Source organism: Styela clava, chromosome 13, assembly GCF_964204865.1.
Source record: "Styela clava chromosome 13, kaStyClav1.hap1.2, whole genome shotgun sequence".
NCBI classification, from domain to species: domain Eukaryota; kingdom Metazoa; phylum Chordata; class Ascidiacea; order Stolidobranchia; family Styelidae; genus Styela; species Styela clava.
Window position 1 is genome coordinate 13762451 of NC_135262.1, and position 142431 is coordinate 13904881.

The following is a 142431-nucleotide window of genomic DNA, read 5'->3' on the forward strand; positions in this document are numbered from 1 at the left end:
AACTTATTTTTGTTTGATCCTAGCCCAAGGGTCTAAGCCAAAACTTATTGCTGTTGGATCTAGCCCAAACTTATTTTTGTTTGATCCTAGCCCAAGGGTCTAAGCCAAAACTTATTTCTGTTGGGTCTAGCCCAAACTTATTTTTGTTTGATCCTAGCCCAAGGGTCTAAGCCAAAACTTATTGCTGTTGGGTCTAGCCCAAACTTACTTTTGTTTGATCCTAGCCCAAGGGTCGAAGCCAAAACTTATTTCTGTATATAGTTAATATTTCATACAGGTCAACTATAATCTAAGAAATGTGGAATGAGATTATGATACTTTCTCGTTCAAGTATCGTTGTGGCTACTGCAATATAGATTATTAGACGAGGAGAAAGGAAAGGCAGCTTAATATACAATAAACTAGTACTTGAAAATAATATGTAGGATATTCGTCACGACACAAAAGCAACTATAAAATGGGACATATTTCTCTACAAAACTAGAAATAGGTATAATTTGAGATAAATGGATGTGTTTTTAAAGCAGTTTTTTAATAATTAAGAACTTTTCTAAAAAAAAAATATATACTTCATCTCATTTGAACCGAGATATAAGCAGGTAAGGAAGTGCATTTCCCATTGGAAATGCACAAATTTGAACGGATATAAAAAAGAGAAACAAAAACACCTCAACCTCATAAGCAGTGAAATAAAAAAATTATAAAAAATGTCACATAGACAGAGGTGACGGAGTCGAGCAAATATACCCAAATTAATTCATTGGTCAAACCGCAGCTTCCGCAAACCCCTGCACATAATACAATACAATTGCAATAAATGAAACAATAAAAAGAACCAAATTTAGTCCCGGCACAATACCCGATTTTTCACAGGAAGTATACCCAAAAATTTACTCTGAAATAAAAAAAATGCCTACCGGTAACTACAAATCTATAACAGTATAAATCCCAGCTAAGACATATAACACGTAAATGACAAAAATCCCATCGGAGTTATAATCAATTGTACAAATATAAAAAATCATATATAAAATCAAAAAACAGTTACACGATAAGCTTATAAATAAAACAATATGAAATCACAATGGAAATAAATCAAGTGGCAGGACTACGCTACACCTGCCATAGCAACGAATGATTCCGTGGTCATATTTAACAGGTTATTCTGGTCCTCTTAGTACGAACCCCAGGGTTAAAATATGAATATCATTACATCCATAATGTCATTACTATCAACAATATTGTCATTCTCAAAGCCAAAATCAAGCAAATTAATACCATCTAAGATGATCAACATAAGTAATCCTATATTTTCCACTCCAGAGATGGCCAATACCGAATGGCGAATAGTTCACATTTTCAATACATTTGGAATTATTATTTTCGAATATGAAATATCGGATACATTCGAAAATAAATTCAAATAAAAGAAAGCATATTTTAGTGTATAGAGAAGTTTGCATACAATAAACAATGGAATAACTGTTATCTACAACCTGGCTATTCACCAGACATTTTATGTCCGCACATCGCCGTGATATTTTAGAGTAGTTTTGTTTTTCACATTGTAGTAGGTACGAAAATACAAATTAAAAATTAATTATAATCAGGCAGTTTAAAACTTTTCATGGTGATTGCCGTGGCATTCATTTTTCGTTATTTTACGCAACCATGAGATAAGTTGAACAAAATCAAAATAATACAGCGAGGCATTTTAGATGCTGGTATCTAAACATTTTGCGCAACAGAAAATCATCCTAGTGAAAAGTCTATACTATTATCTATCATTATCAAAATTATTTGCAGAAAAGAGAGAAAAAGTATGAATTATATTTCCCAATAATTCCGACTTGCGACAATTTATTGGGTATCGTAACACTTGTGGCATTACATACCGTAAGTTTAAATTTTTCGACGTCATCGAAATGAATGTGTAAATTAGAAGCCTTGCAGGGGAATAGCGGCTATGTCAATCACTCGATCGTGCAACAATATGAGGCGCACGTTCACACCGAAGATAACAAACAATCAAAGTTCATCGTCAGTACAATACAAAGCGCAGAAAACTGTTCGAAGATTTCACTTAGGAGGCAAAACTCACTGACAGCTGAATGCGGCTATTATTCAGAAAGGTACTTGAATCGTTTTGGACAACCCTGTTTACCAGTATTATTAACATTCTTGATATAATAAACAAAATGTGAAAAAAATATAACACTTTAAAGGGTCTCACCCAACCAGTTGACCAACCTATTCTTACATGGATAAAAAATACCATACAAAATCCCCCACATTAAAAAACAAAGATTTGACAGTTACATTGAAATTTCGTTTCTGCCAAACAGCAGATTTCCTGAGTTCCTCATGGAGTTGTCTGTATATTTCAAGCACAATTAGAATGATTTTCCTACAGGTGCAGACGATAAAACACCCAATATAGAACTCCATCAATGACTTTCATTATCTTTCAGCAGCTGCACAAAATTCAAACTTTCCTGGAACAGAACAGTAGATCTACAGATAAAGTAGGTTGATCCAAGGTTTTCTTCATAGTTAGAACTTTTGAAATATGACATCCTTCATCCGCCTTTCGCATTCATATAATCTGATGCCATAATAAAACAATCAGACCAGTTTGCCCCATCTAAAAAAATATAAATCAAGTCATTACAAATTTGAACTGAATTATACGATTTACTGATCAAACTCTCTTCAAAAATACGATTCGGATCACAGAGACAAACAACAGACAAAAACAAATTGTCATTAGGTTGAAAGCAAGAGCGCAAAAATGATAAACCTCATGAAAAAAAGTAAAATTTCAATTAAGTAGTTGAGTGAGTAGAGTAGTTGAAAAAACATCTATAAAATTTAAGTTTAGAGCAGTGGTTTTTCACCTTTTTGGTGGAGCGGGTCTATAGAAACATTGCTGATTGAAGCTTTTTTCCACTAGTGCTCTGATATGAAGCGAACTACAGCTCACTTGTCAGATATAGCAATGGTTCCTGGACCTTTTTTCACACAACCCAAATTTTTATACCATCTAAGACTACAAGTACTCCTGTATATTGACTGCAAGTGGATGTGGACGGTACACATTAGTCCAAAAATATATGACCGAGTACGGCAATGCATACGCGTATCCACAAAATATTTTATGGTGTTTTTCGTTGAAATACGTTTTACAGACTTTGGGCTTTTATTTTATGCAAATTACTTAATTATTATATTACTTAATTTTATTTCAGAATATATTGGATATTTTATATTCGAAAATAATAATTTAGAATGTATTGGAAATAGTAGATTATTCAGGTATATGAATTGATTTCAAAGAGTCTGAAGATACTATACTAACCTTTACTATGAATATGATGACTAGAAAATATGGCATCAACATTGAATCTTGTACATTTCCGACAACATATTTTGTAAAAATAGTCGAAACGTGAGCACAGTATACATGAGTAATGTGATGTTATGTGAACTCAGAAGTTTAAGGCTGATGACTATCAGTAACTGGCACCAGAGTCTGCAATATGTATCGAATATAAATTGTTTTGGTAAGGCATTAATGAAATAAGGCAATAAGGCGTCAATTTACAGACAGTTCGCCATGCTATTATGGTCAAAACCATATTATTGTGTTTGTTATCACCTTAATATCACCACCAACATAATTTACCACAGTCATACTTTCAATCATGTTTAGGATACTTGATTGAAGTTGGCCAGTGCTGATAATAATGCTCATTTCTGTATAGATTCGGTATAATTGAGATATGTAAATAGAACTAGACAAAATGAAATATTTAAAATACATGATTTGTTGCTGATAATAAAGACTTGCCAATTGTGGTAGCGTTGAAAAAATGCGGCATAGTGATATATCGGACTGATATTCATTCTTCGACTGAAGGAAACTATCAGTAGCGAATGCTGCATTTCTGCACGAAAACTGTAGATTGTAATCCAATGAGATTGGAACGTATTTTCTTTTATCACTCAAGCCCCTTATGAGATAAAACTTCATTTACATTCTTATTGAAAGTCAAACACTCCATTTTAGGAGAAAATCAACTTCGGCGTATGCAAGTCTCCTTTAATTAGTAGTGCTTAAAATAATCAACTAAGTGCATTATACACGTGTCAGAAATTTTAAATTCCAACTCCCAACTCTAGAGAATTCAAAACCGGACTCTGTTTAAAAATTTTGAGAATACGAGTCAACTACACAGCCCTATTGAATACTAGAGTCCAGAAATTTTGGGTCCAAGACAAATATTATCTGCAGTGTAAAAAATTTGGAGACTAAACTATATCATCAATATTAAATTCACACCAATTCAAACATAATTCTATGTTTAAGTGGCTTTTCATACAGAATCTTTTTTGAAGCAAGAGATGCAATGTATCCTAAACAACTTTCCAGCTTCATAAATGTTTGGATAGAAGAATAGTTTGGTCACAGAAGTATCAGATAGACAGATATCAAACAGAGAGTAATACATAAATAATCAAACAAAGAAAAGTTATTTTAGTTACCTGTAATTCAATAAATGCTGTACTGTAATGTATTGCAAACAGAAATATTGCAATTACTGGATAGACAATCATGTCTGACTGAAGACGTTCTCACTAAAATTACGAAAAAATGAAGTTTTAAATAGGTTTTAAAAATCCAAAACGGAATCTTATATTGTACGAAAGTGATTCCCGTTTATAATAACATTTGTCACGATAAATCAATGTTTCCTAAAGCATTATTATTCATCCGTACACATTAAGAACTACAGGCAGTAATAAAATAATAACAATATCAACATTAAGATTAAGGTTAATAAGAGTTGCATATCTGACGATATTGGACATTTAACTGGTGTATAATTGTCAGTGGTTCCCAACCTGGGTGTCGCATTTTTTGAGGGGGTCGCGGGATAACATAATTTAATGTGCAACTTTTTTCTATAAAATCTCGATGAAAAAAATAAATTTGTATATAACCGGAAAAATTATAAACGAGAAACAATGGAAACCAATATTTGAGGCTTTGGGTTGACTAATTCCAAACTAAGGTCTCCCACTTCAGAACACTCTTACCAATGTGATATATTATCTGTTGACACTACAGCATGCATTTTAATTTTGACTATGAGTTTGTGGTTCAGTACCCTTTCATTGACTTCCCCATTTACCTATTTTGGAACCCGCCCTCTCTCTCTACGAATTCTATATTATTTATTGAATCTATAATGAGCCGCTTTCCAGTCCCATTTTTGTACAGTTTAGGTCAGTGGTTCTCAAACTTTTTTAGTCCCAGAGCCGCATTTCAAACCTCAAAGTTGTGAAGAGCCGCACATAAACAACGCAAGGTAAAATAGCAACAAACCTTAAGCGCTTATTTAAAATACCAAGTCATCGTAACAACTATGGCTGGGCAAAATATACGAATAATGAAATATTCGAATGCCATTTTACTATTCGAATATCTGGTACCACGTGACCTGAGTATTGACCTCCGACGTTCTGGATCACTGTTATGTATAAAAAAAAATTATTATTCCACTATTCCTTATTCGTTAAAAATATTCAAATCATTCGATTCGAAAAAAGATTCGATTTTGCCCACCCTAGAGTAACAGCCATTTAATTTGGCTTTGATTTCTAATAAGTTTGTCAAAGCGGGTCGTAATCATGGAGGATGCAAGGTGCAGTAGCTGCTTGAGATGATCGCCAGATATGTCCGGACTATTTTCGATTACTGGAACAAAATTAAAATAATTATTGAGTTATTTGAGTTATATATAATATTCGGAAATGCGACAAAAACTGGAAATCCACGAAACCAAGCCAATGATTACAGCGATGTCTAAAATCTTTCCAAGTGAAAAGTGTCTGAGTGGCCACGAAAACGCTTACTGTCGCGTCACTATTGCATCTTGTAGATTAGTCAACGCTAAGCAAATGAACGCGGGGGAATCCATTCAACTAACTAATAGACTCCCGCATTTAAATTTCAAGTCAATGATTAGTTTTCAATGAAATTTTTTTTTTGAAAGTAAATAATTTTCAAAGCATTAACAAGAGCCGCAGGAAAGGTTGTTGAGAGCCCGATGCGGCTCTCAAACCCTAGTTTGAGAATCACTGGTTTAGGTGATTTATCATAATAAACTGAATATTTGTGCTACACAATTCGAAGTGCTTACTATATATATAAAAAAGCTAATTTCCTCCCTTGGGCAGAATTCTTCCCCGATTGGGAAGCATTGCGATAGGTGTCTCATTTTACCACTTGTGCGTTGGAGTATTATTCGACAAGAAACTTAGCAGCCGCGGCAAAAAAATTTTGTAGACATGGCAGCGTCAAAAATTGAGTATGTTCCTCATTTTTTTTTTCAATTTCAAGTGTTGCGTGGAAATTGCGCAACTGTAAAGGCCCTCTCGTTCATCTTCTACTATCAAGTCAGGCAAACTTTCTATGAAATGAGTAACAAGAAAGTACAGAGTTATGCATTTTCATGAGCGTATTTTTAGCTACCACTCTGGTCAATTTTGACTCCCGTTATTTTCAGTTTTCAGTAAATCAATTTGATAAATTAGGTACCGGTAGGTCTTGTAAATTGCCCTAATATCCGGAAATACTGTACTCATCAAATAGTACTGATAGTGCAATTTCTATTTTGGGGATAACAGGGTAATTCAATAAATGATAGTATTTGAATTGATTTGAGGATAACTATTTTGCAGAAAACAATAAAGCTTAACATCCTCTCTTTTGTATGGCATACTAATTTAAAATCAGCATATATTGTGAAAGGGTGCGGTAAGCTAAAAAACATGAGTTTTTTCCTGAAAAATTTGGTGCCGCACGAACAAAAAGTTTGGAAACCGCTGATATAAACAGTAAATAGGCAATTATAAAACTGGCAAAACAAAATGGTCTTCGAGGTGTAGTAGCAAACCTAATGTATATTTGATAATTTATAAGCAAGATACATATATTAATTTAGACTCTCGGATTTGAAATTAAACTTGCGGACGCTTGCGGACTGTATTGGCAAAATCTTTGAGTGCCACGGAGCTAATGTGGAGAACCATTGCTCTATTAATTATGCCGGCACCATAGGTTGTAGACCTCTGGTTCGAACCCATCCGCGTTTGAATTAAATTAGAACTTACTTTGGCTCTCAATTACAAATTTGTTGAATTGTCTATCAAATAATGACTGTGGATTCAATGCTTTTTCAGTTTCTTTCAGAAATTACAAATTCATGTCTTCACCAAAAGTTTGAAATTTTGACTCTTTACTCCAATATCAGTAAAATCATGTCACTCTCTAGAATCCGTCATCAAATACTAAATATAAATTACCTTCCCATCGCCATATCATCACACAAGGTATTTTGTAATGAACAAGTCAGATGTTCATAAAATGTTGAGTTGAGGTTATTATCATCCGATCATGGTCTTCTGTCTATCTGGGCTGCTAATCTTCTGTTAGAATGGCCCACTCTCTTTGTACTAAAAAATAGATCAACTGTGAGCATAAAATGTAGAAGGGTAATGAGATCTTGAGTAATAGTGAAGATTTTTTCAGCTAGTGCTCTGAAATGAAGCGATAACTACTGCCCACTTGTCATATATGACCGATACCAGCACCTAGGTATTGCATTATCGTGTCTTGCATTAATAAGACTCTAAAACATTGGTTCTCAAACCTTTAAAATCGCACCTCATTTATAAAATTCGTCAAGTCTTGTGTCAAACTCAAAAATAACAAGATAACACATTGAAAATATGTGGATAGAACGTAAATATCGAAATCTAACAAATATATTCATTTTTAATTACCGTATATAATTGCATATAAGCCGAGTTACTTTTCCTAAACTAATACCGCAAACCTAAACTGAACGATATTATCATCAATGGCTAGGCTAACAAATAACATCGGCCATAGATACTAAATAATATTTAAGAGCTATTTCATAGGCTGAAAATGCAAATATTTCCCGGTATGCTCGGTCACTATTGATGAAAACAATGAATTACGACACAATTTGCTTCTAAATTTATTGTCGTGGTCACCCATGATATCTTGTCTATTTTAAAAATACAAAAATAATTGTAAAATATTTTCAATCAAAAACATCCTCGATGTGTTGTAAGTACTTCAAGTCGGCGCTCATTTAAATCCTCTCGTGTCGACAGTAATTTAGTCGTGCCGTAAGGGGCTGTCTTCGAATACGAATACGATTAAACATAAAAATCGAAAAATGTTCTCAATCAAAATGTGTGTGCAATATGCCCTATTAATATAAACACTGAAAACGATACTAGAAGATAGCGAATAGCAATATTTGAATATTAAATTTGAATTGAACATCATCGACTGTAATAGTTGCTTAGAGCATGTTACGATTTGGAGAGTCGGCTTATACACAAATTTTTATAAATTTACTATTTTAATAAAAACGTTTTTAGAAGGTCGGCTTATACGATTGATTGAATATACTTAATAACATTGGTTAGCTTAATAATATGTCCATCATAGTTAGGGATGGGCAATTCAGAATACCGAATCCGGAGGATTAGAATTTAGCAGGATCTGACAATAGGTTGCGGTTTCTGCCTCTTCATCACCACGCATCAATTTTTTTAATTCAGGTTTTTAATTTAATATTCAAATATGAGCGTTTTCTCCCACGTGGAAATCTCACTGGTTTAATATTACTCGCATACCTTTGCGAAAAAAAAAAACTGTGAAATCAGCAAACATGGTAATCTCAAGTGGCATATTCAGAACAGCAGCGACTTAGTGGGGATATTCTGATAACGTGATTGCAGCAATCTTTATTAATATTTTATAGAAATGCCTTGCTTTATTTTACATTATATTATGTTTTGCGACCTGTGAGTTTTCCCAAAAAATGATGTAAACCAAAAGCCAGGCGGTAAATGTTACAATATTATTTGCGATTAGTTTAGATCAAATATTAAATATTATTATTACTTTTAGGACACCAATTTCCAAGATACAAATTCCAAAGTTGTATAGCAAAACATGGCAATCTGTCAAATTTATTCTTCACTAAATAAATATAATTTATACCTTTTCTTGCTTCGTGGCAAATAATTTTGATAATGATAGTTAAAAGTATCGAATTTTACTAGGATGATTTTCTGTTGCGCAAAATATTCAAATCCGCGAACAATACCAGCATTCAAAATGCCTTACCATATTAATTTAATTTTGTTTAACGTAACCCATGGCTGAGTTGACATAGAAAAAAATAAAATCATTTGGCCCACTAGCATACTTTATTAAAATACCACGGATATAAAATGCATATAAAATGTGTGGGCAATCTGCGGACATAAAATGTCTGGTAAATAGCCAGGTTGTGGATAACAATTATTCCATTGATTTTAAAAACAATTTCAAAATGAAAATATTGCAACGAATATGGTTCTCTTTCTGTTTCACAGTTAATAAATTAAAAATTACGCCAAATTTGGCATTTGAAACTTTTGACATAAATCCTGTTTTCATCTAGTGAACTAAATTTGATAAAATTTGTAGGCTATTTGTGATTGCACAACACAATAGTTTTAAAATGATGTAATCTCTTCGCTTAAATATAAGCAGAAGAAGGTAATTTCTGCCTATTATTAAAACCAATAACCTAACTGACAAAAAGTCTCGCGAGGATGTTTTAGAAGATTCAGCTTGTGTAAAAGTTCCGCTCAAATTCAATTCTCACAAGAAATTGGGCAATTTATGTCTTCATGTCCTTGAGTAAGATTAGACTAGGGCCTATAATTAGACCAACCATACATCCCGGTTTAAACGTCTGTCCCGGTGTCCCGTCCCGGTTAGCAAAATGTCCCGGAATTTTACTTTAGTGAAATTTTCAAAATTAACTCCGACCTTATGCAAAATTATGAATAATTCCGTGCCAAAAGGCATAACTTTAACCCGAGGCTTATATCTTAATTTTTTAGCTTATTAGGTTGAGTAAAATATCGCGCATAGCTTGAGAAATCCTTTGGCTAGGGAATAATGAGTGACGTTCATTTCGTCATTATTCTATTGACTCCAATGAAACTACAGCAATTGCTGCATTAGAAGCCTTATTATGCTTGGAGTTGGAGAAGGCATAATAACTTTCATTTGGTTTTGTTTGAGTCATATTATGCTGAAAGTAATCTAGAACTTGAGATTCTGTAGAGTAATGCAATATTAAAGATTATAGATATAAATATGGAATAAAAATTTGCAAAGCTCAGGCCGCCGGCCTTTCATCCAGTTATTTCATTAATAGTTTTGAGTTTGTCCCGGATTATGCCCAAGAAATTATGGTAAGTCTAGGCCTACCTATAGTGCTAGTATCGGTACATCGGGTCTGGTATAGTGTAGTATCACATGTACATCTAGTTGACCTGGCTCAACAATTTTTGCATATGTCAATCCTAACCCCCACCTGACTACGTCACCGAAAAATTACGTCATTTCGACGTCACAGTGGCGTAATAAGGCCCACCGAAGTATGCGGATGGTCGTCCAAAACGCGCAGACGATCACCCGAAATCGAGCAAGCAATTTCTCCCGTTTTCTTGTCACAACGATCACGATAGGAGAGAGATCGCCCGCTTTAACAAGTTCGTTATCGGCGGCGCAGATGACATTTCGGGCGATCGTAATTATACTTTGGCAATCCCTATGACGTGATGGTGACGTCGTAGTGACGTAATTTTTGGATGGCATAGTCAGGTGGGGGTTGGGAATAGCATATGCAAAATTCGTTATGCTACGCCCACCGGAAGTACTTGTGGTACTAAACTATACTAGACCCGGTACCGTACATCTTGGAGGTATTTGTAGACCATTAGCTTGTCTTCGCTGGTATCAGCTTGATATTAGGCCATTCGTTTGACTAACCTGGCTCAGGGAATCCATATTTCCAGTCTCGACGTCGCCTACAATTATTTTCCCATTTGTTTCTTCTGCCGGCATACCGTATGTTGATAGCTTCAATAGTTGCACTGTTTTGCCATTCCCGAGCCGAGCGACCCTTCATTTATTAGCAGAAGGCAACAGCCTAGCCGAGGGCGAGGATCACGCAGAACCGCTGTAAGATCGCAGGCGACGTTGATCGAAAATGGCGCCAATTTACATCGTTGCGCAATCTAGGTATAGAGGACTTGCACGGGTCACGTGACTTTGTTTACTGGACGGCAAAAAAACAAAAACGTCCATTTGGCTCCTGTCAGTTGCAAGTCGGATTATACGTTTCAGTTTTGTTTGGCTGTTGAAAATGGTTATTTCGTATTGTTCCGTTGGCTGTACGTATAGTATAGACAACGAAATGGATCTTCAGTTATATTCCACTGTTTTGAAAAAATCCGGAACGTCGCGCAATGTAGATATCATCTATTGGCAGGACTGCTTGGTGTCAAGTCCAGAAGTCATCTCGATTGTGTTTCACTGTTTGCGGACAGCACTTCGGTAATGGTGAGTGATAATTAGGGTTGGATTATCCGGATTGCGGTTAACCGGATAACCGATTAACCAAGATGTATTTTGCTATCTGATAACCGGATATTATTGTAACGGTTAACCGGATAATAGAGCAGTATAAATAATGCATATGCGCATTAGTGATTTTTATATTTTTTGTTGAGTGGCCAATGACATCTCTCAGAGCATATAATATTCACTTATATCCACACCACTCTGCATATTTTAGTCATCCGTGTAATGCTGGAGTGAACTTGACTATAGTATTACATCACAAAACACGCAGAAAAATGTGATTATTGCGTATTTGCGGTATAGAAGAGCCCGACTTACCTTAAAATAAAAGCATTTCTACTCTAGATATGAAAATAAATGGTAAGCTGCACGAACAAATCCAATTTCCTATTTTTGCTATCTTGAAAATTCATCAAATTTGAGCTATTATTGCAATTCCAATGAGTATAATTTATTTAGTACAATAAATGCAGATATTAATTAGCTTATAGTTATATATCAACATTTTCGGGAGAAAAGTCGGGTTCAGTTTCGTCGGTATATAACGCCGATAATTGTTTTATTTCGCCCGGAACTGAAATGGCCGCAGTATGTTATCTATCGTCGTATCTATCTATCGTTAAGAGAGTAGATCTGAAACACACATTCTTGACTGACAATAAGGAATTGAATGCTAACGAAAATACCACGACTCTTGATTTATGAGCCAGTGATAGATAAAACAAGACTCTATTTTAGGCGCTGTTGAATCGCCAAAATTTCGTAATAATCGTATTTACTGAATTTACAACAAGGGTAACTTTTCACGGGATGTAACTTCTTTTCAAATTAAAACTGGCATAATGCCGATGTTAATTCCCCAAATAATAACGCGATGCGGAAGAAAACGATCGGCGATGATAACACAATTAGCCTGTAAAATTCGACCGCCTTTATTAGTGACGTTTTCGAAAATTTCAAAATGAGGAGGAAAGGCTGTTATTACATTTATGGTTTTCATGGAACTTTCACAAACAAATTTGTTTGCAAAATGGTCTATAATATTTCAGAAAAGTTTAATGTGACAGACTCTGTATCGTGTCATGTTTTTCGTATACTCATTTAGGGTGGTAAGTAAAGTTGTTCAAAAACTGGCGCAGCATTGTTTTGGCTCTGTTAATTTAGTTTAAAAGGTATTCGAATGGAAATAGATTTAAAGTTGTGGCCTAATTAGTACAAACGTGAGAATATTTACAGTGACATGTTAAATAAGTGAAGTTTTCAAATTAGAAGAAATTTCTGACCACTTCGGTTTTTTCATAATCATCAATTTGCTTTGTTATTAAAATTTTTGTTCAAATGACTTATATTTTCCTATACACTTCACGGAATTTGTTCCCCCTATATTCTATTTTTTGGATACTTCTCTCACCGAAATAAAATGTTCGAAATGCACGATTTTTTGTGTTCATTATTTCATTTATATGTATGCTCTTGTGGTATATATTAACAAAGTTTATTTGGTCGTGCAAGAAATCACCAAATAATATAGAAAACAAAATACTATACATGACAATATTAAATTTCATTGCAATTGATAGGAAGGTGCGGATGATCAGAAATGATCATTGTGAGTCTGCGACACTAAAATTTAGTACGAGTCAAAATTTGAAGAAAAGAGGCTTTTAGAATAAAGTAGAAATAATATAAATCTTTACATATTATTTGAATAGGGAAAATAACTTAGCAGTTGGGGGAAAAAAATTAGGACACAATATTTTCAAAAAATGTTTCATTTTATTATTCCGCTGTACATCGGTACGACTACTGAGCTTAAATTATTATTTGTTGACACATGCAATATTAAAATGCACAATAATTCATATTCAAGAAAAATAATACATATGTGAGTATTTACAACAGAACTGTGTGGTGGTATTCGTTCAATTCACCGCGTAAATCCTGCGAAATCGGTTCTCTAAAATCAGCAGTAACTATCCGGTTAACCGTATATTTAAAATACGGAATACCCGGATATATCCGTTATCCGGATAGTGAAAATTATAGGTATCCGAACTAACCCTAATCTGAACTGTATATACATACATATTGGAAATAGAACGAGAAAAAATAAATTATTCGCCGCGTGATATCACTTATATTTCTCCATACATATTCCTGGCAAGTTTTCTGAATCAAAGGATTCACTGACTCAGTATGATATTGCTATTTTTACTTATCAAACAATTGTTCCTCCGTATCGGAAATACTTTAGAAAATCTGTCTTTTGAAGGCGAAATTGACAGTTGCCAAAAATCCACATAGGAAGGATCCTGATTTTAATGCTGTTCTGTCATAACTTCGGAATATGTATTGGATTTACGGCATTGTGGACGGCTTATACTTTGGCGACCTTCAGTGGGTCCTGGAAAAAATTTCATGTAGATTTTGTTTTCATTCAATAATTGCTCTAAGTTAGCATGACGCTTTTATTCTGCTGTGGTTCATACAAGATAGTTTGGCTGGATTTGTGGCACAGATTCAAGTTGCATAGTTTTGTATAAAGATGAAAAACGTCTACAGTAAAAAATCATTTTCCTATCTTCTAGCCTAGTAAGCTTTATATCAAATTGAAAACTTCAATATTCAATTCGATTATATTATTCAATCGGCGTATTTACCTTCAACACTAATCGTTATATGTACTTTATTACTGACGTCTATTCAATATCTAAAACACACATGCCCATTCGAACAGCAACGACTGGGGATGGAATATAACACAAGAACGATCGTTTCTGAACACCCATAAATCCAGAACTATCTGAATGCTAGTCAAATATTTAATACTTTATTATCAACTGCTTAGAAATAAGTAAGATGTGGGAAGACAAATTGGCGACTATACGATAAAAATCATGTCATCAGAAAATAGAAACATTAAAATTTTACTTGATCACTTGTGTATGATTTTCTAGGATAAATAATGTGTTTGTAAGTTTTGACAACCATTAGCAAATATATATATATAACTGCAATCGGGCACACATATTATAACGAGATAGAGATCAAGATAGATTCGGATTTTCCAATCGAGTCTAACCATCCCCATTAATCAGTCCGCGAATGCCAGCTTATAAAATATTATAGTTGTGGAAAATAGTGAGACAAACATAATAGGCTATTCTAAAAAACAAATGGATAACAAAAAACGAGAACATGGCTTACTGAAAACAGAGGTACGAACCGCCCAAAATTACTGAAATGGGGAAATATAAATATTTTGTGCTATCGATTGCGCTGCCGACTACTTATCCTTCTTCTGCGCTTTCGCGTTGTTGAATCCGTATTCATATAATGTAAAGATGCAGTAGCAAGAATAAAGGTGACTGTATCCTTCTGCAGACTAGCACAAAATTATTCCTGCTACGTTTCTTCTGACTTGTGCTATCGACCCCATTTTTGTAGGACGGAATATTACAAAAAAATATTGTGTTAATGTACACCGTTTAGAAGACTCGTTTAGAATAATTTATTATTCTACACAAAATACCGTAAAAACAAAATACGAAAAATTGGGCGTGGACTATGCACATCGTTTTTACTCACAAACCTAACATTCACAAGGAATCTCGTTTCATCCAGTGTCGTTATAAAGTCCTGGTGGCAGCGTCGGTGGTGGAAAATTTGGCATAGGCGGACTGCTAGCTTCACCGCCTTCTTTAGTTATTTCCTGGACTCCAGGGGAGGGTATGTGAATGGGAGTATCTTCCACAGATTGGAGCCGCCGTCGTGCGATTGGCATAGGCCTGGGCCTCGCTCTTGGACTTGTTTTTTGCCGACTGAGCGAAGCTGATGCATCGGAAGCTCCCGGTAGAGATAGGCTGGAGGATGTATACTTCACAGAATTGGATCGTCTTGTTGCAACGGGTGGCTTCGGAATAGCAGGCGGGTCTCCAGTGGGACTTAACGCAGTGGAAGACGGCGCTTTCCAACTGTTTTCAAAATTATTCAACTGTTATACTAATCGTAACTATGAAAAAAAAAGTTTGCCCGGGCGGGAATCGTGATTTGCGACTTTGATTCAAAAGTAATTTTGTAGCATAAAACAAGCATTCCAACAAAAAATATAACCTTCTTGCAAAGACTAGACTCATGCTAAACAAAAAGAATACAAATGAAAATTATTTTATTCTTTATTTTGAGCCATGATTTGGTATAATACAACTACTAAGTCCATCATAAATTTATCAGAGCCCCGCCATTCTATAAAATGTGTTTTCCTTGAGTAGATTTAAAATTGAAACAGAATTTGCCTATGTAATGCATTAGATTTATTGTTTTTCTCATCAACAGCCGATAGACGTAGACTGGACAATAGGGGAGACTGAGACAAATCAATGATGAACTATATATTGATCAATGTGCGAACTTAAGACACTATTTCAAAGGGCAGCATTGCACTCATGAATTGAAATAAAAAAATTCCCACATCAAGAAGAATATAACAAAGAAAGAAAATTTCATAATTTGCTAACCAAGACATGAGAAGAAATCAAAAATAGCAAAAAGCTTCATCTGTGGCCCAGGTTTGTGACAAAAAAGAAATTTCAGATGTTGCAAATGTGATAAAAAATTGGAAATTGATTTTACATTAGAATGCTCTAAATCAGCGTTTCCCAAACTGCGTTCTGCGAGCTTCTTCCGAGTGTTCCTTGCGACAGGGATCAAATTACGACTAAATTGGTCGCTATGGCAATCTTGGACGTACTTCGGCGACTCTGGGTTGTAAATTTGTCTCCCAACTCTCCCCGATAACCGTTTAATATCGTTAACCGATGGCCTGATTTTTAAATTGTTAAGTTTACAGCAAACATTTAAATTTTACCATGTGCAAAATTTTTTGGAAACAAACAATCAATTTTACCTTCTAATTTCTTGGTGTTTCACGGGGCGAGATAAAAAGCGTGGGTGTTCCGGAGCAAATAAAAGTTTGAGAAACGCTGCTCTAAATAATCACACAGACAATATGATACAATAACAATGTTAAGAACATGCGCTACAAAATTTGAATAAAACCTGAAACGCATGATAAAAGATTTTAAAACTTAATACATAGTACCTCAAAAAAAAAACGAAACAAATTTGAACATAGTTAGCTATGAAATATCGGTTATGCATTTAGTAATATAATAATAAAAAAAAAATTGCGCTCCTGAAGTATGTGCGCCATCTTGGTGCACATACTTCGGGAATACCAAAAAAAACTTGCAAGCAAAAATTAGAAAGAGATTAGTTGTGATGAAAGTATATGACAGTCATGATGAATGAAATGCATGGTATTCGATTTTATGAATCTTGTCGATCTTCTTCATTTAATTTAAACATTACCGGTATATACACAGAGACCGCAAAAAAATAGAGCGCAGGTCATTTGGAACATATTCCAGAGTGAACTTTTGTGCAAAACATCTTCCTACATTAGTAATTCGTTTGGGTACAAACATACACAAGTTGTACTGTTAGTTAAATTTTCTTCATTTTCGTAAAGACATTTTTGGGTCATATTTTTCTTGGGCCACGCTGTAATATAAATCATTCCCATTTATTCACACATGAATGCAACATTAAGAGACATTGGAAGAAAAAGACGAATATCGGTAATGAAGAGCAAAAAATTATACACGTCTATGCAATCCTATTCAAGTGTTTGGCGGACCAGACGAAGTATGCTGAAATGCAAAATCAAAAATACAGTCACCAAGCAATAAGGAAAATGTACAAATGATTAAAATGCACTACCCTGAATATTGATAACAACAGTTCAATAACTTATTCCCGGTTTATCACAAGGTCTAGTTGATCGCAATTTCATCAAAATTTAATATTGTTTATATTAAAATCTAAAAATGTTTGCTTAATATAATAATTGTTTTCAGAGACCACTAAGCATCTGTTATATCGAGATAAACCACATTTGACAAATTCATGTTAGTTACCAGTATACAAATGCTTTTGTTCATTGATTTTTAATGGGAAATAAGGATCATTCACTATCAATATAAATATATCCTATCTTCAAAGTAAATTCACAATTACAAAACGCTATTTAAAGAGCAAGTTGTAGCAGCCATGATAATTATAATCAAGAGTGGAGGTGTTCAATATTTAGGCATTATAAGCTTTTAGCAATGAAGCTTTGAAGAGTATTATTTTTGAGGTGGATATCTTGACGGTACTCCCGTATGTTTACCAGGTTAGAGTTAGGCCACAATTTTATTCTGATTTTCCTTATTTTAGTTCTATTACGAGTTCAGGAACTGCATGTTTTAGCCAGGGGAATATACCCCATGCCCATAGGCTTCAGTCCCTTCACACAACTTATGTAAAATAGGCGAACAAAATTAGTTACCTCCATATTGGTACACATTTTTATTGTGAGATGCAAAGCTATGCTTATGATGACAAAACCGGTGCAATACGATTAACAAAACTAATAGACCAAACAGTGGAACTATATCGTCGTACCTCACATGTTTGATGATAAATATTTGGGAAATTACCGGAACAATATATAAGTACAGTGTCAATAACAAACAATACAATTAATAAAGGGAGAAGATCCAATGAAAGAAATTATTATGAATATGGAATGACATATATACTAACAAACAGTGCAAGAAGTATATTTAATATTGATATTCATGATGGAAACGAAAAATAAAATGACTATCAAGAGGAATACCTATGTAATTTCAACTGAAAGTGTTTAAGAGCAGAAAAAACTTCAATATGGAGTTTTTTTGATTGAAAATGAGTAAAATTGTTGTTTAAAACCACAATTTATAACATGATTATAATAGGATTATGTTGAATCATACATGATAATACTTAAACGCAAGTCCCAAAGAATATGAAACTATCATATTTTGAAGAAATACTTGTCGCTCTAATTTCAAAGGATGGATAAGAAGGCTAGTGTAGCCTTGTTGGCTTTGAAAAACTATTTACTAATATATAGCTCAATGACCGAATTGTTAGTGATCTTAAACCTTTCGACAAACCTCAGGATCTAGATCCTGTGTATATTACAAACTGAATTGAATCTGTATACTGTATGAATAAAATGACAGGATAGCAAGAAATATAATTTTCTTATTGAAATGATTCATGACTTCAGCCAAGTCATACCCATATATGGGGAAATCATTGATCCATAGCTCTTTCCATTATGACATCATAATAATCAAAGTTGAGTCACAATGCTTTCTTCCTCTTCATCACTATCTTCTGTTACAGAAGCAGTCACAACCAGAGCATTTGATAATTCTGACATAAGACTGGGACCACCCATGCTGTCCAGTTCAGAAGGAAGTGGCGGGGGTGGTAAATCTGGCATGGCGGGACTCAACGGGCCAACAGGCTCATCCCCTTCAGCAGACTTCGGAGCAGCGTCAACTTCCTCTTCGGGAATAGGTGGGGGAGGATCATCGGGTGGGGGCAATTTTTCAGAATCTGATTTAGCGTGACTTTCTAGTACTGACGTCAAGTCGGGTCTTTTTCTTACTGGGGGTTTAGGTCTGGGTTTCGGATGGGGAGCAGGATCTGGGGCGTCTTGATTAGATGCGTCAGGTCTAGCGGGGGGAGGCATATTAGGTCTTTGTTTCATTGACATTCGTTTCGATGCGACCGGGGGTTTTTGTGACGCAGCACTTTGACCTGTTGTGACAGGTGTAGGCGAAGTCCTGCAGCATGAAAATAAAAAGAATCATGCAAAATAAAAAAAGTCCGGGAAAAAGAAATGCCAGCACAACACCACAAGAAAACAGAGAGGGATAAAGATAAAGAGAATCTTACATGCAGAATAGAGCAGTTTATATATTGCCGGCAACAGCTACTAACTCTAATCAAAGATCAATTTCATTCCAACAAAAATAATAGTATTCAGGAACTGGAGCTGAGAAAACAGTCGAGTCATGAAAATGACGGAAATGATAAAAGGTACGAAGAGTTGGGAAACCATACCTTGGGCCGGGTGGAGCAGGTGGGGCCTTCTTCTTTTTCGATTTTTGTAGAGTATTTGTGTTTTCTCCCTGATGCGGATGACTGAATGAAAAAATATAGCAAACTATTATGGAATCAGCCTAACAATGGAAATAAAAATAGTAGGTACCCAAAATTTTAGTTCGTGCGACGCTAAATTATCAGTGAAAAACCTCACAGCGCACTAATAGAAACATGTAGGCCTAAAGAATAAAAGCAATGTGAACTTTTCTTCGTTAACTCTCTGCCTGATTTTTCATTGGAATAGTGAAAAAACAACTCATGTTCGCAAAACTTCTGCAGATAAAGAAACTGCAGCTCGCAAATTACAGCAACTAGTGTCTATCTCTATTGTTACGTAACAATTGCAGCAGACATTGTGTAACAGTAAGTAAACGACATACTAAGGTAAAAAAATAAAAAATTTATGATAAATACAATCTGGAAGATATTCAATCATATATTAGTTATGTTCAACACACCAAGTTTCAGGCGCACTTAGTAAATCGCTAGCGCGCCGCCCCTTTTGGAAACACCTTGTTTAACCATTTATAAGTCACTTTTTATGAATAAGTCTGGTAGCAACCACTGACTTTATAGGTCTGATAGGATGTTGTCCACAATGCACAAAAATTTTGTAACCAATGATGACAATCGGAATCATAAAGTTTTAAAGAAAAAATTGTGATAAAACAAGATATCAATGATATGATTGATATGGGGTAGTAGACTGCATCTAAAATTCCCCTACATGTGACTTGCAAATATAAACAATTTTAATAATCTAAAAGCGAAAACATAAGTTTCACCACCTATAAATTCTATTGTTAGCTTTAGGCATGACCCCATTTAGGACATTTTTTCATAATTTCAGTTTTGAGATTACTGAAACTTATGGGTACAATCATACACAAACAGAAGTTAAAGTATTAAAGAAATAATTTCCATTTTTTGAAAAAGTGATTGAGAAATTTATTGGTCCTGTTTTTTTGGTCCACCCAGTATTTAAAGTTATACTCACTGGTTTAAGACAACATTGGCATCAGAAGATGAATTCCTAGAATGCGAAGGTGATTTTGCTGCTTGTGGGTGACTGTGGTTGTTTGTTCCAGTGTTAGATGACGATGATGAAGTAGTAGATGGTTCACCTGCTGATCCCGAACTGGGAGTTCTACCATGACCTGAATTTTTCTCCGCTAGATGAGCAGGCAGTGGAGGTATTTTGAATTCTGGCTCTGAAGGGTAATTGCAAATAAACAATTAGTTGTGAGGAATGAAAAACAACTCAAGTTTCACAATAGCCACTCAATTAAATTTTTATAAGATGTTATAATATTTCACAATTTTTAAATGAGAGTTGGGATTTGAGTAGATTTTCAAGAAACAAAATTTTTTTTAGACGAGAGTCATGATTTGAGTAGATTTTTGAGAAACAAAAAAACAAAATTTTTAGACAAGAATCGGGATTTGAGTAGACTTTCAAGAAACAAAAAAACAAATTTTTAGACGAGAGTCAGGAGTTGAGTAGATTTTCGAGAAACAATAACACAAAATTTTTAGACAAGAATCGGGATTTGAGGAGATTTTTGAGAAAACAACAAAACAAATAAGTAAAAATGTAGACACATTCCAAAAAATAAAATCAGAAAAAATTAAACATGCCATGGAATAGCTCAGAAATATCTTGAACCAATATCATTTGAAATTTACTAAAAATGTACAAAATAGTTCACAAATTGACTGTTTCGATATCAGTACTTTGTACAAACAGAGCTCCTGTACATTTAGTAAAGACATGTTTTATACTAACAAATTAATAGAAAAAAAACAGCTCATAAACGTACCTCCAGGAAAGAAGTAATCCACATAAGTTATCATGCATTCAATTATCCCAGCAACAGAATTTGAAACCATCATATTTGCCCTAGAAATATGAAGTGTTGGATGACACAAGCAGATCGAGTAAGAAAAAAAATTTGCAAAAAGGATACCAGAAAAGCTTAGAATACCGACAAAACTCAATCAAATTCAACGTGATTAAATAAACAGAACAAGCGCAGGTCATTTGAACATAACTTTCGTGCAAAGCTTTCTAGATTACTGAAACTTTTACTGACTTTTGGTGAATTTTCTTCATTTTTATAGAAATAATAATAATAAGAAATCTATTGGTTGTCATTTTTGGGCCACACTGCACAACAACCTGCACTCTTTGTACCAGTCTAGTACAGTGGTTCTCAAACTTTTCAAGTCGCATCCCTTTTTTCGAATTTGTCGAGTCTCACGTCCCACCTCTAGCTAATAATAAGCTACAAATAACGGATAGAAAGGCGAGAATATGTTTTATTCAAAAAACATGTTGAGAATATGTGGATGGATGTAAATACCCAAAACAAGGCAGGCAAGATCAAATCTAACAAATATTTTTATTTTTAATTAGCTTCAAGTCCCCTCAAAAAATTGTCTACGCCTCCCTTGTGGTGCGCGCCCCACCATTTAAAAATCACTGGTCCAGTTAACTTTGAGGCAAGTTGTGGTTGTGACATAGAACCATAAGACTTACATTGAGAGCGCTGAATCTTTTTCTAAGCATTGTTTACTATTCCTGTCACAAATTTTCCTAAACTAATGTCTTTAACTAGGTACTTACGTAATGTCGTCATTAGGAGCCCATAATAAATTAGGAGAGAGTACGAGAGCAATATTGCCTGCACTCATTTTATTATGTTCTTGACGATCAGAAAGAACTCTACAAAATTTGATGAGATATCTGTAACAAAAAGCAAGTCTTGGAATTTTTTCAAACAGGAAACAAAAAACTTATGAGCCATTTAGTGGAGTCTGTTTGAATTATGACTGAGCAACAAATTTATTTAATACCTCGCCTTCAACCAGCCCGAGCGAAAGTGAACTTTGCATGTATGATGCTCAGAAAACCACTTGAAATCAATTAACAAATTCAATAATTTTATATTCTAAAAAAAACTATTTGACAACAAATAATAAATAATGTTCGACATAGGAGTGATTAATTATTTAAAGCAGGGGTGTGCAACCTGCGGGCCAAATGCGTCCCACAAAGAAGAAATGTGCGGCCCGCGAAACAAGTTTTCAATTCAGTTTAATCTGGTATGTGCGAGTAATTCCAAGCCTATATCCGAGTCTAATTTTGAACTATGCTCATGGGCATGGCGTTACAATGCCCTGACATGACAGCTAGCTTGCGCGAAGCGAAATCTTACTAGGAAGCCTATGTTAAAAAAGGTTCTGACGTTTCACCCAGTTATTTGTATTTGGCCCTACTGTATTAAAGGTTGCACACCTCTGATTTAAAGTGGTGATGTAGCATGACAAGAGGATAACAAGTATGTATGTTATAAGACATATTTTCACTTGGCGAGTTTCACACATAAAATCCATACTAGGAAATTTAGATAGATTTGCTGTATATCATGAATAACACTGCAGCAAATTAGGTCAATAGGAATTATTCACGGGTGACCTGAATTTCACAGTAATTTGGATTATTTATTTTGGAACATTTTGCCATTTATGATTCAATCTTATCAGAACAAGATTAACAAATTTTCGTCTTGAAATGCCCTCCCGTCTTGAAATGCCCTCCCGTGAGAGGGATTGACATACCTTAGATTAGCTTTATTCTCTGGTGGCATTCTATCAATCAATGTCCAGATTTCACGAAGTTTTGTGTCATTGTCTGATATGCTGCAACAGAATAACAAACATTAATCAAAGAAAGGGCCACAAACTAAATAACAATATAGAAAAACATTGGTTATGAACTGGAAATAGGTAGAAATATGATGTGTAGCATTGTAGAATAGTAATTACAACCAAATGTAAAGAATAATAATTCAGAAGCAACTTGAATTGTTACATTTCCATGATTAGTAAAAAAGGCAAAACTCTTCAATTATAAAGTATAGTCATATTTATTCCTACAAAAAGCATCCTTGCATTATATACATACGGATCCGCCAGCGCAAATGCATATTTTAAAGAAAGGGAGTTGGCTTGCTTAACGCAACTGATAGTTACGTTAGCTTTTTCGCTGTTTTCACAATAGACTTCGGACACAGCGACTATTGCTACAAAGGCATCTATCTATAAGTATCACAAAAAAAGACTCAATGTTTTGAAAAATTAGTCTGAAAGAAATATGACATCATCACATTAATGCACTAGCGGATCATCATCATGGATGCACTAGTAGAAGGTAAGGTAGTTAAACTCGTATAACCACAACTAATAGTCAAATATTCATAAGTTTTAAAACTTATGAAAAAAGTGCTAGTACGGTAAGTTTGAGAACTCCAAGCACACAATTTATACACGACCTCAAAAGCATTTGTACCTTGTTACGGCCAACCAGTCATTATATAAAGCTTGAGTAAGCAATGGATCTGGTAATTCTCGTAAATATTGCTTGAGAGTTCCAGCAACTGCGTGGATATCATCCTGTGCATCGTAATCAGCCATGTGAGTGACGCCTGCATCTGCCAACGCACGAAATTTCTTTAGTTTAGCAGCACCTCCAGCAATACGAAACAACCCCTGAACACAAGGAATTATTGACATTTTACAAAAATCGTTGATCAATATTGAAATGTAAGAAAGTAATCTTCGTATGTAAAATTTGACTCAGATGAGAAGTCTTCTTGTTATTAAAACAGGGATTATAATGTCGTTATATTCAGATAGCAATAATTCGATATAGCTCATAAAGACCAGTGGTGAAAGAAAGTTCTTTATATCTTTTTAACAATAATTTGATATAACGCATAAATACCAGTACACCCTAGACAAGGGGTGGGCAAGGTTTTTGGACCGAGGGCCGAAAACTTTGGCCAACTAGACTGGCGGGCCATGTAAGTGTAATGCAAAAAGTTACATTTTATGAACAATATTTACAGTGTTACAAAAGCAAATAAGGAAAACAATAACCCTTGTGCCCAAAATAAATTTAATCGCATTTAATCTACATAAATTTCTTCGCTATTTTTTAAGCTGAAAAATCAAAATTTGGTTTTAGTTTGGTTGTGGCAGCATCAGGTGGTCCAGATTGAATTATCCAACAGGCCCATCTGTGGGCCGTAGTTTGCCCGTCAGCTCTAGACCTTGTTTCTCTTTTAAAAATGACGCTCTGATACAGACACTATGTTATGAAGAAAAAAGTTATCTAGTTTTATACAAATAAGCATGACAATACCACAGTAAAATACTTGCTGACAACATACCATTGTGGTCATAAAATCCGTTATTTATGAATCATTAACTACAGTACATTGAGAGAATGGTAGCTGAACGGATATTACACAATCAAGCTTGAGAAATACTTGATCACACAATTCCCATGGTATAAACCCGAGATTAATTTACAAATATCACCGAAATTGTAGTTTCGCTAATGAGAATAAATTTTGACACGATTCAGACCTGTAGATATCTTAGACTCAAGAAGACAAAAAGATGAAAATTTTCGTGAACTAATCTTAAAATCCAGAATTCATTATATCAAATATCACTATTTTCAAATGAAATTGAAATGCCTAAGATTTGTATATGATATCCTCGCTACATACCTCCTCATATACACCAATCTCCAAAAGACAAGATATACAAGCTTCTATTGGCATTGCAATCTCACGTTCTGATACTCTTAAATGCTCGACCAGCGAGGTTCCGTAAGAAGAATGAACGCAAGCATTTGCTGAAATCAGAATAAATCATTTCCATTTATATCATTGCCAACTACGGAACAAGATAAATCATGACAATTTATTAAGCTGGAAGTGGGCAGTCTGGTGGTTGAAAAAGCTTGACTTAGCTATGATGGTATCATAGGTTAAAATCTTGGGTTCAAATCCCATACCCACCACATCACCCAAAAGGCAAGATATCGAGTAGGCAAGGCCAAACCTAGAAGTTTAAGATGCCTCCAAACTATAACAGTAGCTTAACTAGCCATGTTGTGCTAGCAAAAGACATATAAATATGTGGTATAAAAATATACTAAGCACAGGCAGAAAATTTTGAAGCTATGGTAGAAACACACACCAGGGATATTCAATCTTTCACCTGTTAATTTGGCCCAGGTAATAAAAAAATAATGCTAACCCCCAGAAAGCTAAAACCAAATTAGGTGTTATTAATATTATTATAAACCAAAGGTCACCAATTTGAAATTGCATTACAAAGGATAGTAGAAAAAGTACTTATTTCAAACACTCAAGCAGTAGGCTATAAAAGTTGTGCCTGTTTTTTGCAAATATTTTTCCCTATTCCAGCAGTGTTATAGAGACGTGTCATAAATCATGCTCTACATTAAAATCAAATATACATAGAAACTCAACGGCCATCAAAGTACACAAATCGACAACCATGATATGTATAATAAAGAATGTTCGGAATACACGCCAAAAATAGGGTGATTGGACAACTAAGCATTGTAAATTAATTTTATATTTCAAATTTTCGCATTTTGAAATAATGCGAATAATCAGTCAGTTTAAAGTTCCTAAAACCATGGTCACAAATGTTATTTTAATATTTTTGGATGTGATGATGCAAATCTGAAGATAGTGTAAAACCTTTCAACTCCTTATGCAGTTTCCTGCTGAAAATCTTAAAATACTAAATAATTCAGATGAGGATAATTCTAAACTGGCTCGATAATTAAGATACCCTATATAAAGTTGTGAAATAGAAAAATAGAGTGATAGAAGTTTTGAAATTAGGAGTTTTCATAAACTATACCTTGTGCAGCTTTTAAATCTGGTTCCAAACGTTCAAGATGAGCTACACATTTCCTGTGATATTCAAGCTCTTTGGAAACATACTGAAAAAAAAGAAAGGAATAATTAGGATGAGATTTTAGATAATGCATGAAATTTCTTAAACGTATTCAAGGTATAAATTGCAAAACAAAGAATTTAATAAGATTTTCCAAAAAGTTTTGAACCACTTCAGCAGAGTTTTATTGATGATAAAAATAATAATTCATTTAGAGGTGAAAAAGTAACGAAACAATGTATTGGAATAATAATATTCCAGTTTTAAAGATATTTTATTTAACAGAATCTATGACTAATTGCAAAAGTCGCTTGTTTAAATTTTAATACCAATTTCCATTGGTAAATATATATAAATATATTGATTACCGTAAATACTACTTGCGAATTTTTGATGAAACACTCATTCAATATGGGAAGTCTATAAACTATGACATCATCAATCAAAATAAAATTGAAATGGAACATATCTCTAAATTATAGATAATCAGGCATGGTCAAGTAATAATAAAAATAATTGGATGTTTTGACAAAAACAATAAATATAAAGTGACTCACGTCAGTCATATGTTGAGCGAAAATTCCTTCTTTGGAAAGAAATTCGAATAGCTCTGTGATAAGTTGATCCTGATCAGAAATTGAAAAATAAGTCCATATCAAAAGGTTCAACACTGGACTTCGTACTAATTATTAAGAGTAAGTTTATCATTTTAAATTTACTCATTGAACTTGTGAATAAATAATTTTATTTATATACATACCAAAAACAAAAGATCAAAAACATGATTATTGTATGGTATTATTTGTAAAGCCATATTGCTCTATCATCGTGCATAAGAAATGCAAATAAAATTTTTAGCCAGGAATGGCTGACTTTTATGTCAAAAGATATCAGAAGCAATAAATCATAGTTACTTTATTATTGATTCAATCAGAATTTATTTTACCTCCCAAGATGTATTACTGTTATAGGAAATCGATAAGAAGCGTTCTTTTTATTTCAAATTTGAATATTTATTTTATTCAAGAGCGAAATCTTATATATATACCTACCAGAAAACCAGAGCTGTGGAATCAGGGAAAATATGCAATCAACTTTAAATTACCGATCCCGAGCCCTGACCCCAGGTCAAAGTTTGAACCTTCTATAATAACAGACTGTTAAAAATTTTGACTCGTATTATTATCATCAGAGGTCTGAAATTCCTACTCTGACCAGGGGAATTTGAAATTACGACTCTGGCTATGACTCCAATGAAAATATTTCCAGACCACTACAGAAAACAGTCACATTTTTCATTCAAGATTTGCAACAGCAGCTTCTAACCATGTTAATTAATTGGGTATCCAAGTTGCATTTTAAAAACTCAGATAATTCAAATAACCATTTGAGTACAAGGAGAAATTATTTCTTAAAATTACAGTTAGTTAGCCTTATATTGTTTATATGAGTGTGAAGGAATGAAAATGCATTGTTAATGGGACCTTGACGGTTTTCAGTTAAAAAATTATCGAGCTGACATAAGAGTTGAAAATATAAATCAATCGAAACGATGTTTCTTTCACTACCCTGTGCTACTATCTATCAATTAAACTTATAAATTTATAATCAAGAATAAGGAAATATTCAGTTTTGAATATGCTTGAATGTGAAATATTACTACATATCCGAAAAGGAGAGCAGACACTATCATAATATGTTCAAATAGGTAGGCTACTGTTTTGTAAGAAATGATAATCATTCGAAATCACATCATGATATTCGTCACATTCAGTGTTAAAATAACAATAGAAAAGATGATTGAATGTAAATAAGAGAACAAAAGACCATTAACAACCGTTACCTCATATGGCATAAGGATAGGGTTTTACAAATTGAATAATATCGATTTATATAAACTTGAAGTGAAGCTTGCCAAGCTTCTATCATGAATATGCAATTGTACACCAATCATTGGTAAATACGTACATCCTCGCATATAAGTCGATCCCCTAAAATGGCCCTAAAACGATGAATTTATAAAATTTGCATATAAGCCGACTCTACAAATCGTACGCTCTCATTGTGAGAGCTTAGCATAGAGTTGTAGCTGGTCGAATTATGTTAGCATAATGTCATTTCGTTTGAGCGCGATCAGAGATATGTGCATTTAAGCAAAATTTTGAGTGAAATCAGAGTTATGTGAGTATAAACCAACCCCTTAGTTTGACACATTTTTTGAGTTTTAAACTCAGCTTATAATTATGCAAAGATATACGATAATAGTAAATACAGAATTTTACTCGAAGATCGACTGATATAGAGAGACAAAAAGCAAAATTTGTCACCTTGCATAGTTCCATTCTTGAAATGGCAGCATCAAGTTCATCTTTCATCGTATCAGCCTTAGCAGACATAACTTGGATATTTACTCCTGGGTTATATTGTGCTTTATATGCTTTCTGCCATGCTAAATGTGCATTGTCTCTATCCAGTACAAGTCTCTTCAATCTCTCTCGAAGCTTTTGAATGTTGGGTATATCAGTCTAAATTGGTGATAAAACAGAATTATAGCAGAACTTGTAAGTAAGCAAAAAATATGCTGATGAATGCGAGTGAGAAAGTAAAGCAATAGGGAAAATGTGAATCTGTGATACGAAGTGATACGAAATGATGAGCAGAGTGTCATAACTCCTCAATTAATGATATTTGGATGAAAACAGGTACTTTTTGACTACTGGCATTAGAATAAACTTGATATCAAACACTGATAACCAATGATATGTAAGTTGCTACTATTCTTTGGGAGGATCAGAATCTTCTTGGTTCGGAATTGCCTATCCAGTTTATTACACCCTGGAGGTGTGGCATGGGATATGAATTCGAGAGTGATTCTAACAGTTACATCTAATGTTTTAGCCACTTCATTTCAAATATATTCCAAACAATATTAATTGAATGCCAATTAGAAATATAAATACAAAACATACATACAAGATACATTTAGTTTTAATATTACATTTATACATTTAGTTTTAATAATATCATACTATGCACGACAAATCGTTGGGGAATTGCAAATAATAAATATTAGACAGAAGTAATTAATTAGTATTGATTGTGCCAACTTGAGATTTAAAAAGCAATTAACTGCCATCAATATTTCATCAATTTTAATTCACAAGAATATATTTATCAGTCAGCAAAGCTAAGCTCTGAATGACTGAATTTAATTTATATAAAAAAAAGACAGCAATAGAAAATTGAATACATCGGAATTGGAAATAGAGATTTTGGGACAACGTTTATTTTTTAGGGTAACGAGTCAATTTAGATATTCAAAAATCAAAATCAAGGACAAGCAAAAATCATAGAAAGGTAAATTATCAGAATACAGACATCTTCACTCATACCCGATCTATAATCATAAGTTTCATCACACAAGCACAGATATTTACCTCTACGAGGGTATGAAGTGGGTCTATAACATGGCCCTCGACAAACATTTCATAAACCGCTCGTTCTTTGGCAATCCCTGTTTCAGCCTCAGCACAAACTTTCAAAGATTTCCTGAAAATTGAAGCATTATTAATAAGATTCATAAATATATACTAAATGTATTAGAGAAATTTCCATTCTTAAGTGATAGATAACACCGTCTAACTTTTCCTGTTGGCTTTTGATCTGAGGAAATCACATCATCCCTTTGGGATATGGGAGAGATGGGATTTGCCTAAAAACAGGATTTTGTGGGAAAGTGTAACATATAGCAGAATAAAATTTTCATTATATGATCACCCTGATGCTATTACGTTATTTTTTTGAAGTTCCAGTGATGTATTTCTTCTATTCTATGTAAGAAATTCTGATTAAACAAACACACGTTAAATAATTTTTTGGCAACCAAAAAGACTTACGATTAGTCAATCAATAAAAATTATTTTTTTATTATCGATTCTAGTCAAATGCCAATTTTGCAAATAAGTCCCCATATGGTCGAATATAACAATTCTCATCTATCGGGAAACTATGGCGATTGAAATATGATAATGAACCTATTACTATATAGAAAGGATGTAGTCCCCATATATGGTCAAACATAACACGATTCTCATCTTTCGGGGATACTGTGGCCATTGAAATATGATAATGAACCTATTACTATATAGTAAAGATGTAGTCCCTATATATGGTCAAACATAACAATTTTCATCTTTCGGGGAAGCTGTGGCCATTGAAATTTGGTAATGAACCTTTTACTATGTAGAAGGGATGTAGTCCCCATATATGGTCAAACATAACAATTTTCATCTATCAGGCAGCTATGGCCATTGGAATATGATAATGAATGCTACACCTATAAAGAAAGGATGTGGTGATAGAAACCAAGTTTCCTATCACAACAATAAGCAGTCATGAGCTAAAAGGAGGAAGTCACAGTTTCTACTAATTCGCGTAGCAGATATTAGAAATACAATAGGCCGAAGTACGTCATTTCAGAAAATCTTTCGATCTATTTGAAGGTAAGATAGATCTGTCAGTTCAATCAGGTCTGGTCCACATATAAACAAGTGTTTTTGTCCATTTTTGACTCAACTTTAAATACGCCTCTGCATTTTATTATTAATAATGCCATGAGAAACAAGCCATATCGCATTATACAATGCAATGCATATCAGAAATAGTAACCTCAAGACAATGACTAAAGAAGTCTTATACAAATAGATGAATACTTCCATAGTAGCAAATAAGTAAACAAAATATGTAACAAAAAACCACTCCAGTGAAAGAATGATATCTCAGAACAAGACCAATACACGCATTTTCGTGAAATATCATATACTTTCATAAAAGATAGCCTCGATAATTTCATTCTCTTTCACAAAATCACACTTACTGTAAAGCACTCTCAGATTCAGCAGCAAGCTGATTACTTGCTTCTAACATAGCATTGGCAACTGCGGTTTCTGGTAACTTTTTCTGTGAAAATTAGAAAACAATATTTGCTTCGAATTCAAATAATAGATTCTTTATTATTAAGGAACAAAATGTTTGTACGCAATAATTAATTTTTGGTAATATTTTTAATAATTAAAATTATAAAAAATTTTCAATGAGGAATTTGGCATCTGATAATAAAACTTCTGTGAACTGTGTAAAACAGAAAATACAATTAAACAATTTGGTCTAAATCTAAAACTTGGGTGTTACAGAGTTGGATAATAAATGTTATGTCAAAATTAGTGTTTTGCTTTAGTAATTTTGCGGTCATAATAGCACTGAATGATGTTTGTGTTTGAGTATATTTTTGGGTTGGGTAATTTTATAAAAAAAATTTAAATTTTGGCCGCTTGGAAACGACCGCTTGGGAACCACTGCTGTAATATATACCAGGGGTGTGCAACCTGCAGGGCAAATGCGGCCCAGAGACAAAAATTGTGTGTTGTGTTGACATATGGACAAGTTAATAAATAACACAGTAAAATGAAATGTCACTTTGGAATCGGCATACATATTTTTTACATGGGATTGTTAAAACATTTAAAACTCTCACCAGTCTTTTATCTAAATCGGGACCACTGGACTGTAGGCATTGTGATATCTTTTTATACACCGATGAACATGCCAATCTTGTGTGTTCGAGTCTCTTTTCAATTAGTAAAAGTTCATCTGTCAATACTTCACTTTTATTAGCTCTGGAAAAAAAACGATATTACGGTATTTAAAAAATATGCAACATTAATAAAAAATGAACTGTTATTACCATCCAAACGATGTCATATGTCAAAAATAGGAAATTTAAATGAATCATTATATGAATGTAGCCTTTTGCTGATAATTATACCATTGAAGAAACAAGCCTGCAATTAATGATGATCACCCTACATATTTTGGCAAGTTGTAATTCTATAAAGAAATTTTAAGTTGTAAGATACCACGGTATAATATCAAAGTCTATATATTTAACACAATTGGGCAGAAAAACCTGAAAAAATCAAGTTATTCAGCGAACAAATAGGTCCTTGGTGAGCCTCACCTTCCAATTTTTTGATCGGCTTTAAGCCTATATCGCATTACTTGCTTCTTGAAATTCATGTTGATTTGTGTCTTTTATTATTTATCGCATTGTCCTAATTTTAATAAGCAAATATAACTAAAACCTTAAGACTAAAAATACATATTAAAATAGATTGATACAGATATATAATATCACATATGGATAAAAAAATAAATGACAACAAGATCAAATTACAAAATACAGTTTCTATGAATTAGCAGCAACAATTCAAAAAAATAGACAAAACACATAACTTAGTTATATAAAATCGATGCCACTTTGGTACGCAAACTCACTTGATTACTGTGATCTCAATTGTATACAAAAATGGCACCACAATTGTGTATAATCTCATGAAGACATTCACATAGAATTCAGTCCCTAACACTAACTAAAATCGCAAACCGAAGCAGCACCAAAAAAATATTTTGTACTCAGAAACTTTATTCATTATGATGAATTTACTTTACATAAAATGATAAGATGGGTCATGAAATGATCCAGAGAGTGATTGTGGAACATTCACAATTGTTGAGTGAAGTGCACCAACGTTTCGTACTCGTTTACTCGGATCTGGTAAAAGAGAAGCTTTAAGATCCAAATGTGAAGACAACTTAGGCTTTGGCACCCTGTTTCTTGATGGTAGAGAATATTCTCTGCCTTGCATGCAATGGTCATGTAAAGCCATGGAATCAGAATTGGTGGATCTTGGAATGGAACGTTTAAATTTATTTGGAGTTGTTAAGACAGATTTAGGAACGCTAATTCGGATAAAACGAGGTGATGTTTTTGTACCAGGGTGAACACTGATGCTGGGATCAACAGGTACAGGGTAAAGTCGAGAGTTGACTGTGTAATCCAGAATTCTAGAGTCTTGCGTATCAGCAGGATCTGGAGAGATTGGATATTTTTTTCTTGGTTTAATCGGAGTTAAATATTTCTCATTTGCATTTTCGACTTTTCCACTGCATTCATCCCGATTCGTTTTTCGAAACTCATCAATTTCATTGATAAAATCCTGAGTAACAACAGCTGAAACCCCGCCCGAAGATCTCGGCAGACTATCCATTTCTACGACTCCAGCAATCCAATCATATCCGAGCAAAGGTTTCGGAAGTGGAGCAATATTTTCATCAATGCACTGACTGTGTCTTAGTAAGCGAGAATTATCAGGACTATCAACAGAAAATTTGACTCTGTTTTTGCCTCCTGGTGTGTGCCGAGCTTTCGATGCAAGGATGGATCGTTTCGGAGTCTTCATATTATCGGAAGCCTGATAAGGTTTTGTTGACCGCGTCTTAGATTTTGGACCCATGTTCTGGTATCTAGGAGTCTCTGTGTTATCTTTATATGAAAAAGGAAAGAAATAAAAATATACAGTTATGAGAGCAGACCTATATTTCTGTATTTAGCAATTCCTGGATTTCAAATCATGAAAAAAGCAGTTTGATAGAGGGCATGACCACGGGCAGAGAAGGGTCTTACTACTTACTGAATAGAGCGCGAAACAGCGCAGAAGAGAGGGAAAGAGCGCGAAACAGCGCAGAAGAAATGGAAACATTTTCCCTTTCATTATTTCAGTATTTATTAGCGTCCGTAAATTTCAAAAAATTTGATGGGAAACAGTATACAGTGGTAGGGAATGATCACGAGTTTATATCAGTAATCTTCAAATAACCAAACATGACGCACCCGTGTTCAGGTTGTGCATCATCTTGGTGCACATACTTCATGACGCACCCTAACCTGGTACACATACTGTGTTCAGGTTGTGCGCCATCTTGGTGCACATACTTCATGACGCACCATAACCTGGTACACATACTGTGTTAGGGCTGTGCGCCCTCTTGGTGCACTTACTTCTGGAGTTCCAAATTTTCTTTGATTGGTGTGCTCAAAGTGACTACCGTATAAGTCACTTTGGATGTGCTCATATTACGTCATGTTGGGTTATTTAAAGATGTTGAAGATTCTGAGATTACTGATAAAAACTCGTGATCATTCCCTACTACTGTATGCTGTTTCCCATCAAATTGTTCAAAATTTCATGGACGCTAATAAATAATGAAAGAAAAATGTTTCCATCTCTTCTGCGCTGTGTCGCGCTCTTTCCTTCCCTTCTGCGCTCTAAGTACAAGTAGTAAGACCGACAGAGAAAGATGTAGCCTATAAGGATAAGATTTCCATATTTATCCCAGGAAAGAGGCATAATAATATGGCAAACCACGGCCTCTTGTCTGCTCGTCCGGTTACCATAATGCTGCACTACGTACGGTACGGTATCTGCTGTACGGTACGGTACCGGTGACGTTAATACCGTAACGTTACGTCACGGCCCTTTTTCCAAATTTAAATAAAATTTGCTAATCATATTTTACCGAACCGCAAATTACATTTATCTAGAATAGTTTATAGGCTAATACAATATGAAAGTGGAATGAATGAAGATTCTGTCGACGACGGAACAGCCCAGCCAAGCCAAATGTCAGAATGTCCACCAACGGTCGGAAATCAGATTTGTGTATGAGGTGTATAGAGTCGTAAAATAGAAATCCAATGAATGTGAAATAGGCGGATTTTTCGTCGTTTACCTACATTATAATAACAGCTGGTTATTTAATGATTATTTTGTTCAAGTACGTAAATAATATATGATCACATATTCTTTTATATAATAAGAATCTAACGATTGATATTTATTATCGGTATTGCGAATAGTGAAATCAGGATGCCTCAATTTCTCACAGACTCTGGACATGGTGGGCGTCACTACAATTTTACGTCGTAAAATGACACTATTCACAGATTCATAGCATAGGTACTATGACTCTATTTTTAATTTTTGGTATTACCGTCCATAACCGTGTCAAGATTTAGTTGTGAGTATACTGACAGTGACAGTATGGACCTTTCCCCGAGCATCGACTTCCTTGTTTACTTCGTGACATTGGCCAATCAGCAAGATGAAAAAAGTGACGTAACAATGCCCCCTTTTTGCATCCGCTCAGACACTTTTCTCACTCAGACAGATTTTCAAGCGTGGTTGTAAACATTACCTCGTTTTCGCGTTTTTGAACTCTATTCGTTAGTTTTCAGTTGTGTTTCGGAAACTTAAATAAAAATCAGATAATTCAATGATCACTCTGTCTTCCTAGGAGTTTTAATTTAATTGCAGTAATAAAAATTAGTGTAGAAATAGCTGTGATAGACTAGCCTGAAATTCTTTACCGGTACTTTGAAAAAACCGACTTGTTGTGTGAAATGAATCATAATGATGGTTTGAAACACATACCCCATTTTACAGGCGCCAACTCGCAAAAGCACTCCTAAAATAGCACTGCAAATTTTGCAATGGTAAAGTATAGGAAAAATTTTCCGGGGGTCAAAGGTCGGGGAAAGGTCCATTGTTGTTAGTGATACTGAATTTTCCCTAATTTTTTTTAAAAATTTTCCCATATATTTGAACACGTAAAACAGTGGCTTTAATTAATCATCTTTCGTTACATAGAATTTTAGACTTCAGGTTCGAATTCCATGATTGTTTCAGAATCGAATCGAATATTTTTTTGAATCGTATCTCGAATAGACATTTAAATGATTGCGCTATGCCCCCCAGACATATAAATTGAAGAAACATAAAATACGTCACTCAGTTCGCTCAGTTGTCGCACACAATAAGAAACGTGTTTCATCAATAATTCATTTCGAAAAAGAAATTAGAATTGCATTTTAAAAAAATGACTTAAAAATAATGTGGGATTCACATCGACGTTTGAAGAAAAAAAAATGCCGGCTATTCCAATTTTTCGTCCACTAATCCGATTCAAATAATTTGCTATTGCTATTTCGAATCGAAATACCCGGCCAAGAGATGTAGCCTTCGTGTAGCGCAACCCAATTTCCATGTTGAAATTATAACAATGATCTGAAGTTTCAGATTGAACATGTTTTTCGAACACTACACTACTATGGAATAAATAGATAGACTACTCTACAAAAAGGACAGATTGTCATCAAAGTTGCTTACCTTTGCTTGGTTTCGCCTTGGACAAAAAAGCCACAAAAAGAAATTACGTAGTCAACAGTATTACCTTAGATTTAGTTTGATTGTTTGATATCGCAAACGAAGTGTAGGTTCACCACTCTTCTCACTGGGGCATTCACATAGATTATGTTTGATTGTTTGATATCGCAAACGAAGTGTAGGTCCACCACTCTTATCACTGAGATTAAATCAGGACGTTATTGGACACGTCAGTGGACATAACGATTGTTTCAATATTATGTTGTTGTTCTTGTTTATCTTCCCTTTCGTCATGATAAAATAGCTTTTCTCTTCAAATACTGGACCAATTGCTATGAAATTTTCAGTGATTAAAGTTGGATTTTTTCGCCAGAAGGGTATTAATTTTACTTATTTCAAAAATTTTTGTGGACTTCAAGCGATTCGTTTTTTATGTTTCAGATTAAAAAATAGCGACATCTTGTGGCGTGTCCATATATTGATAGGGGTACATGATCCTTTTTCCGTTCGATTTTGGGGGTTAAGTTAATGAACAGTTCGGAAACCAGTGGTGTAGGCTAAGCATTGTTGCTTATTTGCTTTTATAATGACGAATAAATAAAGTTTTGCCGTAAGCGCATATGGGTAAAATTCCAAAACTCATCCTAATGCGCGTTAATAATTTGAAAAGTCACCACTCAAAAAAAAATCACCCTTTCAACTGCTAACATGCTTCTTATGTCAGGGCGTACCTTTTCATTTAAAAAAAGGAAGACTTGTTTTCTTTGCTGATTCTCTTGGGGTAGGCTACTACTTCTGTCAGCTATAAATAATCAGTACCAACGTTGTTCGATTCAAACTTTGAACCTTAAATCAATAGTAGGTAATTTAATTCGATATTATCAATGAGAAGAAAGCGAAGCGAAATTAATGATTTATTTTACTTTTCAGTTAAGTTTTGAGTGAGGTTCAGTTGTTTTGAGATACAGTTGATTATATAATATATATAGTCAATAATTCTTTTCGTTAATCATATCTATGGTGACAATATAATCATTTTACAATTTAGCATATAAAATACAAATGAAAAGGTTTTTTATCCAACTCCATCATCTTCTTCAACTTTGTATTCTGAGGTAGCATATAATTGTAGAAAATCCAAAGAATCTTAATTAATCATTCTCCGGAGTGTGCACGCAATAAACGTTTCACGTACATCCGTCATTTTTTGTCGAATAGTCTCCCTCGTGAATCAAACCATATTCATTACTTGATCAATCTCTGAAAATACGTTCCGAATTGACAAATAGTTATTTTTGGTTTGCATGGCAACTTCCGACCATACTGATCCGGGTGAATAGATAAATACTGAACTTTGTTTGCATAATTCATTCTCTACCAAAGCTATTAGTTCATGTGTATCTCGCCAGATAGCGGAACATTTTTGCTCTGGATATTTTGAGCTGATGAATCGATAAAGATCAAGTTTATTGTAAAGCTGCATTTTCCAGCACCGTTGATCTCTGTAATATTCGAACTCTTTTTTGTCTTTCTCATTTTTCGCAATCTTTCGAAAAAACTCGTTTTGGAAAGTTGCATCTCTAATCTGATGTTTTATCTAAAACAAGAAGCAAACAATGAATGAAAAAACGCGAGTGAAGAATGCTTTTCTTTGCTGACAATGGTATTTGATGTATATATAGAACATATATATTTGCTTTGTCAGTTTCCACTTTTCATGAGATAGGCTCCTTATGGCACTACTGCGCAGTGTATATTGCATTCGCCTGTAAACATTTTAGTAACGCTTCAGTTTTTGGTTGTTGATTTCTGAACATTTTCATCTAACTGGTGACGAATGAAAGTAGTGGGAAAAAAAAATATATAATACCAAATGCTTATTATAATATATAATATTAATCTAATATTGGTAATTCAATATCACATATAAGTATTTATAACTCGACTTACTGTCTCATAGTCCGTAGCAGCAGTTGCCAAATAAAATTTGACTATTTTTGGGGTCCGGCAGTTTGTTGTTAAATCTGTTAATTTCTATAAAGTAAATACAAAGCTCAAATATATTGACAAGGGCAAATGACTAATATTGCCACAACAGTACCAGTGAAATTTTATACAAATGATGAATAAATTGCACTAAACTTCATATGACGATGTGCTCAGGAATTAAACAAATATTAAAATTAAAGGATGCCAAAATAAAGTGAATATAAACTGTATGAAGGTATATCGCTATTTTGCATTTGGACTTACACATACATAGGTTGCTGGGGTGTGGAGTTATTTTGGCGAAAATTTTCACTTGTTCTAGCCCATTTCTGCAAATATGGATTCTGGTAACATTAAAAGATTTCTCGTGCAATTTTTAATGCTATTATCAATGCTCCTATTTCAATAAACAATCTTAATTTAAAAGAGACTAGATGTCAAAAACAGACAATATATGGAAAATATGAAAAAAAATATATTCCAGGTTGAAATTACGCATCCAAAATGTAGCCTACTAAATATCGACTTACCTCTTGAATGCTCAGTTTTCTGCCAGCAAACAAAATTGCTTCCGATAAGTTTGCGGTCTTAACTTTTTTCATTTCAGGACAAAAGTTACGTGATGTTTTACATCTATACTCAAAGTTGTATCTGACAATGATATCAGTTTACGTTATTAAACCAATTGTTACTTTGTTTCTGTTTTATAATTTAGATTCATAACAGATGCACTTCAGGTATAAAGTTTTATGCTCAAATTATATTAATAAATTTGTTCATTTTCTTCTGTGAGTGACTGACCGAAAAGCAAGCAAGTTAACTTTTCTCGATGGAACTTAATTATGTCGAGAACTTACCTCCAATGTAATGCAAAGTATACTTGATTTTTCATCACTTCGCTAATAAATTCTGATGCTAATTCTCGAACATATCTAGGTCTTTGTGTGAAGACTTCTATTAATTTATACTTCGTTTCAAAATTGGCATCATATACGTCTTTTTGGGTGACAGATGATAAATCTTTCATCGCTTTCATCAAAATAGGTTGGCTGACGTTTTGTAACAACTTTATAGGATTTTTGTATGTATTGATAAGTACTGCACAAGGTACGTCTGACCTGTTAAAAAATGGTCATAAGTCAGATACGGATTTCTATACAGAAAACAGATTAGTTAGTCTACTTATAGATATACTAGTAAACGGTTTTCGGCATCAAATTTAAAGCAAGCAAGTTAAAATTGAATATGGTAATTATGAACTCTGTGATGAAATTAGCATTCGATATAGAATATTTTCCTAAGGTTGAGTATAAGGTAAACTGTAGAGACGAAAAATTAATAAAATTTAAAACTATCCAAAAGCATGGTAAATATTATATACGGATTTTGATATTTCTCACCTAAATTGATCTTTTACGCTTTGTAGAAATTCTGAAAAACTTTTATGATGTATTTCTCGCACTGGCAGAAGAGGTGGAAAACAATCGGGTCTGTGTTTCTTTTTCACAAATCTTAGGTAAGTGAAATGATCCTTACCAAATAAATGATCATATGAAGAAGTGAGTGACATTCCGCTTGTTTCTTCCAAAAAATATTGGAAATCACATGATGTGACCAATTCCTGATGCAAATAATATTATAAAATAATACAATTTTCGGAAATTGGAAACTTTCATATCAGTATACAGAATTCCTTAAACTTACAATTTTTATCAAATTCTCTCTTTCAGTTTTACCGACAACAAAAATTGTTGATGAATATTTTTTCCCATTTAATTTTGAAGCAATGTCTTTAGAAATTCAAACGAAAGTAAAATGGAATTAAAGCCCGAACGCGACACTCGCCTACCTTACCTTTTACAGTACCTTACCTAGTCTACTAGTACAACAGGGTCTAAAAACATCAGACGAGAGTGGTCGCAGAAACGCTACAAATAATTTTTGAAAAAGGTCATCACACAAAATATCGAAGTGAAAAACGAATCACATAGAGCCCCAGAAAGTTTTGAAATAAATAAATACAATCTTCAACCACTAAAAATTTCAGAGCAATTAGTCCAGTTGTTCACGAGAAAAACGTTTATTTCATAACAAGAAGTAGAAAACTACGTACAATAACAGCACAATCTGTATGTGTGATTCGTGCCCCCCAAAAAAAAATGAAATTACTAAAAAAATAGCCGAAAAAATTAGCTTTCACCTGAAATCCAATATCGAATTTTGAATAACACAATTGTTTCATTTTATCCACTGTTGTCAAAGAAACCAACCGAGAAAGAATTTTCAAATCGATTCTCAATGAAGCAGGTAAGGAGCTTGTATAATTTGAGTCTTTATCAGCTGGATGTAGTTGGAAAGGAGGAATTACTACTGTCCTGAAAAAGGTCTTATATTTGGTAAAAAAATTAAATGTGAAAAAGGAAAAGATCATGAAAAAATTTGGCATATACTTGTAACGTTGACTTTAGGATGTCTCACTTTGAAGCTCAGTCTACTTGCGGAAATTATCGTCTGAGAATATGTCCCTTTATTTTCAAAAGCATCGTCCTTACAGAATTGGCTTTTTAATTAATTTCCTATTATATAATACGCACGCCTTTTAATCATAATAAGGCTGTCTATTTATTATCATTGATTTCTATTCACCTGTTTGTCATCATTCCAATAAATATTGCTTCTTGTAATGAAAGCATTTCATCGCTCGGCCCATTAGGATTAGCAGGATAAATTATTCTTGTTGGATCCAATTGCATCAGGGGTTCAGAAGTTGGTCCTTTCCAATCTAATTCTTCCGCCCATTCTCGGCAAAGTTCGTTTGTTCCCTGGATAAAAAAGATTAACAGCAACAATTTTTCAATCTAGAAATAAAGTCACAGTCATTAACCCAAAAATGTCTGACAATTTATTGTTTTATCGTATTATTTCTTGTTGACTCTAGTTTTAAAGTAATAAATGCGGACATGCGTGGACCTTGGATTAGACTTAATTTTTTTCATTATTCCTTGTATATATATTCGAGATTAACATGTTAGTAATGACTATAAATATATATTGGCGAAGGGTAAATTAGGAGAATAGCAGAGACCATTGTGATAACTCAATCTTTGTCGTTTCTAAGCAAAAACACTGCTCTCTGGGTAATTTTTCTGATTGCATAAATAAGTGAAAACAATAGTTTGAACACAAAAAATATCATACAAAGTTGAACGTAATGGATTTTACCTTATGAAATTTCAGACTTTCATCAGATTCATTTTTCCATTCATGCATAGAAAGAAGTCGAAATATTCCGTTAACTGTTTGAGAATTGGAATAGACTGCTAAAACAGCAAAACATTTACGTGTACATGAAAACGAACTGGTTGTTATAGTGCTTGTTAAATCAACGCAATAAATTGCATATTGGTACACCAGAAATACGCAATAAGTTATATTTGAAGCAAAATATTTTGTATGAGTAAGAAGAAAGTTAGTTAGACTTTACAATATTTGATAGAAATTTTGATGATATAAAGGTTTAAAAAATAAATTCACCTTTTTCACCAAACGTGTTTAATTCTTGTGGTTTTCTTTCTACATACTTTCGAATATTCAGTCGCGAACATGGAGAGAAAAAGAATTTCGAGGATATTGCCAAGAACATAACAACCGTAATTAACCGTGTGACTTTTACGTGTGGGAAGTATTTTGACAACGTCATTCCAAGGCAAATTATCGTTTACATTGCACGAAGGCAAAACTTAGTGAAGTTAAGTATGCATAACAATAGGCATGATGAATAAAAATATCGACAGTAGCACCCTTTACTGCTGCATATAATAAGAATAATTGCGGTAACCATTCTACTATTTTATGACACTTAAACATTATTACTGACTTTGCTGAAAACGATTTTCCATATCACATGCGAATAACTAAACTGATGAAGGCCAAGCGTAGGAAAAGTCTGAAAAATTTTGGGGAAAATCTGGACCAAATACAACGGGTAGAATAAATTGCCTGGGGCAGCTTTTCTCTTGAACTAAATATCAAATTTACTTGAAGTAAATTGACGCATCCCAACGAATGGTACCGACGATGATGGCGTGTATCGTATTTCAGTAACATAAAATAGTAATGTCCAGTTTTTGAATGATTCTTAATGTAGACTTTAGCAACCATCATCATCCTCATATCGGGCGAGTGGCCCGGACCGATTTGACTATATCCTTCCACAGCTCTCTATTGTCCATAGCATTAGGGAGATCTGCAACATGTAAACCAGTGTCTTTTGTAAGTAACCTTGTGTATGTCTTGACAGGTATTCCAACTTTTGTCGTTCCATGGTCCCAATGGGTCCTAATGGGGTCCCAATGCCATCCAAAACGTGTTTATCTTTCCCTTGATATTGAGGAGATTCTAGGCATCTTCCCATACAGTCGGTTAATTGTCGGGTGTGCCTTCCAGTTCAAGTCCAACACCGCCCTTAGCATTCTAGTGTAGGTTCCGTCCAGTTTGGCTTCCAGTTTTTTGGTGAGTGACCATGTCGGGTAGCCATATAGTAATACTGACTCCACCACCGCTCTAAAGTTTTTCTTAACCTAATAAAAAGCAGCAGATAACTACAATTCTTTGTTAACGTAATTTATGGTCAAATGGCGGAGCAACTTTGCACACTTGCTCAAGAGTGATCGGAGATACAACTGTACTACCGATTTATATGTAACCGTTAGCATTTGCCTGATGTCTACAGGTCTTAAAAATCTCAGACACTCAAATTAAAACAGCTTTTTATTCAGGTGTGAACAAAATTGAAAGATTTGAATCAATCAATTTGAGTCAACTGAGTAAGAAGCTCAAATATACAGGTTGTATCATAACTAGGGTTACCATATATATCATATATATATGTTCTGACCTCGAAACGGAACGCCTCCAAATCATATATATATGTTCTGACCTCGAAACGAAACGCCTCCAAAGACCATAGCTTTTTTTTCAATTTTAAATTTATCGATTTTACATTAGGGACCTACATTTAAAACCATCCCGGCATCATTGACCATATTGTGATCGAGAGTTGATGCGCTGTCTGTCTAAATATCGGTTTCAGTTCGAAAGTAGAAAGGAATTTACGTTAACGTTAAGCCATTTGGCGCACGGGGCTTACACGTAATAAATTGTAGCAATCACCCGCCAATGTTAGCGGAAACAACAAAACGAACAAAACCACGCTACACAGGAACAACAGTATCGAGAACGTGTTAATTGGTATTGAAACTTGAAAGACCTTTCCATGTTTCATGTTTGCACTTCCGTCTTGCGAATATCAAATTGTAAAAACAAGGGCCCGATCGATACTGCCTTTTTAAACCGATGCCGATAGTTTTTATAAAACTAGGCCGATAACGATTTTCCTCAACTAACAAAAGGCTACAAGTAACAAGCAACATTCTGAGAATTCTGTGTTTTCCTTATAATTTAATTTAATCTATAACAAAATGTTAAACTCATGCAATGATGACGAAAAATTGCATAAAAAGTACATTTACACCTTTCTTTGTGCATCACTGAGTTTAGCGTCTCGGGATGGGAAAGCATTTGCCCGAGTATTGGGAATTTTTCAAGTGACATTGGTGTGGGGGCAGTGTTTCGAATATTTGAAATAAAGTAGAAAGTAGAAAAAAATGTTTATCTTTAACCACTGAAAATTTCAGAGCAATTGGTCCAGTAATCAAAGAGAAAAGCGACTTTTTAGGTTTTTCACTAGGTGTCCAAAAAAGTGTCAAAGAACAACAACAACATAATATTGAAACGATCGTTATGTCAACTAACGTGTCTAACAAGCGATAAAACTGCTTTCCCGGCGTAATTTTGACACTTTGGCAGTCACGTGATTGGCCGATAACTATAGGTCAAATTAGCCGTAACCGATAGTTCGAAATTTGTGAAAAACATGGCCGATATATCGTTCTGGCCCTAGTAAAATCGAATTCAATTCATCTTGTATATTGCATTAATTCACCTCTTTTTGGGTCGCATTGAGACTCAAAAATCTGACATCACCTTTAAATTCATATCTAGGGGAAATCTTGTGGTACCCTAAAAACTATACTTCTCGGCCATCTTAATTAGATCTAAGAAGCCCTGGTTACGTTGGCCCATAACCCGCATTGGTTAAAGAAACTATCGTCATCAACTAAATTGTGTGTTCATTTTTCTAAGTAATTTTGAATTTTATTTTTAGCTGTTGCAAAAAAATAAACTTGACTGTGGCTGTTTGTATTTTTAGCATAAATATATTAGTAAAAGGTGCCATTTAACTTGGGAACTTCATACGCCAAAAATGAACGAAATATATATTTTATGTGCGTGCAATTGTTTTAGTTTACTGTCTGTCATGAAACGACTTGAATTAAACTGTATTCATCAGTTCATTAATCTCTGAAAAAACGTCCCAAATCGATAAATTAATAGTTCTGGTTTGCCTAGCAATTTCTGACCATACGGATTTAGGGGAATGGATAAATACTAAACTGTGTTTGCATAATTCATTCTCTACTAAAGATATGAGTTCATGTGTATCTCGCCAGATAGCGGAACATTTTTTTTCTGGATATTTTGAGCTAATGAACCGATAAAGATCAAGTTTGTTGAAAAGCTGAATTTTCCAGCACCGTTGATCCATGTAATACTCCAGGTCCTCCTTGTCTCCTTTGTTTTTTGCAATCTTTTGAAAAAATTCTTTTTGAAAATTGGCATTTTCAGTCTGATGTTTTATCTGAAACAAGACGTAAGTGATGCATGAATAAACCTAGGAGACTTTAGAACGATTGCCTTCTTTTTTCTGAGCCACAGACACTAATCTATGGTCATCATAGATCTAATACTTTAGTCGACATTAAATTGCATGTAGTATGAGTAATAACTTGATGGAAATTCGAATAACCAAAATGCTTTAACTGTAATGATTTTCATGTCCGTAAAACCTAATACTTTCATGACAAGCACGACTTTGAGAGCATATGTTAAATGGAAACCGTTAGTAAGCATTTTTAAAATAAATATAGTGTGTGTATGTAAATTTTTTTTTTTTTTTATAATTTAACACTTGTAATTCAATATCCCAATGTAAGTATAACTTAATAGTCGACTTCTAAATTATCCTACTTACTGTTTCATAGTCTGTAGCGGCGGTTGCCAAATAAAAATTAACGATTTCCGGGCTTTGGCAATGGGATGACAAATTTTTGATTCCCTGCCAAATAAATATAAACATAATGACAGAAAAATCAGTTATAATAATTCCCTTCAAAAATATTATAATTTGATACACTCACGGATATATTTATAATCCGAGCTCAATTTGTATGCATCCAACATTAGTTTTGTTAGATATTTGCCAGCTAAACTAAAAAGTTTCGGTTTTATTTGCTAATCCTACAAATACATTAAATTACTTTAAATTCAAGAATCTTGATCAAACGCACATATTATTTTTATGAACAGACAGTTTGTTGAATGATTAAGATACAAATTATCGTTAAAATTGTGTAGACTCTATTCACCAACCAAATACTGTATGTAGCCTACTGCCTTACCTGCTGAACCTTGAAGTTTCTACCAGCAAACAAAATTACTTTCGATATGTTAGAAGTTTCAACTGTTTTCAATTCAGGACAAAAGTTAAATCTTGAACGACATCGGAACTCAAAATTGTATCTGGTAATGAAATGTAAAAATTTTATGAAAATCTATTTAATCCAATGTAAAGTTTTTGTGGATATTTCATATTATCGAGTACTGCAACTTATTGTTTTGTCTCTAATGTTTTGAATGTTTACCTTTATAGATTTTCTTTTCTATTCCATAATCACGACATCAGGTATCACTCACTGCACTTTTGTTCGAGTATATGAGGTATATTTTAAGAAAACCTTTTATTCAGATATGCTGCATGTCTGATCTACCAAGTAGTTTTCCCTGTAACCAGAATGAAGACTCACCTCCAGTGCAAAGCAAGGTATTCTTGTTTTTTCATTACTTCTCTAATGAATTCTGATGCTAATTCTCGGACAAATCTTGGTTTTCGTGTAAAAACTTCAATGAGTTTATACTTTGTTTCACAATTGGCATCAGATATGTCTTCTTGAGTGACAGAGGATAAGTCTGTCATTGCTTTCTTTAAAATATTCTTGTTTGGGTTTCGTAACAACTTACTTGGATTTTTGTGTGTATTGATAAGTACTGCACAGGGCATATCTGACCTGTTAAACAAGGGGACAAAGTCAAACGAGAATTCATATGCATAATACAAATCTTATTCGGGGATAACTATTAACCTAAGATAGTTAGATTTTGTGTTTATATTCCCATGAAATTGAAATCACAAGTGCGTAAAGTATGCGTAAATACGTATCAAGTCAATTCTGAATGGATTCATTTTAATTATATCAACTTCCTGCCTAATATTTTATTGATCCATATTCTATATAACATAATAGGTTATATTTTATTCTTTACATATATATTGCATTGTATAATTAGAACAGTAATCGGAAATCTGTGGGCCGCTGAGCATTTTCTAATGAGCCTCTAAAAAATAATCTCAACTATGGCAGTGATGCAAAAAAAGTTCTATAAATCCAACGGCTGTTTAATCTTTGTACCGCCACGTTCACAGCAGTTTTAAATAAAAAATAAATGTCCCTTAACAAGTTTATTACGGGGTTGAATTGAAAATTTTCAACAAAATTGTTAGGCCTTGAAACCTTTTTCATTTTACTATTTTGCACCACACTTAAAAAACTTTGCCGATCACTGATTTAGAATTTATATGGGGTTCTGTTTCTTTCTGGTAGAAAGAAAGACTACCGTTGAGTTAGGAAATTGGAAAAGAATATGCTAGTTCTGGACCAGGAATGTGTAATCAACGATGCGATATCGAACATAAGTCAAATGCTAAAGTGTAGATTTAATGGGAATAGTAAACTAGGTAAAGCAATGTCAATAGTCCTAAACGTAAGGTACAATTTTTGTCGCTCCCGTAGTATGTGCACCAAAATGGCGCACAGCCTGAACCCTAACCGGTTACACATACTATGTTCAGGTTGTGCGCCATCTTGGTGCACATATTACGGGAGCTCCCAATTTTCTAATATTTCTTACTTGAATTGATCTTTAACGTTCCTGAGAAATACTGAAAACTTTCTAAACGGTATTTTTCGAACGGGTAGAGAAGGTGGGTCGCAACTATTATTTTTAAAAAATGTTAGGTTAGAGAAACCATCCTTGCCAAATAAATGCTTATGTGAAGAATTAAGGGACATTCCGCTTGTTTCTTTTAAGAATTTGCGAAAGAGACAGGTTGCTCCCGATTCCTTATGAAAAAAAAATATTAGTAAATGATGCAGTTCTCGAATATGAACTTTAGAACTTTAATAATGAACGTAAAAAAACTAAAAATAAGTAATCAAACGGATCCGAATGAAGAAATTTGTATTTACCTCAAATCCAATGTCGAAACTTGAGTTACACAATTGTTGCATCTTATCTACCGTTGTCAAGGAAACCAATCGAGAAAGAATTTTCAAATCAACTCTCAATGAAGCAGGTAAGGAAATATCATAATTTGAGTCTTTATCAGATGGATGTGGTTTGAAAGGAGGAATGACCACTGTCCTGGAAAATAAAATTCCATTAGCTAAAAAGGATCAGATTTGAGAAAAAAAAAGATTTATAAAAAATAAATGTTTGAGCGCATACCGACTTCGACGACACGCCGCTTTATATGAAAAACATATAGTTTTTGAAGCACTTTCACTATAATCTAATTCCCATTAATCATATATAACTTATTAAAATTATTACTTATTCAAAATAATACTGGCTATATATTATTAAGTTTTATACACCTGTTTGTTTCCATTCCAATAAATATTGCTTCTTGTAATGAAATCAATTCATCGCTCGGTCCATTACGGTTGGCTGGATAAATTATTCTAGTTGGGTCTAATTGCATCAGGGGCGTGGCAGTTGGTCCATTCCAATCTAGTTCTTTTGTCCATTCTGGGCAAAATTCGTTCGTTTCCTGGATATTTAAAGTTGAAAGCAACGTACTAAATGGTGAATGAATAGCATTCACAATAAATTAGAAATAAAGTATATAATAAAATGTACTTAAAAATTGAAGTTTACCTTATAGTATTTTCCTTCTCGTTTCATTTTCCGAGATCCATTTTGCCATTCATGCATAGAAAGTATTCGAAATATTTTTTCAACTTCTGTAAATACAGCACAACAATTACAAGTGGAAATGAAAACGAGAACACGTATTGATTTCCTCACACGGGCTTTAATTTTGCACGGAGTACGTAATAAGCTTCATTTTGAGCAAGATATGTTTTCAATGGAGGGAGTTAGCCAAGCCTAACAAGTTTTGCTAGAAACATGTGCTAATAACTTGAGTTAAAAATCATTTACCTTTTTCACCAGGATTATTCAAATTTTGTCCGTCTCTTTCTACATTGTGGCAAATCTTCATTCGAGAGCATGTAAGTAAAATAAATTGTGATGATAAGGCCAATAGTGTAACAACCGTGAATAACTGTATAAGTTTTCTTAAGGAATGGTACTTTGGCCATGTCATTGCAAAGTATTTACATTGCACAAACGCAATTCTTTGTATCGCTACTATAATAATAAGTATAGCAAATATAAATATCAAAAGCAGCACCCTTCCACTGACCTGCTACCTATAACAATAATGACCATATGACAACGATGTCATGATTGCTAACTTTGCTGAAAACTATATTCTGCATTGTATCATATGGCTTGACTAAACTCATGAAAAGAGTAGCAAACTCATAAAAAATTAGTTTTCGGGATAATCTGGACCTAAAATGACTGTTAGAATAAGTTGCCCGAAGCAATTTTTACGTGAACCAAATATCAAATGTCATTGAACCATATTGACGCGAAGTATCAAATGATACGTATATCATCTGATAAATTGATGGCCTGTATCGTAAATCAGTAACAGATTATAATAATTTCAAATTTTAGAAAAACTGGTATTGCTGACTTCAGCAATAATTAGCTCATTTAATGTTAAGGCAACAGTTCAAACTTATCGCGTTGGTCACGTTAGTTTAATATTTGAGATCAAGATTACGGGGTTCTAACCCAGTTCCTAATACTAGTCCGCCTCCCCACCCAGAGTATAAAATAAGATCAAGAAAGCTAATCAAAACTATCATTAATCTCACATACTAAGCAATAGTTACTATATTGCTTCTCATTTGTATAGCCATGAACTACTCATAATTTGCATTATTGGAAACGTCAGTGTACATAACGATCGTTTCTATATTCTGTTTTTGTTCTTGTTATTTTTCTCTTTCGTCATGATAAAATCGCTTTTCTCTTCGAATACTGGACCAATTGCTTCGAAATTTTCAGTGTTTTAAGATCGATGTTTTTGCCAGAAGGCTATTACTTTTATTTAGTTCTAAATTTTCAATGAATCCTATGAAATCTAATATTTCATTCAAACTTTCGCTGTATCACTTTTTAATCATGGGAACACGGATTCTAATCCGCCAAGCGTGACGGCCGATTCCGAAAATTCTGGCTACTCGAAACTCGGAAGTTTTTTGAGGTTAGCAGTACCGGCATTGCTAAAGGTAAGGTAAACTACCGCAGTAGGCCTCCTGCTTCGCTTGGTGCCAATATAGTTGTAGACTGTGGTATTTGCTGTGACGTGTCCATATATTTGAGCATAGATCTCTTGTCTTTTATAGAGGACTTTCACGGATCACGTGACTTTGTTTACGCCGCCATTTTGGACGGCAAAAAACAAAAACGTCTAGAACTTGCTCCTGTCAATTGTAAGTCGCGTTACTCGTTTCCGTTTTGCTGGGCTGTTAAAATGGTTATTTCGTATTGTGATGTACGTATAAACAACGAAATGGATCTTCAGTTATATTCCATTGTTTTCAAAAGATCCGGAACGTCCCGCAAGGTAGATATCATCTATTGGGAAAACTGGTTGGTGTTCCAGCCATCTCGCTCGTGTTGGGGGACAGCACTTCGTTGGTGCTTGGTGGTGGGTAATGATGGACTGTTATTGATTTCTTCAAATATTCATAAGCTCCGTCATTTTAATGGAAACCATATGACAATCTATCGTTATTGGTAGGCATACTTGCGTTTCAAATTGGTAAGAAATCTTCATCAATGGTCAGAAGACATTGTTTCGTTGGTTAGCATGTAATCTAGTACTCTTTTAATAGGCGTGAAAAGTTGAATAGATCAAGTTTAACACCAGTGGTCATGCAGAAAATAACCAGAAGCTCTCAGCGAGATCAATTAATTGATACACAAACTTGTAAACTTGCACTGTACAAATGATGATTAGTGTGTAATTTCTTTTCAGGAAAAAAGAATGATAACCCATTATCAGCTGATTATGTTCCATCAATATTGAATTTTCGTCATTCCCAGAGAAGTAAAGAATAGTTGGAAGGAAAAAGCTGGACTTTGAAGGAAGGCAAAAGGCAGGGATGAAGTGTTGAAAAATTGAGCACAGTATACTGCAGCTAATCTCAGCGAAAAAAAAAATGAAAAACAGGAGGAACAGGAATTTGTGCAACAGAAAATCAGGAAAAGTGATATGAGTGAAGTTGTAAATTTGTAAATTGGACAGCTGAAAGAAAACTGAAATTTTCTTAATTTGTCATTGACTGGCTTGCCCACAGTCAAAATTGGTGGCCAAGTTGTGGCTGATATTCTGAAACTATTTCGTAAAGAACTTGCACTTGCTATCACCATTTCAACAAATTCTGTTAACTTGTATGCGTTGCAATATCACTTTGCAGTTGTTAGCATGAATATTTAACGTTTTTTTCGACTAGACTTTACTAGACCGCATTAATTAGAAGCAGCTCCCAAACCTATTTTCACTACAAGCACCATAACACTGTAAAAATTTGATAGAAATCACCCCTCAAGGCATCATATCTTTCATTCGAAAAGGCTGTGGAGGTAGATACATTTTTGACCCCAAATTATGGAATGTTATTTCCAGGTGATCTTATCCCTGCTGATAGAGATTTCGATGTTAGTGACTCTAATTGTCCCATGCATACCACACTGAAAATTCCCGCGTTTACCGAAGAAAAAAAGTTGTAGTCTTGAAAACAGTTGTATATTCTAAGCACAAAATATTCATATGGAACACGTTATATGCATTTATAAGCAAAAATATCCCATCTAAGCAGTACCGATCCACAACCTCTTGCCTATGGAATCAAAACATTAAACATATTGGTGTACTGTGCGCATTTACAAAACTTTGCGAATCAAGTGTGCCTTTTGACGAAGGATGTCCAAATCAGGAAAGTTTAGCTTTAAAATGGTCAACCTCAATATAAACCTGGCATCTGCAGATAAAACCAATTATTTTCCAAAATAAATTTTTGATGTGTTTTATACTTCAAATATAATTTATAATTACTCTAACAGTGTGTGATACATTTAGGTACCGTGGGGCGTGGATACCATTTGCAAATAAGCTTATAAAGCACCCCTTTCAAATAGAATTCTAGACTCTAAGTCATATCATAATATTCTTTGAACAAAAAGTTGCAGCTATCAGGATTTCCTTTCAGATCATAAGTTCATATGGCGAACCACAACCTCTCCTACAATTATCATTCTATGTCGGGATTAGTTAGCCAGTTATTTGTTTTCAGAAGCATGGACTTGATGGAAGAGGATGTCGTAACCGACCAGAGGTTAAGTGAACCGCCCTTAGTGGGAGAAGTCCTGCAATTCTCTTGCACATAACTATCCCCACATGACATTGGAACTTCTGAAACTACCAGGGCAATCATAGTTGCGGTGGCGAGCGTATTCCTAGATGGCGAATTCTGGTTATTTTTTGCATGACCTCTGGCGTTAAACTTGAGTTATCTATTCAACTTTTCACACTTACTAAGAGAGTACCATAGATTACTTGCTAACTAGGGAAACAAGACCTTATGCCAATTGATGATTAATTTCTTTCACAAGTCAAGTCTGTAAGTGGACACCCAAGTACCGGTACGCCTAAGGCCCTAGGCCCGGACCCGATAAAAATGTCCAATAAAATGATTTATATATGAGGAGCTTATAAATATTTAAAGAAATTGATAACGGCACATTATTACTCTCCACCAACGAAGTGCTGTTCGCAAACACAAGCGAAAAGACTTGGACATCAAGCAGTCTTGCTGATAGATGATATCCGCCTTGCTCGACGTTCTGGATCTTTTGGAGACTTGTGGAATATTACTGAAGATCCATTTTGTTTTTTATACGTACAGCCGAACGGCACAATACGAAATTAGCATGTTAACAGACAAGCAATACGGAAACTAACTAATAGAAAAATAAAACAGTATAATAAACCACAATAGAACCTTTCCGTGCGCCTAAATTGCACTTCGGTAATAATAAATCAATAAGTAATTTTGTCAAAGTATCGCTAGTATCTGAAATAGACTTATATTTTAGGCTAAGAAGTGTTCGTAGTTTTAAATAAGATCCATATATATTTAATGATTTAGTGCTTCAAGTTTAAGAAAGACCAAGATACCATAACAAAGATGCATAAAATAATAATGTTTCAGGTACAAAAGTTATCCGATGAAACAAGGAAAAGCAAGTAGATTTGAATTAGGATATATTAGTCAGTTCATCAATCTCTGAAAATACTGCCCAAATTGGCAAATTATTAATTCTGGTTTGCATGGCAACTTCTGACCACACTGATTTAGGTGAATAGATGAATACTTCACTCTGTTTGCATAATTCATTCTCTACCATATCCATGAGTTCGTGTATATCTTGCCAGATTGCAGAACATTTTTGCTCTGGATATTTTGAGATAATAAATCGATAAAGATCAAATTTATTGAATAGTTCAATATTCCAGCATCGTTGATCTTTGTAATATTCGTTTTTTGCAATCTTTCGAAAAAACTCTCGTTGAAAATTGGCATCTTCAATCTGATGTTTTATCTAAAACAATACACAAATTATTAATAAAAGAATAAAAATATACCATAAAGATTTCCTTGTACGTTCTGAATTTCAAATGTATACATATCGGTTCATAGTATTTGTCATGTTAATTTTCACGGAAGACTGCCGTTAGTGAATCAATAACGCGTTGAATTATCAGAAATTGTGGTCCTTCCAAACATAGTATCCTCTTACACCAGTGATTGATTGTACAAACCCTTGTTAGTAGTGTAATACATAGAAAGGTGTCGTTTGTAAATATAAAACTTTATCTCCACTTCTCAATCATTCCACTTACTTCCTCGGAGTCATTAGCACCGGCTACCAAATAAAAATTGACTCTTTCCGGCGTTTGGCAGTTTGTTGATATATCTTTGAACACCTGTAATGTAAACATAAATCGATAACTCTATAATTGATGATTGTAAGAGTGCGTCACTGTGAAGGGGTATTAAATTAAACCATTGATTAAAGTGAGCGCTATCGCCCCCTAGGGACTCAGAGAGACTCATTTAAGAGCTTTGACGTGGATGGTCGATAGAGGTCTGTGGCGCATTCATAAAAAAAAATCATATATAATGTATAGCAGGGGTGGCCAACCTGCTTTCGGCCGCGATCGACTAAAATCTTCAAAATAGCTCGCGATCGACTGATCGGTAATGAGGTCATACACAAAAACGAATGAGTGCTGAATATTTAGATAACTGCACAAATGCATACGAAAAATTACATCGCTGCCAATAAGTTCGGCTGTGTGGGCGCATTTTTAATGAAATCGCCACACAAAAACTGGGTCTTGCGTGGCAATTTTTTAGCGACGTGTTGGCCACCCCTGCTGTATAGTATATGACTGGTGGCGGTCATATATAATGTATAGTGCAAATAGGGGGCGCCGGTAAATAGGAATGTGAAAACTACTGCCTTGAGTTGTTATTTGTTTGTGATGGCTAATTTATTTTTCAGTAGTTCTTGTTCTTGCTCAGAATAGCTACAACTGAGTGGATATTGCTAGGCGCTTTTTCATTTGCTATCCTGGCCATGAGGTGGCTATGGAAGGATAACAATATACAAATAGATGTGCGTTTATTGAAGATTTGGGCATATTTAATGTTGCCGAAGCAACGCGGTAAATGAAGCGAAACGAAAAAGCACCTATTTCTATACTCATTTGCTTTTTGAACCATCCTTTCGTATAGTTAACATAATAAAAAAGAATAAAATAAAATCGAAGCTTTTCATTACTGATCGATACCGTCATTGAAGTTTAAAAACCCAAATTATTTAACCTTCATATATTGAATAGAGGCCAAAAATCCTTACCTCCTCAACACCGAATTTTGTGCCAGCAAGCAAGATTGCCTCTGATAGGTTTGCTGTTCCAAGTGTCTCCGATTCAAAACAAAAGTTGTTGTGTGAACGACATTCGGACTCAAAGTCGTATCTGGTAATGAAATAAGTCCCTTTCCAAATCTTCAGAAACTAGGGTTAGGGTTAGTAAATCACAAGTTCACTTTGGTTTATGTATCATACTAATGGAAGGTTAAGTTAATTAGAAGGATCAAAAATATCACTTTTTTTTACATTTTTATCTTGTGACGATCAGTGTTAATATTGCTGCTGGATCAAGATCTCAATCTGCATGAATAACAAGCATGAAGATCACATACTAAATTTTAACTAAATGTTCATCTGTTAGGTTTTTTTTCCTTTTTGTTTTACATTCAGGTAAGTAGCCTATTCTTTTATTGAGAGCACGTAATTGACAGAACTCACCCCCAATGCAAAGCCAGGTATGCTTGATTTTTCATCACTTCCATAATAAATTCTGATGCTAATTCTCGAACATATCTAGGTCTTTGTGTGAAGACTTCTATCAGTTTATACTTTGTTTCTAAATTGGCACCATATACGTCTTCTTGGGTTACAGACGATAAGTTTTTCATTGCTTTCTGTAAAATATCTTGGTTTGCCTTTCGTGACAACTTTGAAGGACTTTTGTAGGTATTGATAAGCACTGCACAAGGCGTATCGGAACTGTTAAACAATCAGAGTAAGAGTAATCAGAGTAAGATTTATGTGCAGAAAATCTTTTCAATCTTAAGTAAAAAGTAATAGCGAAAGATTGAATGAATGACGCCCCTTTTCTGTTCATATTTCCATGAATTACAGTTTATTTTTCTGGATTGGTATAAACTTTGTTACCAATGTATATCATGTCAACCTTGGATATGTATATTTTTTATTCATATTAAGTTTTCGGTGGAGTACACTAATTACAAAGTTTAATATTTCTTACCGAAATTGACCTTTAATATTTCGAAGAGAGAACGAACTTTTAAAGTGTATTCTTCGAACGGGTAGGAGAGGTGGTATGCATTTGGATTCATATTTCTTTGACCAAATTCTCATGTAAGTGAAATGATCATGCCCAAATAAATGTTTATATGAGGAATTGAGAGACATTCCGCTTGTTTCCTCCAAGAAATTACAAAAGTTACAAGGTGCGTCCGATTGCTGGTAAGAAAGGGGATATATTATTAAATAACGCATCTTCTCAAATTGGTAACAAGAACTCCTTAAAACTAGATCAACCTTCAATGAGCAATCACGAATGAATGGTTTCCCAGACATGCTTGTATCCGTGACTCATAGCCCTTTTAAAGATAATAATTATATAAAATAAATAAAAGATATAATAATAATTGTGGAAAAGAATCATCAAACCCGAAACTCAGATAGAAAAATCTGACCTTTACCTGAAATCCAATGTCAAAACTTTTATGACACAATCGTTGCATTTTATCCACTGTTGTCAGGGATACCAACTGAGAAAGAATTTTCAGATCAACTCTCAATGAAGCAGGTAAGTCGATTTCGTAAATTGATTCTATATCAGACGTTAGTGGTCGGAAAGATGGAATGACTACTGTCCTGAAAAATAATGTTTATATATTGTTATATTGCTTTTAAATTTTCATGGCGAGGTAATGTTCGAATGTTCGTGCAGTAAATTTGTGACGACGACGTTAGGATTCCTCACATAAGAACACGATCTAATTTATTCCCAAACTTAATAACGTGCATCCTTTCAAAACAAGCTTATTTCTATGCAATGAATATTTTTTTCAGTATTTATAAATGAGTTTGTAATCTTATATGTTCTTTACAAAATTTATTCAAAATAATGCTGGATATATATTATTACGATTAAGTTTCTATACACCTGTTTGTAACCATTCCAATAAATATTGCTTCTTGTAATGAAATCAATTCAAAGCTCGGTCCATTGCGATTGGCTGGATAAATTATTCTAGTTGGGTCTAATTGTATCAGGGGTTTGGCAGTTGGTCCCTTCCAATCTAATTCTTGCGCCCATTCTGGGCAAAATTCGTTTGTTCCCTGGATGATATAAAATAAACAGCAACAGTATAAATAAAAAGTTCTATATCGCATTGTTCAATCAGAACATACTGACAGACGTAATAGCAATTAACACAACTTATGAAAGCGTATATCTAGACCCATAGAAATAAGAAAAATAAAACTCTATTTATTCATTTTATGATGTGAATGAAAATTTGATTTATTTGTTTAGGCTATCTCCTAGTGACCTTGTAACTAATCTCTCTTAAGTAAATAATGGCAAATTAATTATTAAGTAATAATAAAGAAAAGTATAATTTCTGTAATTTCCAAGTTTTCCATTTTTCATTTTTGGCCAGTTGTATAAACGATATTTAGGGTGCTTTTCATTGTCGCAATCTTTATATTAAGTGTATATATTTTAAGGTTGAACGTTGTTGCTTTTACCTCCAGGAATTTAACTTTTTTAAAGGTTTCTTTTCTCCATTCATGCATAGAAAGTAGTCTGAATATTTTATCAACTTCTTGAGAATTGGAATAGTCTGTGAATATATCGACATATTTATTTGCAAGTAGGTAAAAGGAAAAAAAATATCATATTTCATAGTTCTAGTTTAAATAAAAGCAAGTCTTTCATTTACAAAAAAAGCCAAGAAGTTACATTTCCAATAGTACTTTTTTTCTTTTATATGTTCTCACCAGGAAAAGGTCGTTACATTCAATAAACATGTTTAAAAATTTGCTAATTACGTGAATTAAAAATCATTTACCGTTCTCGTCAATATTGATGGGTACTTGTGCTCTTCTGTTCATATTGTAGCGAATATTCAGTCGTGAACAAGGTAAGAATATTAACTGTGATGTAATTGCCAACAACATAATAACCGTGACTAGCCGTATTATTTTCGTGAATAAGAAATATTTTGGCCATATCATTGTGATGTACATTTATATTCACAATTAACTACGCAATACCTTCTGCACAAAGCAATGTATAAAAATATGTATAAAAATGTAGATATCGCAACTGTTATCATTCTATAACATACTACCCTTAACACAAATGTTTTTTTTCAATCATGTCTGCCAACATTGTTACTGACTGTGCTGAAAACAATATTCTCCACCGTTTCTTCTAGAACTAACTAAACAGATTGAGGAAAATCTTAACAAAATTGTGAAAGTTCTTAAGTTTTTGGAATTTTCTGGGACGAATATGACGGATAGAATAAATTGCCCTGGGCAGTTTTTTCTTGAACCAAATATCAAATGGCATTGAAGCGAACTGACGCGTCAAATCAACTGATACCGACGACGGTCGAGTGTATCGTATTTCAGTAGCACAAAATAGTAATTTCAAGTTTTAGAATAATTCCTGAAACTTTTTTATTCTTAAGTTTTTTTATTTCAAAAAATGTACGACCAAGGTAAACAACGCTATAAAAAATGGTAATGATCGTAACGAAATAACAGATAGTTACTATTTAGCTCGTTGTTTGCCTCTTTTAGAGCCATATATAATATAGGGTCCAAAAAGTATCGCCCGATTATAAAGTCTTTATAATCATTTTTTTTTAATTATAATTTTTTGTTATGGTCAACCTGTATAAAATTGGATGTTATAGATGTAGGATTTCGTAGTCCCCATATAGCATACAACAAAATTTATTTAAATTTGTAATTGGTATTGCTTTGAAATCGGGCGAAACTTTTTGGACACCCTGTATATATATTTCCCGGCTTTTCATACATTAATTGAAAACTGCGTGCATCGGATTTTTATGTATTATATTTTCAACTAAGTGTTAGTTTGTGGACTTTTCATTGCTAATAGCTAAAGAATAGTTCACTGAAGAGAGAATTTCCGCCACCACATTTCTAGTGTTATCAACGATCAGCTGTTGTGGGCTATTATGACATCATAGATTGATACCTATTGTAAATTTATCGAAAACTACGCGCACTGGCAGTTTTATGTCTTAAATTTTCCATCAAGGTTTAATTTGATTAGTTTTCAGACATTTTATTGCCAATAGCCAAAGAATAGTTCACTGAAGAGAGAATTTCCGCAATCACATTTCTAGTGTTATCAACGATCTGTTGTAGGGTATTATGACATCATAGATCGGCTCGTATTGTACATTTATCGAAAACTACACGCACCTGCAGTTGTATGTCTTATGTTGCACGAACAGTATGCATGGGCTCGCAGTTGGATGATGCTCATATCATGATATTTTATTACACTTACCTTAAGAATATTACAATTCACCCTCACATTTCAATCAATAGCTGTTTTTGATGTTATGTAGTCGTAACGAGAGTAGCCTCATCCTACAAAATACTGTGGTGATGCGTTTTGAATGGAACAAACTGTAAGGTGTGCAATGATAGTTTCCGCCAAACGTTAATTTGATTAGTTTGTGGACAGTTTTTTCCCTACAAACAAAGATTAATTGAATGACGAGAGATTTTCAGCCAACACATTTCTCATGTTATTCAAGATATGCTGTTGTGGGCTATTATGCTATTATAAATCGGTACCTATTGTACATTTATCAAGAACTACGTGCACCGACAGTTTTATGTCTTATTGTGCGCAATTTACCTCTGAATTCAAAAATCGTTTTGATCACTATTCGCTTCGGAGTTTTTTTACGCTTTTTGACGCGTTGATTATATTATAGAAATTACCCACCAAATGTACCCCATTTCATGTTGAAATTATCAAAACAAAGTTAATTTTTTCCCAAAATTCAAACAAAGACTTTCGTAGGAACCAAATTACTCCACTTTTGGGAACATAACATGTTTCACCCAGTCATTATCAAATTAAATTTCATTTCCCACAATTAAATCTACGGCCTGACAGATGAGGCTCATTCAAAAACTTTATAATTACTGAACTATTACGACTCGAAATCACGAAGTCACGTATTCAATATTAATTAGTTGTTTGAATAACATATAAATAAGCCTTTCAATGTAACTCAAAAAACTAGTCTAATCAGTCTGGGGACTAGATTTGATCTAATTGTGTGTGCGTGTGTTGTTGAAATCAACGAATAAAATCAAATAGAGTTTTCTAACGTAAATTCATTCACGTGGGCGTTGACGCTGAAGGGTGAACGGGCGACTTGCAAGTCTGATACAGCCAACGAATTAGCAATATCTGGTAACATCTCATTTATTTATCATTTATTTGCTATAATATTAATGACCAGATGTTGTGGGGTATATATTATGATTTTCGATTGCAACTTTTCGTATATCTGTCCATCTGCTTGCATCTGCGGATTTTTTCATGTAATGTAATGTGCATATAACTCATAGATGCAACCGCATATACAGGGTGATCAGATCAAGTGTAGACAAATGTTTATTAAAATATCTACAATATAAATGTGAGAAAGAAACAATTATTTTGCAGAAAATAGCAGTATAAAAATAAATAAATAATAGAATTCATTGGTAGTTTTCGATATATCTTCCCTTTGCCGTCACTACACGCCTCGATCTGAATGGAACTTGACTCGCGAGGCACGTATGGTTTCTCCTGAAATTTTGTCCCAACAATTCATTAATCTATGCCTTAGACTTAGAGCAGTGGTTCCCAAACTTTGTTTTCGCGACCCCACAACTAGAAACTTTGAGTAACTTCAAAAACCAGTACTGTATATCAGTTCAATTATCTCAATGGGAACGATGTGGCTGTATATCGACTGCAAGTGGACATTGACGGTGAACATTAGCCCAAAAAATATACGAACGAGTCCGGAAATGCGCCGGAAGTACCGCAAACGATTTACAAACACATGGCATCGTATGAAAATCACGATGTAATATGTTTTAGATCAAAATTATAACAGTTCTTTGGCGAAACAAAGGCGAACTTGATGTAGTAGATGGCAAGGAAGTGTACGATACCTCGAAAATAGTGTAGCGTACCACAGCACACGCCAACAGGACACCCCAAGAGAACAGACCCACGGTGTCACAGCGCCCCCAGTATTTCCTTTTCTAAATTTCAAATCACTTCCATTTGTGTGCGCATGTTTGACAGAAATTAGGCGACTCCGCAAAATCTTCCCGGATTCGCGACCCACAGTTTGGGAACCACCTACTTAGAGCAGTTGTTCTCAACCTGAGTTAAGCGCACGACTAGTGATACCCAGAAGTTTTTCAATTGGAACGACAGCAGCTTTGAATTATTGAAACTATTAACTTTTGAATTCGCTATATGGCGTTTATAGCGCAACCAGTTCTTGTATTTTAGAGATCGATCTCGACCGTTTCTATCCACCCAAAACGACATCTTAGGTACACATCATTTTTATAAAGTACAATTTCTTAAAAAATGATTACGTCATCGCGAATTTATCTTCTGTGGCGTTTCATTCAAAAGAATATCATCACTAACTCTATTGCTAGAACCCAATAAATATGAAAAATAATTGAAGTACCAAGATTGCTGTTTAGGAGAATTGACAATGATAAATTCAGAATCAGTTTTCGGTAAAAATATATAGTTCACGATTTTATTGCAAATTCGTCTATTTAAACGTGCGCGGTTCGGGAATAATATTTTGAGAGATACCGGGATAATATCATGTGAAGTTGCTTTGTGCCGTAATAAGCTAAAATTATAAATTATTACGTTAAACGTCACGCTGCAGTTAACCGGTTACTTTTACCCGGTTAAAGTGTTTTCCTTGAAATTCCCAGCCCTACCCACAATACATTTTATCATAATCACTAAATCAGTGGTACCAAGAGTTGATTAACCGTGGGCCAAAATTTTAAGCGAAGGAACATTCGCGGAAGGTATGTAATCCTAATTAAAAGCTGAAGGATATTTGCGGGCCGGGAGAGGGGAGCGCCTGCAATGGGACGATACCGATAAGTTAACGGTATAATTAAATTGTTACGAATATACACGTGCTTAAACTGTGATAATGACGCAACATTCGGGAGTAACAAAACGTGAAATGGTGAAAACATTAAGTGATAAACATATTAGTATTTATTTACGGTAAAACTATTTCTTTCACTGAAGTTCTGCAGGCCATTTCAAACTGTTACGCGGGCCGCGGTTTGGGAACCCCTGCACAAAATTATCCGAAACCTCGGCCGAATAAGCATTATGACGTAACACGCAAAACGGCCAGAACATGCCCGTTCCGTTTTCGATGGACAGTAACGCCGAGGGCGATCTTTATGGACAAGGATTGATAGCGCTATAAACGCTGTTCAGCGAATACAAAAGTTACTTGTAGCAATAATTCAAAGCTGCTTGCGGACCACTAGTGATGCGCGTACCTCGGTTTGAGAACAACTGCTCTAAAGCATAGATTGATAACTTGTTGGGATAAAATTTCAGAAAATACAATACGTGTCTCGTGTAGTTCCAAACAGATGGAGGCGTATGAGGCAAAGGGAGGATAGATAGAAAAAATAAAGAATTTTATTATTTATCCTTTTACATGACATTACGCAAGATGTCACACGAGACTGGCAGTAGAGTTGAGCACACAACACAAATTTTTACAAATATTTGTCAGGCCTTCGACGCGCTTAAAAAGATCAAATTTAATATTTTCTATATGAAAATTTGAATTCAGCTCCATTCGTTTATTTAAAAAAAAGAAAAAATAAAATAAGAAAGGTTGTGAATTTTGTTCCTGGAATTTGAAAAAGCAAAATTCTGTATGAATGTGATCTCTGTACGTTAAGCATTAATTTTGCACTAATTAAGCACTAATTTCTGTGCGATTTTGAAGACAAATATTTTATTTAAGATAGTATTTAATGTTTAACGTAACCATACATGATTTTTGTGCTAAATTTTATTCAGATTTTCTTTAATTACAATCTGAAATACATCCTCATGGTTTGCTTTTCAGAAATTTATGAATGAAATCGTAGCAAAACTGTTTTAAAATTTGGCTGTATTTTATTTCTGTTGTGCTTTATTGTACAATATATAATGGTAATGAGATTGCGTAAATTGTAAGTAACGCCAATTCTACCTATAGCCTGGGGACTTCTGGTTGTAAGTGTCACGAATAACGGAAAACTTGGGCGTGAATTGTTAACTGACATTTTTGTGATGCATATTTGATTTCTCGGAATCGGAAGGAGATAATGATAGGATCAGGCGTTAATGAATCACCTGGCTTTAAATGAATTGGTGATTAGTTTGCCAAAGCACACAAAATAATATTAATTTAGCACTAAGAGAATGCGGGTCGAACGTTGGCGGCTTCATAATGGCTGGTGTCGCAATAGTTATAAATTGTAGTTATCTTGGGCAGGAACCCGGTGAGATAAGACGGCCCAGGAAAAACATATTCCCCATCACTCATACCATACCCCATTTGGTAGACTTAGTGTAAAAAAGGAGCAGCGGTAAAAGGAAAAACCCGATATTAACCTAAAACGGTCTATTAATAGAGATCTTACTTAAAAACAAGAGCTTGAGCAAAAATATCGTTTACGCCTCATGTCAAATTAATACAACAATCTTATTTTCGAACAAAAACAAAAGTTTAACTCAATTAACTTTTACCCACCAAATGCCACGCCATGTAAAATACTGTTCAATAAATATGTATTGCATGTGATTTTGTAAGAAAAGCAATACATGTCACCATGACATAATCTTATTTGGAAAATTCCCGTTTGACGTAACAACATTACGAAACCGAACCATTTTTTACATTGTTTTGTTATGCGTTGCATGACTTTTATAGAAATACGGGTTACAGGCCGAATCTCCTCAAAAAATAAACTTTTCTCGTCCAAATTCCGCCGGATCTAAAATTAGAGAGTTAACATGTTATAATGTGCGCAAAAAAGGCTTTTCGAAACTCACAATAAATAGAAAGGTTACATTTAAAGCGCCGTAAAGCATTGTCGTAACGCCAGAACGATCGAAGCAAGTGACAAAAGGACTTGGAAATTCAAAATGAATATGAATCTTATTTTTAAGATTTTTGTTTCGAGTTTTGTGATGATAATGCTGCTGAAAGCAACACAAGGGTATAGTTTTAGTAATAGACTCGGTCATGAACTCAGCGAAAATATGCGAAATTCAATCGATGAAGAAACTGATTCAAATCATTTAATATTCAAACGATCGGCTAGGCATCGTCGAATAGGGTGAGTTTGTTTAAATATGTTGATTTACTTTTTACAATAATTATATTAATTTGACTTTCTAATTCCATAAGTCAATCTTTTCCTAGCTCCGTCCGTCAAATATGTTATGTTCGAGAAGTATTTTGATTACATGACCTATGGTATAGACTTTATAATATGTCAGGAATAAATAATTTTCAACAAGTGTACTGTTAACCATTTGTTGCATAGCAATCTACCTACTTTACTGACTTTGTTAAAAAAAACTATTAATACACAAATAAGCTATTATTATACTTGCCAATCCTGATGACTGAAATACCAATCAAACCAAAAACTGACAGCGACAAGTTGTTGACTAACTGGTTTTGCCATGACGACTAAAAATAGCTGTAGCGAATTGGTAAAATAACGTGACTAGGTGTGTGCAATTATACTGCAATAGAATAGTTTGAAGTTTTTTCTTATTCATCACATTTGATTGACATATATTTGAAAGTTCAACACGAAATGATATTTTGCAAACTACTTTGTATTTCTTATAATAATGAAAAATATTTTTTCCTCAATTTCGGGTGATCATCCATGAAGTGTTTCAACTTTTGGTATAAAAAAATCTCTATCTTAGTTTGGGGAAATAAGCAATGCCTATGTTTCCGTTCCTGAATAGATTTTCTATTTATTTACTCTTGCTGAGGTGCTAGGCCTGGTTTGTACAACGACATTTATTATTATCAGACCGAGATCTCAAACGGCGACCCTAAAATACTTTGACTAAGGAGGTAGCATGTAAATGTATGTATTTTTTTGCAGACTCGTAAACACGATCTACAGTATTTGTGGAAAAGTCATGGAAGTAAAATGTAGTTTGATTCGAGAAAAATGTCATTGGTTGACAAAGAGAAGTACAGATGATTTTTACAAAAAAAGATCTAAAGGTGGCCGAAGTAAGAATATAAGTTCTTTTTTAATTTAATATTTTTATCACTCTTTATAAATTAAAATTATTTAATATAAACTTTTTTATGAGAATCATTGCAATGTACTGTCTACTAAATTGCTATTCGGTTTTACAGTTAAACGCGGCAGGAGAAAATCTAGAAGGGGAAAGAATAGGAGAGGAAGAAAACGACATCATTTGAACATTCCAGTGCATTGTAACACGTGCAGAAATCTTTGTTGGTAGAGATAAAGTGACGTGATTTACCGCAGCGATCAACAGCAATATTGACTTATTTTTATAATATGCTGTTGGAATCTTCTCGTAATATTGATTGTATGAATCAAGAGCTTTTCTAATTCTGTTAGCTATTTATGGGATTCGTGATATCAGCCATAGTCAATACTATGAAGTAATTCATGATTAATTTATGGAATAATAAGCTGATTTTGTATTGCAAACAAACAGGCATCTCTATCTTGTCATTCTGTGCTAATTTTTATTCTCGCATTGTCACAATGTGTGCAATGCTCTTTTTGTGGCCAAGCAATTCGTTGACCAATAGTTATTTTCATGTTTTATTTGAATGAAATACACTGTGATGCAAAATATTCATTCCGCAAAAAATCGTCAACGATATTCATTAAGTTGTATTTTGCGGTATGCAACTTATACACAGAACTTCTTTGCTGTATTTATCTGATGCCGAGTATAGATTATTATCAGAGCACAATGCAGATAAGAGATATAAAAAAGACTTAAGATGAGTAAATTCTTTCTCTTTCATATTTATATTTTATGAAATATGATTATAAATTTTATCTATTTTGCATTTTTTATTCACTATGTGCGTTACTATGTTCCTATATTATGCTCAATACAAGTATTTATAAGCATATGCTGTGGGATGTAATGACAGATGAAAGACAGAGGTTAAACATTAGTGGAACTGGTTTCAATTTTTTTTGTTAAAAAAATGAAAATGATTTCAGTTAACATGAAATAAACGTAGCAATGTTAGCTTTTTAATAATACGGCTTCAATGTGTAATCACTAGGTTTGTGTAATTGGACAATTTTACCAAGAAACACCTTTGACTGCTGATCAAGTCAGTTAGTTGCGAAATGTTCATTTGAAAAATTATTTGAAAACGCTTAAAAGTGAAAGAAAGTTGTCGATAAAATGAAATATTTTACAAAATCGCTATGCTATCTTCATTGTAGACGAAACTTTTTTGCGGTTATAGAATGACGAGAAGAATTTTCAATTCTATAATCCATTACGCAGTATTTTCGTACTAACCTCATCATGGCCTAAAGGCAGCGAGATATTTGGAGATAGGCACGAAGTAACCTTTTGATTTATTAAAATCACCTGAAGGAAGAAATAACTAAATAAATATTACAATATTCAAACATTTTTCCGACGTTAATCTCACACAAAATTTAGTATTCATAGTCGGTAATAATCAAATGGTTCGCAAAGCGGCGAAAACATGATTCACCACCAGCTTTAAAAGACACCGGGTATCGGTACACGTTCCACGTATTGTGCGTGGTTTTATTAATACCCATTCATCTTCAATATCATTTATGGCCTAGTTGTATGTGTACTGTCACCAGGCCTGGTGCGTTGGCGTTGCATATTTGAGGTTCCAAGTTTAAAACCAATACGCACCCTTTTATTCAGGGCTTAAAGTTGGGATTCGCGTATATGGTAAGATGTGAAAAGCCGTGCGGTTAATAATTAATGTATTTATCATTCTATGAAATTTCAAATCTATGACTATGACCTATGACTAAATCGCCATTTAAAGTTTTAACGCTCTTCCATTTTTATGAAAGCGCGAAAGATTTACATGAGTATACCGATCAAACATCTATGAACATTGCATGAGCTGACATATTTTGAGAGCATTGGAAGACGCACATTTAAAATCTGACGTTTAATTGATATTTTCTAGTATACAGGTTTTGTTTGTAATATTTACCAAACAACAATGCGCAAATATCCGAATAATACCTCGGGCGAAATAGAGTTATGATTAAAACCTATAGTGGAATAATTTTTTTCTAGCAGGGTCAGTTTAAGTTAGCCTTTTTTGAAAACTTGGCAACATCTCATGTACGTTTATTTAGAAAATAAAATTTCACAACTCCCTCCACCTGTTTGCAAATGCTTGAGGATAGATTTCTACTTTAAAGCATTTTTATTCAGAGATTAAAACAATGCATGAAATTAGACCTAAAGATAAGATTTAATACCAGTTTTCTTTTCATACTTTGTTATTGTACGATGGATAAGACAAGGTTACGGGAATACGTCACTATGTCACACCAATAATAAATATTGCCAAACTTTGGATGTTCAGCAAGTACAATCGCAAATATTGTAAAGTCATTACAAAGGCATAAATGTCAAAGATGAACATTATTATGATGCTTACAATGATTACATTTTTGTGAGATACCCAAATTTTATTACTGCGGAACACCAGTTACGTTTATGATACTTTGTTGCCTTACTTGCTCCTTGTTTTGTGGTTGAAACCAGTTAGATATACGTCGCTTCAAATGAATCATTTGAGATAATTATATCTGAAAGTCACGACAAATTAATTTATTATCAAATGAAACTCTATGTTTCAAAGTAATATGATTCATATACTAGAGGCAAAACAAAAATACCACATGATATATTTTAATCTCATTGCCAAATTCATATTTGCTGTATTGATCGTGTGAGAAATAAATGAATATGAAGAATAATTATCTCTATATTTTAAAGGAAACTAGAAAAAGTATTTATATCTGTAATGCCTCCAAATTAATGATATATTAAAATATTTGCATTCGAAGTCAGTGAAATTCGCACTGATTACATCAATGACTAATAAACTATGGTGGTATAATATATACAGTAATATTGCAGTCAAACAAATTAAACAATGATAAGCGTAAACTATATCTTTGACTGAAAGTTGTTAACAAAATTTAATTAAAGTTATATTGTTGATTCAGGACGATCAGAACTGATGGACATATGTTTGAATACTTCGACGTCAGAATACTCCCATATAGGTCGTTTAGGGATAAATTCGTTGCTTCTGCATTAGGAATTCTGCATTACACAAAATGTTGTCGGTATTTGGGTAATACATAACTTCATAATTACATAGGCCGATATGGCTATACCCGAAGGTCATGCTCTGGGAATTTACATCGAAATTATATGGCATTGAAATCAACGAGTGTTACCATCGGTGTATAGTATAACTGGGTATGGGTATCAAATAGGATTTTAGCAAATTTTTGCAAAAGTAGCTCGATATATGAATTGCTTTTCAGATAACACAGGCGTTTTTATGCTTGTAATTAGGCTGTGACCAAATAGATTTTCTAAAGAATAACAGTGCGTGGGTGTGATGTATAACTATAAATATTTTTCACAGTGAAAGCGGTCGGAAGTTGAATGAATGAGGCATACTCAGAATTTAGCGCCAGACCAAGCTTTGAATATTTGGAATTAGTAAAAAAAAAGTAATAGACCTGATTACATGTTACTATAAAGTCAGTGTTCTTTTAAATGAACTAGGTCTGATAACCTCGAAACAACGGAAAATTTTGGCTCATTTCATCACATCGTGAGCGACATGATAAAATTAATAACAATGGCATTACAAACATCACGATAATATTAATGAAATTACTCTCAATTTAGTGTGCTAAACAGACGTATTTTTAAGTATTTTGCACCCTCAAATTATTTCGACTCGGCCAAACTAAATTTGTATATTTTTTTAGTTTTCTATTACACATATGCTCAGGCTAAATTAAAATACGTAAAGCACAAACATGAAATAAATCTATAAATTAATGATGATGCTCAATTTTCCGTTTCTGTACTGATTACACCCCGATGTAGCTAACGATAATGGGGTACGACAAGCATTCATACCGGAACATATTTTTGGTAATCAATTAAAATACGTAAAGCACAAACATGAAATAAATCTATAAATTAATGATGATGCTCAATTTTCCGTTTCTGTACTGATTACACCCCGATGTAGCTAACGATAATGGGGTACGACAAGCATTCATACCGGAACATATTTTTGGTAATCAACATATATCATAAGGTATTATATTTGATAGTGACGTTGAACATCTATGTACTGTAATACTAATACGAATGACTCATTTGGTGCCAATATCGGGTTGGCTTCCACATATCACTTACATCGCGATGAAGTCTGATTTTATCGTATATATAATTAGGAAGTGGAGGTGAATCATCAGTCTTATAAAAGATGTAATATGTACGCCATTTTATCTATTTTAGATGTTTCACAATTTACTTGACGTAGCGAAATTTGGCTCCAAAAGTTCTTGCAAAGCTCACAAAGGCCAAGTCTAAGTTAATAGCGCGGAAGACTACTTATGGTTATCATGAGGAATATACCTTATTTGCGGTTACGTCGTTGAGTTTATTTATTTTTATACGCCATATGTTCATATAATCTTCAGTTTTAAACGTGCCCACTACTTATCTAGTGTAAATTTGTAATTGTACCCTCTCACTTATGTGGCTATCTGTTAGGGATGTTTCCAGAGCAATGTACACATGTTTACTTGAGCATTTTAGCACGTTATCAGTTAGCAAATTTACTCGGTTAATTAAGCTGAATAACTTCATATTTCAGCTTGTTGCTTACTTCAACTTGCTTGTGTCTTGTGTCAAGCTTCATCGCCGTAGAATACAATGCAATACAACGCCGTAGAATACAATGTATTGATAAGCTAATCTTAATGAATGGTACTGAGAGTGAAAACAACATAACATACAATGAACAATATATTTTAGCTATGATTTGCTATGACTTATTACATCCTCATGTTTGTAATGACTCCAATAACGCTATACGGTAGTGCAAAGATCGCATGCATGAGAAAACCTATCATGAACAGAAAACAACATATTAAAACAAAACTACAAATATTACTGAAAACTTTGGGAAAATTCTAAATAAGTTCATTCAGTTAGAGACTCTTATCATGAAGTTTCATAATGTCACAATATATATTTATGTGTGGTAAAATATAAGATGTTGGAGAATAAATCATACAGACGCAAAAACTGTTAAACACCAAAGGGTAACATAAAAACAACATACTGTAAGCTAATATTATTATAGGAAACTATAGTTTTTTTCCAACCTAATGTCTTTAACCAAAAAACATGAAATTGAACTGATTTTCACTATCGAGTAATGCTGACCTCTACATTTTCTACATACTTAATATTACAATATTATATTATAAGACTAATTTCTACAACATTTAAACGCGATGATGCTCAAAAGAATAACAGCTATAATAAGTGCTACGAGCACCCAAGTCGCCACGCAGTATCCTTCGCATTGTGCGCCAGAGTTCCTGAAAAATATACGTTATATGATAATAAGTCATAAGTATAGAAACATTGGCTATTTGAAGCAATTTAGGACTACAATCATGTGCCATTTTAGCTTAGTTTATATTTTTACGTCCTTAGGTATCATACGTAACAGTGTGGACAGTGGTACAATTTATACATCCTGTGAATCATTACTGTGCAGACTCAGCAAATGTAAAATCGTTGGTAAATAACAATTACCAAATAAAAAAAATTGACCAAGTGATTGATCAATTTAGTGAACATAATATAAGTGTATTATATTTGTCATATACTCATCTAAAAAAACAAAACAATTTTTGGTTCTAAATGTACTCGATAATCATTTATGACCTTGCTTCCCAAATTCCTTATATTTTATATTGAAATTGATTAATGCCACTTACCCTATTATTTCTCTGCATCCTAATTCTCTTACTCCAATATTAGATTGCGAATTAATGTCTGCATAATTTAAGAATACAATGATATTATCATAAAAAAATTTTGCCGCTAATATTTAAGTGGAGAAAATTGAATGTTGGATAAATCTAGTATACACCAAGCAATTTTGTATCAAAAGTATTTTAAAATCAAATTGAATCAATACTCCAAGCAGACTTACAAAATGAGAGTATGAAACTGCTATTAGACAAATAGAAAAAATACAGTTTTGAATAACACAGAATTTCGAAATTCAATAGTCACATTCGAAATAATAAAACATATAGCAATAACGATTTCAGATCAACTAAGAGGCTTTTGATACGGAAAAAAATTTGAGTAATATATAGTTACCATCGACAGATTCAACAGTGATCATCATTCCTAAGTCCTCGTGTTTCAAAACATGACAATGAAGAACTACCGACCCAGTGTATTCATGAACGTTGAAACGAACCTGAATTATTGTGATAAAAAATAATTTGCTGGAAACGAATCATTATATTTCAACTTTGAAATATATTTTCTATGTGAAGTGAGGTTTTTCAATACAATAGAAGAAGCAAAAAAAATCACTTAAATTTTAATTACCGTGACGTTTGAAAAAGGAGGTAGATTTAAAACATCCCTCCAATCTCCTTTCCTTGAATATCCCACTGCATCACTGTCATCTCCACCGCTTTCTAGATTCAACCAACGTTTTTTGTGTGCCAAAAATTTTTCATCAGGTTGATTTGGCCACTTTCGGTAAGGATCTTTATTATGAAAATAAATTAATTTTGATCTTTTATTTTTCATCGCTTTCAGTATGTATGAAAATCCGCATTTCCGTTTTATTAGACTTTTCTTCTTGAAGAAAAAAAATATTACATTATAATACAATGCCAACATAGGGCAAGTATTGAACTTATAACTTCTAAAACAATAAAAAGTATAAGTTCTTATATTGAGTGATATTGAATGGAATGATTTGTAAAGTGCACAGTCAGTAAATGCAAAATAAAAAAAAATAACTTAGATTCCTACTACAAGTATTTAGTGATAATACGAATAGCTAAATTAAATACTAAAAGACAAATTTATTTTTACCTTGTGTATGCGTGGTTCTCAAACTGGGGTACATGTACCCCTAGAGATATATTTCGACTTTATAAAGGATTCATTAGATATAAGGATATTCTTTCTATAAATTCTAATCTGCCCCAAAATATATTTGGTGTTAATATTTTGAAGAACTGAGTTTAAGAACTCACTAGGAAGTTCCGTTTCACCCTATAGAAGCTTTATAAATAATCACATTGAAGATATCTGGATACCCTGATAATCTTTCTCTTCGACAGAATGGTCATCACTGACCAACCATGGCACTCTTCACGAATCGTCGCCATTTACCCCGGTTCTGCGTTATTCTGAGCAAATCAACCATGCTTATGTCCGCGATGACCTTCACGTAGTCTGATATTTTTGTTTTTGAGTTTTCATGTTCTTTTTTTGCGAGGGGCTGTATCAAATAGCAGATATTTTGTTAGGCCGTCTCTTCTGGCCACATCCACTGAAATTCGAAAGCAGCGAGTTTCCCCATGTCTTTAAGCCGCAACATTCTGCTACGTAAGATGCTATTGAAAATACCAATGCTTGTAGAATTCTTTTTTTTTGTGCGTTTTGAAATGGATCTATCTTTTCAGATATTAGCCAGCGCAATCATTGTTGGGTGTGCCATTGCAATACGTCGTCTAACTCCTTTAATGTCATATACTTTGTTTGTGAGGACTAAACCCACGTAGCCTGAATCTTCTACTTTTTTAACATTTTGATTAACCGCAATTAGGATTTCATCATTTGGTACCTGTGTTACTTTTATTACCTTCCTTTGCTGACGTTGAGGAGAGACATGCTGCTTCGCTGGCAATTTTAACCATGTTTGTTAAATCTTATAGTTCCTGCATACATGTCACAATCACAATTACATCGCCAGCGTATCTCAGGTTGTTGATTGTTCCTCCGCCAATTTTGATTCCCGTTGTCTTATGTTCGAGTGCTTCTCGCATTACTTGCTCTGTAGGGGAGGTGGGGTGACAATATACATCTTTGGCTAACTCCCTGACCAATTTATAAAGAAGTCTGTCATCCTGTTACTGTTGTTGCTTTCTGGGAGGTATACATGTTTCTGGTGAGATCAATTATTCGTATGGAAATCCCATATCTGTCATCGCTCCCCAGAGTACTTCTTGTACCAATGTGTTAAAAGCTTTTTCGATGAAACAAAGACAAACATCTGTTCCAACCTCTCGTTTCTTCTCAAGTATCTTTTTAGGTTGAGTATTTGGTTTCTAGTTCCTTTCCTTGATCTTAAACCAGCCTGTTACTGTGCTATTTCGGCACTTAACATGTTCCGCATCCGATTTGCTATAATTTTCAACATGGGTTTACTACTGTGACTAATCAAGACAATTGTTTGGGTTGCTGTATTCGAATTTGTCGGCCTTTTCGGAAGTATGACGAGATTGATGTTCCCAACTCTCCAGTTGGATGGCCATTATTTTTGTTTCCAAATAGCTATATTTAATTTGTGAAAATTTAGATGCTTTTGGTTCAGAAGTTAAGCTAGAAGGTCATTTAATCCTGGAGATTTGCCCGCATTCAAGTCTCTCATTGCTTTTTCAACCTCTGCGTATGTGGGCAGGAATTCATCTTCTTTGTGCAACTTGCGTATTGGTCGACTGATCGGATATTTAATTTCTTGTAAAGATTTTCTCACTATGTTTTCCATCTTTCTAATCCATACGCCATATCCATGTCTAGATCTGACTGGATGATAAAAAGAGTACAATTTGTTTTATTTGTTATTATTTACAGTTTTACCTTCATATTGTAGATTCGGGATTCCATACGAATCGTTACAAAGATTTCCGGATTGTGAACGTAAAACAAACGTTGGAAACTCATTAAAATAATATTGAGATTTTCCACTTAATGGACCAGTGTAATCATTGTAGCTAATAATCTGAAAATAAATTTTTATTGTTTCACGATAAAAAATTAAAACTATGTTATTACTTATCGATCTTAAGATCGGTAAGTATATTGATAGGTATTTGTCTGTCTGTCTGTCTGTCTGTGTGTCTGTTAGATGCACGCGATATCTCACGAAAGCGAGATTGAATCTGCTCCAGATTTTGCATGTGCATTCATCTTATCTCGGACCAGTAGCCTATTGATTTTGGGCGAATTATGTCGTATAATTAGCGAGTTATCAATCAATTATTGATATAGTGATCTAGATTTTTGTAAAGCGAGAGAATTTTGAAACCCGCCGAGTGTGCGATGCGCAGTGCGCAAGTTACAAGAGCGGATGAATCGAAACTGCAGTTTCTGTTTTGGGGGATCCCCCAACTATCGATCGATAAGTCTTCGGTTTCCAACCGATATTCTCGTTTAAATATTAATCAGTTCAATTTGTTTAAAGTTCTTTTTGAGATTTATTGGCGTGCTTAATTTAATTGTATCCAGTGAGCTAAACTTCACCTGGAAATGATTAACATGGATATGCAAAGGATGTGGAGCACCAGGTATAGTGTTGACAAAAGTCCATTCTTGTATGGATCCTACTTTCATTCTGAATCTAAAAAGGAAATAAAAGACTGTCTCTCCGACTTTGTTTGCTATCATTAAAGAAGGCACACCAAGCAGTCTGTGAAACTATTCGAAATGGGAGTTTGCACACTGATATTTTTCATGAAAATTTGAAGAAATTTTCAAAACGTTGATTAATCACGGTAAAGCTTATGCATGGACAGCCATAATATTCTGGATTCAATTCTAAAAAATTAAAAAAAATTACCTATAGTCCTTTTCCACGTCAAACTTTTCACGATTCATAAAAAAGTCGTCGGAAAATTCTACAACAAATTTATTACTTTCTGGTATATCGGTGACATTCAATAAATCTTTCACAAATTCTGGACGGTCCGGTAAATCAGCAGGAAAAGTTGGAGTTGGTAAGTCGCTATTCATAACTTCAATTATCATCAAATCGCCATTATATCGACGAAACGTACCAATGGAATACTCACTTTCAGGTCTCGAAACTGAGCGAAGCTAAACAATGATAGCATGATTTTATTGTTCTTTAAAACAAAACAATAGAATATGTGTTGCGGATAAATGTTGATGGTATGAATTGTGAATTGGGAAAATTGAAGAACAAATCTCATAAGCGTAAACTAATGCATTATGACATACGTGAAAGTCGCATATAAGGATCATAAATAGCAAAGACAAGAAAGATCGTGTAGAAATGATTCTTTTTCATTTAGCATAAGAACCAGCTTTGTACCTCCTGGATAAATATAGCAAATGCTTAATGATATGTCGTAAATTTATATTTAAAGAAAGCACAAAATTTATAGCGTAGCTATATATACTTTCATTGGCTATCAACTCATTAATTGTGATTTTTGGAATTGTCTCTGCGCAGCCAACCTTGAAATTTGTGGTAGTGTGTTAGACAAGACCAATATCTTGTCATCTTCTGTTTTCTTTCTAATTCCTTCGTTAGTTTTGATGTGTATAAGAGTCGGAGATCCGCTATCACACAGATATGCCGTAGCGAAGGGCAACAGTATTCAAAATGTAAGTTTCGATATTTGTAGATAAGATTATATATATAAAACTTAAACGATATTGGTAAAACAAGAGAGCAAAACTCATATACATGGACACGAAGCCCAAAATAAAATTTTTCACCCAAAATTTTCCCAAAATTCCCGTAATAGAGCTTACGGCGACAACGATAACAAACTTAGCCCGCTATCTGCCTCGTATTGACGTTAATGTGACGTCATTTTTGAATGGCGTAGCCAGGTGGGGGTCATAAATGACATATACAAAAATTGGTATGCCACACTCACTGAAAGTTCTTGTGGTACTAAACTACACTAGACCCTCGGTTTTCTACCGCATCCCTATCAAAAAACTTCCGACTTTCGCGTCGCAAATTAAATTAAAACAGCGAACAGAAGAAGTATTAGCGACCACAACAATCTTTGAGCACAGAATATTTCAAAGCATTTGGTCCAGTAATTGATAACAAAAATAATTTTAACAACAACTACATAATCCAAAACAATCAATAGGTCCATTTTGTGTCCAAACAGGGAGCGTGATTCAACAGGCGGGGTGTCATGTTGGTAAGAGCTCTCGGGTATGAAGTGGTAGACCATATAGTTCGATTCTATAATCGGTCAAATCTAAGCCCTAAAAGGGGGTATACGGTGTTTTCCGTTTTTATTTTCCTCTTATATACAATATTTTTCTACAATACTGATCTCACGTTGGGAGCCACTGCTCTAGAATATGTTCTCAATGACCTCCTTGGTGTTGGAGACTGACTTGGAGACTGACCTGCGCAAAATTGTTAATCACTCAATTGGTTTTCTGCTGAAGCGCACTTTCGGCTGTCAGGACATGTCAATTCCAAAATCAATGTTTACTGTGGCACAGCACCACCGAAGGAGGTCTGTCACAGTTGTCTACACTTAGTAAAGTGCAGAGCGATTTCAGGAAAGACTGATCAGCACTAGGTAGCGACGTTGAGTGAACACCTCATTAATTGGACTTGAACCCCCAGATTTTTATCTGTGCATATATTCGAAGGAAAATGTGTATCCAAAAGAAACCTCAAACAATTGGTGAACTCAAGAGTGCAATTGGAGCAGAAATCAGGGGATTTCCATAGAGGAGTGTTCACGAGTGACAAATTTGCGCAACAGATGCAAGTCAGTCTCCAACACCGAGAGGGTTATTTGAGAGAGAGAGAGAACAACATTTTCCAAGGAAGTATTTTGTATGTGTTGTAAAATTAATCAACAATGTTTCAGCAAAATTTAAAGGAACTTTGCTATAAAGATTCAAAATAAAGCACAATCGACAATTTTTTTTTTTTAATAATTTTTTATAAAATAACTCATGTGATTTATACCTGAAAGAATCCTACGCCATTACAATATATCATCCAATCCACTCGACCTCCGACAGTGATATAGGACTGACCGGCTATTTGGACTCTTGGAGCATCAAGATATACACCATCAAACGCAATTTCTCTGATTACGCAATCACCTGATCCGTTAATATTTATAACCTCCAATTCAAGACCAACATAACCACCTGCATTGACTATTCTGGAATAGGGAAACAAGTTATGCTTTGACATAAAATACTAACGCTCATTATAGGTTTTTCACGAAATACAGTGAATGTAATACATCAAAACTGAATAGGAAACGTGCGAAATTCACTTGATTCAGAGATACTCCAAAATTTTGATATTATTTTTTGATTTTTATCTTATAAAGCAGGGTGCCCAACCCGCTTTCGACCGCGATCGACTATAATCTTTAAAATACCTCGCGATCGACTCATCTGTAATAATGTCATACACAAAAACGAATGAGTATTTCAATATGCATATAACGCAATATGTAATACGCATACAGAAATTCCATCGCTGCCAATTAGCTCGCTCTGCGGGCGTATTCCCGATAAAAACACCAAACAAATTTGTATTTTTCATGTTCCATTCAATTTGTTAATTTGATTATGTAGGCTTATTGTGCCCGGAGTGAATGTTTCATCATTTATTTAAGATTTATTCAAATAATATACATATCAGATCTTCTAAGGCCTGCCTAATTTGTAGTCGTCAGTGTTGAAAATTGAATTGAAAAAAAAAAACTTGCCAAGTATTCATGTATTATCTAAACAGCAAAAATAAATATTCTCAAACCATGAATGCCACATAACTGGCCTAACTTCAGTATCTAATTTACAATTTTTCTTCAGTTCCGATTATTCGTTCGCTTGGAATAGAAAAATTGGGCATTCTGATGTCACTGCTACCGTTACGAATAAAATGTATTACACAACTCTTGAAGTGAGACAATAACTTTCGAATACTGCAGAAGTTATTGTAGCAGTCATGACATACAATATTCGGCAAGTTCACTCCCAATCCTCGGCGACAGCGAACCTTGCATCATGCTCAGTCTATCGAACTCGCCCAGACTCGAACAGTGCATGTGTATATCGTATTTTGCGCATGTACAATACTATATTATTCCTGTTTTGAATCAGACAACAAGCGCCGCATGAATCAGGTTCGAGGCAATTGTGGTATTAAATTCACTCAACATCTGACGTGATCTACTACTCGAGACGTGGCGATCTTGGTCACCCATGCTATACCTATACAGTAATCCCCTTAGCCTCCGAAAGAAAATACTACTAAATTCACCAGTAGGCCGATGCATCTGGCGCAATTATTGACAGAATATTGATGATTTTACTGATAGTAAAGCTTTTAAAAAGCTTGCACTTATAGGTACAGAGAACATGTGGTTTTTATATCGGAGAACTTTGTCTCACCGAAACCTTTTCATCTGATTCTTTTGTACTTTTAGTACTGGGTTATAAAGTCCGTTAGTTGTGTAGTAATCAAATCCATTGTTAACATCCATCAGCCACTGTTCTACTGAATCGTTCAATCTGAGTAGAATATTGGTTATGAAAAATCAAGATTTGAATTTTTTTCTGAAATCACGTTGGTTTTACTTTACAGAATTTTGGAGTAACTTATTAAAAATAATATATACTCTGGGCAGCCTTTTTCTTGGGCCGCTTTCCTGAGGCCTTTTTACATGGGTTTAGTTAAACTAATCTAAATAAATTTAATTTTTTTTAACGTTTTTCTGTGGTATTTCCCAACAGAACTATAGCTACAATCGTCATCGAGAAAATCACAATTGCATTTACAGAATTTACAAATTTAACAATTCAAGTGACAATTTTGATGACGTCACACCCTAATTATTACTGCACGAAGGCTTCCCAATGCAACAAATGTTACTTTTTAAAAAGAAAATACGCGTAGAAATGTTTAAACAAGCCAATGTGAGCCGTTACAATGAAATTCACGATGAATTCCAAGTTTTATTCTTGTTTACAACTTCACCATCATATTTTCAAAACATTACAGGGCCAAGAATGGAATGAATGACTAAACAAACATTCTAAGCCGATACAAAGTCATTATAAGGGATTTTTCGTCAGTCATTTCCTATCTTAAACACCATTTTTAAATCGATGCCATTGGGAACTCGCACTTTGCTTCGTGGCTAAAACTATTCCTCTCCTACTGCGTCACAATACGTCAAAAAAAAAAACTAAGAGCGGAATTTTAACAGCAAAGGGTACGTACGCCTACATGGGGTTTCCATCTCTTTGTATGAGAATGTAAATCACCTGCAGCTAAGAAGCATTATATATATTACTAACAACCCGAACGAAACCGCACGAGTAGGATGAAAAAGAATGAATCTAAATTACGCCTTGCAATTCAGTATATAATTTATCAAGTGAACATAATCATCACTAAAATAACTGTAAACTAAATACTGTACCTAAAATATTCTGTATCTCCTATTTTTCTCTGAATGTTCCAAATGAAACTGACACCATCCGAATTGTCGGAGTACTGCAGAGTTGATTGAAGAAGGACGTGAATGTCGTGTTCACAATGATCTGGACAGGAAACGTCGTTAAGTTGTACTGCCATTGTATTTGGTTCATCATCTACGATCAGCAATCCAGAAAGACCGCTCATCACCTATTAAATACATCGGGAGTTTGGGATATAAAAATGGTATTGTTGTTCGTCAATCTACTCATATAAATCCAATAAAGTAAAGTTACCACAACAAACCTGAAACCAAGTCGATCCATGCCAGTGGGCGTGGTACCAATATGTTCCGGGTGGTTGGTTTTGGTTAATTGCATAAGTATATCCTACAGTAAATCCGGGGTCTACTCGGGTAAACACGTTGTCTCCAGGTGTCTATTAGAAATACAAGATAACTTATTTTGTTTAAATGTATTTCATCAGGTGGTGTTTTTAGATCCGTATGATTATTTTAGATCCAAATTTAGACTCAAACTACCATTCAGATTTTTATTTTAAATTTTCATGTTGTGCAAACTCCATTATCCTAACCAATTATTCGTAATAAAAGTAAATATCTATCTTACATCAGGAGAGATGTGAAGACCATGCAAATGAATATTAGTTGTATTGGGTAGTCTTAATTGATTGTGAATTCCTTCAGCTTGGTCGGCACCGAGACGATTGTGCTGCGGTAATAAGTGATTAAAGTTCATTGTAATATTGCAAACAAGCAAACTAACAAATTGATTTGTCAGCAGTCGTTTTTAGGAACTAAGCAATCTTTTATTAGTCTTCTGATCTTTCTAATAATATCACTCGACTTATGGAAAATGATGAGATAAAAGGAATTATATTTCCTAATTCATGTCATTATAACAATTTAGTAGCTGTTATGTTTGTTTCTACACATCTTGGCAATTCATTTTGCCCTTGGTATTTCTAATTATGTCTTTAAAAGAAATTAATAGATCACTCTCCATTTGGTATTTTCATTTAAAATTGCGAGTCATAAAAGAAAGTCGTTGCCAGTGTATCCTATCTTACATCTCGTTTTATTGTAGAGTAATATGGGACACACCCTGCTTCCCAAATTGAATAAAGTTTTACTACGTCTTACCAATGAAAGTTTAACAGTGTCTCCAGGTTTTACTTGTATTGTTGGTCCACATAAGTTTCCGTTGTAGACTCTACGTTTGATACTTAACCATTCAATCGTTATTTCAGCAATATCAACAATTAAATTTACGAAAAGTGTATTGCCACTTCGTCTGATAACTGAAGTATCATATGTCCTGCAGTCTTTAAAGTTTCCGCGTCCTGATATTAAAGTATACCATATTTTAATATCTTTCTATTTACTGTTTTTTTAGTGCCACTTTGGTATATGATCTCATTTGCGTTACGTGACCTCAATTGTTCATATACCTAAACAAAAACCACTGACTAAAAGCAGCCTACAACTCCAAACTAACTAAAACACTGAGATCACACAGTCGCTGAGATAGCATACAAAATTAGCAACGTGTTTTTTTTTATATTGATTTGATAAACTGTTACTAGTTAAACTGTTAAAATTTGACGTTATAACATGTTTGACGTATGATATACCCCTCAATTCCAGTGTAAATATGTTTTTCTCATAAGACCAATGATTTCTAACTACTAGAATGTCGGAGAACTAATTCTGCGGAAATATCAATTGCGACAACAAGCATCTACGCAAATGAAGATTGGCAAGAATATAGTTTTGAACGAACGTATTTTTGCAATAATAAAGTTTGTTGCTTTGATTCGAATTCGCGCAAATACAGTTTCACGAGAATATGCTTCAGAAAATACGCACTTTTGCTCAAATTCATTTTTGCATAAGTTATTCACACAATTGCATTCTAGAAAGTTTGTTGCCAGCTATACAGATTTTAACATGAAATACTAATTATATAATTGTATTGGTATTACCTTTCAGTGTTGAACAGTGCGGACATTCGCCATTAGCTTCAAGTTGCAACAACCCATTTATAGTTAATAAAATAATTAATTCACGCAGTTTAATTTATGCAGTTTTTCGAGAATATGCTTCATAAAATACGGAATTTTACTCAAATTCATTCTGGCATACGGTATTCACACATATGCATTCTAGAAAGTTTTTTGCCAGCCTACAGATTTAACATGAAATAGTAATTATATGATTGTATTAGCATCACCTTTCAGAGTTCAACAATGCGAACTTTCGTCACCGTTAGCTTCAGGTTACAACAACCCAATTATATTTAATAAAATAATTAATTTACCTATCGCAATTGCTTCGATCATTATTCACAGAATCTTTTCGTATATTGTACTCAGTCGCTGATATGGTATTATCATATTGAATCAGTTCATATTTACATGCGGAACATGTTGTTAAACTTGGTTAACCATTCCTATCTCGACACGCCTCTGTGCCTCTCAATACGCCCCAGCAACAAAATATGAGATGGGCAATGAATTTCTATTTGTTTTGCAAAATTTTCAAAGATATTGTTATGTCATTGCGAGTAAATAATTTTACAAAGGTTCCTGTCCGGCGGTCTATGAAGTTTTCGCTTCCTGACATTGAAAAACTTTAAATTCAATATCTTTCTATTTATCGTTTTTTGGCGCCTCTTTGGTATGTGATCTCACTTGCTTAACGTGATCTCAATTGTTTGATACATTTTCATAACCCTAAACTAAAATTACTGAGATCACACAGCCGCTGATATCGTATACCGAAGAAGCAACGTTAGTTTTTATACTGATTTGATACTTGTTGGGCTCGGCTAATTGATTAGTTCTGACTATAGTTGAACTGTTGAAAATGACGCCGCAACATGTTTGACGTATGATATATCCCTCAATTTTAGTGTAAATATGTTTTTCTAATAAGACCAATGATTTCTAATTACTAAAATATCGGATAACCAATTCTGCGGAAATATCAATTGCGACAACAAGCATCTACGCAGATGAAGATTGGCAAGAATATAGTTTTGAACGAACGTATGTTTGCAATAATAAAGTTTGTTGCTTCGATTCGCATTTGCACAAATACAGTTTTACGAGAATATGCTTCAGAAAATACCTATTTTTGCTCATTTAATTTTTGCATAAGATATTCACACAATTGAATTTTAGAAAGTTTGTTGCCAGCTATACAGATTTTAACATGAAATACTAATTATATATTTGTATTGGTATTACCTTTCAGAGTTGAACAGTGCGGACATTCGCCATTAGCTTCAGGTTGCAACAACCCAATTATAGTTATAAAAATAATTAATTTCTTCATCGCAATTGCTTCGATCATTATTCACAGAATCCTTCCGTATAATGTACTTCAGTAGTCGCTGTTTTATTAACAGCAAAACATGTTCGTTAAACTTGATTAACTATGCACATCGGAATTCCTAGCTCGACACGCCTCTCAATACAAACAACGAAAGAGGAACAAAAGAGAAGATTGGAATTCCTATTTGTTCTTAGAATTCTTATTTGATATTATTATGTCATTGCGAGTAAATAATTTCACAAAGGTTTCTGTCCGGCGGTCTATAAGTTTCCGCGTCCTGACATTGAAAAACAATAAATTCAATATCTTTCTATTTATCGTTTTTTGGCGCCGCTTTGGTATATGATCTCACTTGCTTAACGTGATCTCAATTGTTTGATACATTCTCATAACCCTAAACTAAAATTACTGATATCACACAGTCGCTGATATCGTATACCAAAGTAGCAACGTTACTTTTTATACTGATTTGATAATTGTTGGTGCATTGCTGATTGATTAGTTCTGACCAGTGGCGGCGAGTGGTCATTTTGAAAACCGGGGCAAGCTACTGCGGGACCAAGTCACCCCCATCTACGAGGACAGGATAAGCGCTGTAAGTTCTCCCATCATTTTATGAGTATAAAAACCATTCCATCGGTAACAACCAATCGGCAAAAGCGACAATTTTTAACGATAAGAAAGTGTCTTTAAAACCGGTCCAAGTCAAGGGATTAATAAATATAGACATAGTTTATTTTGAAACCTCTTTCAAAAGGAAAGGCAATATTTACCAAGATAAATAAAATGACATATTAACAGAAACTTCGGGAAAGCAGACAAAACTAAAATAGGGTTCAAAACGTTACTATGAAGAAAGGAAAGTTAATGCAAAGATAAGGACATGCGTCGCTCACTCATAGATATATATGCTGCTAGACTTCTACTGCTTGAACATATATGCAACACGCCGCGGTTTCTTGGAAGCAAAATGCTCAACAACGCGCTGATTAAAGTCATGCATCCCAGAAATAACGTCTCTGTGAATGGATAAAACAGCCAAGGAATTTAATCTATCTTGCTTCATTGTGTTTCTGAGATACGTTTTAATACGCTTCAACGTGCTGAATGTTCGCTCTGCGTCGGCGGAAGAAATAGGCGTCGTCAAAATGATGTCCAGGAATTTTGCAGACGCCGCAAAGGTAGTTACTAGAGTGTTATCTATGAGGAACCCATAGAGCGCGCAAGTTGATGCGATGTTCAAAAAAGTTTCATTGGTGTATATACATCGCAATTCATTTTCCAATTTACCCACGTTTATCATGGGGTAAAATTTGGAGACAGTAGCCAACAAATGGATGGGAAATTGACGTGCAAATTTTGAAAAATTTTTGAGGTTCATCAAAGAGAACGCGGCAAGGTGTTCAGTGCGCAGACGAACGCCTATTTGATTCACCAGAATGTCACAGCATTCCCTTGCAGAAAAAATTAAACGCTGCGTTGTTTGCCCGCGGCGTAAAGAAGCACTCCATGTGTCGTCGTATTTTATTGTTTCCCGGATACGAGATACAGCATCGCAGAAGTCTGAAATACACGACTGCACATACGCTCCATCCATTAGCCTTGACTGCAATGCGCCGTATAATACATCCACGTGATAGAATATTGTGGAGAAAAAAGCGAGAAAAAATGAAAACTCACCATCTTCTAGCAGACGCTTTAGACCTGCCGCCTCCCTCACAGAGCGTTCGTCCCAAACCGGAGAGCTCCGAATGCCATTGAAACACTCAATGAGCTCAGACCTAATTTCGGACACTCCCTGCACCACGCGTGATTGGAAGTTCCAACGTGTTGGTGCACAAGCTGGGAGACGGCGGCTACATATCTGGCGAAGGAGGTCAGAGCGCTTCGGCGAAACGGAAAAAAAATGAAGAAAACCCCGAAACATTTGCAAAAAATATACGGACGAGAGGGGTATCAAGACACATATTTTTAATAATGAGGTTAAATTGGTGTGCATAACAATGTAAAAAATGCGCATGAGGAAAATCTTCTTTTATATAAACTTGAACACCATGTTTCGACCCACTCATGACTGCCGCGCCGTCATAAGTTTGAGCTATTAATTTTGACTTCGCGTCGTAAGGCTGAAACACTTCTTTCAGTACAGCCGATATCCCGCAAGCCGTGCGATCAACGATTGGTACAAAGCTGTGAAATCTCTCGGTAGGTTTACCATCTTTCACAAACCGAAAAATCACAGCCAGTTGGGAAACGCACGTGATGTCAGTTGTCTCGTCAGACTGAATTGAAAGGAACTGGCAATTCTCAATTTCCAGAGCCAAATGTTGTAAATAAATTTTATACATTGAGTCGAGCAAATCATTTTGGATATTCTTAGATGTCCCTTTCGAAACAGTTGCGGCATCAAGATGATCTCTCAATACTGTATCTAGGGACGCGGTGTATTCCACCATATCCAAAAATACCCCTCTATTAGAAGAGCCAGCCCGTTCATCGTGCCCACGGAGGGACAGCTCGTGACAACCAATGAACTTCAAAACATCTATCAATCGACCGAGAACATGGCGGTTTTTCTCGACGTTTTGGTTGTGCCGACGAATAGAAACCGCGCGTCCTTCATATTTTATTGCATTGTCCAGATGCTCCATAGAAGATTGATGATCCCTGGCACGCTCGGAAAGATGTTTAAGGTCTCTAAAACCAAATTTACACCAACGTGAGTCACGGGCGGTAGCAAAAAGGAGGCAATAAAAACAAAAAAGTGCATTTTTGTCCTCGCTGTAACACAACCATTCGTGTTTTTTATACCACGTTTCTGCGCAGAATGTACGCCGACGCTTTCCTCCGTCATGGGATTGTTCCAGTGAACAATTTTTTGGTTGATAAGGCCCAAGACGTTGTACCTCTAATTTTTGTTCCAGCGGCAGCTGCGAAAACGGAGTGCGAAGTAGTGCATCAACCTTATTCATTATGAGGTATTGCCCCGGTTGGCCCTATTGACGCGCCGCCACTGGTTCTGACTATAGTTGAACTGTGGAAAATGACGCCGCAACATGTTTGACGTATGATATATCCTTCAATTTCAGTGTAAATATGTTTTTCCAATAGGACCAATGATTTCTAACTAATAAAATGTCGGAGAACCAATTCTGCGGAAATATCAATTGCCACAAAAATGAAGATTGGCAAGAATATAGTTTTGAACGAACGTATTTTTGCAATAATAAAGTTTGTTGCTTTGATTCGCATTCGCACAAACACAGTTTTACGAGAATATGCTTCAGAAAATACGTACTTTTGCTCAAATTCATTTTTACATAAGATATTCACACAATTGCATTCTAGAAAGTTTGTTGTCAGTCTACAGATTTATCATGAAATGGTAATTATATGATTGTATTAGCATTACATTTCAGAGTTGAACAGTGCGGACATTCGCCATTAGCTTCAGGTTGCAACAACCCAATTATAGTTATAAAAATAATTAATTTCTTCATCGCAATTGCTTCGATCATTATTCACAGAATCCTTTCGTATAATGTACTTCAGTAGTCGCTGGTATGTTATTTCTATTTTGAATCAGTCAATGCAGTAAAATCATACTTTCAAAACATTACAGGGCCAACGATGGAATGAATGACTAAACATACATACTAAGCCGATACAATATCATTATAAGGGAGTTTCCGGCCGTCATTTCTTATCTTGAATACCATTTTTAAATCGATGCCATTTAGTTAACTCGCACTTTGCTTCGTGGCTAAAACTGTTCCTCTTTTACTGCGTCACAATACGTCAATGAAAGGCTAAGAGCGTTTTTTTTCACAGCAGAGCATCTACGCAAATGAAGATTGGCAAGAATATAGTTTTGAACGAACGTATTTTTGCAATAATAAAGTTTGTTGCTTTGATTCGCATTCGCACAAATACAGTTTTACGAGAATATGTTTCAGAAAATACGTACTTTTGCTCAAATTCATTTTTGCATAGGATATTCACACAATTGCATTCCAGAAAGTTTGTTGCCAGCTATACAGATTTTAATATGAAATACTAATTATATAATTGTATTGGTATTACCTTTCAGAGCTGAACAGTGCGGACATTCGCCATTAACTGCAGGTTGCAACAACCCACTTATAGTTATAAAAATAATTAATTTCCTCATCGCAATTGCTTCGATCATTATTCACAGAATCCTTCCGTATAATGTACTTCAGTAGTCGCTGGTATGTTATTTCTATATTGAATCAGTTAATAATGATTACCCGCAAAAGAATTTTTAGGAATTGTGCAAAACATGTTATTTCAACTTGGTTAACCATGCACTTCGGAATTCCTAGCCTGACACGCCTCTCAATACAACAAACAACAAAAGAGGAACAAAAAAAGGGGAACAAAAGAGGAGATTAGAATTCAAATTTTGTTTTGTAAAATTTTTGAAGATATTGTTATGTCATTTAGACTTAGAGTAAATAATTTCACATGGTTAATATTTTTAGATGTTGACGGATTTAAATTTATTTGTATGACGCAGTCAGATTATCTGTTTTATTAACAACATTTTTTTATGTTTGAAATATATATCCTATCATTATGACGCGCTCTGCACACCTACTAAAAGATACTTACTAAGATTTCGTAAGTATTAAATACAAAGCACAAAATACCAATGCGAACTTTCAAATAAAATCCACCCATATTAATTGTACTCAAAAAGAATTAATAGATCGTATGATGCATATCCATATTTGTATGTCTTCCGAACACTTGCATCTTGGAAAAAGCCGTTTTATCTCAAATCGTTAAATCCAAATGACGTCAAATTTAATTTGAATTAGAGTTAAATTTACTAAACGCTTGAGTAACTATTTTTTAATCACATGGTGTAGAATACAGAACCATAGCTTTGTCAGTCTTGAAATTAATAAATATATTTTGCTTATCTTATTTAAAATTCTAGTATCTTTCTTGGATTAAATATGACCTGGCCTGTATATGAATACATCATCGGCTGTATATACACATGGCATTTGCTGTATATACATATGGTATTGGCTCTATAGGCATATGAGTTGACTGTACATGGATATGACATTGGCTATAAATGCATATGGCACTGGTTGTATATGCACATAATATTGGCTGTATATGCATATGGCTGTTAGATCTCCAGCACTGTTAGTGCTTAATTGTATATAGCTGACACTCATTGCACCTTTTCGTTTTTGTCAACGTCGCAAACATCTCATTGTATTCCTCGCATTCATGTGTTTCTTTATTATCTGTAGACGGAACTGATAAAAAGGTTGCAATTAGCTTATTTACGTCTTAATCGTAATTGACCCGCGTTAGGACTGAAACTATGAAATGCGCACAGCTAGTTTGCTGTTGCAGTGCGTTACTTGTACGATAATTTAGCATTAGAATGGGCCGTATCGTATTAATTATAGTGGGCTAATTATGATTTCTTTTGTTTTATGCCTATTTAACTTGCTTATAGTTTAATATTTGCTGCATTGAACTGCAATTTGTGAATCTGTCCTGCATTTGATTGTTTGTGAAATATTTTTGGTGAGTTTCCTGTATTTCATTGCATCTGACTTATTATGTAGTAATCTTATTCGGATGAAATACTGTTGGTATTGTATTTATTGCCACAAATAATGTTGTAGGGTTCAGTACTGTAACTGTAGTGCTTATTTGTTCATGTTTACTTCAGTGTTCTGCAGTTACATAAAAGATTCGAATTTTTGTCGACCTTGGTTCAAAACAGTTGGTAAGTGATAAAATTTGATTGCATGTTGGTTATTTATGTGGCAACATCACAGTATTTATATTGTATTTTGTTTTCGTTAGAAAACTTCTATCTCAACTCTATCTGTATTTGTCATTTGTTTCCGTAATCCATTTGGCTCCATCTGACATCGCGATTGTATAATTTGTGATGAGCAAGTGCTTGATAATTTCACGACACATTACAATTCTCCTGTGTTTAAAAATTGCGTATTTTGAGCTTGTGAACTTCAGCTTGCTTATCTCAGTTATAAGACCGGGATAAGTTGGAGAGGATTGTCTGGGCCAACAATAGACGAATATTGCTGTATTTGGATAGAGCGTTTGGGCTGGAAAATATTGGCGCATGGTTCAGCGCCCTTCGTCTTTGTGTAGCAAGCAGGGTGCATAAGGTCACACCCCGTCAAGATTCTACAATGGCATCAGCTGTATTTGCATTTGAATTTGACTGTATATGCATATTCAGTTGGCTCTATATGTATATGATTTCTTTGTATATAAACATGGAATTGGCTGCATATGTATATATCATTGGCTGTATATGTGTTTGATTGGCTCTATGTGTATATGACGTTCACTTTTGTATGCACACTATTTAAATGACTGTACGTGTATATTGAGTTGAGTATATACCCACATGGCATTCGTTAAGAAAGTATACTTGTATGGCTGTATATTATATTGCATTTGATGTATGTATGTATGTATATGAGATTGAATTTTGCATGTACATCACCTAAATGGTTTATATGTACATGGCTGTCAATTGCGAAAACAAGCATCTACGCAAATGAAGATCGGCAAGAATATAGTGTTAAACGAACAAATTTTTGCAATAATAAAGTCTGTTGCTTTGATTCGCATTCGCAAATGCAGTTTTGCGAGAATAGGCTTCGAAAAATACGTAATCTTGCTCAAATTCACCCTCGCATAAGATATTCACACAAATGTGTATATACATATTAAATTTGTTGTATATACATATGACATTGGCTGTGTATGCATATTTGGCTGGCTCTATAATGCATATGAGTTGGCTGTACATGAATATGGCATTGTCTATAGATGCATATGGCATTAGCTGTATTTGCATTTGAGATTGGCTATATATGCATATTTGGTTGGCTCTATATGTATAGTTTTTCGCTGTATATGCACATGTAATTGACTGTATGTGCATATATCATTGGCTGTATATGTGTTTGATTGGCTATATGTGTATATAACCTGGCTGTTTATGCTTTGTATGCACACCATTTAAATGACTGTACGTGTATATTAAGTTGAGTATATACGTACATGGCATTCGTTGTGAATGTACACTTGCATGGCGGTATGTTTTATTGCATTTTATGTATGTATATGACATTGACTTTTGCATGTACATCACTCAAATGATTTTATGTGTATATTCAGTTGGCTGTCTATGCATGTGGAATTGACTCTTGTATGTATATGACTTAAATGGAAGTATATGTATATTGAGTTGAGTATTTATGCTGTGTATGTAAGTTACTTGAATGAATGCATATTATATAGAATTAGCTGTATATGCATATTGCATTGGCGCTATATGTATATGCGTTGGCTGTATATGCATATTTCCGGCTGTATTTGTATGCCACTTCTTCAACCTTATCGATTTAGGACGCCAATTTACTGATATATTCAACAACAGCTGGTTTTGCGCTGACTTTTTATACAGACTCTGTCCTCCTCAGTGTCCCTTCACGCTTTTATTTCACATTTACTTTTACTTTACTTTTGGTTGTAATGGTATATTTATACTTTTCTCACTAAGGCCATGGCTCACCTTTTTCTCTGTATTCTTAGAACAAAACTTCAAATAAATTATATTTTTTCATTTTAGCTAGATATAATCGACCAACCCCGTGTAAGTCCGGAAATTTAGTCCCGGTGTTGAATTCGCCGTCACGTTCGACTTAGTTCTGAAAGTTTATTGCCTCGAAAATCATCGTGCGACGTTTTGCGTTTTTCTGTGTCCTGACGGCGCTGTCTCGCGTCAAGATTAAGTGAGTGACTTATAAATATGGACTTATAAATAGCCCTAGGACCAGTCCAGCACTCGAAAGCACATTGACAGTAAGATTTTAAATTCACTTTAAGCTCACATGATTAGATGTAGTAGAGAGCCGCTTTGTGCTACGATTGTTCAACATAAAAAAGAGTAGGTTGTAAATCTTCTTATACGTACCCAATACAGTAATGATTTGTCAAGGAATGTAAATTTTGATAAGAGATGTATGTATATGCGTTGGCTGTATATGCATATTTCCGGCTGTATTTGTATGCCACTTCTTCAACCTTATCGATTTAGGACGCCAATTTACTGATTTATTCAACAATAGCTGGTTTTGCGCTGACTTTTCATACAGACTCTGTCCTCCTCAGTGTCCCTTCACGCTTTTATTTCACATTTACTTTTATTTTACTTTTGGTTGTAATGGTATATTTATACTTTTTCTCACTAAGGCCATGGCTCACCTTTTTCTCTGTATTCTTAGAACAAAACTTCAAATAAATTTTATTTTTTTATTTTAGCTAGATATAATCGACCAACCCCGTGTAAGTCCGGAAATTTAGTCCCGGTGTTGAATTTGCCGTCACGTTCGACTTAGTTCTGACAGATTATTCTTCGAAAATCATCGTGCGACGTTTTGCGTTTTTCTGTGTCCTGACGGCGCTGTCTCGCGTCAAGATTAAGTGAGTGACTTATAAATATGGACTTATAAATAGCCCTAGGACCGGTCCAGCACTCGAAAGCACATTGACAGTAAGATTTTAAATTCACTTTAAGCTCACATGATTAGATGTAGTAGAGAGCCGCTTTGTGCTACGATTGTTCAACATAAAAAAGAGTAGGTTGTAAATCTTCTTATAGGTACCCAATACAGTAATGATTTGTCAAGGAATGTAAATTTCGATAAGAGATGTGTATATTTTCAGAAAGGAAATGATCATAAAAAAGTTGCAGTGTGAGGATTTATGCTCTGTGATCAAATCAGTAAGCAAGAATATAAATTGACTCATGTGTGATGCTTTATCTCAAAAATCAGAAATAGCTTACACAATATCAATGAAAATTTTTGGTGGAGCAACTAAAACTGTCAGCAAAAAAAGGAATGTGGTGATCGATACCACCCTGAAATTGTGACGTCCGGATAAAAAACATAAATTAAACACACATATTTTAACTTCAATTAATTAGTGTTATATTATGGAGTTCTACTGATATTGATAATTTTTTTCCAGACTCATTCTGTGATTGTATACGAAGTCACCAGCTGTATATTACAACATAGGAGGTGTTTTACGTTTGCCATGATAATTCATTTTGCTTGATTTCAGGCTGGTACTAATAACTTTTTTATTGCTATTATCTAAAGATGGCTTAACATATATACTGTATATTTATAATTTTAGATGTGCCAAAAAATTTTGAATTATTTTGTCGAGTGATTTGTCATCAACAGCAATAACTTTTTTGCTGTTGCAAAATCCACCACATTTATTGAATGCATTAATATTTCTCCTGGAACCGTTACATTTTATTAATTCCAATTGTTTTGTGGGGTATTCACATTTTTGTTTCAAATAATACTTTGTCAAAGTGGCTGAAAATTTCGAAGCAATTGGTCCAGTATTTATAAGAGAAAAGCAATTTTTTCACAACCACAATCAGAATTTTAACAACATAATAATAATAATAATAACAACCCAGGGGGGTTTGACCTCACCTCTACTGGGCGGGTCTCCAAGGTGGCGGATAGGGGAAACACCTAGGTAAAACTAGGTCAGCTGTGAATATTCAATAAGCAGCCCCGGACCAAAAAGGTAAAATTTAAAATGATAACTCGACATAAAAAAAACTACATAGAGGCTGGGACGACGCCCTCTATAAAAAGGTCCCAAAAAAACATTGTCAGTATGTCTACTGACACACTCTCACATCACGATATAAGTGGTCCCTCAACAGAGGATATTCCTCAACCGAGCCCCATACGTGAAATATCGGAAAGAAAAGAAAAAATTAAAAAACATCGTTGGAAACGTGAAGAGTATATACAAGTGATGGAAGCGTACTACAAAGCTGTGAGCTCTTCCTCAAAATGTATTACTAAACAAACACTTACAAATTGGCTTGAAGGACCCCACTCTTTGAATGTCCAAAATATGACAGCAAATGGACTTGCAAATGTCCGACGAGATATAATTCGGAATAACCGACTGACAGATATAGAACTGAAATCCATTAAACAGAAATACTTGGGATCAAGGGATATGAGTCAAAATGACAATGTACATGACGAAAATAGCCTATGTGACAATGTACAAGAAATATTACAACTGCCATGCATAAACTCACCTCAACCACCAACTCCTCCACCAGATAAACCAAAAGAAGAAACTGAAGAATTCTTAAAGGAATTAAAATCAAGATATTTTTCTGTCAGAGAACAAGATTTTAAAAACAGACTCAAATTGCCAAAATTACAATTAACGAAAGAAACTAAAATATGGCTAGCAGAAGGCAACAAAGCTATTGCCCTTTTGAAGCAAGATTTGGAATTTGATCTGGATATTACTGAAATATCAAACATTATTTATGCATGTTCAACTATGGTTACTGAAAAAGTTGAAGCAATAATTAGGAAACCTACTGGACCAAGGCACAATTACAAAGCAAAATGAAAAGTAAGAATTGAGAGCCAAATTAAACAAATGAGAGCAGATTTGTCTATCTTATCAGAAATACAAAACGGTAGTGTTCTTAATACACGAACAATGAAGAAAATAACAAGTCGGTACAAATTAGATGGGTTACGCAGTAATATTGCGGTAATCAGAGAGAATCTAAAGCAGAAAATACAACTCAAGGCGCAAAGGCTTCGACGATACACCAAACGACAAGAACAGTTCATGCAAAACAAAACATTTAATGAGGATGCCAGTAGGTTTTATAGAGAATTGAATAAGCGTGATATCGACGTAAAACGTTACCCGTCAATATCGGAATTGGAAACATATTGGGCAGGAATATGGAGTAAAAATGAGTCCCATAATACTTAAGCAACGTGGATCACTGACACCGAAATTGAAAACGCCATTTTACCCGAATAACAATGCAGAGACATTAGTGAAGAAGAAATATGTGGTGTAATCAGAGGCACATTAAACTGGAAATCCCCTGGAATAGACAAAATATCCTATCTTTACCAAAGTCCCCAGAGACAGAATCTGCCCAAAACTTCCGGCCAACTACAAGTTTGCCTACCATGTACAAAATACTATCGTCCATAATTACTAATAGAACATACACCCATCTTGAAGAAGAGGGAGTGTTACCTAGTGAACAGAAAGGCTGCAGGCGTTGATCTTATGGATGCAAAGACCAACTACTAGTAAATAAAATGATTTTGGAAAATTGCAGAACTTATCAAAAACACATAAGTACCGCATGGATTGATTACAGAAAAGCGTTTGACAGTGTACCGCATTCTTGGCTTTTAAAGGTATTCGAAATTTACAAGTTGTCACCTATCCTAATCTCTTTTTTCGAAATTACAATGAAAAATTGGCAAACAAATTTGATCCTGAGGCACAATGACGGAATGATACAAAGTGACACCATTTCGATTTCATGCGGAATTTTTCGAGGAGACTCGTTTTCACCTCTTGCGTTCTGCCTTGCCTTGGCCCCGCTTAGCACTTTGCTGAAAGAAACCGGTTGCCATGTAAACATTTGCATAGCTGACAGAAACCACATTGTTGTCAATTTTATAATTGTCAATAAATTTGGTAGCATAATTACGACCTTGGTGAGAGGCGTATTAAGCACGTCAGATATATAAATATTTTCAAATCATACTTCATTTCCCAAGTTTACAACGTAACAGGTATCTCGTGGTTGCGTTGACTTACGACAAAACAAAATCATTACTACTCTAAAATACCATGGCAGTCTGCAGACATGAAACTATGTGTTAAATTGTCTGATTTTGTATTTTTGGACATTTTTTCGTATTTTTGCAATCTTGCAAATTCGTTATTAGTATGACATTGGCTGTATATTTATGTATATGACATTGGCTGTATTTGCATATGATATAGGCAATATAGTCATGTATATGACATTTGCCGTATGTACGCGTATATGGCCTTGGCTGCATACACAGATGACATTGGCTTCATATGACAATGACTGTATATACAGATGACACTGGCTGTATATGCATATGGAATTGGCTGTGTATGTTTATGACATTGCCTGTAATTGCATATGTCATTGACCCCTTAAGGCATATTGCATTTACTGTATATTGGTTGGCTCTTTATATTACTATGTGTTCTGTATATACAATATATGCGCATGACACAGGCTGTATATAAATAGGACGTTAACTTTTGTATGCATATCACTTGAATAACTGTATATATATGTATTGAGTTGAGTATACATGCTTGGTATGTATATCATATCACCGAATGTATATATATTGCGTTGGGTATATATTCATATGGTATAGGCTCCATATGGCATTATGTCGTATAATTAGCAAGTTATCGATTAATTATTGATGAGACACGCGGTGTCACTATAAGGTCATGAATCGAAACCACAGTTTCGATCGATAAGTCTTCGGTCTCCGACCGATATTCTCGTTACAGTATTATTTGTTTGGCTTTATATGCATATGAATTGGATGTATATGGCATTGGCTGTATACATTTTCATAGCTGACATAAACCACATTGTTGTCAATTTTGTAGAATAAATACCGACGACATCGGCGATTCGTAACATCAGCCTAAAGCCCATTTGTGATTCAAAGGACACTGGTATTTTTTGTATTTTATTTGTTTTTCGTATTAAATAATTAAAACATTGTTCCTTGTTTACCATTATTACCTATTAATTTTAGTATTCGGGACTAATTAATTCATTTAATAAAGAGCATGGTTTCAAATTTAAATTTCAAGTTCCAAACTCGAGTTCCCTGATAATAAGTAGATTTGAATATTTTTTTATTAAAAAAGTTCTCTTCTTATATGTTTTTTTAAAAGCTGTTGAACAGTGGATCGATGTTTAGAAATTTCCATGGAAATTGGTTAATTTGGTTTTAACGTCAATTAGGCTATAGCAATACTAGAAAACAAAACTGGCTCATTTCGTTGTTCAGACATTTATATTTCTCCCCCTAGGAAAAAAAAATGTTAGTTTTTTCTCGAAGTGGGAAATTTGTTTTCTAAATGCTTGCTCTGAGCTTTCTTCGGTTACCAAGCATTGTTTATTTTTCGAGATAGTTTATCGGCATTATTACGAATTCAAAACTTAGCTTTGTGATGATAATGAAAAGCTAACGTTAGCGTAGAATGCAGATGTCGAATTCGAAGTCGAGTATTTCTTACACAAATATCCAATGTGGTCTGATGTAGTCAAAATTGTTAAAAATCAACATCATTCAGTTATTTCAACACTTATTGAGTGATTATACGTTGAAAAGCAAAAACTATAGAACCGTAGTAAAACGTTGAATTTGGGAATAATGATTGACCAAGTGTTCACCGTTCTTCAAAGAGGACGGGTGTGGAGGTCAGAAGAAAAAATTCAATTTTAATTTTAATTTTTCTAAAAATATTATTCGTTATTGTAATGTTTATCAAAATGATCTTTGGCAACATACGTTGGGCATATATGGGTTTTTATTATGGAAATCCCAAACCGTTTATAATGATGCTTCTAGTAACAAGTCTAAATAATTTCAGCAAGTAAAAAACGGCTTTATAATCGTTTTTATTTATAAAATGAGTGTGATAAAAATTATGCCAAAATCTACATAACCTATCACGTTTAAATTCATGTTATTGTGGGAATGTTTAGTTTTGGGCAATACTTCAAAAGTGTCAATCACCCATTATATTTATACTACAGTAAATTTCTCAGTATCACACCGTGCGATAATGACCACAAGATATTTACCTAACCTCCAAAAATACCCTCTAATCACATTTAAAAATAAAACCGTGAGAGAAATCCGTAAATCTGCTATAAAATATCACTAGGTAAAATTTATTTTAGTTAATTAAAGAATGACGTCATGGGTTGTAAATAATATAAAAAAAAGAACAAACATTTTCTCAGAAATAGCGACGCGCTTATGTCACAAATCCCAGCCCCGCCAAGGATGACTCGAATAAATTGAAAAGCACCAGATAGTATTGTTAGTAAAAAAAAATAACATTAAAAACATAAAAACTGCTTGCTTATAAAATACTGGTTATTTAAAACTCTGTTAAACCAAAATTACAAATGGAAAATAAAACATGAATGACACCAAGTTATCTTCGATATTATGCGTGTTTTGATAAGTTAACAGTTACTGTAGTAATATCATAAGACATTCTATTACGAATTATTCAGTACGCGATATTCCGTATTAGTGAGAGGATTACCAGCCTGAGGTGATGGACTGAAAATAGTTCACAAAGTATTATTACGTACATACTTGAGCTAATAATTTGTGTAATGTATTATATAGTGTAGCATATCGGAGTTTCCATATATTTTTCCATCAGTACTCTTATAGACTATAAATGACAAGTTTAGTTTAGTAACAACTGACTAACAGATGTTGTTGAGCTTCTTTGTGGTAAAGTGATTTTTATTAAAAACTGTAATATAGGAATTGGTAAATATTATAAAGTTATTTGATTCAGTAGGAGTTTGAAAAGATAAGAGCTCAATAAACTAACTCGTATAAGCATATTAACCAATTCTATCAGAGTGCAATGTTTTTCTTGTTTTATTGAATCACACCTCAAAACTCCATCCAATATTAAAATGACTATTCCATCGCCATTTAATGATGATTAATATCTTTGAAATGATCTGCTTACAAGTAAAATCTACAGGCTTTTTATTGTAGAGTTTTTAATTTGGTTTTAACGTCAATTAGACTATAGCAATACTAGAAAACGAAATTGGCTTCCCCCCCCTCCAAAAAAAAAAACGAAAATTGTTAGTTTTGTCTCAAAGTGGGAAATTTGTTTTCCAAATGTTTGTTCTGAGCTTTCTTCGAGTTTTTTCATTCTAGGTTCTCAAGTTTGCTTTTTTTTTTAGATTTCAAGTCATATAATGTAAACAAAATTGGCTGAAAGGTTGAAGCAATTAAATAAATAATGTTTTTTCAACATAACATTTTAAAACTTGGTGAACAATTATAATAACGTTGAAAAATGTAATATTCAAAAAATAAACTAAACCCAGAACCAAATTAAAAAATGCATCTCGGATTAAAACTCGTACCTGATTTTATGCTAAATTTAACGGATGCCAAAACTTTCAGATGTGGTTTAAATAAACGAAATTACAGCACTACATAAGCAATTTCGCAAAGAAGTGTAAAATTGTATTTTTTTTTAAATGAGCTTATTTCTTATACTTCTAAATTATCATTTTTGAATAAATTTCGATAAATCCGTAATTAGAATAGGACGTAAACCTTGTCATTCTGCGAATGTTGCGGTTTTCTAAAATCGTTAGGTATTTATAATTGAAAAATTCGTAAATTTATCGTTTTTACCTGGTACGAATATGTCTGCAATAGATAAGTGTCGTCGTTATTTTCGGTTGTATAGAACGAATCATGTACCAAAATACAACATAAATAGATAGAACGAAAAAAATAGGAACGCAATAGGTATTATTGTCTAAAACAAATATATGTGGCACTACTCGCAATACACAAAATATAAAATTCCGTTGAATCCGGGGCAATTCTGATCAGCGCGAATAATGTAAAATATAAATTATTACAATGTTGCAAAAGCGTTATGTAGAAAACTTTGGTAATAAATTATGTGTTTCAAAAATTTAACAAACAACCAATTACGAGGCTAAAGATCTTGGAAGCAGATAACCTAAATTCAGGTATAGCGTTCAGTTATTGAAATGGTAGAACCTTCATTAAATTGTGGGAACGTCTCATTATAGAAAGTCCTACGGATTCTTTGATTTAAATCCAGCTTGATTAGAACTAACATTCATGAAATGATTATTTCAATCGATTTATTGAACAAAATATTTAACTTTGGCGTCCAAGAACCAAGTAATTCTTGATTCAAAGAAATATTTATTAAATATTATCCCATACTACTTTTTTTTTGTGTAAACAAAGATATTCATTTCTTCAAACGATTATTTTCTTGATATGAAATATCAAACCAATACGCTTTTTCATCATTTTTAAAAATAATTTATTTCGCAACGAATTGATGAAACTCTAACGCAATATTCTAATCATACCATTCCATTAATATTTTGTTAGTTCTTCGGTTATACAAACCAAAAATATTCAACGTGAAAGTGATTTCGTAAAGAATTATATATTTATCAAAATGGGTTTCTTCCAAACTGTTCAGTTGTATATTTTCGTGCTGAATAAAACTTCGGTAAATAATGTTGAGTATTGACTAATTTTTCAGCAGGAAAGTTGATGTAGAATAGAATGCGCTTTTTATTAAAGTTCGTCGACTCGAAATAATACGAATGAGGTTCAGGTTAGTTAGGATTTAACCTTACACAACGTTACACTGTTATACGGTGTTTTGTACATATCAATATTTAAAAAAAGAATATATATATAGATCGAAAAATCGTTGTTACTTCTGTAACAACTGAGTGTCTAATATTTAGTTGTTTTACAAATAAATTTCATTCACTGTATTTAATTTGAGAATAAAAAAAAACAATAATTTGGTACTTCGTGTAATACCTATCACTTTTAAAGTAAAGTTGGAATGTATTAACACAAAATTTATGTCTGATCGATTTTTAAAACACTTCGTGTTTCACTTTTTTATTTTGAACATATTTAGAAGATTTCATTTTCGATGAACCCTCCAAGATATCAAAAACAACAAGAATTGAGTATAATAAATTACATCTGGTTATCAGAGGAGCATTGTGCATCCTCTCAATGGATCGAGCGTGTAGCTGCTACATGAAACGTGGCGTTGCAATGTATCTAAATGTAATAGACGATTCGAATAGCGTATTTACAGTCACAGCTACTCACTGACCTACTGAACTGGGGCTTTATTAGAGTAGAGTTGTAGGTGAAATCACTACAAGAATTTATCAGTGTCATTAATTTCCGATTTTAAATTCGGCTTCCAGATAATATGTGCTCAGTTATTCTTATTATTAAAGTTTTACTTGTCAATATACTGGGCGCAAAGAAAGTAGTTGAACATCACATTATCGTTTAGTCAAAGCACTGAGAAAAAACGTTTAGTACACATACAGCCAAGTAGTTTACGTAATATCAACACAAATATTATACAGTGATTACATTATGACTGTACTCACGAAAGATCAAATCATCAGAATGTCCGATTCCGAAAACGGATAGAATGATGATCCCGAAATTACTTTTGGTTTAAAATTAATGTTCGACAGTTCAGTATGTATAAGACGTAAGGTCAACGTTGTATATGAGACATTTAATTAGACCCAAACCGTATTTTTCTCGCGCAGTGATTTTATATTTATTCGCATATACCATTTCTCAGATTTTACAAGAATATGGTTATTTCTACTATAAATTTGTGTACGTACCCGTAATTGCCATATTTTGTCAAAATTACTTGTTGGTGTTTTTCTAGTATTTTTCTCCAGTTCAAAAGTAAAATCTCGAATCTTTTTATTTTGTGAAACATTTTCCACATTAGCAGCTGCTTTACCCATGACATATGTCTAATCAAGTAATTTTGTAAGAAAACAGTTCGTGTGCGATCCAAAGCTCTCGACATCGTGCAACTCTTTTCAGGATATACGAATTTTCTTTTCTTTTTTTGTCTTAACATGTCTTAATCCAGTTAATCAAGTTTACTACAATATGATATGACATACACATATTTGCATCTGAATGCATTGGTATCTGTATTATTTGAGATAGAGGGATAAATTATGAGATGACTTTTGTAATATTTTTTTAATCTAAATCTTCCGAGAATCGCCATTTGTATTAGTTGAATAATACATTTCTTAATCCTTTTTTGAAAAAAGGCATTTGCATACTGTAATCAACTTTCCAGGAAGTAGCTTTTATCTATATCATTTTTTTTGTATTTGATATTTCCAATAGTCTCTGTATAACCAAATCGTAGTCATATAGGGATACCCAGCATATTATTTGAAAGGTGAGTAAACCTAAAAACTAATTGAAGTTTTTTTTTTTTTTAAACTGAACTGATTGGCAATGCTATTTAATGTGATGTGATATAAGGCAATCAAATATTCTAATAATTCATGCTGGATACGTCACGTTGTAGACGCGGGAGATTATTAGTGATCTGAAAATAATTCTTCACGTGTCACATTTGAATTCATTTGAAGGCTCGTGAATGAGAAATAAATTTTAATTATAGTTATGTTAAGTCAATATATGTAATAAGACACATTTATTTTACCTTATGAGCACGGAATTTTTCATAATCGATCTGTTAATTGTTGACAATATATACGCTAGATTTTTTCAATTTTCTCGCTGGGTTATTCAGTTTCATTGATGATTTTTTTTTATACTGTATGTAACCTTCTCAGTTTTAAACAATGGCCACTAAAATATAACAAAAATTTTTTTTTTTTCTCGAATTAGATTCTCTTAAAACGACGTTAAATGCTGATTCCAAATTTATACACAATTCAATTTAAATCTAATGTGACTAGACTATTTCCTATTAACTAGAAAAATTTTAAAAATGTCTTTTTGTCTGGTATTTGGCTTAGACTCTGTTTCTACCAGACAAGGAAAAAGACTTTTCTTTGAGCTTCTTTGAGCTTTCTTTTTATTAAAACTATATAATATATAAAAACCTTATTTTAGATCAATCACTGTTCAAATATGATATTCGTGAACATTGTACTAAAAATACTGATATTTTTAACGATGTTTTCCAAATTGTAGGTCAAATAACCGATAAGCATTTTTTGCAGAAGCGGTCAAGAGACTTGTAACCGAAATCTGACTTTATGTTGATTAAAATACATTTCTATCTAATAATTTTTTCTTTATTGACCAGAATATCCCGTGACTATATTCAAGTCATGTAAGATGCATGAACGTTCACGAAATACTGTAAAATACGACGAAGAAACAGGTCAGTCAATTCGATTTTTTTGAACGTTATTGTATCGTGCGAAGTGAATTCTAACTAAAATTCAGATTTGGTATATTTGTTATGTTGAATTGCGGTGTCAAGGTACAGTTTTAGTCGGTCATTCAGAACAAACAGATAATCATCAGAATACGTGACATTTACAGTAACGTTATTATAATTTACGTTAATATAAGTGCCAACATTTTGCTTTATATTCATTCCTCTGAACTAACTAGATTGTCTACAAAATGAGTCACCACTACAGAATCTATTCCCAGGGTTCTATGTAACAAAATTTAATCGAGGAATATGGAAATTTCATTTGGGCAAATGTTTGATTTAGTAAAGATGAAATTGTTTGTTTATATATGGTCGTCATCTTGAGCCCTTATTTATCCCGTGTTACTGAGAACTATGATCTCGATATTACACGCTACATATGTCATCAATAATTTTGAACGTGAACGGTTTTATTTTACGCGCACGAAATATACTACCACTACGTGGAAGTATGGCGGTATGTCCTTCAAGGCATCCTGTAACGTATCAAGTTCAATTCACGATATTAACTTCCGTTGAAATAACGTGAAAGAAATCTTTGTGCAATGAAATATGATAGAAGCTTTGCTATTCAAGATTATTTAGTTACATTAATAGTTGATTGAGGGATCTATCTGAACGGTAAATTATTCTAGAAGCAGATGATAAAAAACTGATCAGCATCAGTATATCGCAAAAATAAAATTGATCAAAAATCAGCCAAAGACTTTTATTTTAGATGAGATTTAAAAACATGAACTTTGTGATGTGATGATTTTAAAACATTTAATGAACTCAATGCTCGAGTGACCAATATTTGCCAATCCAATGTCTGAACGTTTAGTCTAGAACGTGGCACGACCTACCGGTTATATATAACTCATTACTCTACTGCGTCACATTAATTGACAGTATATAGTAATAAAAGGATGTCGTACTTAATTTTTACATACACATGTCGATAAAGTCATATCGTTCAAGTTATGAAAATACAGCTTTTTTTAATAGAGTGGAAGGGAAAGAAAGAGCAATAGATGAAATAATAGCAGAAATGCACTGATACTTTATGAAGGCTTTATTATATTTTTTATCATATATATATTTTTATATGAATATTGCAGTTGTATTATATAATTAATACTTAATATATCAAAAGCAAAAGGCAAAATATTCATCACAAGAAATGAATATCATCTTGATGTCAATTCTCCTGCTTTGTTTAGGTAGGTTTTCTGAAAGAAACTTTTTTGTTTGAAGAATTGGTTAGCTACTATTATATCTTTTCCAGCTGAGATCCTTCTTTATTGGCTTAACTTGGTGTTTTCTGTTATAGGTGTAACATTAACAATGCAAACCCTCCAATTAATCTAACTGTATTCTGTCGATATCGTTATCACAAAATTTCATTGGACCTACGAAATTAATAAAATTTAATTATTTTAAAACAGGTGAGGTCATATGTACAAAAAACGTAACTCAATCAGATGAATCGCAACCAATCAAGAAAGTTGACCTCGCTATAAATCAAAGTAAGAATACTTAAGACATGAGGTTTTAATTGGAAACGAGTTTTTCGCCGGCAAATTCCTAAGTAACTCTACAATGCGTTGGCTCAAATAGTTCTCTTTGAGAAAAAAAAATGTGACGCCTCAAACAACTCAAAACTAATACTTTATTTCGGAAATAAACATTCAAGTACACGTACAAATCTTTCATAACATTGTTTTTATGCTGGGTGGGTATTTGTTTCTTTTCTGCAAATCAATATTTTTGGTTTTGGTTTTGATAGACAAGTTAAAGAATCCTAATATTTCAATTTAAACGTTCTCTCTAGCCTCAACTGGCACACTCTTTTAAAATATATTTGTTGCAAACACAGAGCATACAACTAGATCGAAATCCAAGAAATCCATTTTCTCAAAAAAGAAATGCAAGAAAATTTGGAAAACATGCGAATGTTTCTGTGCAAGATTCCAGAAGACACTAAATAAAATGAGTTGCGAAGAAGTTTTTAAATTGAAATGGAAAAGTAAGTTTGTTATTAAATAATTTTAAAAAAATTAGCAGTTATGCACCAGGCTAAATTTAGTTTCAATTATTCTGATTCCTTTCTTCTTTCATACTCTACATACAATTGTACTATTTACAGTTGGAAGATGCTGGAAATGCCGGGTTTCCTGCGATGAATACAACCGGGTGTCTGGTGGTCTTGGAGGATGAAATTAATTAATGAAAATATTCCAGTAAATTATCTGCATCAATATTTATTTTAAATTGTAATTTTACCAATTTTAACGTTCCAACAATTTTAATAATAAAACTTTGAATTGAGAAATATAATAATAGCAATTGAATACGTATGTACACGTAAGTCAGTTTTGCTAATATGGTTTTGGTAATATATATGGTAATAAGGTTGCACTAATGGACATGAAGTGGACGTATAAATCGTTTTGGTATTGTGTTATTGCACAAAAAATTCGCTTTTCTCATCAATCACTAGACCAATTGCTTTGTTTAAGTTATCGCTAGAAGGCCATTCATTACCTATTGCATATATTTATTTCAAAACTTCATGTGGGCCCTATGGGATTCATTTTTTGTGTGTATGATGACAATAAAAATGTGAAAATTTCACACTTTGTGGCCTTTCCGCGTTCGTGATCGTTGCGATTAGCAATTCAGCGACTGTTATACGCTAAAGTTTTTATAAGGGTACGGTAGACAGCGGGGGATCTTGTGTAGTGTATTTCTAGTAATGGTGGCGTAACAATTTTTGGATATGTCATTCTCTAGTGCAGGGGTGGGCAACCTTTTCCGGCTCGCGTGCCCAAATCGGCTAAATTTAACGACAAAATTCTTCCGCGTGCCGACCAAAATTAAAAACAATGCTTTGTTAATTTTAAAGCAAAAATACACAATAATAAACCTTCTAAACATGTAAGCTACAGACAGATTCACTATTCGGGAAAATATCAGTCCGACAAATAGATTTGATTACTTTTCTTATTTTATATAATAGAGACTTCTGCTACTGCATTGCCGTTGAAAGAGATTTACATTGGAAAAAAGTTACGAACTACTGGTTTCATCTTTCAGGCTACTCCAGTTATGAGACTTGATGAAGCTCATAACTGAGCACAGAAAGTCACAAGCATATGTAGATAAAAACATGCAGTTGCAAAGTTTTTGAGACACGAAAAATTCTCGGGAATGGCTTCCCAATCACGCGATAGTTCGTTTTCTGCACTTCTCTCTTGAATTCCCTTCTATATTTTCTTTTATTTCTTTCGAAATCAATTTATTTCAGTAAGTTAGCAAGTAACTCTAACCAACATGAGCTGTAAAACTTTATAAATCAATCAGAACTGAAGAAAAATGGTGGCACAGACTATATATTACGTAACAATGAATGCTGTGTCTCGTCACAATTCATAAAGAACTAACTCATTTGTTACGCCATATTATATTTCTTTGTAGCCATATGTCATGAAAAGACAAAAAGAGTTTAAAATTTTAAATGAATAACAATTGTTAACAAACGATAATGAATAAACAAACACCGAGCTTCATCATATAAATTAGAGCCTCGAAACTTTTCATCTGAAAGAGAATGATCTCGTTTCTGAGGCCTCGCTCGCGTGCCAAATAAATAGGCTCGCGTGCCAAGTTTGGCACGCGTGCCTGGGGTTGCCTACCCCTGCTCTAGTGTGTCTTTATCGCATGCCATTATGGGTGGCCATTATCGCTATACTTTGGAAAGCTCTATTACCTGATCGTGACGTATCATTAAAGTACTCTTTGAATGACAAAGTCAGGTGGGGTCAAGAGCCACATATCGTCACGCTAATAACCGAATTGCGTAAGTCATTTTTAGCAGTTTTGAAAAAAACGTAAAAAACTTCCTAATGATTTTGTTATGCAATTGAGAGTCAATAATTTGCCATGGTTCAATTTTTTGCTCGTAGCCGGATTTAAGTTAATTTGTATGACGCAGTTAAGTGACGTCATAATGGCGCACTGTGACTTAGGCAGAAATGTGTCTATGACTTGGTGACATACGCAATTTGCAACTTCACTATATGCACCAGTCTTGAAAACTAACCATTCCAAAAACGAATGTAATTCTCAATATCTACAATGTCTAATCCCCAAAATAGCTAATCAGTTTCAATTAAATCATTTTTTATGTTTAAAATATATATTTCATCAATATAACACGTTCTGCACACCCACCGAAATAGGACTAAGATTAAATATAAAGAATAAAACAGCAATGCACCCAATATAAAAGCCAACCAAGGTAAATTTGACTCGGACAGTGAATATCACAAGTGTACGTCTTCCTATACTGTAGTAAAAATTCAAATTAATACGCGCTAAGCTAGAATCCGAGATGCAAAAACTCGAAAATACTTCGCCGAGGTTATTTTGCCTTTGTGACGTCACAATAGTACTGCGGTAACAAGGATAATTCATTATGACGAAACAATTGCACAAATGTGCATGTCATACTAAATCTCCATTTTTATGGGTTTCGGAATTCTCAAAATAAAATCTGAGTTAACAGACAGGTGCGCAGCATTACATGAATACCTATTTTATAAAAAACTCAAAATCGCCAAAAATGACTTACGCAATTCGGTTATTAGCGTGACGATATGCAAAAATTGTTACGCCATGCCGACTAGAAGTACTCGTGCATGGTACTAAACTGCTCCGGAACAACAGGTACGGTGGCCATTCCATAGTTCCAGCTTCGTCCAGGATATGGTTGTGGGGAAATTGTGGCTGAAATATTTCGTTTTGACTTCCTCGTCCATATATTTGAGCATTGCGGAAGTAAACGTAAAAAGATTACACGTTCCTAACGTTTTGTTTATGAGGTATTTCTGTTTATTTTCAAGTCGCAGGGCTATTTTTGGCATCTCGAATACTTACAGACACTGTGGCAATCATCTTAGACAGAACAATCATGATTGTTGAGCTGGAGTATCAAATGCAGGAAAAATAAACAACAGGATATATCAAATAAACGACGGCATTGTTTGTAAGCGGATACTGATTAAACGTTTCCTTAAGCATATAAATAATGTTTTGATTATCCGATTCAAATACTAGAAAGGGAGCGTTGCATAACAACGCAGCGCAAATTATTTTTACGTAAAATATCTATAATTTTACGAACATCATGCGGACATTAGATGTTTCAATGCTATTACTCAATCTCTCACTTGAAAAATGGTTGCTTCAAGCAAAGTAAAAACGGTAAGGATAAATAATCGGGTATAGGAGCAATATGAAAAGTATTTACTCATATCTCATTCGAGCTTGCATAAAAAGATATTTAACTAAATAAACATGATTTCTGCTTTTTTTTTCATCACCAGATTAAAACCACATATATCACATTTATCTTGGATGAATTTCAATCAAATTAATATTATTTATATTTCTAAATCATTAAAATTATTTATATGTATGACCAACAAATAAGTACATTTTGATTAATATAAAATTCCATTCTATTTTGCATGTGTGTTGGTAATGTTTTGTAGTATTAGATTTCAAATCCGTTTTTGAAAACACAAGAAATAGGAAATACTTGACGGCAAAGGAAATACTCATTACACCCAATAAACTTATATATAATCTATATGTTTTGAGAAGATTTCATTTAGTGATATTACACAGTATTAATGTTGGGATCGAATTAGATGGTAAAATCATCTAAATTGATAGAAAATACTCTAGCTGAACGGACATGTCATTAGCAATATTTTTCCAATGATATCTTCAGAACTAAAATGCAATGTAATGGGTTTTGTGGAATTTTTGATTAGAAGATGTATTGTTAAGAAACCTTAATTTTTTAAAGTAGTAAGCATATGGAGTACTATTAAATGATTTTTTTTTTACTTTTGTAATGTTTAAATGAAATCGGATGATGAAAGTTTCACGCAAGATTACAAAAAAACTTTCTATACTCTAACGTTGAATAGGTAGAACAACAATAAGATGAAGACTGCATTTACAATATTTTATCTGCTCGCTTTCGGTAAGACTTTTATTTGTTTTTTAATTGTTTGATAGGTAGCATAATTAATTGAATTTCTTTATTTTATCTCACTTCATTTGAATGAACTTCATTATGTAGATGTCAATTCTTTTTATATAAGATGGGTAATTAGTTCTGTTGTATTATGCAGTGAATATTCTGCATTACTAAACGCAATGAGTATCAGGCAAGCACATTGAAGTGCATTTTTCAAATGCTGAGTCCATTGCACATATATATTGAGAAAACTGCGTGAGCCTCATCCTCCTGAATACTTTGTGAAAAAAAAACTACGTTAAATATTTCGAACAGATATTTCAAGTTGTTTGATGGAAAGAAATACTGAATATTGTGCAAAGCACAAACAGCAAAACTTATAATCATGAAAAGCTAGAAAATTTGCAACTTGGGCAATAGATGTTTCCCCGAGCAGCGACTACCTTGTTTACTTTCGTGACATTGGCAAATTAGCAAGATGCAAAATGTGACGTCACAATATACGCAATTAGCAGGCGCTCAGGTACTCCCGAATGTTGTGAACCAAGATGGCGGACACCGGAGTAGTATGTGTACCAGGTTAGGGTTAGGCCATAATTTCAGGTACAAATACTACGAAAGTCACTTGGCTATTTCCCGAACTCGTAATATAAATAAAATAGGGAAATTGAAATAAAATTATGGCCTAACCCTAATCTGGTTAAAATACTACGTTCCGGTGTCTGCCATCTTGGTTTACATAATTCGGGAATGCCGCCGTTCAGACACAAATTCTCAAGCATGGTTGTAAAATTGCAGTAATCTAAAATTAGTCTGAAGATAGCGGTGATATACTAGCCTAGAGTACTAGACTAAACTTTCCTACCGGTACTTTTAAATGACATGTTGTTGAATGTCTTGAATCAAAATGCTGGTGTGAAACATATAAACCCGTTTACAGACGCTAACTCGCGAAACCACTGTTAGAATAAAAATTTGAAAATTTGCGATGGTGAGGTATAGAAAATATTTCTCGGGGGTCAAAGGTCGAAGAAACATCCTTAGTTTGAGCAATATGCAGGGAAAAATAAGAGCCAAACCCAGGGATTAAGCCCATTTGGTGCCCTAAGCACTGAAGACTTTGGTGCACCCTCATGTGTATTTTCATTATAAAAACAATAAACCACATAAGTGCATTATCCATTAAAAATAATCACAACCCACATTAAATAAAACAACTTTTACGAGCATTTTTAGGTTTTTTAACTGTTATATATAGCCGATATATATATATATTGGCAAACACGAAATATCAGGCCGATATATCGGTCGAGCTCTAATCCCGAGGGAGTGTGACAATGAAGATTCATGCCTCCAGTCTCAACGTGAATCGAAATACCAAAGGATACAAGTCACAACTGTAGTTTGAAATTTTACCGCTATCTGTAGTCTACCTCAGGGTGGTTCAAGGTTGCTAGGTTGAAGGACCACAAAAATCTAACACTGTTTGAATTTTAGGTTTCATTTCAACTTACGGTATGAAATTGCCGGATTTTTTCCACGAAATTAGTAAAAGATCAACATGTTCCAGTCCTTGGGAAAGTTGCGTATGTTTTTGCAAAGCCGAGAAACTCGTTAATATTGCCAACAAAAATGGTTGCAACTATTTTAAAGAAGACAGAGGTAAATACTTGTGTTACCTTTGCACATTTATCAGCATTTTTATGATAGCAGTAGCATTGGGTGCTATTGATGTTAGGTCGAATTACTTTAAACAAGGACATATGATTTATTTGCAGTTGTGTAGTAAATTTTATTCAGATAATAAATTTTATTGGCCACGACAAAATGTAGCTTGCCTAATTTGAAATGAGTCCATATTCTAAAATATAGTTGTCATTTGTTTATTCCGTATCATACTATTGAGATGATGAAGCGACGAATAAAAAAAAATTGTTGCATCGTGCATTCTATTGAAAAGATATTATTTATTTGTAGAAATAATATAGTAAATTCTTGCTTAAAATAATGCCTATATAATGTACTTGCAGGATACAAATGTTGGGAATGCATTGATCATTGCTACACCTGGACTTATAAAACTGCAAACGGACTTGCTGGCTAAAAGCTTCACTTCACATTTCAGTTCACTGTTAGTCATGATTATAATAGTTACCATAGCTATTCAGTGATATTTAGATAATAATTTATTTCAAAATGTTGAGCATCATCACTGGAATATAAGCTCATTTTGATGTATGCTTTTTTTCTCCTCAGTTTTTGTAATTTATATATTTTATATATGAAATTTTTCTGCTTTTGTTCGCTAATAAGCAACGTCAATATATAATAGAAATCAATGAAGTCACTTGAAAATAACGCTTACTGAGTTCTGAAGTACGGCAAATACTACTAAAATTTAGCAAAAATGCCATGATTTTGTTAAATGAAAATTGTACTTTTGTTGTCAGTGAGAGCATCTTCCGTTTTATTTAATTAATAAGATTATTGAAATATATATGTAGCCTATTTTATTGTCTTATATCGATGTAACAAAGCGCCAAAGCGTCAATAATACCGTTTAAGATCACATTCTTTAAAAGAATGTAAACTTTCAGTAAGATTTTGAGAAATAGAAATTTTAATCTTTATATTTATACGTCTAATCAGTAGTGCTGTTTAAAGAGTTTATCTAAAGGTTCGCGTGTACCAGTTCTTGGAATGTCGTGATAATCAGAGAAACCATTCCTCTTTGTTTTAGACATTATAGCACTGCAGAAAATTGCAGAAGTGCATCGCATCTGACGGAAAGTATTGTATTTAGCGTCTTGAAAGTTATGTATTAGATTAACGTAAAGCGTATCACGTGAATGTGGCGTGCATAGTGAGGGGAACCGTTGATAGTTATTTCGAAACAAAAAAAGAACCTGTTGGTAAAATTTTTAATTTCATCAATGCGTCTAATTCTCTAATATAACTCACCCAACATTCTCATACTTTATGGTTAAGATGACTGTAGCGCTATACTAATTACTATAAGATTTTCGAAATTGATGCGGACCGAATACCCATAACTGACTCAACATATACAAAAAATATATATATATCTATATTTTATTGAATACTAAATGGCACACATTCAGTTTAAACATGAAAATAATTGAAGCCTATCTGGTTTCTATTATCAAACATTTTTAATCTGTTGTTTCTAGCTCCATTTCTTGAGTGTTTTGAATAATTAGCTCCCGAGATTAGTTGATCTTCGTCCAGCGTAGTTCTCACAACTGTTGCAGGTCCAACATTTTTCGACTGTTGTGAGAAGTTTTAAAAGTATTAAATATCTTGTGAGAAAGCAATGTACCAATTCACATGATATGATAGAGACTCTTTTATAGAGATACTAACGGAATCACTTTAACTAAGGTACAAACACCTGGTACCTGTAATAGGTACAGATATTTCACGTTACATAGTTTTAAGAACATCACTACCAAAAAATCACAAGTTAAATAAGTCTGAAGATAAAAAAAAACATACTTTTCCACTTCTTTATGAACTTATTGCATCCTAAGTTTCTCAAATGCTTTGCATATATTGTGCAAAAACATTTGCATGTGTTCCACTCGTTGCATCTTGAGACAGAATTACGTTTCGAAGATCTTCTAGATTTGGCTTCAGTAGATGAAATTGCTAAAATCAATTGAAATATAGCTTAGGCATTTCAGATGTACAAATAGTTTCATGGATTAGAGAAATTATGTTTTGTTTATCTAACATAAATGAAAAACAATATTAAAAACATATATATATATATATATATATATATACATTCAAAATAATTCTTTCTATTCGATGTGCAATTTTAGACTTTAAAAATTTATACACATTCTTTAAAATATTAAACTCACCCAGGAAAAGAACAATCGTTGATAGTAATAAAACTTTGAAGTGCTTCATTTCAACAATATTTTATTTTATTTAAAATAATTAGTATTGTCTAACGTATACAAATTTTAATAGATTTATTCCATATAATTTGAATGGTCGGTGAACGGTGTTAGCCTGCTTTTTCTGTGCAATATTTGACCACTACGCAGTTTTCGAAAGTGGCTGATGCATCGTTACGTTACCCTATTTATACATTTTTGAATTTTTCTGGGTGATTTTCTCCTAAAACAAATTGTTCGGTTACTAGCGTCAAAAATGCAAAGTTCAATTCTCATAAGAATAAAACAAACAATCTACAATGTAATTCTCGAATACGCGCCGTGTGGCATGAGAATTTTAATTCCATGATAGGTTGGACAAAGAAGAACGGGAACTTGAATATGCCCTCGATCTGCAATTCACATGAAGATTGAGTTATGCACACAAATATATTTTAATGAAAAATTTTGAATATAGAGCACAATACTTTGTAATAAACATACCTAGAGAGTCAAATTTACTGAATGTATTTACTAAATTTTGCTTGTAAATTCTTACGAAAACATGGCTCAGTTCTCAATTTAAGTTAAATATTTTTCATGAGCATCTCCCATTGTTTGGTGAATTCGTGTTGCTGTTTGATTTTTTATTGTATTGTGATTCTTAATTGTTTAAAACTAGTAAAATAAACGATATGAAAAAAAACTTCTTGGTGGATTTCAAGACTGCTAAATTTAAATAAATAAATAATTTAGAGAAAAATTTATTCAAAATTGCTTTGAAAATGGATGGAGATTGTTAATCTTTATTGTATGCAGTCCTTGTGAATGCCAACAAGAATGCTTGAACGAGATAATATTAAAGTTATCAGTAAAAATAACATGATTTCTTTCAACGAAATAGTAAGTATATTTGTGAGCTTTTCTTCGATCTAACAAAAGCTATCTCATTCAAGCATTCTTGTGGCGAGTACAACATACGGATCCGAAATAGAAAGTAAACAAGGAGAAAGGACCTGCAGTTCAATACACAATATCCGAGACCCCTTTGTTTGATTAGTCATCATATGAGTATGTGGTAGAGAGCAGTTAAACACAAACATTACGAAAGCGTTACTCCAAGCACATAGTCTGCGACCTTGACTTTTTGCTGTTCATTATTCAAGAGTAAAATATTAGCTTGTAATGCTATTACTATCGTATTGGAACTCTCTGTTTATATAGGTTATTTCTGATAACAAGAATCAGAATAAAGATTGGGGCATTTTTAAGACGCGATCATTATATAAATAAAACGCTTTTAAACTTGAATAGATGATAAAAATACCAAAATGAAATATATGTTTAGACCACTAAATTCGGATAATCACTTCCAATTTTTGTTTCGAGATTTCCTCGAGGTAACGAAATTCGATATACACCTTTGATCGATTATACACGTTGTTATGAAGTGACTAATACATTAGTAATTTTGATTACATAAATCAGATGGCAATGTGATAAAAGTTGCTTAACTATTCAACGCAAGGAAGTAGATGGCGATCGGAGACCGCCGAATTATCGATCTTCCGTACCGGTCATCACCAGCCCCACAAAGTCGAAGCGGCGTGTAACCAAAATGGGTAGACGCTCCACATCGCAGACAGGGCATTGTAACGCTCACAATCGTTCGCGGCAAAAAGTTAGGAGATCCCCGAAACAGAAACTGCGGTTTCGATTTCTTCGCTCTGACTCAATAGCGACACCGCGTTTGGAGCAATTTGGAGCAGATTCAACCTCGCTTTTGTGAGATATCGCGTAGCATACAAAAGGGTCAAACAGACAAATACCTATCAACATACTTATCGAGATCGATAAGTAAAAAGGGAGTAATGCCCAAATATATAATAAAGTACGATCCATAGGTACACTGCGGGTCCAATAATGGCGTTACTTTTATACCAGTATTGTTTTGTGAAATTATATTTTTCATCCGTTGACGAAAGCACAAGGAATAGGAGTTATTCGACGGCAAAGGAATATATTATGTTATTTTGTGATGATTTTGATTTAGTATTGTTACATAGTATTGGGATTCAAATTCCAATTGAATGTTAAATGTAACTAAACTATTAGAAAACACTCCATTTGAAAGTATCCATGAACATTGTCATTTGAAGCATTATTTCTCAATGATGTCTTCAAAAAGAAGATGCAATGCCATTGATCTTTGGAATTTTTTAATCGATGATGTATTGCCAAACAACCGTAATAATTTTATGTAGTAATTATATTGCAGATTGTTTGATTGAGTGATATTTTTATTACCTTTGATTTGTTAAAATGAAATCGGAACATCGTAAGTTTCACGCAGGATTTTAATAAAAAGCTTTTTGTTATCTTAACGCTGAGTAAGTATAACAACAATAAAATAAAGTCTGCAATTCTAATATTTTATCTGCTTGTTCTCGGTAAGACTCTTATTTGTTTATTAATTCTTTGGTAGGTACCACAACTCATTGAAATATATCTTTTTATCGAACTTTATTCTAAATCGAACTTAATTTTAATGAATTTTATTGGACACAGATCGTATTGGTATTATTCAATGTCACATCTTTTATTTATATATATCTTTAACTTGGTTCTGTAGTATTATGTGCAGTAGATTTTTTACATTACAAAATGCAGTGTGGATTAGGGGAGGACACGGAAGTGGATAGTTCCAAATGCTGAACCCACTTTCACACATTGAGTCAATTGTCCGATAAAGTTCTTTTTTGTAAATGGTTTCTTATATCGTTGTTATGTGCGTTTCTCTCAATTAATTAAATTCTTCAATTAAATTCTCACTTTGTGTAGATTTCATAAGTCCTTAGAAAGGCTGTCTCTTAGTCTTAACTCCCCTCCTCTCTTAACAATGGGACTGAATAGTTTGTGGAAAAACTAAGTGAAGCGTTCCAAACAGTTATTTCGAGATGTTTGATAGAAAAAATTCCAGTAAAAACAGACAAAAACTGTTATCATGAAAAGCGCGAAAATGTTCATCTATGGCAAATATGGTAAATACTTTAAATACCTTTGCACATTTATCAGCATTTTTATGATAGCAGTGGCATTGAGTGCTATTGTTGTTAAGTCGAATTTCTCCATACAACGACATATGATTAATTTGCGAAATGGAGTATATTTAGTCAGATAAGATTTATTTAATGGCCATGACAAATGTACCAAATATTTATTGAATCTGTAGTATAAAATAAATGCGCTACTTGTTCATTTCGTAACATTTTTTATGATGAAGCGACTAATAAATAAATTTGTTGAACCGAGCATTCTATTAGAAAATGTTTTTCAGATATGTATTACTTAGTTGAATAAATAATATAGCAAATTCTTGCTTAAAACAATGCTTATGTTATTTACTTGCAGGTGACAAATGCTGGGAATGCATTGATCATTGAAATACCTGGACTTTCAGAACTTCTAGTGGACTTGCTGGCTGAAAGTTATATTTTAATTAACTGTTATTCATAATTGCCATTGCTATTCATTGAATGAAAATAATGATTTATTTGAAAATGTTGAGAACTATCATTGCAATGTATGCTCATTTTGATATATTATATTCTTCTGCTTTGAATTTGTAATTTTAAATCTCATATTTAAATTTTTTTGCGAACGAAAAGAACGCTAACTGATATCTAAAATAAGCAAACTCAACTAAAATTTAGCGCAAATGTCACGATTTTGGTGAATTAAAATTGTACTTTTATTTGCAATAAGAACATCTTTTGCTTTTATGAATAAGTTAGAATATACTTGTATTGAGATATTTTTGTTCTAGCTGTAGATAGGCTTCTGGCGCAATTTTTTCATGCAATGATGGTTTAACTGACTTATATCGATAGTAACAAAGCGTCAATATTATCGTTCTAGAATAGGCTACTTTCAAAGCATGTGAACTTTCAGTAATATTTTGTGAAATATGAATTTTAATATTTCTCCGTTTCCGTATTACATCTCACGGATAGCATTGCATTTGGTTTTTTGAAGTTAGGTATTAGATTAAGTTAAAGCGTACATAGGGACATACATACACTTTCTAGAATGAGGGAACCTATTGTTGGTGAGTTCGAAACAAAAGAAGAACCCGTTGTTAAAATTCTGAATCCCAATAATGCGGACAGGGTGGTCCAAAGTTGTCGGCTCCGGAAGCCACAAAATTAGTTTTGCATTGTTTGCGGGCACAATAGTGCCAAGAATATGTAAACAGTGCAACACAAAACAAACGCTATGATCAGTATTTGTCATTTAACAAGATAAAATATGCAAAAACCACAAAAGAAGTCAAAAAACCTGCGAACGTCTTTCTATATTTACATTTATTGTAAGATTTCAAACTCTTCATAACGGAAAAAGTGCTTTCTCATATGTAAGTGTTTTCAAACATCGATAGGATTTTCAAAGCAAAATCTTTATTTTAAAAAATGTTCATTGCTCACAAGATTCCAAAATGCCGTTTCAAATTATATTCTTTTGTCACCGACACAACATGCCGATATATCAAGCAAGAAGCATTGTGGTATTTTCCCTCCCGAGTTCAGTTGAAAATCTCTTTGAATTCGTCAGCTTTTTTTTAAACTTATGTTTACAAATTACTTCAGAATGATAAATTACCAAATGTGAGGTACAGGAGGGTAGTTACTAAATTTTCTGACATGAAAGCAGCATTTTTTGTAACATTGTTTATTAAGCTAGTTGCGAGAAACACCTGGCATTAATCACGTTGTTAGGGCATAACATTAATATAATATATTGTTTTCACGCATAGCCAACATAAGCTATAATAGAATGCGCATTCGATTTTTTGTTTTTTATGATGCCAAAATTGTCAGCATATTGTAGTAATATTGTGTTAATTACTTTAGATCAGTTTGTTCACATCATTGATTACTTTGTCTACACCTATAATTGCTGCACCTATTTAGTCTGGTATTGTTTACTGGTCACTTATGTTTTGTCTGTGTTAAAGTAAGGAGCTAATAAACTCCGTGTTAAGTTAATGTTTATCTGCATTCTTGGGAATCAGTACATGGCGTTATCGGCTTGTTAAAATGGATTTATCTAACCTGAATTTTGTCGCTGGTCTAACAGAAATAGATATTGCTGCTCTTCAAGTAGATGAGCTTATACAAGCCTTGGAAACTTTGGGTATTTCAGCACAAAAGTCTGAGGATAAAGTTATGTTAGCATTCGCAATGAAAGCAGAGGTCGACAAGAGAAAAGAACATAAAGTCAAACCTGCCACGGTAGAAGCTCCATATGCATTCGCCGAGATGCTTGCACAAGCCATTGCCAAAACACAAGCTACTGCAAAGCAAAGTGAGGCAATAGTCGCGGATAAGGCAATAGTAGGCCAATTCGCAATAGTAGGTCAGGCCAAGAGGCAATAGTAGGCCAAACATGAATCTTTTTCTGATTTTGTAGTACGTGTGCGAAAATCAGCGGACGCTGCAGAGGCAAGAGAGATTAATCTTGACGATCTTCTTGCAACTATTATCATTAGTGGACATGACGATGACAATATTCGGGCAGAAATCTTGGCGAAAAGACCACATTTAAATCTCGCAGAAGTCATAGAACTTTGCACAGCCAGAGAACTGGCGCTTAATTACCGACCAAAAAGAATGCCTGATAACAATTTAGATCAGGGGTGTGCAACCTTTTTCGCAGGCGGGCCAAATATCAATACCCGGGTTAAACCGCGGGCCGCACCTATATTTCACACAGGCTTTCTATTAGTTGCAGGCACAAAATAGTGTCTTTTTGTTATTGATCTCTTTTTTTTTTTTTTTTTTTGCCAAATATCATTCCATAGCCAATGTGGACATTTTTATCTTATAATTTTTGTAAGTCAATACATTGATTATGAATAATTTGGTTTCGGAGATTTGTTTTGGAAGACAATCGCATGTTTTGCATTCCAGTGAATTGCAATATGAATAATATAGTTTTACCATACAGATACAATAAATACATTTATATACACAAGTATTATATTTCCATCCATTTTTGATAGTCCATTGTTTATCATAAGTCCATTTGATTTGACAGTTGTCCATAACGCCACCATAGTGCAGAAACATAGTTATATATTTTAGATTAGCATGGAAAAACAAGATACATTGAAAAATTAGACAGGGAATTTGAAAAGCCCATCATGCTGTTAGGATTTTCCTATTTCCCTGACTATGTTAACACTTGACCTAAATATAAATGTGACCCATAAACCTATACAAATCCACACTTAATCAAATATAATCAAACCATTATCGATTTTTGAAGGATTTCATCTATAGTTTCATCAAGAAATAAATTTTCTTGATCACAGCTCGGCTTTAATTTAATGATGCCTATGAGTTTGCATTTGAGAATAGCCCTCATGTTGCACTGCATCTGATAAACCTCATCGTATTTAACACTATTTCTGAATTCCCAAATCGTTGACTTTGCACAATTTATAATTAATAGTTCAACTTCACTTTGAATATTATTGAAAATTATTTTATCATAATTATTTTTATCCAAATTACACCATTCCCCAAAATCGGAAACCCATTCACAATAACAAAATAAATGCATGCATGTTTCTTCATATTCATTGCAAAATACACACAATCCATTTTCATTGTTAAACCAATCTTTCAATTTGTCCCCTGTTGGTAGGCCATTATGCGAAATTTTCCAAGTTAATATTTTGTAGTTGTTAGGAATTTCACCTTGCCAAATCTTTGACCAATCAATTGGCGTATTTAGATTAAATTTTTGTTTAATGTAATTATCATGTCGTGTAGCAATTTTTTTTATTTAATTTTATTTTTGAATAATGTACTTATTGTTTTGGTAGTTAGGTTTTCCGACTCAATATACCTGTGTAATCCAGGTCTGTTTTTGGACACGAAATGGACATAACGATCGTTTCAATATTATGTTGTTGTTGTTGTTGTTCTTGTTCTTGTTCTTTGACACGTTTTTAAAAAGTCGATTTTCTCTTCGAATACTGGACCAATTGCTTTGAAATTTTCAGTGGTTAAAGATTGATTTTTTCGCTAGAAGGCTATTACTTTTATTTATTTCAAAATTTTGCGTGAATTCTATAAAATTTGATATTTCGTCTAAAATTCTGCTGTATTATTTTTTATCCATGGGAACACGGATTTTAGTCAGTGTCATGACTGGCTGTACGTTTTGATTCTGCAAAATTCTTGCTACTGGAAATTCAGAACTTTTTTGAGGGTACCGGTAGCGTCAAAGGTACCGGTAAGGACTGATTCGCTCTGGTCTAACGTGTCCATATATTTGTGCGTAGCTCTCTTCTCTGTTATAATATGATTATTTGCTAAAATTTCTTTCTAACTTAAAGGCAAATTGTTCCAAACTTGATGAATTTCAAAAGAACATCTATTTAAATAAAAAAGCTTTCTCTGGTTATTCTGATTATATCAACCGAGTATATTTTATTTGTTAAAGTTTGTAGGGCATTATCTAAAATATCTGCGACAGAGATGACTTTCGATTGAATCCATTTAGATGAAAAAGTAAAATTTTGACCCTGAATTAATGGATTATACCATAATATTTCCTCTTTTACTTCACTGACATTCAATGGATAATTTCTTTCCAATTTCAAGTCCTTGAAAGAATTTACTATAGTGGTATAGAAATTTGGTATTGCTGTTGTTTTTTCAATTCTTACCAACAAGTGTAAGCTTTCCAAATTATCATTAGTCAAAATATTACAATATGCATTAATAAAGTATCTTGCTCTTCTACTCCATGGTCTATTTTAATTTTTGGCACCTGTAAGGCTTTCAACTGGCTTCTAAGGTCCATCATATTTAATCCCCCTTTACTGTACCCTCCTGTTGTAATTTGTCTAGCTACCAGCTGCGTTTTATTGTTCCAAATAAAATTCCAAATGATGGATTCTATTTTTCTAACAAATATTTCTGGCATAATCTCATAGTTGGCTATATGCCACAGTTTAGATAACATTAATGTCTTGACAATTAAAATTTTTCCTATCATTGATCAATTTCTAGCTCTCCATAAATTTACTACACTCTGAATAGAATTTGTGATTTTTACCCAGTTTTTATCTCGTGATACTACACTGTTCCCTATGAATGTTCCTAGAATTTTTAACTCTTGTTTGATCTGGATACCTCTATATGATGGTCCTATATTATAATGTTTGGCTGAACCACACAACATAATGTTACTTTTGGCCATGTTTATTTTTGAATCTGTCGCTTTTTCAAATCTATCCATTACTTTTAAAACCTCATCTATCGAGGTTAAATTCTCAACTGTCACTATAGTATCATCAGCAAATCCCTTGTATTTCTCTCTTGATCCTGTGCAATTCCTTAATCCTATAATTCTATTATTGCATTTGATGTTGCATGCTATCATTTCTGACATTAATATATATAATAAGGGAGCTAGTGGACATCCTTGCCCTACTCCACGTGCAATATTGAATTCGTTTGAAAGAAAACCATTGGGTAAAATTTTAGCCCTGGTGCTGTTAATAAGAGTATATACCCATTTTCGAAAAAAGTTACCAAAATCCATCTTTTTTTAATAATCTAAGTAGCAACTGTCGATCAACTGTATCATAGGCTTTTTTCTGGTCATGTCCTAATATTATTAGAGATTGGTTTTGTTTATTTGCCCAAAAGATATCATCTCTTATTGTTAACAGATTCTCGTGAATCACCCTCCCTTCAATAAAGCCTGTTTGATCATTATTTATTAAATCTGGTAGAACTTTTTTCAACCTTATGGCCAGGACTTTTGCAATTAATTCATATTCAAAATTTAGTAGTGTAATTGGTCTCCAATTTTTTAATTCATGTTTATCACCTTTTCTGTATATTAGAGTTATCAGGCCTAAATTTGTGCTTCGAGACAACCATAATTGTTCATGGTAGCTTTTATATATCAAAAGTAGAATTCGGCGTAAATATTTCCAGAATTTGGAATAAAATTCACGAGTTAGTCCATCCAAACCCGGAGACTTATTTGATTTCATTTGTTTCAAAGCACTATCTAGCTCACTTTCTGTTATTTGACTATCCAATTCTATTTTCTGGCTATTTGTTATTCTTTGTTGAAAATTATTTATTATTGTTTCTTGGTATTCATTGTCCAAATTTTCCCGTTTTTGGTATAGGTTTTGGTAAAACATCACTTGTTCGTTTTGAATTTCTTTACATGGATGAACCATTATTGATCTCATGGTCCTTACAGAAATGATGAGTTGAAACGCATTAAGTTCTTAGAACAGTAATTTAAAGATATATATTGTTGCACCCAATTTAAACGAATTCAGTGAGAAATTTTCTGCTGGATTCTTTTCTCGACTACTTTTATCCAAATTTGCTTAAATGGAAGTGCTACCAATTCGATGCGACGCCCATTTTAGAACAAAAATAGATTACCGAAAAGTGCCACATTTGAAGCCATGACTTTTTCAAATGTGGGAAGTAACTTGATTGAGAAGTTTTTAGTGAAATGCACCAAGTTTAATTTCCAAATAATTTGCTGTCAAATCTTATTCTAGGTTCGATTTAGACAACATCAACTGATAGGCTGGACCCAAAACTCATTTAGCTATTTTATCTTTTAATGTTAAAATTTTTCAAACTGCTATTCAGTTGCCTCCGCGGGCCGCACAATTTACCATTGCGGGCCGCATTTGGCCCGCGGGCCGCGCTTTTCACACCTCCGATTTAGATTGTCAAGCGCACCATTCAACTTTGCTAGTTACCTCAGCTAGCCATAGCACTAGTCAATTCAGTGACATTAGTGATGTAACTATATGTCGAAAGATTTTCTTTTTAATTTTATGACGAAACAACACCAAATGCGATTTTTCGATTACTCTTCGAATGCGACGCGGGCCAAAGATGATGAAGCTGAGGGCCACATTCATCCCGCGGGCCTGGGTTTGGGACACCCTGGTCTAACATAACTCACCCAACATATTCATACTATATGGTTAAGATGACTATAGCGCTATACTAATTACTATAAGATTTCCTAAATTGATGTGGACCGAATACCCATATCTGACTCGACATATACAAAGAAAATATCTAAGCTCCATTTTATTAAATATTACACGTTGTGCCTTTAGCTTAAACATGAAAATAATTCAAAGCTCCGACACTCTGGATTTGTTTATCAAGCACTTCTAGTCTGTTGTTTCTTGCTTCATTTCGTGTGTGTTTTGTATACTTAGCCCCCGAGGACACTATTTGATCTTTGCCCATTGTCGTTCTGACAACTGTTGCAATTCCAACAAAGTTCGACTGTTGAAAACAAATTTCAAAAGTTTCAAAAATATCATATCAAAAATATCAAGAAAGAACAATATACCAATTCACATATTATGATGGAGCCGCATATGAGAATTCTAACAGAATCACCTCAAATAAGGTACAAAAACACGATATATGTAATTAGTGCAGATATTTCACGTTAAATGTCATTGTTTTGAGAATATCACAATGAAAAAATCACATGTTTCTTGTTTAATCAATAAGTCTGAAGATATAAAGAAAAAACATACCTTTCGACTTCCTCACGAGCTTATCACATCCGTGTTTTCTCACACGCTTAGCATATCTCGCACAAAAACATTTGCATGTATTGCAATTAGGTTTTGAAGATCTTCTAGATTTGGCTTCAGTATATGAAATTACTAAAATCATAAAATTTGATATATCAAGATAAATGTTGTTGAAATCAAAAAATAAATATTTATATAGTACCAATTGAGTGAGATATCGTGATTTCATACGCATAGCATTTGACTCATAGCTTATCAAGACTTGAGCATTTTAGATGCAAAAATAGTTTCATGGATTACTGAAAATATACTATTTTTGGTCAACTACATAAAAAAGAAAAATTAAAAAATATTTAAAACAATTCTTTACATTCGATTTACAACTTTAGAATTTAAAAATAAACATATAAACATATAAAACTTACCCAGCAAAAGAAGAATCGTTGATAGCAATAAAACCTTGAAGTGCTTCATTTCACCAATATTATTTTTTTTAAATAATTATTACTGTCTAACGTACAGAAATTTAATACAGTTTGTACGGTCACTAAGCAGTTTTCGAAACTGGCTGATGCATCATTACGTTACCCTATTTATACGTTTTGGAACAATTTTTCTGGGTATTTTTTTTTTAAAAGAAATCGTTCGATTACGAGCGTCAATATTTCAAGAAATGTTATGTTCGATTCTCCTAAAAATATTTGCACAATATCCCGCGGAATTCTCCACACCGCTACGTTTCGTGGCATGTGTCATTATTTAATAATACGTTTGCTAAAGAAGAACGAGAACTTGAATATGCATTTGTTTTGCAATTCATATGAAGATTGAGTTACGGTGAATGATTTTGTAGCTATGGGAAGATCATAGTGTAAAAACATAATTGGACTTCATCTAGTATTCGAGTAGTAAGAGTTTCAAAACACCACTCATCTACTAAAATAAATCTAGGTTTTACAACAAAAATTAGTATAAAATAATGTTATTTTAGGATCTATAATCGCAGGACTTGGTACATAAAATTTGTTGCCTTCGTATTTGAGTGGGTGCATTGGTTTACATATTGATATGAAAGCAACTAATATGAGAGCTTTCTACTATTACATAAAATAAAATTCATCAATAAATAACAATTTAGGATGGGACCTTAGGATGTCTAGAAACTTCTCAATCGATATTTTTACATTCGTTTCTCCAATATATCACTCGTAGACCAGCGCAAGAAGGCGTTTTATTGACCCTCAATATTATATACTAAAAAATATATTAATATATATATAATAAAATAAGTATATAATATAATTAAAATATACCTAGATAGTCATGGTCTATATGTTTACGAAATTTTGCCCCAAAACCCTCAAGAAAACAATAGGCAATTCCTAGATTTTTTGTTGAATGTTTTTCGTAATTTTATTCGATGGTAATGATGGTAATGTTAGATTTTCGATATGTTCGAGAGAAATGGACCCATCGAGTTTTTTTTATTAGTCATCATAAGAGTATGTGGTAGAGGACGGTAAAAAACAAACATTACAACCGCGTTATAAAGCTCTCTAACCACATAGTCTGCGATCTTAATTTTTCACTGTTCACTACGCATGAGTAAAATATTAGCTTGTAATGCTATAACTATAGTATATACTAGAACTTTCACCTGGAACAACATAAAAACAAACAGGGGCTCCCGAAGTATGCGAACCAAGATGGCGGACATCGGAATGTACCGTAATATGTGTACTAGGTTAGGGTTAGGCCATAATGTTAGGTATAAATACTACGGGAGGCTCTTGGCTAGTCTTCGAACTGATAATAGGACTAAAATAAGGACAATTGGAAAGAAATTATCGCCTAAACCTAACCTGTTACCCATGTTACGTTCCAATGTCCGCCATCTTGGTTCGCATACTTCGGGAGCACCAACAAACATCATACGGCGTTGTGGGAATTTTCTCGATCATCATTTCTTGCTCCAGTGTGATTTATTTTATTTATACAAAACAGGAGAACAATTTCATACGCTGGGAAATTTTTCGATCATGTGTTTCCATATACATGATTATGAGCTATATGGTCCAGGCACATAGTCTATGACCTTAACTTTTCACTGTTTATTCTTTATGAACATTTTACCCTGTCGTTGTGCAGGTTGATCCTTATGCACTGATCGCAATGATAATGTAAGAAACATCACGGCTATATTAAGTGGCTAAAGATCTTGCATCACAGTGATCACAATTTTACAAATTTCATTTTGTGACGTTTCGTCTCCCAATGTTGCTCTTTAAAAATTGGTATTTAATTTGAATTCGTGCCTGGAAATGTAAGCACCGATACAACTCAGTCTAAACATATTGTTGCCTGCCAAAGAACGATAAATTTAAATAGGCTTTTTGATTAATTATTCTTGATGAGCTCAGACTGATTTGATTCTCATAAGCCGTTCCAAAAAATATAAATATCGTGCATATCTGGAATCTCAAATTTAACCACAACTAGGAATTATGCAGTCATGTTGACAGTGTTTATATTTTCTAGGCATCAAAAGAAATAGAAGAATAACAGGAGCGCTTCTGTTCATATAAATTATATACAATAGCAAAAATCAGAATAAAGATTGGGGCATTTTTTTTTCAAACGCGATCTGTTAAGTTCATTCAAGAAATAAATCGCTTTTGAAATTGAATAAATGATAAAATGAATATGAATAATAAAATGAAATATAATTTTATAACCATAAATCGGAGTTATAATCTTTTTTAATTTCGATTTTGTTTTTTGAGGTTTTTTCGAGGTAACAAAATTCAATAGACACGTTAGATCAATTATACACGATGTTATAAAGTGACTAATACATTATTAAACTTTGATTATATAAATCAAATGGCAATCTAATAAAAGTCGCTCAACTTTTCAAAAATGAACAAGAGAGCGATGCCCCAATATATGGACACGAAGTCCAACGCGAAGCAGTAGTTTATCTTACTTTTTACAATACCGGTATAGGAAAAAATCTCCGACTTTTGGGTAACACGGGAGAGATCGTAGAACCGCGATAAATATTTTGTATTAATTTTCAAGGAGTCATCACACAAAAATTTTAAAGTGAAAAAACGAATCACATAAAGCCCACAGAAAGTTTCGAAATAAATAAAAGTATTTTTATACAAACATAAATGATCTATAGTAGGTAATAAAAAAAAGAAGATTTTTTCGATTTTTATGGGAACTACACGGAAGCGCAACGTTTCGGTATTATTTTATTGTTGTCGTAGATTTCATTTTCTGGTTTCAATGTCAAAATCTTTTGTTTATATATATATTTAGTTCTGTAGTATTATATGTACTACATAATCTACATTACAAAAGGCAATGTGGATTAGGGGAGTACATGAAAGTGCATTGTTTTAAATGCTGAATCCACTGTCACATAATGAATCAATAGCCCGATGAAGTTTTTTCCTGCAATTTTTTTTTCTTATAACGTAGTTATGTGCGTTTCTCTCTTCAATCATTAAACTTTCACATTGTGTAGTTCGCACACCAAGTATTTATAAGGGCTGTCCCTTAGTTTCACCCTCTTTCCTCGAGAGAGCTGAATACTTCTTGTAAAAACTAAGTAAAAGTGTTCCAAACAGTTATTTGGGGATGTTTGATAGAAAATAATTCTGAGAAAAAATAGCAAAAATTGTTGTCATGCATGCTCGAATATTGTTAGCTCGAAAACTTTCAAGTATGGCAATAATTTGAGCAATATGTAGAAAAAATTAAAGAAAAAACCTTCCCACTGTTTAAATTTCAAGTTTCATTTCAACTTGCGGTATGAAAATTCACCTTGGAAAATTGCATATGTTTGTGCTATGCCGAGAAACTCGTTAATATTGCCATCAAAAATGGTTGCAACTATTTTAAAGTTTATAGAGGTAAATACTTTTATTACCTTTGCACATTTATCAGCATTCCCGTGACAACAGAGGCTATTGTTGTCAAATTACTTCATACAAGAAAATATGATTAATTTGTAGAAGTGAAGTATATTTAGTCAGATAATATATATTTAATGGTCCTGATGAATTACCAAATTTTCATTGATTCTATATTCTAAGCCATACATGCGCCATTTGTTTATTCAGTGAGATATTTTTTGAGATCATGTTGCGTTCTATTGAAAAATGTTTTTCAGATAAGAATTGTTTAGTTGCAAGAAATAAAGTAATAAAATATAGTTAATTATTTCCTAAAATAATGCCTATATTATTTACTTGCAGGTAACAAATGTTGGGAATGCATTCATTGATCATTGCAACACCTGAAATTTCTGAACTTCTATCGGACTTGCTGGCTAGACGTTATATTTTAATTCACTGTTATTCCTAATTGCGATTGCGTGAATAAAAAAATGAAGATTTATTTAAAAATGCATAATATTATTACTGGAATGTATGCTAATTTCGTATATAATATTATTCTGCTTTGGTTTTGTAATTTTTATATCTTATTTGAAAAAAAAATTCTGTTTTCGTTTGTTGATAAGCTAATATAAATTAATGGAGTCACTTTAAAAGCACGCTTTCTGATTTCTGAGGTACGGCAAACAATACTAAACTTTAGGGCAAATGCCATGATTTTGTTGAATGAAAATTGTACTTTTATTAACAATGAGAACACGATTCACCTCATTATTTAATTAGAATTGACTTGTATTTGGAGATTTTTGTGCTTGTAGCAGATAAGCTTCTGGCGCCATTTTTTCATACAATGAAGATTTATTTACCTGTTCTATATCGATGAAACAAAACGTCAATATTATCGTTCCAGATCATATACTTTTAAAAAATGTCAACTTTCAGTAAGATTTTGTGAAATAGTAATTTTAATCATTCTTCGTTTGAAATTTATGTATTAGAATAACGTAAAGCGTATGTTAATGTACCGTACATAGTGACATACATACATTTACTGAAATGAGGGAAACCGTTATTAGTGAGTTTGAAACAAAAGAGAACCTGTTGTTGAAATTTTGATTTTCATCAATGAGTCTAATACTCTAGTCTAGTATAACTCATACAACATTCTCATAGACTACTTATTGGTTAAGGTGACTGTAGCGCTACACTAATTACTACAAGATTTTGATGTGGAACTGATGTGGACCGAATACCCATGACGTACTCAACATATACAAAGAAATTTTATATGCTCCATTTTATTGAATATTAAAAGTTGTCCAGCTTAAACGTGAAAATAATTCGAAGCTTTGCCAATCTGGTTTCTATTTTAAAGCATTTGTGACATGTTGTTCTTGGCTTCATTTCGTTTAACTCGCGAGATTAATCGATCTTTGCCCCTTGTAGCTCTGACAACTGTTACAGGCCCAACATTTTTCGACTGTTGAAAACAAATTTAAAAATTATTAAATATCTAAACATAGCAATATACCAATTTATATGATAGGATGTAGACGCATATAAAGATAATAACAGAATCACCTCAACTAAGGAACAAAAACTCTATATCTTTAATTAGTATAGATATTTCACGTTTAATGTCATTGTTTTGATAACATCACCATCAAAAAATCACATGTTTCTTGTTTATTTAATAAGTTTGAAGATATAAAAAAACATACCTTTCGACTTTCTGAGAAACGTATCACATCCAAATCTTCTCACACGGTTTGCATATACAGCACAAAAACATTTGCATGTATTGCAGTTACGTTTTGAAGATCTTCTAGATTTGGCTTCAGTAGATGAAATCGCTAAAATCATATAATTTGAAATCTCAAGATAAATGTTGTTGCTAGTGTTGAGGACGAAAATTTAAAAAAAATACAGTAGCAATTTAGTGAGATATTGGAAGTTCATTCGCTGAGCATTTGACTCATAGCTTATTAGAAGTTGAGCATTTCAGATGTAAAAATAGTTCCATGGATTACTGAAAGATATTAGTTTTTGTTTATCTTACATAAATAAGAAGAATAAAAAAATAATAAAAAAAATTCTTTCCATTTGATGTATAATTTGAAAATTCAAAAAATTATACACTTATAAAACTCACCCAGCCAAAGAAGAATCGTTGATAGTAATAAAACTTTGAAGGGCTTCATTTCACCAGTCTTTTGTTTTATTATGAAAATAATTGATACTGTCTAACTTACAGAAGTTTTAATAAATTTTATACAAATCGTACGGTCGGTGAACGGTGTTGGTTTAATTTTTCTGTGCAATATTCCACCACTAAGTAGTTTTCGAAACTGGTCGGTTGATCATCACGTTACCCTATTTATACCATTTCGAACAATTTTTCTAGGTATTTTTCTCCCAAAATAAATTATTCGGTTACGAGCGTCAATATTTGAGGAAATATGATGTTCGATTCTTCTAAAAATAACACGTGCATTATACTGAGGAATTCTCGACACCGCTACGTTTTGTGGCATGTGGCACTATTTCTATGATACGTTTGCCAAAGATAAATGGGTAATTGAATATGCCCTTGATCTGCAATTCGTATGAACATTGAGTTTGGTATACTATAATATTTCGATTAAGTATTCCAATTCCTTCCTACGTGTTTAAAGGTGATTTACTAATATTTGCAAAGTATAGAATTATCTATGACCCACTTACTGTAAATGACGTTGTAGCTATGAAAAAAACACAGTGTAAAAACATAATTAGACCTAATCTAGTATTCAAGTATAAAGAGTTTTAAAACATCACTCATCTACTTCAGTAAATCTCGTTTTTGCAAAAATTAGTGGTATTTAAAATAATGGTATTTTTGGATCTATAGTCGCAGGACTTGATCCATGATTTTTTTTTTGCTTTTGAATTGGAGTGGGGCATTAGTTTACATAATGATATAAAAACGAATAATGAATGATTTAAAATAAGAACCTCCCACTACTACAAAAAATAATTAGAATTTATAAATAAATGAAAATAAAAGGATGTGACCTTAGGAAATTGGCAAATATTTTGGGTAGATTGCCAGTATCAATGTTAGAGTAGGAATAGTGTCTTGCATTGCTTGACGAATCGTCGTGCGATTAGATTGGTATAACTGTATAATGACATTCCAATGTAGGCTACATTTAATCACTGCTTCAAATAGATATCTTGTATTTTATGTACAATATGGCATGCCAAACGGTGGCAGTTCATAAACTCTTGAACTTCAGCTTTAGTGTTAGGTTTTCGATATGTTCGAGAGAAAAGGAACCATCGAGTTTTTTTTATTAGTCATCATAAGAGTATGTGGTAGAGGCCGGTGAGAAACAAAGATTACAACCGCGTTATAAAGCTCTCCGACCACATAGTCTGCGGTCTTAATATTTCACTGTTCACTACACATGAATAAAATATTAGCTTGTAATGCTATAACTGTAGTACTACAACTTTCACCTGGAACAACATAAAAACAAACATCCTACGGTGTTGTGGAAATTTTCTCGATCATCATTTCGTGCTCCAGTGTGATTTATTTTTTTTATACAAAACAGGAGAACAATTTCATACGCTGGAAAATTTTGTGAACATGTGTTTCCAACTACATGAATACTGAGCTGTATGGTTGATATGAGTAGCACACAGCTACATTTTCTATGCAGCTGGAAGGGATGATACTTATGTATATTGTAAGACTCATCAAGGCTGTATTAATTGATTTGAATGTTCTACATCACATTCATCACATTTTTACAAATTTTATTCTGTAACGTTTCGTCTGTCAGGACTCAACAATGTCAAAATATACACTACTGAAAATTTTACAAAAGGGATATAGCAAATTTATTCTTATATTTTTATTAGGTGAATCGGTATCTATTGACTGTAACATGACCTTAAAACTTTGTTTATGTTTCCGATAATTTAGTAAATTAGTAATTAATTTTTTTGTTGTAGTGATAATTGCAAAGAGAACATCATTGAAGGATTATTTTTTCTTAGAACTTTTAGAAAACCACTCCTGCAAAAAAGAGAACCGAAGAACAGCTGGGCACCATCAATTGTTTATAACGGGCAGTAACATTACAGGAAACACACCTGCAACTATGTATTGAGCAACACCCATGTAGTCTATGTTGAGAAACCTTCTCAAGTTTAGATAAACAAATCTTACAAATGATTGAGTTATGCGTTGTTACCCAGAACATAGTAAGTCATGAGTCTCACTATGTTTAGATAATTGTTCGATGCGACATGACATCATCAACTATTCTTTCTCACAATCGAGAGAAAAATAATCACATACCAAAAGTCTTCCAATATGTTCTCCAATGTCTTTATTCATGCAGTTGATGACAATGTTTAATTTCTAATTCCTTCAACAACTCTATCAAGTATTTTGCAACTGTCTCGACATTTTCAACATCTATCAGCTAAAATATAATGAACATTGCAAGTTTAGAAAAATTTTATTGGGAAAATTCAATTGTCAATGAAAAATATTTATTTTTATTTTTACCTTTCCCTTTCAACTTGAAAATTGCTTCACAGCTCTCTTTAATTAATCGTTTTCTAAATCTTTTACAGAAACAGTCACAAATCTTCCACACCCGTTTAAATTTTTTGTCATTAATAACTCTTTTCTTTGTTTTCAGACCGAGTTCTCGAAATGTCGTTTTTTCAACAGGACGGTCGGTGCCTGCAAAACTGTTCAAGAAACTTGTTAATTTTAATATTCGTTATAAATTAAATTCCAAAAACTGTTATTTTATTTATTGAAAAATGGGAGTTGCAGAATTATGTGCATCAATATGGCGCACATCCCGAACATAGTATGTGTACCAGGTTAGGATTCAGTTTGTTTGCCATCTTGGTGCACATACTTCGGAAGCGCCGAAAAATGTATAGAAAATGGAAAACTGCAGTTGGTTATCTTGAGTTTTCATGGTCATCCATCGTAATTAGGCCTAATTTGATAAAGCTTTTAAAATAGCCGATGCACCAACTTCTCAAAACATTTATATAGTTAACTATAAATACAATGAAGATTGTAGTTAACACAACTTTCATCTACTTTTATTCAAATATCTTACTTTGACAATCATCTTCAATTTGAAATAAGCAAATTTTACTATAGTTTAGAGTTAAGACGAATACAAATTTTATTACTAGTAATTGAGTAGCATAACATCACTAATCTACTAAATAAATCTTATCTAAAATAAATTTTATTATCAAATAATGGAATAATTTTCGGAGCAATAGTCGCAGAACTTGGCAAATGAAATTTGTTGTCTTTGAATATGAATGGGTGCATATATTTACTAAATTTTGCTTGAAATCCCCCAATAAAATATTTTCATAAAGTTTATGATTTCAATATAATTTAATCAATATAAAATCCATCTGTTTGTTTCATAAAAATTATTGACATTTTCATTCGTTTTGGGAGAATATGTGCCAGTATCAATGTTAGGAGAGAATTAGTTTTTTGCACTGCTTGGTGAAATGTTGCGCTATTTGATTGGTGTGGCTGTTCATGTTTTTCAATCTACATTTAATAATTACTTTGAGTATATACCGTTTAATTTATATAAAAATTGAGTGAAATAAATGGCATGGAAATACATTTTGGTAAATTTCAAGACTGCTAACTTCAAATAAATGAATAATTTATTAAAAAATAAATTCCAAATTGCTTTGGCGATTGATGAGGATTGTTAATCTTTAGTGTACGCAGTCATGTTCTACATCACGATGTAGGAAACCAAACCGTGACTGTCATGTACTCTTCGATTTCAGCATTAGTGTTAGATTTTCGATATGTTCGAGAGAAAAAAATAATAAGAGTTGTTTATTAGTCATCATAAGAGTATGTGGTAAAGGGCGGTGAGACAGAAACCATACAACCGCGTTAGATCTCTACAACCACATAGTCTGCGGTCTTAACCTTTCACTGTTCACTACGCATGAGTAAAATATTAGCTTGTAATGCTATTATTATCGTACTAGAACTTTCACCTGGAACAACATAAAATAACATCACACGGCGTTATGGTAATTTCTTGATCCTCATTTCTTGCTCCATTGTGATTTATTATTTTTATACAAAACAGGAGGATAATTTCACACGCTAGGGAACACGCTAGGGAATTTTGCGATTATGTGTTTCCAACTACATGATAATAAACTATATGGTTGGTATTAGTAGGGCTACCAACCGTGCCGGAATAACCGGGACAGTCCCGGAATTTACGTCTAGCGTCCCGTGTCCCGGGCTGGAATACGGTTGTCCCGTAATTTAACGACAACCCAGTCGTTTTAAAATAGAAGGCCATTGTAAGCGTGTCGGCTTTGTTCAAAACGGGGAAAGGATGTAATTCACACAAATATATTATTCAATAAATTATATCGGTATGGATCAGTCAAATAAAAGTGAGTTGAAATTTGGGGATAAGACAAGTTTCGTCAACCGTAGCCTATGACAAAACACTGAAATAATGTGAACAATTGCAAATGAATGATAACATTATATACAGCAGTTATCTTAAGAAGATCAAAAAATTATTTCAGTAAGATTTGTTTAAAACTTTAGTCAATAAAGTTGTGACGTGAAACAATATTTTGTGTCTATTGTTTTTAGTTTATAATTCACTGTTAATGTAGGGCTCTTTTATTAACAGAATTTCATTATTCAGTCAGTTTTCAGGCTTGCATAGTCGTCTGTTTTTAGCGAGAGTTCATTATTTATTATATTTCCGTAAGAATTACAAATTTTAACAAAACTTTGTGAAAACTAACAAATATCTTCTTAAAGCGGCAAAATCACAACAAAAATACAAACTCAAATACCGGGAATGCTGATTTCTTGTGTTTTCTGTTAAACAATTAAATCTACTTAATACAAATTTTACATTTCCCCTGTTTTAGTTTTTTTTTTGCATTTATGCGTCAAAGACTATACATTTCACAAGTTTTTTTTTTCATTATGATAAAATTATTTCCAGTTTGTGAAAATAACACTGCACGACACGCGGCGTGCACTGTTGCTTTTGACATGCTTCGCGTTTCAAACGCTTCTGTTGCATCAATTTTCGAATTCTAGACATTAAGGTGTCCCGGAATGATTTAACACAAAGTTAGCAACCCTAAATATGAGTAGCATGTACCTAACCACGGCTAAATTTTCTATGGCGCTGTAATGGATGATCTTTATGTATATTGCAAGAATCACCAAGACTAAATTAATTGACTCAATTGTTCTACATCACAGTCATGACATTTTTACAAATTTTATTTTGTAGCATTAAGTCTGTCAGGACTCTACAAATTAGCAGTTTGCAACAATGATGAGAATAATAATTCATACGGTTCAAATGTACACAAATAAAAATTTTGCAAAAGTGGTATAGCATATTTATTCTTGAATTTATAATTACTGATGTTAAGTTAAGTTTGTAAAGAAAAAGGACCGAAAAACAGCTGGGCACCATGACTTTTTAATAGTAAGCAGAAACTTTCGTGGAGCACAACTGCAGCCATGTTTATTGCAAATCTGAATAACCAATTGAGTCTAGGTAGATTTGTTCAATACGACATCATCAATTATTCTATCTGATGTTCGAAAAAAAATATTCATATAACAAAAGTGTTTTAATTTATTTCACGATATGTTTAATCTCCATCTAGATGACAATGATCAATTTCCAAGTCCTCCAACAACTCTATCAAGATTTTGGCAACTGTCTCGACATTTCCAGCATCTTTTAGCTAAAATAAATATAACAAAAACTTCGGGTTTTGAAAAATTAAATTGGGAACATTCAATTGTAAATGAAAAATATTTTAATTAATATTTTGATTGAAGTAATATATTAAACAACTGAAAGGATAAATATTCATATATTCATTTTTATTTTTACCTTTCCATTTTAACTTGAAAATTGCTTCACAGCTCTCTTTAATTAAGCTCTTTTCAAATCTTTTACAAAAACAGGCACAAATCTTCCACACCCGTTTACATTTTTTGTCCTTAATAAGATTTCCTCTGTTTTTAGACTGAGTCGAATCGCCGTATTCACACAGAACGATACCTGTGAAAAGTTTTAATGAATTTGCTAATTTTAATGATAGTTCATGCATAAAATTTCAAAAACTGTATCTATTTATATAAACAAATATATATGTAAAAATAGAAACCTGCAGTTGGTTGTCTCGAATTGCCATGCCAAACTACTTAAATAATTCTAATTTAATAATGATTTTAAAATAGCCAATTCCCAGGTTATGGATTTTTTTTAGTTACCTATAAATAGAATGAAGCCCGTCGTTAACACAAGTTTCATTTTCTTTTCTTCAAAAATTTCCTTCGATAGTCTTCTTCAATTTAAAATGAACAAATTTTACTATAATTAAGACAAATACAATAATTCATAATATAGAATGGGTTTAATTGAAAAACGTATATGTAACATGTATAATCAAATTTGTACAAAGCTACTTAAAACTGAAAAGACTTGATAAATACGATGATACAAAACAGAAACACAATGAAGACAATGGAGAATGCACTAAAGACCGTATTCTAATGACTCGCAGGACAATAACGATGACCACGCGATATAGTTTTACATGAACTAATGCGACACTTGTGCATCATTTGTCTAGCACGTGTCATGTTTTTGTGCATATCTTACAATGAACGTGATGCAAACCCTTTGCGTTACATCTATCACGAAATATCGTCACGTACACCACAAGTTGCTGATTATTGGCATAGATTTATGATATTGTTTGACCATTCAGTATATTGCAGGTGTTTTGTTGAGATTGAATTCAAATTTTTGAACCAGTAAATCAGGGCCTTTAAGCAAGGATATTGCTTAATTTTTTTATCACGTTAATATTTACTGTCCCATTTATTCACCGAAACTAGGAATACTATTTCTATTTATACTATCTATCAAAAGCGCGTTGATAATTGTATTTTTCATTTATGCTTCATTTATCAGTAAATGAACAGTGAATCTACTTCGGTGATTAGCGTTTTATGTCGACTATAACTAAAATTTCGTACCTCATGCATTTTAACATTTTAATTGTGACGCCCTGATACATTTTACACAGCGTGGAAAGGCCTATTATGACGTCACATTATATTTTATGAAGTCGTTAAATAGGGTATCATGGCTTAGCCAAGGTTCTCGCATCGTGTGAATCCGACACCGCAGCAAATAATTTCCACAGTTTTGTGTAATATATATTCGTGAAACACGTTCTGTAGGCGTTTGTAGTAAACTTCATTTTAGTAAAATGAATTCGGGATAATTACTATCACGCTTTTTAATAGCAAGTTTTGTACAAAACGATCCATCAATGAAACATTCCCGCTTTTAATATTCACTTTACAAAAACTATAACAACATTCCTAAATTTAGCTGTATTGTACCCCCGGTTGTGGTTACTAACAAGATTATGGTAATCCCAGTAATAATCGATATAAACCGAAAATATCAACGTCAGTCAATAATGCTGAGTAGAAAGCATCAACATATTTCATGATTTTAATATTTATTTGATTTGGAATTGATCGCTAAATTGTTCAAATACATTTGAAGAATTTTGAGAATATTGAACGATGTTCATACATTTACTTAAAGGCGAACGTAAAATCCACTATTATTACCTTGTTTGTATTAGTATTCTGTAGTGTAGACTGTAGACGGTAGTCTATAATGATCGATAATGTTTCATTTCTCCGACAAATATCCTTTGTTTACTGCAAATACGGATGATCCGTACTATGAATTACAAACTATAGTTGTTTTTTGAGCTTATCTAAAATGATTGCTCGTAGATTACATAGAATAAGTGATTTTTTAGTCACTACCGAAAATAGATATTTTAGTTACTCCTTGATAACTGGGTTCACGTACACTAAACTGAAAAACATCAAGGGACTTTTCGAATAAATTTCTCATGTTTGTCAGACTACCTAATCCGCATATGAGTCTTTGTCACGTGTGGTGTATTAGAGTCAGACAACCTTGACAGACAAGTTTGCGAACTGAAGAAAAACTAATTACACTATTTGATGGCATATTTTACTCTATTTGATGACATTCTTTTTTCATGTTGACGCGTCATCAAATAAGTGACTATTTACTGAACCTGTACAAATTTATAAAAGCTAACGTGTATCTAAAGTATGCAAACCCAGGTTAATAAATTTGTGCTGAAGTTTGATCAAATAACAATATTAGGAAGAAAAACTGGAGAACAAGTCACAATAAAAAACTAAATAAACGACCAAGAGACAATTAATATATTAAATACTCTATTCCAAATATTGTCCATGTAAAATTTAAATGAAAAATGAAAATAGTGTATAACCAGAAAATACCATGGTAATATCTACTATCTTTTACTTATAAAAACGTAATATGCCACGGATATAAAAGAACACAAAGAAAAAACGGTAGATGAATTACACATACCTTGTTATATTATCATTGTTCGCTACGAAAAAAAAGTAAGTAAAGCTAGTGAAAAATAACTAGAGTATTTCTAACGTTACAATATATTTGACTACCGTAATATTTCACATATTTTACCTAATGTTAATCGTAATCTACATCCGAGATGCGAATTTATTTACAAAGTGCCTATTTCTGGGAAAGACCAAAAATCGTTTATATTCTATGGTCACATCATACGAAATACACAACTTTGCTGTCTCGCCATACGCATCCGGAAGGTATTCTGAACTTAAGTATAATAAGCGTTGTAGTAACCAGACACCAGTCAATTTTAATCAATATTCACTTTTAGTAACGCAAAGAAGAAAAATTTAATCGACATCCTAAATTTTTGTGATTGATCCAGCTCGAATTCCTTGAAGTCGTTACAGATAACCTACTTGATTCCAACCCACGTCGCTACTAAATATCCAAGTCAGAGAAAAGTAAACATAAATTTGATCTTGAAAGATTGAAGTTCTTTTATTCAAAGATTAAAATGCAATATAAAACTGCACGAGCATCAACATATTTATGAATATTATTTTAATAAAGCGTCTTGGATAACTTTTTATTTGGTCAAATTAACATTGTTGTAGTTTTAAGCGCATCCATTGTAAAAATAATGGTCTTGTTAAAACATCATTTTATTGAATTACAAAACAACATGAGGATATTTTTGATATTGAATGTTTACATTAAGTCCAACGTCAACTATATTTACTACCATTTCGGTCATAACAATAAATAATTATAATGATTTGAGAGCATGAGTGGTAGCCTCATTCGTCAGTGGAATTTGCAAAAATTAGTTTTTTGTTAGAATTTCGCTATGAGCTATGAAAATTTTCGTCAAATGCTTGCAGAAAATAGCCAATTCTTCATTTTGTTGTGTTGGTCTTTTTCAATACAATACCATCATCTAACTATGAAATTTGAAATTTAATGTTGTTTTCAAATTTGACATCTCTCTGACATGTGTTTGAAAAATAATTTTTCTTGGAAGAATTATATAAAAAAAAGGTATTCAGTAAATATTAAGTAGCATATGTTGGTGTCAAGCAAAAATGAAAGAAAATAGTGTGGTCTGACGAACGCGTGGCATGTTTGCGTGTCACGAACAGCATTTCATGAAAGAATTCTTAGTAAAATATTACAATAAAACTTAAAATCGGGCTTCAAAATAATGATTAAATTAAGAGCAATATCAATTTCAACAACTTTCTAAAATAAAAGTCATAACAAAACAACAAAGTACAGCAAATAAACAAGATGTTTTTTGACGTAATTAGTCAAAATAGTACGAGCATCAAGATAGGCAAAATTGAAAAACGTATATACGCGTCAACCAATCGCTGTTTATGAATCCAGCGGAAAATTGAGAATCTCCTACGCCACCTTACGGAACGTGACTACATTCAAATTTTTCTTACGCAACAGTTATGTCTTGATTTTATTTGGTTGTTTTAAAGAAAACATGATACAAGTTTGTACATTTCAGATCTATGTTTAAGCATATTAACTGCGATTGCAACTCGAATATTCGGAATTGTCTTTATTCGGTCATTTAACAAAATAAATATTTTGCTGCTTCATTTTTAGTGTAAATGATTACCTACTGCATTTTTGTTTTTATTGGGACAGTAATTTCATTTACCTTTATTGTATACTTTATTATTTCATCGTCACTCATGGTTCATATATTTTGGCATTTTATTTTTAATACTTGCCAAGCTTCTACATAAGTTTTTGAAATTCTCTTGAATCTTCTCGCTGGCAAATTTTGCGTGGCATATTCATGTGCAAGAGAATAGGTGAAATTATCACAGTCGCAGGTTGTTTCGAGTAAAAGCTGAGCAAATACGGTTTCTATCACCCTTCAAGTAAGTTTGTAAAAGAAACTATTTCTATACTCGATATAAACTAGTAACTTGGCTAGGGAATATTTGCTTATCAAGTTATCAGTATTCTTCACCTGCCTCAACGGCTTCACTGTCTCCCTGAATAAATAAAGAGAATTTCTTAAATCCCATTTCCGTCTCGATAAAAGATATTGATGCTGATCAAAATGTCTCTTTTATTGCTGAAAATATATTAAGTGTCATTGAGTTAATTTTTTTGCTTGGTACAATTATACAAATCTTTTCCTATTACTTTTACATTGCAATTTGGAATTGACGAAATAAATCCGCTCTACTTAGCTATCCACGGGTTAACATTTTGATCAATATGCCATTTTGATGGGATTTTTATATCATATGTCATTGACCATAAAATTATTGATAAAAGTATTTGAACACAAAAGAAACATACCCGCATAAAAGTTGTAGGTAAAAAGAAAATAAATCCTGATTCTGGTTGTTATAATACACTCATTAGGATTTTTATACTGCGGACTCGAGGCTGCGTTCACATTGGAGTAACAAAAATTAAATTTGACTGAATAATTCATGACATGTATTTACGACCCATAGGTTCCATGACCCAATCGGAATATCCGTGCCATATCAGGCTATTGTTTGAGGATTTATATGACCAGCATCGAAATATAATACCCATCGTATCTTACAAAGCAAATACAACTGAAACGAATAACAAACAGTCTTCAGAATAGGTGTACTTGTCTGATATATATACTCTGTTTGAACACTCTCCGTGGTATCAATAAGTCAACAACTTGATTCTGTTCTAGTTCACGCTATAGCAGAAGGAATCAGATGTGTGAATACTAGACATATTAGTGTCGTTCGTTTATAATATATTATATACGAGCTAAGCTATAGGGAGCGTTTAGTAGCGCTGGGATGCAAAAGTTCTTTAATGGCGACAATTCTAACCATTTTTTTTGTAATATCTAAAGTAATTTTACCGTCTAAACTAAAAGAAGTATACGAGTATATATATCGAAAACCGTCAGACATGAAACTTATATATATTATATATATATATATCATTATAGGCAGGCCAACTGGTCACTCGAGGAAGTGTTAGAAACGATATCTGCTCTAAATACCTGGCTTGTATCAGTAACCGAGAAAAAAGCCGTTGTTTGTGACATTAGCAGTAGCGGTTTTCAACCTCGTATATAAATTGTGTCAAATATCCGTTACATATAATTTCTCTATTTTCTGTAAAATAAGATCTCTTTGTGATATATGATGAGTGAACACTACGGACAGGAATAAATGTAGTCCAAGTAGTTCTTTACGAGAAGCATGAGGGCACTGGCTAACAAAAATATTCGCATTGGATTAATTGAAATTGAAGATTTTTATCAGGAATTACCACCATGCTTCAGCAGAGACAATGCCAGCAATGAATCTGTTGATCACGATGTAGAAAGAGCCACCGTGTTTTCCTATGACACCAGTTTTTTTAAAAAAGGATACCCTGAAATTATTAAAACATCAAACCTTGGTGAATTTGAAGCTTTAAAAAGACGTCTTCCAAATTTACCGATGTTTATGAATGTAAGTGTGGGGGTTGAAGGTCGTCCAGAGAGCGAAGTAGGACTCATAATGTTTATTAACACAAAGCACTCCGAAATTTCACATGCTCTAAGAGGAAAATTGGACGAAGCAGAAAATTACTTCAGACGTGGAAAAAAATTTTCTCTTCAGATTGATTTTAGTCGTTCGCTGATAAATTGGTATAAGCATGATCGCTTACAAGGGGGCGGGGATTGCTATACAAAACGGGCACGATTTTACATAACTAATTCGAGTATTCCATGTGGTGTAGGCAAAAATTACTTGTCTCGCATATTTTTCCAACCTCCGTATTCCATATACAGAAGTATAATTTTTAATGACTTGAAAGCTTCTATCTCCAGCCCTACCCAGCTGATATTACCAACAAATCAGGGATATGCAAATGCACAACAAGAACAGTTACAAGATGACGACCCAAACGTTCCTCAGCCTGCATACAATCCGGGCGCACCTCCTCCATATAAAACATTTCTACCTGGAACCGCAATGCCTTGACGAATTATCCATCATAGGCATAAAATGGATGTATAGCAAAGAAGCGAAATTAACTTGACGAACTTAATTTAAATTGACGCATTCACGAACAGACAACAATGAGACAAAAAGTACAAAAGCTGTTTCAAATGTGATACCGTTCACTTTATTAGGACGTTTTTCAAAAGGTCACTAAATCCATCTATTTTTTATGTTTTTTAAAACACTATACAAGTTTACCAGAAGTTCGTTGGGAATTTCCACATGTATTTTGTGTAAATTGTAAGCAAACCTAAGATGAGAATTACTAGACATGAATTGTGCATCGTTTTGCTAAATTGTTGCTGGTACTTGTGGTTGTTGTCTCAAAAACATCACAGAGCGTTTTGAGAATCGCTATTTTCCAATTCACTGTTTATTGAATTATATAGTCATTTCATTTTGTAACTGAAATTATTTTAAATATATTTTATATATGTGTTATGTAGTATGGTTATCAAGCTTTTATCCGATTTGTAGTTGATATGTCTCTAATCATACATGGGGGTAGGTTCCTACGGGAAGCTTTTTTTTGTATCCAAACATGTTTAAAAGCGCTTGTTCTACAAAAAAGATTTGTTTTTAATTTGATTTTATAATGTTGAGGCACCATAATTGATGAAGCCATGGGCCTGATAAGAATGGAAAATTTCAATAAATCTTATGTCGTTTTTAAAATGAGGAAAACATTTTCATATTTTGATATTTCCCTATAATCTCAACGCCACGGATAGGAATATGTAAATATTATTACGAGCAGCACAGAAATTTGATTTCATGGTATAAATGTTTGTAAAAAACGAACAGTGGTCTCAAACCTTGTTGTTTCAATATTGCACAACTTGATTTAAATTTAAAATTGGGCAGTGTTGCATTAAATCGCCTCAATTAATTTCTCTGATGATCATTTTTAAGACAGTGGAACGCACATGCATGTAACGTATACCTGAAAATTTGATTCAGGAAATTCTGAGAGGAGGACAGAACGTCATAACCAGACCAAAATCTATAAATAACACGCATTAGTCTAGAATAAAATTGGTGGATTCGACAGCAAAACACCAGTTACTCTCATAAATCCTGATTATTACAGATTTATTCGAAATAGGTAAGGAATATACATTAATTATTAGAAATTTCCTCTTACAAGAAAGTGAATCAATGTGGTATGATCAGGCTTGTCCCTGGGACGTATTTTTCTGTTCCATTCCATCCCATTTTTCCATTGGAATACAATTCAATAAAAATTAACAAAGTGGCGCTTCCCACGAGGGCAAGTTATAGGTAAATATGAAGGGATGCTGGTTAGGGGGTGGATGGATGCAGGCGGGTCGTAGCACCGGACGAATCCCGAATATTCTTCCGGCTCGGGGCACGGCCCCCACCGCAAAAACTACTCGAAAAGTTTCCAGTGATCGCACAAATGCTATTCCATTCTAGAAACAACGCTAAACGATCCCTAAACCACAAAATCATTCAAGTGTGATTTATTTGATGGTATGATTTACAGGTACTCGCCTCCAATTCACAAAACTCCTCTTTCTCTTGACCGGTCTCAATGGTGGAGTATGTATGTGGACACCGTTCCGGACTCAAATGTCCAGTTTTGTCCAAATCGCCCCGCCAGGACATAATGTTAATTTTGTTGACGCACAAAACGTAATCTCATATAAATTTTTCCCAATTATCTTTCGTGTCCCGCTTGTCCCAATTGCTTCACGTGTAACATGGCAAATACAAATGTGTGG

At 33.5% G+C, this 142431-nt stretch overlaps 8 protein-coding genes and 6 long non-coding RNA genes across 22 annotated transcripts; 3 read left to right on the forward strand and 11 right to left on the reverse strand.

Moving 5' to 3' along the window:
• Positions 1 to 301: 301 nt before the first annotated feature.
• LOC120348017 (uncharacterized) lies at positions 302 to 11460 on the reverse strand. Of its 5 annotated transcripts, none has more exons than XR_013479922.1 (5): positions 10943 to 11460; positions 7372 to 7521; positions 4546 to 4638; positions 3359 to 3532; positions 302 to 2605 (listed from the first exon to the last, which is right to left on the reverse strand). It is a non-coding gene; the product is annotated as an uncharacterized LOC120348017 (long non-coding RNA). The 5 variants fall into 5 exon arrangements; XR_013479925.1 differs by lacking the exon at positions 10943 to 11460 and adding an exon at positions 10485 to 10798 and having other exon boundaries at positions 302 to 2644; XR_013479923.1 differs by lacking the exon at positions 10943 to 11460 and adding an exon at positions 9113 to 9189 and having other exon boundaries at positions 302 to 2644.
• A 2890-nt stretch (positions 11461 to 14350) lies between these two features.
• LOC120334389 (rho GTPase-activating protein 17-like) lies at positions 14351 to 32524 on the reverse strand. Of its 2 annotated transcripts, none has more exons than XM_078119627.1 (15): positions 32388 to 32524; positions 31905 to 32046; positions 31248 to 31330; positions 29809 to 29920; positions 28699 to 28896; positions 26929 to 26997; positions 26336 to 26417; positions 25162 to 25289; positions 23934 to 24133; positions 23204 to 23284; positions 22209 to 22328; positions 21403 to 21482; positions 20580 to 20793; positions 19541 to 19621; positions 14351 to 15510 (listed from the first exon to the last, which is right to left on the reverse strand). In XM_078119627.1, exons 1-15 carry the CDS (start codon positions 32444 to 32446, stop codon positions 15153 to 15155), a joined length of 2007 nt encoding a protein of 668 aa, XP_077975753.1. In that variant the 5' UTR covers positions 32447 to 32524; the 3' UTR covers positions 14351 to 15152. The 2 variants fall into 2 exon arrangements, with proteins under 2 accessions (XP_077975753.1, XP_077975752.1); XM_078119626.1 differs by lacking the exon at positions 14351 to 15510 and adding an exon at positions 15694 to 19260.
• LOC120334401 (migration and invasion-inhibitory protein-like) lies at positions 32519 to 33882 on the reverse strand. Its single transcript, XM_039401918.2, has one exon. The coding sequence runs from the start codon at positions 33721 to 33723 to the stop codon at positions 32875 to 32877; it is 849 nt and encodes a 282-aa protein (XP_039257852.1). The 5' UTR covers positions 33724 to 33882; the 3' UTR covers positions 32519 to 32874.
• Positions 33883 to 37269: 3387 nt separating this feature from the next.
• LOC120333020 (uncharacterized) lies at positions 37270 to 41737 on the reverse strand. Its single transcript, XM_078119536.1, has 8 exons — positions 41644 to 41737; positions 41068 to 41243; positions 40622 to 40796; positions 39822 to 40042; positions 39279 to 39539; positions 38952 to 39072; positions 38383 to 38466; positions 37270 to 38029 (listed from the first exon to the last, which is right to left on the reverse strand). Exons 1-8 carry the CDS (start codon positions 41689 to 41691, stop codon positions 37664 to 37666), a joined length of 1452 nt encoding a protein of 483 aa, XP_077975662.1. The 5' UTR covers positions 41692 to 41737; the 3' UTR covers positions 37270 to 37663.
• Positions 41738 to 43885: 2148 nt separating this feature from the next.
• LOC120332630 (uncharacterized) lies at positions 43886 to 48509 on the reverse strand. The gene is made up of 7 exons (XM_039399923.2): positions 48315 to 48509; positions 47907 to 48081; positions 47569 to 47780; positions 46407 to 46667; positions 46002 to 46122; positions 45575 to 45658; positions 43886 to 45181 (listed from the first exon to the last, which is right to left on the reverse strand). Exons 1-7 carry the CDS (start codon positions 48419 to 48421, stop codon positions 44816 to 44818), a joined length of 1326 nt encoding a protein of 441 aa, XP_039255857.2. The 5' UTR covers positions 48422 to 48509; the 3' UTR covers positions 43886 to 44815.
• Positions 48510 to 52617: 4108 nt separating this feature from the next.
• On the reverse strand, positions 52618 to 57776 carry LOC120332911 (uncharacterized). The gene is made up of 9 exons (XM_039400253.2): positions 57603 to 57776; positions 57280 to 57374; positions 56693 to 56868; positions 56226 to 56400; positions 55766 to 55983; positions 55243 to 55503; positions 54790 to 54910; positions 53768 to 53851; positions 52618 to 53466 (listed from the first exon to the last, which is right to left on the reverse strand). The coding sequence occupies exons 1-9, from the start codon at positions 57766 to 57768 to the stop codon at positions 53122 to 53124; spliced, it is 1641 nt and encodes a 546-aa protein (XP_039256187.2). The 5' UTR covers positions 57769 to 57776; the 3' UTR covers positions 52618 to 53121.
• Positions 57777 to 62714: 4938 nt separating this feature from the next.
• On the forward strand, positions 62715 to 65786 carry LOC120332729 (uncharacterized). Its single transcript, XM_078119500.1, has 3 exons — positions 62715 to 63993; positions 64786 to 64919; positions 65049 to 65786. The coding sequence occupies exons 1-3, from the start codon at positions 63800 to 63802 to the stop codon at positions 65156 to 65158; spliced, it is 438 nt and encodes a 145-aa protein (XP_077975626.1). The 5' UTR covers positions 62715 to 63799; the 3' UTR covers positions 65159 to 65786.
• A 3901-nt stretch (positions 65787 to 69687) lies between these two features.
• Positions 69688 to 86845, reverse strand: LOC120333143 (multicopper oxidase mco-like). Of its 2 annotated transcripts, none has more exons than XM_039400499.2 (14): positions 86689 to 86845; positions 80410 to 80609; positions 79877 to 79978; positions 79554 to 79685; positions 79252 to 79457; positions 78218 to 78337; positions 76773 to 76974; positions 74634 to 74890; positions 74318 to 74414; positions 73655 to 73796; positions 71384 to 71547; positions 71147 to 71249; positions 70756 to 70813; positions 69688 to 70350 (listed from the first exon to the last, which is right to left on the reverse strand). In XM_039400499.2, the coding sequence occupies exons 1-14, from the start codon at positions 86792 to 86794 to the stop codon at positions 70239 to 70241; spliced, it is 2001 nt and encodes a 666-aa protein (XP_039256433.2). In that variant the 5' UTR covers positions 86795 to 86845; the 3' UTR covers positions 69688 to 70238. The 2 variants fall into 2 exon arrangements, with proteins under 2 accessions (XP_039256433.2, XP_039256432.2); XM_039400498.2 differs by lacking the exon at positions 86689 to 86845 and adding an exon at positions 82518 to 83193.
• A 1143-nt stretch (positions 86846 to 87988) lies between these two features.
• Positions 87989 to 104143, forward strand: LOC120332661 (uncharacterized). Of its 3 annotated transcripts, XM_078119393.1 has the most exons (7): positions 87989 to 88182; positions 88331 to 88387; positions 101512 to 101589; positions 102750 to 102851; positions 103077 to 103157; positions 103508 to 103657; positions 103778 to 104143. In XM_078119393.1, the coding sequence occupies exons 4-7, from the start codon at positions 102812 to 102814 to the stop codon at positions 103846 to 103848; spliced, it is 342 nt and encodes a 113-aa protein (XP_077975519.1). In that variant the 5' UTR covers positions 87989 to 88182; positions 88331 to 88387; positions 101512 to 101589; positions 102750 to 102811; the 3' UTR covers positions 103849 to 104143. The 3 variants fall into 3 exon arrangements, with proteins under 3 accessions (XP_077975519.1, XP_039255892.2, XP_039255895.2); XM_039399958.2 differs by lacking the exon at positions 88331 to 88387; XM_039399961.2 differs by lacking the exons at positions 87989 to 88182; positions 88331 to 88387 and adding an exon at positions 100613 to 100629.
• A 3200-nt stretch (positions 104144 to 107343) lies between these two features.
• LOC144431394 (uncharacterized) lies at positions 107344 to 110196 on the forward strand. Its single transcript, XR_013479971.1, has 3 exons — positions 107344 to 107686; positions 109181 to 109345; positions 109714 to 110196. It is a non-coding gene; the product is annotated as an uncharacterized LOC144431394 (long non-coding RNA).
• Positions 110197 to 110758: 562 nt separating this feature from the next.
• LOC144431470 (uncharacterized) lies at positions 110759 to 111907 on the reverse strand. The gene is made up of 3 exons (XR_013480038.1): positions 111571 to 111907; positions 111200 to 111352; positions 110759 to 110971 (listed from the first exon to the last, which is right to left on the reverse strand). It is a non-coding gene; the product is annotated as an uncharacterized LOC144431470 (long non-coding RNA).
• Positions 111908 to 121730: 9823 nt separating this feature from the next.
• LOC120333030 (uncharacterized) lies at positions 121731 to 122794 on the reverse strand. Its single transcript, XR_005568185.2, has 3 exons — positions 122635 to 122794; positions 122210 to 122341; positions 121731 to 121949 (listed from the first exon to the last, which is right to left on the reverse strand). It is a non-coding gene; the product is annotated as an uncharacterized LOC120333030 (long non-coding RNA).
• A 4620-nt stretch (positions 122795 to 127414) lies between these two features.
• Positions 127415 to 128451, reverse strand: LOC144431187 (uncharacterized). Its single transcript, XR_013479863.1, has 3 exons — positions 128270 to 128451; positions 127839 to 127970; positions 127415 to 127597 (listed from the first exon to the last, which is right to left on the reverse strand). It is a non-coding gene; the product is annotated as an uncharacterized LOC144431187 (long non-coding RNA).
• A 5043-nt stretch (positions 128452 to 133494) lies between these two features.
• Positions 133495 to 134559, reverse strand: LOC144431205 (uncharacterized). Its single transcript, XR_013479875.1, has 3 exons — positions 134468 to 134559; positions 134085 to 134255; positions 133495 to 133932 (listed from the first exon to the last, which is right to left on the reverse strand). It is a non-coding gene; the product is annotated as an uncharacterized LOC144431205 (long non-coding RNA).
• Between the last annotated feature and the right edge of the window lie 7872 nt (positions 134560 to 142431).

Bases quoted from the DNA above. Each gene is read 5' to 3' on its own strand.
- LOC120334389 (XM_078119626.1), bottom strand. From the start codon at position 32,446: ATGAATTTCAAGAAGCAAGTAATGCGATATAGGCTTAAAGCCGATCAA. The intron at 26,998-28,698 runs GTGACAAATTTT...ATTTCTGATCAG, and splicing joins CAAGAATGGAACTATGCAAG to GATCAACTTATCACAGAGCT. The intron at 19,261-19,540 runs GTATGGTTTCCC...TTCATGCTGCAG, and splicing joins CCTGCTCCACCCGGCCCAAG to GACTTCGCCTACACCTGTCA.
- LOC120334401 (XM_039401918.2), bottom strand. From the start codon at position 33,723: ATGGGTCCAAAATCTAAGACGCGGTCAACAAAACCTTATCAGGCTTCC.
- LOC120333020 (XM_078119536.1), bottom strand. From the start codon at position 41,691: ATGCATGAATGGAAAAATGAATCTGATGAAAGTCTGAAATTTCATAAG. The intron at 40,797-41,067 runs GTGAATAGAAAT...GACCTTTTTCAG, and splicing joins ATTGGAATGATGACAAACAG to GACAGTAGTAATTCCTCCTT. The intron at 38,467-38,951 runs GTAAGTCGATAT...TTTACTTTATAG, and splicing joins GAAAACTGAGCATTCAAGAG to AAATTAACAGATTTAACAAC.
- LOC120332630 (XM_039399923.2), bottom strand. From the start codon at position 48,421: ATGCAATTAGACCCAACTAGAATAATTTATCCAGCCAACCGTAATGGA. The intron at 48,082-48,314 runs GTGTATAAAACT...TTTATTTTCCAG, and splicing joins ATTGGAATGGAAACAAACAG to GACAGTGGTCATTCCTCCTT. The intron at 46,123-46,406 runs GTGAGTCTTCAT...TTTCATTACCAG, and splicing joins TACCTTGCTTTGCACTGGAG to ATACAATTTTGAGTTCCGAT.
- LOC120332911 (XM_039400253.2), bottom strand. From the start codon at position 57,768: ATGATATGGCCAAAATATTTCTTATTCACGAAAATAATACGGCTAGTC. The intron at 56,401-56,692 runs GTGTATAGAAAC...ATTATTTTTCAG, and splicing joins ATTGGAATGGTTACAAACAG to GACAGTAGTCATTCCATCTT. The intron at 53,467-53,767 runs GTAAGTGGAATG...GTATTGTTTTAG, and splicing joins GTGCTAATGACTCCGAGGAA to ATAAAACATCAGATTGAAGA.
- LOC120332729 (XM_078119500.1), top strand. From the start codon at position 63,800: ATGAATATGAATCTTATTTTTAAGATTTTTGTTTCGAGTTTTGTGATG. The intron at 63,994-64,785 runs GTGAGTTTGTTT...ATTTTTTTGCAG, and splicing joins GCTAGGCATCGTCGAATAGG to ACTCGTAAACACGATCTACA. The intron at 64,920-65,048 runs GTAAGAATATAA...TCGGTTTTACAG, and splicing joins AAGATCTAAAGGTGGCCGAA to TTAAACGCGGCAGGAGAAAA.
- LOC120333143 (XM_039400499.2), bottom strand. From the start codon at position 86,794: ATGATCGAAGCAATTGCGATGAGGAAATTAATTATTTTTATAACTATA. The intron at 79,458-79,553 runs GTTTGTTGTGGT...TGTATTTAATAG, and splicing joins ATGGATCGACTTGGTTTCAG to GTGATGAGCGGTCTTTCTGG. The intron at 74,891-76,772 runs GTATAAATCACA...ATCATTGTTTAG, and splicing joins ATGGCGTAGGATTCTTTCAG to CTTCGCTCAGTTTCGAGACC.
- LOC120332661 (XM_078119393.1), top strand. From the start codon at position 102,812: ATGAATATCATCTTGATGTCAATTCTCCTGCTTTGTTTAG. The intron at 102,852-103,076 runs GTAGGTTTTCTG...ATTTTAAAACAG, and splicing joins AATTCTCCTGCTTTGTTTAG to GTGAGGTCATATGTACAAAA. The intron at 103,158-103,507 runs GTAAGAATACTT...TTGCAAACACAG, and splicing joins TGACCTCGCTATAAATCAAA to AGCATACAACTAGATCGAAA.